This window comes from Strix aluco, chromosome Z, assembly GCF_031877795.1.
Source record: "Strix aluco isolate bStrAlu1 chromosome Z, bStrAlu1.hap1, whole genome shotgun sequence".
In the NCBI taxonomy this organism is placed as follows: Eukaryota; Metazoa; Chordata; class Aves; order Strigiformes; family Strigidae; genus Strix; species Strix aluco.
The window spans coordinates 18,154,724-18,298,902 of NC_133971.1; the positions used below are offsets into that span (position 1 = coordinate 18,154,724).

The following is a 144,179-nucleotide window of genomic DNA, read 5'->3' on the forward strand; positions in this document are numbered from 1 at the left end:
TCACTTGCCCTGCTACTTTGCTTTGTAGTTATGGCTCCTGGGTTTCCTGACCCAGCTGCTTTTCACCAAAATTAAACAATCTATTTCCACAGCTTTGCCTTCAGACACATATTTGTCTGAATCTGGTGTTACGTCCTCAAATGGTCCTACTGCTTGTCTGCTATTTTCACTTTGTTCCCAGAGATTTCTACGCATGTGTGTATCGTACGCTGCGTTGCTGGGGACCTGTGGGGCATGATGTACATGCAGAGTGTGGCTGCCACTCCACAGAGTGCATTAACAATTATTATTTAGATCTTCTAATAAACAAAGGTAAATCTGAGCAAATTGCGATAGGATGTTCAGAAAAGCATGTAGTAGGTGCTTTGATTCTTTTCTCTAACTCTCATAAACAGCTCGAAAACCCACTTAGGCATCTTCCTCTGTATCTGTACCTGTCGTACAGTGCTTGCTGGAAAGCTGAGTAGAAACAAAACCACAAGAGATGAAATGCTGCAGTGTGTTTCTCTCAATTTATGGTGCTAAAGCTGATGGGATCAGCGTGAGAGAGGTCCAAGGTCAACCTCCTCAAACTGAGCTATAGTCCATAGCTGCAGTGTTTGATCGATGCTAAAGCATCTGCTTTGAGGTGATGAAGTACAGCATTTGCTAAAAGCACCAACAATTTTCCCAGTCTGCATCATTTCCCCTTTCCAGAATTCAGGCTGGTGACATGTAGCGGCTCCAGGCAGGACTGATCAGGGTGCAAGGGATCTGCTTTGCAAGGATTTGCAAGGGATATGATACTTGCACCTTGGGCAATCACCTACCCAAACATAAAACTGAATGTGAAACCCTCTCATTATAACTGAGTAACATTTATAAACCTCCTGGGTCCTGGAGCCAATACCTATGTAACAGAATAATAACAGGGAGTAATACTAGATCACGGCCTTAGTCCATACTTCATTATCACAGTCACTCCCATTCTTAAAAGCATCATGAATATCTGTAGTGATTTTTATCACAGAAGAAAACATGGTATTTTTCCACTGCAGGGACCCTTTGTGGTTAGTCTAAGATCTGCTCCAGACTTGTTTTTACTGCAGACATGCACATATGACTTGATTTGATTCACTAATAGTCATGCCAATTATAAAGTAGAAAGCATTTAATTACAGTGCCTGCAGCTTGTGAGGCCTGATTCAAATCCTACCAAAGTCAAAGGATGCTTTAAAGTTGACTGAATGAAAGGAGTTTGAAGGACAGTGAGGAGTCCAAAGTAAGTTGTGCATATACATCTTTCAAAAGAGGAAAAAATTCTCTGTAAAACAGTGCTTAAGGTTTGGAACTGTGCTTCTAATAAATTCTATTTTATGGACTTCTCATTTCTTGACACTGTTTTTTTATTACAGTATTTGTTCTTTGATCTGATACGTTAGTACTTTTAATTTATTCAAAAGCGAGAGTGGGCACAAATTTGCTGCAGTGGGTATTGGTAGATTTCTTGCACTTCTGAATTAAAACAGTTGCTTTTAACAACTGAAAATTTAATTTCACTTATATTTTAATTGAGTGACGTTGGCTCAGCTATGGAACACAACGTGTATTTGCATTCTGCCCTATTGTAAATTCTGTTTTTGTTTTATGCTTTATCCAGGTTAAGGTTTACATTTATCATATTTCAATAATGCAATGCAACCATACAGCAGATTAAAAAGTGTCATTAAACCATTGCATTTTGCTCTTTTGAATACACAGCCAGGATATGGGTTAGTGTATATCAGCATAACCCCCCTGAAATCAGTGGGGGAAGACCATTTTATAGAAATGTTTTATAGAAAATCTCAGAACTGTGAGATGTGAGAAGGCTGGACATGGTTCTTGGTTCCTCCCTGCTTTCTGTAAGCATTTTAACTAGAGGAAAGTGGATGCAGGATTTCTTCAGGATGCTACTGTTCCAGCTGAGTAGCATATTTGTTTCCTCCCAACTCCTGTTTAGGAGACTGGACCAATAATACCACCTTTTTTTTGACAACAAAGTACTGTGATTCCAGTCAGTTTTCCAAACCTTTCTCTTGGCTTATTGGTAAACAGGACAATCATGTGCAAAATGCCACCTTATGGGTTTGGGAAGCCTTGCTTTTGACGTTTGAACATGGACCCGTGACCTGTAACTAGAAGTAGGTGTGTGCAGAGCTGGATGGTGTAACAGTGGAAGCACTGGTTTTACTCCAGAGATTGGCATGGTTACCCAAAACTCTACAGTTGTTCCCTGTTGGGCAGTTTTTGTAAAAATGGGACTGATCAGTGTTCCTGTTGCCCACTGAAGGAGCCATGGGAGGAAGAGTCTTCATGGTTTTCCACATTAGAGGTCTCCTCTGTTTTTTTCCCAGGGAAATACATAGCTTGGCTCTCTGGGCAACAGGTCTCTGGTGAGCCTCTGACTACTGTGAGCTCCTCAACATTTCTGCAGTACTATCAATGCTCCTGGCATTTACTGAATCATGAACTGTATTAAATTATTGCTAATCAGATAGATGTATTGAATTCATGAAATAATCCAAGTTTCTTTAAAAAGTGATACTAATTCTTAATGCAGCAACAGTAAGGAACCAAGAACACTATACCCTGAACTGCGCCTTGAAGGTATGAACCACCTCTTTAATGACAATTTAACCGAAATTATTTTGTGTTTTTCACCCATGTGTTATTAATACCAGACAGGTTCCTATCTATTATTTAAGAAGCCTGAACTCTAATGAAGGCTCATTAAACTGGCTTTCACTTGGGCTCACACAATTAAAGCTTATGCTTTGATTTGTGCAATGCACTTTTGCACACTGTTACAAAAAGCCTTTCATATCTAGTACCTGTTTACCATGTGAGCTCTCTGGGTTCTCTGCCTGGGGAAGGGGAACTTTGGAAATCTGGTGACAACATCTGCAGACCCTCACCATATCTTTAGCTAGTGTACTCTTCTGGGAGTGGAAGGAAGTGCTTAGTGAAGCTCAAGTTGCTGAATTTCTACTCAAAGAGCTGTCATGTTTGTTCAAGCTATCTGCATTTTCCAAGTGTTCCTGAAGTAGTTCTGCTATCTTTCACACCTAAAGCCCGAGTGATTGTACTATGTTTGAGTCCTGTAACTTCCATCATGGCAGAGATACTATGAATTATCACCTATTATGGAAGAATTGCACATAGCTATTTTTTATAGAAAAGTAAAGTAAAATTTAGTTTATATTTGGTTGCCACACTGTCTTTTAGATAGTCTGCTTCATAGGTATTGGGACACTTTGCATATGGTTGTCACTGTGGTCCAGTTCCTCAAAGTGTCAAGGTACGTACTTCGCAAGAACAAGGTAACAGTGCCAGCAACTTTCACTTCAAACCACTAACTTACTGTCATTTTCTTCAATGCTGCCAAGGCTGAGACCAACTTCAGTGAGTTACAGTGAGTCTGGTATCAATGATGCTGTGTTTTTCAGAGATGTGCATGTTCCTGTAGCTCTTTTCCGGAGGTAGGAGCAAAGAGAAGTTGTGTCCTGCTTGATTTCAGCAAAAGAGCATCTGATAGAGAACTGGACCTCACGCCATTGTGATAGGTGTCACTGCAGCTGCGGCAGTCTGGCCATGGAGGTATCAGGGCTGTGAAATTAGATTCCACCTATTGATTGAAATTGTTCTGAATGCCACCAGCAGCATTAGGATAAATGACTTCTCTAACTCTGTGAAGAAAGGGGAGTAGTATTGCTCTCAAATATTTAATAGCTATTGATGTTTTCCAATGTTCGTATAGTTGACTTACAGGACAGATTGTCAAGAAAGAAGAAACATTTAGAAAGAGACATTTGGGTCAATATAATGAACAGCTAACTGAGAACTGCAGAAGCCTTAGACTATAACTTCCCACCTATTATCTGCTATAAGAGAGAGATGAAATGATAAAAAGGTAGAGCAATATTGCAGTAGAGCTTCACTGAGACATTGAAGTGTTCTTCTTCATACAGAATTTGAATGAAATTATAAGGATTAATGTAACTTCAGCTGTACTTAACAAAACCTCCCATGCTGTTTTATAAACCATTCTGAGATTACCTTCTCTGGGAGCTGTTCATGTCTGGTGAGCCGTTTTGACTGAAATTACCTTATGCTTGGGTTTGTAATAAAAATCAGAAAATTTTCTATATCTCTTTCTACAGTTTTATGTCAAGATGCTTTTTAAACATACAAGCATTGCACTGTGTCCTGGTACATGAGCTGTAAGAGCTGGCTGGAATGTTTTAGGAGACAAATGGAGTAATATAAATAACAAAATGGGATAATTACAGTCCAGTGAAATAAGTTCCCTGTAAAATGAGAGCTGCATTCAGTTAAGCAAAGCAAACAATGACATCTTCATACAAAAGACTGGTATCTGGTATGAACTGGTGATAGAAAGCTGAGTATCTGTATCCTGTTTCCAGAATCAGACCGCTCCAGGGCAGCAGCAATGCAGAAGCATGTCCTAGATGCAGCAAGCACATGCTTATGTTTGTCCTTGGGCAAGACCAGTCCCATGACATTTTTTTTCCTGCCAGGTCTTTTCATTTTCTTGAAATGTTAGGATGAGCATGGAGTGGAGTGTTAGGAAAAGCTGTGTTATTTACACTTGCACCTCTACAGATCTAGGTTTGCAGTAATCAACAGGAACTTTTTAAACATACTAATGTTGTCTGTTCATATGAGAAATGACAGACAGGCTTAGTCACTGAAGAGAAAAACAGAGAAGTGTGAGGAAGTATGTGCATACAGACGAGTCAGGCTTACAATGCTGTGTGGCTGGTGTGTAGGGTCCAGTACCACTGGAGAGGAAATTTGGAGGGCTGTAGTGGGAGGGCAAAGAGGCCATCATGAATGGTCACTTATTGACCTCAAAGTCATCAAGAAACAGGAGCTATGAGAGTGATGAAGTAAGCTGGGGCTTACTTCCCCCACTCACTTCAAAGCAACCTCACAGCAGTTCTGCTTGCCACCACAACTGGTAGCAAAATAAGGCCTCTGGTGACAGCAAGGATGAGAAAGAAGAAGGTATTGCTGCCTGAAAGCCTTATCTGAGGACTCAGGAAATGTGTTTTTCACAGCACTAGAATAGAAAAACTTTTGCACTAAAAATAGTTAACCAAAAAGAAAAGCTCTGTATAGTTTGCATGTGTAGTAAGAAATCATACAGGTCACATATAGGTCAGTCTGGTATCACTGCACTATGCCTGCGTGGCACAACTTTATATTCAGTGAGTTTAGGGGTACTTTCTATGCTCTTTCTCTGCTCACTTCTACAGAGCACCTCCACACCATGTTTAGTCATACTGCTCGTCTCAGCACCAGGCAGAGGAGACCAGATGCTGCTGCTGCTGCTCTGAGCGAGTGAAATGGTGTCTGATTCATCAACACAGTGGCATTTCCCTTGAGAATTTCCAAATTTAGGTTCTGCTGCAATTTTTGCAAGGTACTTTTTGCTAATGCATTGAAATCTGGAAGGAAAACAGACTTTTCCTCCATGCAGCCCGCTGCCTTTGGGCTGTTTTGGAAAGTTGCCTTGATGCTTTTTAAGGAAGGTGTGAAAATCTGGCTCTGTCCCCTCTGTCACTGGTGCAGAAAGAGGATTTCTTTCACATGCTTGGTCATTACACAGACCGTTCATAAATGCTGTGCTGATTCAGATGTTCTGGGTTAGGCAGCACAGGAAACCATGCTTCTCAGCTGGGCACAGCTCTCTTTTGCCTCCTCTGAACCTGAAGAGCTGCAATGATGACACCCCTTATTTCATTCTTGCTGGCCCAAGGCTGAAGAGTTAAACCGGTCTAAATGCAGATTGAGCCCCACAACCTAAAGACAGTTTCATGTGTTCTGGATGAACATGTATGGATGCGAGCTGTTTGCTCACGGAAAGCACTAACAGGTTTCAGCCTACGGACTCCCCTTCAGATAGACTGGAATGGGAATTTGCATGAGTAGAAACAGCTGGATCAAGCTCTCTGTAAGTAATTAACACACAGGAGAGACAGTTGTGCTTGCACTTTATCAAGCCTCTTGGTAAGATTATGTACTCCAGATAATTAATCATTACATTTCCCTATACACATAATTACATCCACTTTCTTGCTCTCCCACCTCCACACATATAAACAATTCATATGCATGTATTTACAGAGTAATTACAGAGTGTGTATGCTGTGATTAAAGGCAATATAAACTGTGTTACCCTAATTACAAGAAAAAACAAAAAACAAATATCCCAAACAAATGAAAGCACAAGCAGGAAACCACACAACTTCTTTAACTGGATCCAAACCCTTCTTTTCAAAATATTGAAAAGAAGAAAGGAAACTCAAATAATGTATGCTATGCGCTTGGCACAAAAACTGAGAGTGCCAGCCAGCCCAGCAGGTCCCTTGATTGTAAATTATTTAATATATGGGACATAAATCAGAAAGCAATGTTACTTGAGACAAGATGAAAGAAATATTGCATCTCAAAGTTAGAGCACATTCTGCACCATTTGGGCTCAGTTCTCTCCCACCAGATAAGAGAAGCTCCTGTAGATGTAGCTTCAGTGGAAAATACCTGCATCCCATATGAGGTGAAGGAGGGCATGTTTGCCTTTGAAACTCCTTGCTGGCTTTGTTTACATGAGGTGATCTGGTGCGGCTCTTACACAAGCAGCAGCACCATTCCTTACTCCTTAAGCCTCATATCACCCTGCGATGTTTTGACATATGAGCTGTGTGTTTTCTATAGCAAACTGCTCTGATAATTTCCTTCAGAGATTTTGGCTCAATGCGCTTCAGACTACTGGCAAAAGAAATAATTCTGTGGGATGGGGAGAGTAGGATCAAATGGAGTAATTCTGTATTTTCTTCTGTTTTTTCCTTGTGATTCATCTTTTTGCCTGGGCTTCATGAGGCAGGATAGTAGGAGTAGTCAACAAGGAGAAGGAAGGTGACATTGAAAGGACACATTTCCTAGATTTATTTCATCTGACACCAATTGTTTAGCAAGTTACCACTTCAGTTTTGCCAGCTAAAAGTGAGTGGTGAGGCGGCACTTGCAGCTTTTGGCTGACAAACACGGCTAAGAGATGATATTTGTCTTTAGATCTAAGTGTGACCATAGACTGACGGTTATTTGTAGTTTTTATTCATTACTAGGGCAACTGAGAGAGCCTGTCTGTGTCTTGTGTACCCTAGTGTGGGTCATGAAGTTCAACAGAAAGGGCTGTTACCTTCATATCTGCAATACCAGGCAAGGTACTGTAAAATCTGCTAGTGGAGGTCCTCTGACACCAGCTTCAAGAGCAGGATGACCTGCTTTCTGCCACAAGTAGATCTCTAGGGTCCATCATCTTCGTGGATGTCAGTGGTATTGTCCTCTGCTATTCACACTGTGACACCACGCTTATTGAACTGGTCATTCTGTGGACATATCTTTGTAGAAGTGGAAGCATTGTCTCATGCTTTGAAATACTTCCTATGCTAATATCTGGGAGGAATTTAGTGTGCTTTGTGGAAATCTTAATGCTGAGCAAAGAAATCAAGTAGACATGGGAGATGGCAAGGGAGGAACTGAAGTACAAAATCCTAGGGACACTGAGTGTTGTGGTTTGAACTCAGCTGGTAGCCAATCACCACGTGGCCAGTTTACTTCGCCCCTGCCCCCCTCCCCAGTGAAATAGGGGAGTGACAAAAAAAAGAAATTTGTAGGTTGAATAAAAAAAATTTAGTAATAGCAACAAAACAACAGTAACAATAGTAAGTCCAAATGCATAATAAACAGCAGTTGCTCACCAACTGGCAACTGCTGTGCAGCCCACCCCCAGCAGCAATCCCGACTGCACCAGAAATCCCGCCGACGACCAACCGGGAAACTGAAACTAGGCGAGCACCATCTCATACACGTCACATGAAGTGGAATACCATGAAGTGGAATACCCCAGTGATCAATCTGGGCCATGCATCCAGCTGTGCTCCGCTCAGCCCAGGGAAAGTTAACTCTATCCTGGCTGAAACCAGGACACTGAGGAAAAAGTATGGCGTGGCAGAGGATCAGCAGGGACCACAGGCAGGATAGACAGAGAAAGAGCAGGAATTAAGATAATCAGAGATATGTGGTGGTACAGGAGTAGGGGTGGTCTTGAGCTGTTATAATGTGCTTATTGCTAGAGACTACAAAGAAATTCAGAGTCCCAGCATCCCTGTAGTGCCAAACAAGAGGGAGCTAAACACCCTGGTGTCTTGTAGCAGTTGGCTGATGTGGATGGCAGAACCTGCTACAGATACCCTCTTGCATTATATCAATGTGAGTCTGTGCAATGGCCATCCAGACCTTCACCCTGCTTGTGACACTACTGGGGACCTCTGTAGGAGCCCAGTGAATGACTGTGTGTTGTGGTTTGAGCCCAGAGGGCAACTGAACACCGTGCAGCTGTTCACTCACCCCTTCCCCCTCAGGAATGGGAAAGAAAAAATAAATGGCTCAGGAATCGAGATAAGGACAGAGAGGGGTGACTTATCCATTACAGTTACAGGCAAAAGACAGACTCATTAGGGCAAGAAAAAGAACATCACTTTAATTCAAACACCACCAACAACACTTAACAGAGAGAGTGGAACAGTGAGAAGCATTATCACATCTTGAAAACACTTCCCCCCACCCCTCCCTTCTTCCCTGGTTCAGTTTTGTTCCCAATCTCTCTAACTTAAATCCCCTTCTAGCAGTGCACAGAGCAGGGAATGGGGGTTACAGTCAGTCCACCACTTCTTCCTCCTCAGGGGGAGGACAACTCGCATTCTCCTCTGTTCCAGCGTGGGGTCCCTCTCATGGGAAACAGCCCTCCTTGAACTTTCTCCAGTGTGAGTTCTTCTCACAGGCTGCAGCTGTTCCCATGCTGCTCTGGCGTGGGTCGCCCCTGCATGTTGCAGTTCTCCCAGTGCTAAACTATAACAGTGGGGGAGTCTTCTTCCCACAGAGTCCTGGCCTTCTTTGGGTGCAGTCACCCGCTTCAGTGTGGGGTCCTCCACGGGCTGCAGGTGGATCTCTGCTCCACTGTGGACCTCCATGGTGGCAGCAGGGGGGCAGCCTTCGGATATGGGGGGAATCTGTGTTCCAGTGCACCTGCACCACTGCTCCTCCCCCCTTCCTCTCCTTTCTTCCACTGACCTCAGTGTTCACACAGGTGTTCTCCTCACAACTCCTCCTTATAAGTCCCCACCTCCTCTCAGGTTCTTCTTAAATACTTCTTCTTAAATAAGTTAATTAAGTTCTTCTTAAATACGTTATCACAATATGTTAAATACGTAATTGGCTCAGCCTTGGCTGGAGGCGGCTCTGGCTTGTAGCTGGGGGAACTTTGAGAAGCTTCTCACGGGGGCCACCGCTGTAGCCCCTTCCCCCACTACCAAAAACACAGCCACACAAACCCTGCATGCCATGAGATTAAATTCTACACAGTATTGAGGATGATAGCAGGAAGATAGGCCTGATCATCTGACCTTATTCTGGCATTTACTTTGTCTCTGTAGCCTTCCAAGTTAGTTTAATGTAGGTAGTACAACACAATTTCCTGGCTGTTTAAGAAGACAAAATGATCTTCTCCCTGGTCACCTGAAATTCAGAGCCTGGCTCGACCTTCCTGCAGACCATGCAGCTTTGGATCACCTCAGTGCCAACCCTAACCCTTCAGTGTCTGGCCTGAGTAAAAGTGTCTCATTAATTAATACACAAGCTGTGAAATGGGATCGGCTCCAGGTTGTTTGAAATTCTGCAGGCTGTGAGGTGAAATGCTGCTTTGTGTAAGGCTGAACATGTTGATGTTGTTTGGCCCAGTGGTACAGAAAGAAAAGGTGGCTGTATCCAATTGAAACTATGCCTGGGATGGCAACTCTGTCCTATTTGAGCCAGAGAGGTGATTTAAACTGGTTCTGTGTCATTACCTGAAATGCAATTTAGCCAGGAAACAAACCTGCACTTACAAAAAGCACTTGAGGATCTTTAATTATCACAGCAGGTCGGGACCTCAGTTTTAAATCTCATCAGGAAAGCACTTGCCCTCTGACATCACACTGAGTCACTGGCTCAGTAAAGAGCTTGGAGGAAAGAGAAAGTGTGCAATATGTCAAATGACAGGACCTCTTCTTACAGAGATCCTCAGTCTAGAGGGAGATTGGGACCATTCATGATTAGCAGTCTGCATTACTTGAAAGCAAATTCACTGGACAGAGAGGGTTGCTTGTAGCATTTGTAATGCTTTCAAAGTGTTCTATAATTGCTTATTTGTTCATCAAGATAATACGTATTGGACACTGTGCATGTTGTTCTGTATATCTTTGCCAAGTATGGATTCATTTACAGTGCAGATTTTTATTCAAAAAATGTTATAAAGCTCTTTGCATTCCTCAGTGCATAGGGACAGTTTCCTGTGTGTGCATACCAGTACCTCGTATAATAAGTAATGAGTAAATTAAAAAGGAAATAAGGTCACCTTCAAGCTTGCTCCAATATCAGGTGTGAACATTATGCAGAATTTATGTTGCAGGGTCTTTGCTGAGGTGATGTGATCTTTTGCCAAATGGGTTAAAATGTGGCAAAGGCCCAGGCTTCTTAGATCAAATTCAGCATGAGTCTTACTGGGGGAGTAGAGCAGGTTAACAGAGTTGATATGCAAAGAGAGCAAAGGCCCCAGGTGTCAGCCTGGACAGATAGATAACTTGTGCTCACAGTTATCCTCGTGGTCTAAATTACATACACATTTCACACAACAGCATATACTAACCAGGAATTATGTCAGCTGCAAACAAAGCAATTAGGCTAATTTTCTCACCGCGTATGACATGTCAGCAGCTGGCAAACTATTTGCAGGAGGGCTCCTAAAAATGCTAACATTAGCCAAATTATTGTCATGGATAATCAGAGATCAGTTTCCTCACATTGCCAGTGAAATGTGCAGTTCAGTCAGGCTTTGAGACAGAAAATTTCATTGCAGCAAGAAACCACTTTCTTCTTATAAGGATAGTGCGATAAAATATTTTTCCTCTGATTGGTGAAAGACTTCTTTACCAGTGTTAAATGTGGTATCTGGAAATAATAGCTAGAATTTATTTCACCATTAGTTGTCTAATTCCCTAATTTCTTCTGAAAAATACAATGTGCTCACTGCTTTGTCACCTAAACTGTGTGACTAATGTCTTGAATTAAAAACACTGCCCTGTTGCTCTACCAGTCAAAAAGGTCATGACATTTATAAGTCTGATGCCAGAGGACTACAGGCAAAAATATCCCTTTCTTTTCCCTTTGAGATTTTCAGTCCAGAAGGATCAGATCCCATATGACAAATGGCGCTTGGCTTAGCCCAATTAAAGCAGAGTAGTGAGAAAGGGAAAGGACCATGGTGAGAAACATTGTCATGAGACACAGCTGCTCTATATGTGTTGTGTGTGTTGTGCTGTTATGTTTGAAAGGCAGTGTGGTGGAAAAGAGAAAGCTTGTGGTATTAGTAGCATACACAAGTCTTGGTCAATTAATTCTGAATGTGCCTGGGGTGAGTGGACACCTTAACTGGCAGCAGCTGAGGTGCAAACATTGAACTCTGGGGTAAAAGCAGTTGGAGTCTTCTGTAAGCTTTGTAAGAGACATCAGGAGCTTTCAAAGAGCCTCCTGTGACCAAATGTCTGTGGTTTGTTTCAGCATTACACATACTCTTCCAGGGGCTGCTGGAGGTGGCTGCAGCTGTCAGGAGAGTGGTGGCAGGCAGGGGCAGTGGCTGGGGCTGGCGGGCAGGGAGGAGCAGTGCGGACTGTGGCTGGGAGGATGGTGAGGAGCAGTGAGTCACGGGAGCAAGGGAGGGCTTCACCCTGCTTCAAGAATCCATCCAGAAGTGCTTTTTGGGGTTTGTCTTCTTTTTAGGCCTTCCTCATTAGGCTTTCAAATGTAATGCCCAGTGCTGTGACCATGACTCAGTCCAAGCAGCAAATCTCACCTGGTGCTGGGTCTTTATTGGTAATGAAAATTGCAGATCTGTGCACTCAAAATGCAGAATAAGCAGATTGACCTCCTCCATGGCTGTTTGATGGCATAACATTTCATACATTTTGGGTGATGACTTGCCAGTTGCCTTGCCACCTCCCATCCAGTGTTGTCTGACATTCACACATCTGGGCTCTTTTTAGACGATGGGGCGGTGTGCAGCGAGGCATGCTGCTAGCCATCCAGGGAAGGCAGAGGTGCAGAGAGTGCCCATAGGAGAAGACTGCATAAATTATTTCTTTAAAGCCAGGCAGGGAGAGATCATAAAACACAAGCTCAGACCTGTGAGGGCAAGATAACATTGACAGAATAGGATTTTCACATTGTTTCACAGGACTTATCCAGGAATTTACACACTGGGCCAAACTCATCTCTGTTAGAGTGCCATTGATCTCAGTGCCACTGTTCTATGATAATGGTTGCCTTGGCTCCTTGAAATGGATTTTCAGAAGAAAATAAAAATGCCATCAAGTCCAGCAAGTATACCTTCAGATGCAACGCTGTATTTGAAAAGGACTGTTTGTCATCCTAGGCCTTAGTTTTCTCATGGCTCTTTTGATCTTCAAAGGACTTTACAGGTATTGATTAATCTCAGAACAGACCTGTAAGGTAGATACAGTGAGTAAGTATCACCTCTGCTTCGGAGGCTGGGAAATTGAAACAATGGAGTTTTGGCCGCACAAAAAACTGAACTGGCCACCGTCAGAGCCTGGCTATCCACCCTGGCCTCAGACCTCTCCATCATACCTCTGTCAAATGAATAAAGTATTGTCTTACATTCTGCTCCTCACTCCCCTAGCATGTATTTTTTTGGAATTAATGGCTGATCCTGTAGTACACTGAACTCGATATCTGTCTATTCTTAATAGAAGAAATCCTGGCTGGAATTAGCCCATAGTAACTGGCTAAAGTTATCTGAACCGGATTGCATCGTTCCTTCTCTATTTACAAAGAGAAGGGGTGTGGGAGAGCACATACACAGTCAAACAGAAACTGATGGGGTTCATTTGGATTGCCATTTAAAATCATCAGCAGCCAGCATTTTCTTTACTGGGTATAAAATAAAGATGGCTGTACAAAGGTGAGAAATATGCACAGAGTGATCTGTCTCTGCTGAAGTATGCAAGTAGTTATGTTGTGATAGATAATGAGAAACACACTGAAGTTCATGTAGGATCTGGTAAAGAACCAGAGAAAAATTTGCAGGCAGCTAGCTTTTGCTGAAGAGCAGTTTTTTAATGACCCAAACTAAGTCAAATTCTTTTATGTGGATGAAATTAGGGGGAAGGAAAAAAGAAAGGAAAAGGAGTAGAAAAGACAGTTACTTGCCATTGTGGAAGAGTTACTGGCTTTGAAACATAGCTGGATTTGATTTAAAAGAGGAAAAGTCAATCAAAATTCGTCTATGGTATTTTGATTGTTTCCTGGAAAACTGCTACCTATCTGTTAGTCTTTCTGGTAAAAGTTGAGGGACAGACATGAGGTTACTTCACTTTGAAAGATCTTATGTTACAGAATGGTCAGCTTGAGTATGCCAGGGGGTATCTTCCAAGCAGAGCTTTTAGCTGGTAACACACTTGTAAGTTTTGCCAAACAAAGAAACTTACTGATCCTGCCCTAGCAAATGGCAGTTCCAGGGTAAGTGGTGTTTAAAAATGCTATTTCTTAAACTGAGGCACCCTACAAATATTTATAATTTCATCCTGCACCTAAATTAATGCTCAGAGACATGCAGTGCAAATCTTTCCTTTGACTTCCTTTTTCAAGACTCAGATGAGTGGTTTGCATTTGGTGAGACTATCTTCTGCAGTCTGCATACTACACTGAGTATGTCATGTTTTTTGAGGATTCAGGCTAATTATGGTGCTGCAGAATTACTTGACAATAATTTTAAGGAAACATTTAAATTTTAAAATAATTGGGGTAAATCCTAATTTAAGGAAACATTTAAATTTTTAAATAATTGGGGTAAATCCTAAGTGGTCTGATAACAGTGGAGAGATGTCTTTTAGAAAGGGTGATTAAAAGCAATGCTTCTCTATAATCCATGCAAAACTTTGAAGTCAGAAGTAGTAGAAACTTAGATATAAGCTACAAGTAATCCTATAAGTGTCTTCAAGTTTTATAACCCACAGAAATCTGTGAGGTTTTGACCGTATTTACAGAAACTGAATAAATTTGTTGGCAGGATATTGTACAGCTAAATGTATTTAAAAGTTGGCAGTGTAATACATTCATTCATTCATTCATTCATTCATTCAGATATGGTGAGGAGATCTGTGGATTTAATAATCACATTCCCAGCAATCACAGTTATAAAAGTTATGCTCAGAGATAATCATGTGAGGCAGAAATAATTTCCTGTTGTTAAGTGAATTTCAACTGTCTCTATATCATTAAAGTCAAAAAATACTAATTAAATGTCTTTCCCTAACATTCATTTCTCTGAATACTTTTTTTTCCCTCCCTCTTTTCTTTTTTTTTTTTTAAGTACTAAATGAAATCTATTAATAAATGCAGAAATTGGAGTTTTATTAAGGGTATTAGGGATGGACAGTATAGCTGAATGCAGTACCAGAGCAATGCCAATGTCAAAGTATATCAGTATAAAGAGGTCCATTCATTTTGGAATGAATGATGGTGGAGGTGGGGGGGGGGGGAAGACTTTTCCTTCAGGGAAAAAACCTCTTAATAATGCTAAAGGGGCCATGAATTAAAATGACCTTTCAGATTATGAAAGGGAAGGAATTACTCAGAGAGCTGCTTAAAAAAGATGATGAGGATATCTTGGTAAAACTGAATTAAAGGTAGCTTTTCTTTTAGTGCCCATCCTCCTCTTTCACAACACAGACTAAGAGATATGTGGGTCTTCAAAAATGGTGATGGGCATTTGAATCAGAGCACACACATCAGCTTTCTTCCAAGGGTCTGGTGGTTTAGACAGTCACTATGAAGTAAATATCACGTCTTGTGTTTTGCAGAGCTGATGTTTGATTTGTCCAGGGTCTCACAAAGAGCTAGTGCCAGAGTCAACCCGTTGTAACCATTTGAAGGCAATTCAGAAAGCGTAAACATCCAGCATTTTTAAATAACCTTTCAGTGTGACTGAGCAACCTCTTGCATTCAACCCTTCTTCAGGGCAGTGCCACTTGCATATTTCACTTGATATTGTGTGAATTATTAATGCAGAAATTTCAGTAGGGAGAGATGTTACTGAACTGCTACACAGAGAGGCAGGGATGGATGAAGAAGCCCTGTGTCTCCTTGAGCTCACAGAAGCTCCTTTAAGGGACCTCTTGCCTTCTGAATGTGCCCCCTCCTCACAACGTTTCTCATTTCTTGCTCTCTACTATCCATCTTACCAACCAAATCTGCTTCCACGCTTCTTTAAAAAAAATTTATTTTCTCCAATCACAGGCTGCACTTGTGAGTCTGAAATGCCAAGATCGAGAAAAGTCGCTGGGACTTTCAGAACAAAACCCTCATCCAAACTCCCTAGCCATCACAACCAGCAGAAAACACATGTTAGTATAGAAACCTCTCTCTTTCTCAGATGTGCATTTGGTTCTTCCTGCTGGGACTCTGTTCAAAATCTAACACAATTTTAAAGAAAAGAAGTGGGGAAAATACCCCTTTCCCTCTTTCATTTCAGGAAAACACTGCAACAGTTTTAATCCAAAGTGCTCCAGTTTTGAAAGGATTTTTCTCTCCATGTTCATTCTCTAACACCTGATCTTTGATCCCAGATGATAGAAATTGATTCTGTGCTCAGTACTTGGTTGCTAAGTGACCCATGCAAAATCTCTGTGTTGATTTTCCTTCACTTGTACATTTGACCATGAACAAGAGAACCAGGGAGGCAGAAGATGGATTTCATTCATATGCAAGATTTTTGTAAAAGCATGAGAAATTTTTCTGTACTTCTTTCAGGGCTGGAAAGGGAATAATTTACACAGCTAAATAATGGACAAAGAATGCAGGGGAGTGGAAGCCTAGATGCGAACCAGGGCTAACATGTAACAAAGAGAAGCAGAACCAAAATGCTGACTCAGTGAGTTTTTTGTTGTTCTCACGTCTAGAGGTCTAACTCAATTTCAGTGGAAAGACAAGATCATAAAACTGGGAGGATAATCAAAGTCCTACTTCCTCTTTCTAGAGGGACAGCTGATTGGTAAATGGCTGCTGAATTTGCCTGTGTGTGCCCTGATTTTTAAAAAAACCTTGCACCAGAGATACTACTGAGGCAGGGGAGCTAATTCAGTTTAACTAATGGCTGAATGAATTGGTTTGAGACAAAAAGAGCAGGTGATGAAATCAGCTGATAGTGTGTAATCTGGTATTTTTCTTCAGAATGGCCTTGACCCGTCACTTTCTTTCTTGTATAAGAACTTAATCTGACGGGGAATACTGACATGCTGTAGATGAGGATTAAATTTGTATTGACAGCGGTCAGAAGCCCTGTTTCCTGAATCTCCTGACTTCCTATCCATCCCAGTGGGACCTAGCACTTAACTACTGTGCAGTTTGAAAAGTGTCATGACATGGGACTCCAGAACAAAAGGCTGGGAAGGCTGTTTTGTGGCAGGTGGTAATCCCACACCTACAGACTAATGGGGCTCTGCCTCTGTCTTCTGGGCTGACTTTGCTTCTCAGTTGTAGTAAATGCTTGTAGTGTTTGTTGAACACGTCGGCTTTTCTCACCAGATAACTTTAAGACAGCCAACAAAGGGGACACACACCTTCCTCCTGGTCAGGCAGTGGAAGGTGGTGGGGAATGGAGCCCACCTCTCCCGGGTTGTTACATGCACCTCTCTGCAGAAGGTGACTTTTTCCCCTGCTCTGCTGGCTCTGCCACTTGCAGGGACCCTCCCAGCTCTTACAGTTTCAGTAAAAGAGAATTATCAAGTGTAAACAGTAGATCTTTGCTCATTTTTTTTTAAACAGAAAGTGTTCACACAATACCTCAGATAGCAAACCCCAAGAAGGCAGTGACACAGACCGGGGGTGGCAGAGGGACAGCAACCTGTGGGCATGCTTGTAGCCAGGAGATGATGTGTGTTCACAGCCTCAAATCATGCTGAACCGCCGCACCTCTGTCAAGCCAGCTGTAAGCAATGCTACGTTGCAGTAGGACCTGAGGATTAAAGGATCATCTGCAATGCAGATCAGATTGTCTTTCAGGGAGCAAAAAAAGTCACAAAGTAGGAGCAGATGCAAGGTCTGCTGGTCAAGAAGGCTCTTCTGTGGTCTGGATATGAAAAACAGGACTGTCACCTGAGTTAATTCACTAAGCAGATTTATCATTACTATTTTTTCCCCTATTTTATTAAAAAGGGCAATGAAGCAAAACACTGCCAAAATGCTTTGTATTACCAGAGCATTGTCACTACATTGCCTTATAATGGGAACTGACATCTGAGCCAAAGCGCTATGCTTTTCTTCAATAATACATTGCCATCAGTACTTCTCCCTGCAGAGAAGCTGCATCTTCATGATCCCATGACAAAGGAGATAGTCTGGCGCAGAGACAGTGTCATCCTCGCTCTGAATCACACAGAACCTTTTAACCAACAGAAAAAAAAAAAGGCTGGATTACAATGTTTTTGTTCTTTTTAGATGTGGGGCACAGCTGTGTAGATTGTAGGCAACTCCCTGCTCTGATGTGGCATCCTGCACAGCAAGAAAACTAAACATTGTCACTTCTTTCCTTCATTTTGATCATTGGCTTGTGCATTGGGAGAGGCAATGTACATCTGCCTGGTCATGAAACACCCGCTGGATCACAATGCTGGCCTGACAGTAACACTGCAGAAGGGTTTGGACTAACAATGATGGCTTTCACTACTGAATCCCTGGGCACTGCACACCTTTACATTAAGTCACATGGCTCAAGGTCTCCCAAAAATGAGCATGAGCTCTGGAGGTGGGTAATTTTTCAGTTTTAAAGTTTTATTGTTGCTATGGCTTTGATGCTGCTGTCTGGCAAAGCCTGAAGCCAACTGCATGATGATGACTGTAGACTATGATGAGCCAGTTACTATCTAACAGCCTTTGAGGAGCAGGTGTTAGTGTTGGCGTCTGTCTGAGGATGGGAGGGAGGGTGGAGAATGAGGCAGAGTTTTGGGGTCACAGGCCCAGAATCTATTCAGTTCCCAGAAGAAGCCTACAGGTGAATTTGGCAGTCAACAGTATAAAGAGAAGATGCTTCCATGTCAAAGAGCTGTTCCAAGGAAGCAAAGAAAGTTGTTTGGGTTTTTTTGGTTTATTTATTTTTTTTCCCCCCCTGTGCTTTACACCAGAAAAATCTCCAGAGGTGTTTCAGATTATACAAGATCCAGGGAAAGTGCAGCCTGGATCCTTATTAGAAACAGAAGGGGCCACACTGTGACAACAGTCTTATTCTCAAAGGGGGAAATTTTTTGTGCTTCTCCCACCAAGAGTTTGCCAAAATTTCTAGACAAATATGAAGATAGAATTTCTAACATCAACCTAGTTGTGATTTCTTGCATATCACTTCTGGTTTTCACTTAAATGGCAATAACATTTTTTACTGGGATAGCTGACACTTCCTATAAGCACCAACAAATCTTATTTATAACTTACATATTATATATTTTTAAACAGACTTTTACTTATCTGACCCACTTTTTAGCATTAATTTGCTGTACTAGCTAGGTCCAACAGAGAGCATGATAACAACATAGAAATACTGTAAGGTGAATATAGATATTCTTATGTTAACTTAGGTGTGAGTGCAAAGCCTACAGGAGATCCTTCACAAAATAAATTTTTAAGTTCACTTTGACACATTTGAGAAATTTGAGCAAGCTTTGAAATTCTCTTACACTCATCCAAACTCTATCTGAGCTGTAGCTTATAGTTTAAAAATAAAAGGAAAACAATGATCTGAACCACTAGAAAATTAGACTGGATTCAAGTCTGCACCATAAGAACCAATCCCCTGAAGTATTAACAACCTGTTGTCCAAAGAAACCAGTGGAAGTGAAGTATCTACATAACACTGAGGTTCTGGGTATTAGATTTTGTCTTGCAGTGTCTTGTGGTGTTTGCACAGGTGTGGATCGTAAGAGAAATAGGCTGATATTGTAGTAATTTTCATGCATCATGAACAGCAACAAAAGAAAAATTTATTCTTGAATCATTCATTTACAGGCATCTCAAGTCAAGAGTTAGAAACCAATGGTGAAGTATGTATGTCAAATACAGGACAAGTTCAGCTCCTAGCAAAGTGCGTAAGAGATTTCAACTTTCACTTGATATTTCAAACAAATAAATAAATAAATATGATAAAAATCCCACAACATCAGCTGATTCCATTCTCTCTCCCCCTTTTCAGATTTAGGCTATTTAACAAAGTGCTTGTTAAAATTAAATGAATATTACATATATATACAAAAATCGTTGTTGTGTTCTCTCTCAGGCTTGTTTGCATAATTTTCTCTGCAGGCAGAATGTGTGGCAGTCACAGGAGGAAACTGAAAGGCAGCTGGGTGGAATGCCCAGCACGTACATGTGTTTGTTCTCACTGAAGGGCAGCTGTGTGCTGGCACATGCCCTTCCCAGTGGGTGTTCCCCTGCAGTGCTGTTGGTACAAGTTGAGAGGACCCCATAACACACCAGGGACCAGGAGCTGGGGAAGGGGGCTGGGGCAGCTGTAACACCTCTCTCTCCTGTTCTAGCAGCAGAGAAAGAGCCTTGAAATGGGAACGGTTGTTTGGATCCTGCCAACAGCTCCTCTCCATTCCCAAAGCAAGCTCCAGAGGTACCTTTTATCACAAGAGTAAAAATGACCCCACCTGTGACCAGGGGAAGACTATCACTGGATGAAAAGCTGGCTATAACAATGCTCCTTTGCTTGGAGAGTGTCAGCCTGGAAAGGTCCAACAAAAGCCCTTTACTGCTCTTGGGTGTTTACTTGGCAGGAGTCTGTGAAGGATGTTAAGCAATCACTGCTGTGCATATACGCAATATAAATGCGGAGTATTCAGAGCACTGCCTGTGATGCCAGATGTTCACAGCTCTTCTCTTTACTTTTCAATAAGGGTTTCCCATGCTGTACAACTGTTTATGGGCTTTGCTCACTTGGTGCCTGCTAAGCTAACTTCTGCTAAGGCATCAGGACACAGAACTGTCTTGAGGGCAGCAAATACCTCCCCAGTGGTTATACTGAGAGAATAAAAGTTAAAAAAAAAACCAAGTGAAATAACAGTCTCCAAAGACAAAGCCTTTTGATCACTGGAAGATCGGAGATACTGTGGAATTAAAAAGACTTATTTTATAAAAGAGTAAAAAAACCTATACAAAATTGGTGGCATTAACTGTAAGTGACAGGAATGAGGATCTTAACTATCACCAAGTTTCCTCCTCGCTCTGTGTAGAGCAGTGTAGAGCATAATTTCTGTACTCGTGGAATGTAGGTGGGGGCAGTCTTACACCCACCACATTGATTCTGCTGGATCATGGATCTCTTCTCCTCAGACCTTGAGAAATCCTAAAAGGGGAGTGGGATGGGAAGGTTGAAGTTGTTTTTGTGGGAGAGACACCACGACGAACAAGCAGCTTTGCTACTGTGCTTCGCTGACTGTCAGATTTGTGTCAGCTTCAAAAGCAGTTTCTGCTGGAATGGACTGTCCAGCTGGTAGGAAAGACAGTGGGATGGTGTGGGTGTGAGTGATTTGTGATGCATTTATAATTAGTTCTTTAGCTTAATAAACTTCCAGTGTTAATTAAGCCTATGAATCTCTTTGTGTGACAGGATGTGACAATCACTCCCACTTCATGTGAGGCCAAGCATCATGGGGAGGTAAAGGCATCCAGTCATGAAACTACAAAAGCAAATGATTTAGTGTGGTGGTTTAGCCCCTGCCGGGGTCTGAGACCATGCGGCCGCTGCCCCTCCCCCACAAAGGGAGTGAAATACAAAGCCCCAAGACTGAAATAAGGAAAGGTTTAATACAACAGTGCAACAGCAACACAACAAACAACAACAATAACAATAACAGTAATAGTGATAGCAATGAACAGAGCAAAATAGCTACCAAATACAGCAGTGGGAAGCACGATGTACCTCGCTCCCGCACCAGGAAAAATGTGACCTGCCAGGATGTGACATCCCATGGTATCTGAATAACCCGGCTAGAGCCCCCCCCACTGCTGGGGAAACTTAACCCTATCCTGGTTAAACCAGGACATTTAGTTTTCAAGGGTACTATTGCCTTTGATGATGTGAAAACTGGGCTGTTCTTCCACAGTTTTCTGTGCTCATTGTGCTATTTATTTACATACACACATATATTTCTATATACAAAATTATAATTTTACATATATATAAGAATACTTCCTGAGAGCTTTGAAAACTCAGCCTGGGATATGAAAGTCAAGCCTGCTACAATGTGGTTTGTGTTGTGTCTTCTCACAGGATGCCATATCAGGCATAGGTAGATTACACATACAAGACCAGACCAAAGCTAAGGCTAAGCTGCTCCAATTCTCCAACTAGCAATTCTCCAGCTTCCACAAATTATATTTATTTAATAACAGGAGTATTTTATCAACATTATTAGTTTAATTTTAAATAGGATTGTACAGTCTTATGGAAATGTTTTGTATGAGAATATTTTGTTATTTCTATATCTTGTGTATTTAATAAAGAAATTCTGTTCTTAGTAAATAAATGCATATCTGGGCATTTCAGAGCAGTATTTAGCAGTTTTAGCACTTTAGCACCTTTTCAGAGAATATAATGCAGCTGGGAGTGTCCCAGCTGTGTACTACAAAAATGTGCAGAATTCAAATCACCAGCTTTTATGAAAACTCCGGGGATCGTTATCAGTTATGCCATTGTAAGGCAGGATTAACTCCGTTGCAGCCAGTCAGATTGCATCAAGGTAAAATGAATGTACCGGGCTAACTTTTACACAGACATGTAACAGAACTTAGTTTGCTATGATGTTGTTGCTTAATTAGCTTCATCTCAGCTGAGCAGTCATTTTGATGAAGGCAAGAACTGGTATTTTTCATGGTCCATAAACAAATAATTTTACTGGGTGTGTACACAGATATAAGAGAGATGTTACTGCAGTAACATATCGTACTTCTACAATCCTGCTATTCCTGGTCAAGAATAGTATTTATTACAGCTGTGCCTGCAACAGGTCTCAGCCCTCTCATGTGGTATAATGAATGAGGCAGATTAATTGATTCAGATTTGGACCTAGAATTTTTCTCAGTGGAAAAGGGTGATCATGTGTTCCTGTAGCACCCTATCTCCTGCTTGCTGCAGACATTAATGGCACAGGAAAGGAGGTAGCAGAGGAGACCCAGAAAGGTAGCTGGCAGAACTGAGCACATCTGGAAAAAATTATGTTTTCCTTCTTCCTTTCCTCTTCTCCCCCTCCATCCACCTCAATGAAGCATTTATTTTCTGCCCACAGTGAGTACTGTCAGCCAGAGAACTGTGAGAAAATCGGTAATTGCCTGGTTAAATTGTCTGAAGCCAGATCCATGCTGCAGTGCTGTCCCAGAGATTGTCTGAAGACATAAAATAAAGGGAGATATAAGAATAATATGCTTTCTTCTGCCTACAAGATTTAAAGTAGCTCAAGACTCCATCTTTCAGGAGCAGAAGTCAAACAAGCCAGGCTTACTGTATAAAGCTTGTTATTTAGGGTAAAGGGATTTAGTTATAACGTGATAGAGGTTATGATGGTTTTGCTCTCTGATCCCCTAATCTTCTTCCAAAGGATGTTGGAATGAACTACCTTTTAGAGGGAGCTCTTGCAGAAGAAATGCCAGAAACTCCAGCAAAGAGAGATTTCCTTTCAAAGATGCGGTATCCCAATTTAGCAGAACAACAAATATGCTTACAGTAAAGGGTGTTGCATTGAACATTAATGTCAGATTTAGACTTCAGTTTTCATGCTTCTGTTATTCAGCTTGAACCATAGCTAGCTGCTCTGTAGGGTTTTTTTGTTTGTTTGTTTTTTGTTTATTTTTAAATTGATGCTCTTGTCAGGAGCTCTTGCCTGGTATATTTTTAGTATGTTCTTTAGATAGGAGAGCTCCTTGTCAACAGCAAACCCATGGGTCCTCTCTGTCTCCAGGCTTCTGAGCAAAAGAAACCTGTTTTCACCCTCAGGGAAAGTTAAGGCTGATGTCCCTGCTGCAGTCAAGCAATTCTAGACAACACTAAATGAAACTCTGAATTGCCTTACCAAATCACCTTCCTCTTTTTGGATATTTGCCATTCTCAAGTTCATTCCCATGTCCCAGGTTGTACGTGTGGCACAAGCATAGCAAGGACTGGGGTCTCACTCACTCTCTTCACACTCCTAAGAAATGGTGCAGAAGGTCTTCAAAGTGCTTCCACAGACCTGCCAAGCAGTGTGTCCTATGGGCTCAGCCTGGCCCATTCTCTACTGGTCCCTAATGACCTTAATGGACTAGAAGTGGTCTCAAGTCACTTGCAGATCACCCTATCTGTTAAATGTGGTGGATAAGCAACAGTTGGTATATTTTATATTTTGCCTGTCACACCCATGAAGAAGGGTCACGGGGCAGCACATAGCAGTAGAGGTACCTGACCCTACTATGACACAGCTCCAGCCTTCAGCAAGATCTCCTTTATCCCCAGATATTTGAGTATCTGTTTCCAGAAACCTACCGCGAGACTCCACCTGGGAAGTGTTAAAAATGTCATGCTTTCTTGTTATTCACATTGCTTTTGGACAGACAGTTTTGGGAAGGAAGTCTTAGTCAGTAAATCTCTGACCAAATGCATCATTGGAATTGATATAACATTTTTTGACTGTGAAGGCAGTAAAACAGACTTTTATGCTGTTTTGTTGAGTTGTCTCTCAGAGGCCACATAGTATGCAGGACTGGACCCTGCTTCCAAGGATACAGGTTTATTGATGCAGTTATTGTAGGGCTAAGACTTTGCTTTGGTATTGAAAAGGGCGGCTAGTCTTGATGTCTGACAACCAGATGTCAAGCTGAGAGAAAGCACTATTTGCCAAATAAAACTATTTTTTTTTGAGAGAAAGCCCATGAAGACTGAGAGACAATGAATTAGGTCCACTTTTGGTTTTGCTGAGATCCTCTCATTGCTCCTAGAGGTCTTGAAGGCATTCAATTTATGGAGAACCAAGACCATAGCTATCAACACCTGGTGGAACACTTCATCATCAGAGAAACAAGGTAAAATTCCTCATGCACAGCCTCATAGAGCAAGGGAACCTGCAGAAATTACCCATAAGGTACTAACTGTAATTTTCACTGATGTTTGGAAGCAGAAGTAATATTCCCATTTTTCTCCAGTGTAATTGCATCTCATTCCTGCCTGTTATATAGTTTATATAAAAAATAGTAAAAAAAAAAAAACCCTCCCCAGAACTGACACTTCAATTAAAAAAAAAAAAAAAGAACTAGGAAGAGCCATAAATCTGCAATTCAAATATCTTAGTGTGCCAGGAAAAGCTGCATACAAGGGTTGCATCTGCTCTGCTTTATTCCCACAGACAGCAAGCTGCCCACAGAGACCACACCTCCTCCCACGCCTCCTCCTGTTCAAGTTGCTGAAATGCTGCCCAAAACCAACAATACAAAATTGTCACTGAAGTGCTTTTTCAGCGTGACCCCATTACACACTTCAAAAAGGGTATGTTTTGCCTCCTGGTTCAGGGTGGCAGGACATTAGCAGCTGTGTTGTTGGTTGTTTAGCTAGTTTGTTGACTGGCCAGTGCATTCCCTGGCATTCCTTGTGTGGCAGCACCGTCACAGACTTTGGCTGTGGTTTGATCCATCTCATCACTGCTATCGATGAAGATGCAAAAGGAATTAAAGAACTCTTGTCTGGGAAAGAAAATCACTCTTGTTTCTAGGGGGTTTGTTTTCACTGGTTCTGAAAAATCTATTACTTCTCTCTTTTAAGTAACTCCTCTGCAGAGATGCTATTTTAATAAAGCCCTGCAAAATGGCTGCAGCTAGAGGGAAAAGTATGTATGTGAAGGTGGCTTCAAAGGGATGTGCTTTTATTATGAGCCTTCCCTGCTCTCCCTCTGATTTAATTTTGTTTTGTGCTCTGGGTCACCCTTGGTTTGTTTCTAAATTTATTGTCTCCCCCTCCTCCCCAGTAGAAAAGAGATGTAACGCAGCATCCAATTTATTTGAAAACCCATTGTTTCCAGGGAAATCTGAACACAAATATCCTAATACTTTATACTGGAGCCTGTTTTGTGGAGGAAGGTGAATGCACTGTGCACGTGGGATGTAACTCTTCCCGTGTGAAGCATATCCCAGACTGCAAGGTTCATTCTCCTCTTCTAACTGCCTTCTTTAATAAAGTTAATATCTGTCTGTGGTGAGGACTGTGTGTATCTTTCAAAGGAGGTCCTGCTGTGTAACCATGAGTTAGACAATGAATGACCATGAGAGACATCTTCCTTGGCAGTTGCATGGAGCAGGGAGTGAGCTGTGAACCTGATATGTATTTCATCTTCTATGTGTTGAGTCTGGAGAGACTGATCTTGGGTTACTGTGATCCCATGATTTGCCTTAGTGGGTCAGCTCACTGGGGCTGGCTTTTCCCATGTAACTACCATGCTAGTCATACTGAAGCAACTGGGGTGGTAGCAGAGGAAGAAGGAATGATGAAGTCTTCTTCTAAGGAGTCCTCTAAGGGGTCTTCTGAAGTCCTCTTCTGAGAAGTCTGTGTCTCTTTACAGGATTGTGCTGCTTCCTATTCTGAATATGGAGGCCCTGGAATAGTAGTTGATATGGCAGGATTTAGCATCCCTGACATAGTTACTTCTCCTCTGCCACCCTGAAAATATTCTGCCACTCTGCAAATATCCCCACCAGATTCATGGGGTCCCCTGTCTCAGGTCCCCTGGTATCCATGAGGCTGTGATCAATCTCTCCCTTGGTCAGAAAGCCATCATTATTGGGAAGGATGTCAGAAGCCTTTATTCAATGGTGGGGAGTGGTGGGAGGGAAAAACCACAGGGAAGATCTGCATTTTGCTGAGCATTTTGAGTTGTGCATCCAGGAGAAATCAAAGTGACAGCTTTTGCTCTGCCCATGTGGAGGGCTCTTAGCCATTTCTTTTGTTGCCTGCAGGGAGAAAGAGGCTGTAACAAGAGCCAGAAAATCTGGTCTGGTTCTCCTGCTGCTCTCCCATTCTCCCTTAAGGGAAAAAGGATTTCACAGATATTAGAAAAAAACCCCCACAAAATCCTTTCCCAAATTATGACAGAAGTGGGAATAACAGCATATATGTTTGTGAAATGATTGTCAGACTTACCTGCTGTCTGCAGTGCATGTGCTACACCTGCTGAACTGCCCATCTCCAGGAGGTCCCAGGACAGACTGAAAGGTAGGCCATGGCCAGAGGGGAGCAAATTCACCTCCTACACAGCTGGAGCAGCTTGGTGAGCTGATCATTGCAGCATGCCAATGTGTTTCAGAGGCCTGATGTGCCATGACAAACATACATTAAGGGAAAGCAGTGTGGAATTGACATATATATTCACTTGCATCTTGATCAACCTCCTGTTTTCCTCCCTTTGCTTTCTATTTTATATGCATACTTCATTCCTGAAAGTTGCCTCTTCAATGCAAATAAAATTCTGAACCAGAGACAACAGGCTGCTTTGTCTGAATCTGTAATTCAAATTGCTGCTAAGGCACGGAAATTTCATGGTTTTTTTCTGACGGACCACGTCTGCTCTGTGTTAGTCCTATCAAGATCCAACTATCCGTAAATCTTGCCTCTTCTGCTCCTGTAGGAATATAAGAAAGGCTTGTATAAGGAAGGGTCATCTGTCAAAGGGGACTGCAAGGGATTTAGGAATACAGTTTGCTTTCTGACCAGCTAACATGAGACATTTCAGTGCTAGGTAGGACTTTGTAATGCATGTTGTTGAGGACAAGCACTTAATAATCGTGCATGAGGTTCCCTATAAATGGGATTGGGATAAACATCCCCCACAGTGTCTCCCAGAAGTTGCAAAACTTCAGGAAGGGTTAGGCTTAACTTCTGAGACTTCAATGGTTTTTCTTTCCACAAACATGAGGATTAGCAACTGCAGTGTTTATACAGGGGTTTAGTAGGTAAAAAATAGCTAGTTCTGTTTGTGAAGCAAAAACCCATGAACTGGGACAGACAGAGGCATCAAAAGAAAGAAAGAAGCCATGACTGCACCTTTCTGCTTCTTTGTAGCTGTTGCAGCATAACTGGAGAAAGGCAGAAACCAGGCACAATTCACATTTTTTCTGTTCCAGCCAGGAATACCATCCTGTGCACAAATGCAGTAGGTGAGGAGTGCCTTAGGATGCACCACTGTGGCATCCCAGCATATCTATGCAACAGGATTAGGTAGGAAAGTGTCTTTGGTGGAGACACACGTACAGCCATGTACAATGGCTGGTACAAACTGATGCAGAAGGTGGCTTTTGGATGATGATGTGGCAGGCTGAATGAGCTCAAGAGCCACCACGGGTGTCATGTTGGAGCAGCCTGAAAATCAGAGTGTAGGAGTAAAGACAAGACCATGATGTACAGATCAGAAGTTTAGTGGAGAAGTTGATTCGTAAGAGATGAGTTTTGGAGTTGCTCTGAGAGAAAAGATAGTTTACATGCACAGGGAATGTGTGGATTAGTGTCATATGACAACACTATTCTAAGGCTTAGAAATGGGAAACATATATATTTTTTTTTAACCCCAGATAAATTTGGGTCTCTTCTTTCACTGACTTCCTTGTCTTTCCTCCAGAAGGTAAAAAGTCTGGATCTGAACCCATTGCCTCACAGTACCTTCAAACATTCCTTTTGTGTGATAGCAGAAAAATGTTCTTGTCCATGTACATGTGCATGGGAGAGTAATCTGCAGAGAATTAACTCTGACAAGTGGTTTAAAAGAAGCTGAAAGTTTCATCCATTTGTAGTGACATCGTTCAGTGGGTTCTCCAGGATGGCCCAGAAGCTTCCACAGATGCTAAGGTGTCTGTCAGGGTGGTGAGCTTGGCTGAGTGTACAGAACCATCATCCTTGGATCAAGGACTACAGGGAGGTGTGTCTTAATTGTGATCATCACTTTCATCAAGAAGTGATTACTTTTAAGTTTTTGAAGAATAAAACAAAACAAGCCACTTATTTCCCTTGTTAAGACATCTTTGTAGTAATGTGACAAAAGGAAAACAATTATTTTTTCCAAATATCAAAGAAATCCAGAAAGAAATGTTTTTCTAGTTTCCAACACATTATTTAGTAACCTCTGTCCTACAAAGCCAGTAAAGCAAATCTAAAGTTTCATTACAGAAATTTATGCCCTTCAAAATATTCACAGCAAAATATACTGAGCAGACATACAAAAATCCATCTTCTTTTTCGATTTGCCTCTGTGTGGAAATACGTAATTGCCATTGTTCCATTCTCCTCCCAGCTCAATCTTTTTATTTTCATCATGCATAGATACATACATGCATGTATACGCTTTTAAATAAAAACCATTCTTCCTGAGCATCGTCCCTTTCTTCCTCCTTGATTTTGTCTCAGCTAATTAACAGGTTGTCTCTAGATATTCACAGGAATATATGTCTGTCTCAGAGCTGCTTTTTTCAGTCAAAAAGAGCCAAGACTTTTGCAGGACTTCAGGTCTCTGTGACTCACCTTGAAAGGCCAGGGAGGTGTGTGTGTTAGCCACTGAACAGGAACCTGAAGGCAGTTGCAGCTTCAGTTTGCACAGCTGTGTCCACAGGGGACATATGTCCATGGATTTTTAACCCTGAGCCTTCACACGTTTCTCTCTGTGGTTGCTTTCTGCAAGGCTGTGATCTTATTAGGACTCTGCTGTATGCTCAGCACTATTCTCCTGCTAACCCCATGGAGGTGTTCTACTGGGATGAGAAAATAGCATGGGCATCAGCTACTCCTATAGCAGGGTGTCAGTGCCAATTTGAAGATAATTATCTACATATGAATGCATACAAATAAATTCCAAAGCACATTGTGAAAATTTCTAGCAGAAGTCACACTTCTCAGCATTAATCTCAATGCATTTGAGCCAGTGTAATCAATTTTCCTGTGCCCATTGTCTGTATGTTCTTTAACTCCAGGATGTTACCTTCTCATTATTTTGCATTTGCAACTGCTATTCACCATATAATTTATTCAGACTGACTGATCTCAACTGACTTTAGGAAACCAGTTATATGGTCCTTTTTATTTCCTTATTTTGTTGAAAACACTGAAGGTCAGCACTCTTCTTGCTTAACTGCCTGAGAACACAGACATTTTCTTCTTTAGCTATGAACATGGTGTCTCTTAAAAATATACATAGATCTAATTAAATTATATTTCCCTTAGGCTATTCAGACAATGCAAAATGAATATTAATCCACCTTCTCCCTCTTCACCCATCCCCACAGTCTAATCAAAGAATTATTTTGTTGTAACACTAGGTTTGTATTCTCTCAACAAGATACATGTTATGTTCTAATGCCCTGGGAGCCATTAAAGCTTCTTGCAAAATGCAAAAATGCGAAGCCCTCCTTCTAATGTTTTTTAATTATCTCATGTGCCATCTGATCTTGCCCAACACTTAGCTCTATCAAAGCTCCAAACCCAGATTAACCTTGGTGATCCTGCACCCCCTCACAGCCTAGTCACAGGGTGATTCTTGTCTCCCATTGACTTTGTATTTTAATTGTTGTCATGGTTTAACGCTGGCTGGCAACTAAACACCACACAGCCACTCGCTCACTCTTTTCTCCTTCCTCTTTCTGCTCTCTCTCTCTTACTTATTCATGTGTATAAGTTTTGTAGGAGTTGAGTTTGGATTGGTTGTTCATTGATGGTAGAAAACAGTCTCATCACCAAAGTGCCTTTATTTGTTCTCCTGAGGGTTATCAGCTGATTGTTGTCAAATTGTCTCCATTAACTCACTAAAGTGGTCAGTTAATAAAGTCACCAGCACAATTGTTCCTCTGACTCATTGTGTGGCTCAGCCACTCTGCGGCTCTGCCGAGCAGAGACCGGCTCTTCCACTGACACTCAGGCTTTTGGGGAATTCAAAAGATTCACCCCCCTTGTAACCCACCGCATGGGACAAGACACACCTTTAAAAACCTTCATACTGAAAAAATTATCCAGATGAGTTTAGATCACATTCAGGCCCTGTTTGACTTAGGAAACTGAAGAAGAGCTGGGCAAGGAAGAAAACTACTTTCTCTGGACATGTCCAAACAAGGCAAATTATTATCATCACATTTGCAATGCATTTCTACAGATGTGGTGTTCTCCACAGAAATATCATCAATAATTAACATTATTAACCAAGAGTTTTATCAAAAGATGTATACGTAGGTTATTGATCCTATCTAGGTCTGAGGTTTTCATGGTGAACTAGAAAGACTTGTCATATTGAATTTTCTGGCATCGATAATGCACTGATGAGAAGGCGTTCATTTTGAATAGACATAGTGTTGCGGTAGTTTACTCTCAGGCAGTGTTTTTAGTTTGACACTTACTGAGCACTGCAAAATATGCTCAGTTTAAAGTTGTCTGTCTTTTGTTTTATGGAAATAGGTATAATGAGCTGTTTGTCCATCCCTTCCCCAGTAACTTTAGCTCATTAAGGAACTTTGAGTTGACAGGGACACACCAGTACCAAAGAAAATATATTTCTTAAGAAAAAGAAAATAAGAAGATAAAAGTTCTTTTTAAGTGGAGATTGCAACTAATGGCCCAACAGCCATATAGAAAACCACAGAATACCAGGTTTAATCTCATTCTCAACTCATTAAGCTATTAGTAGGTTTGTACAAGACTGATTCAAGTTCAGAAAAGGACACGCTTTGGCACTCTGCATGGATGGCAGTCAGCCCTGCAAGGCTGAACCTGTGTATCTGTGTCTCTCTGCTTTAAGTGTTTTTCTCACCTTAGGTTTCCCATTCTGCTCTGTGAATAAGAGCATGGGGTGCTCTTTTCTGCTTCATGTGATGAATCCAGCGTACAAACAGGAATCTTGAGCCTCACAGCTGCCTTTGTAAGGTGATGCCTTAAAAGGGTACACAAGAGCCAGCCATGAAGTTACACCTTGCCAGAGGGGAAAAAAAACCAACAGTGGGGCAGTACGGAAAGTCAGCGGCTGTTTCTAGAAGCTGTCTATGTTTAAGTAGAAGAGGTACTGTGAATCTTGTTTGAGAAGAATTTTGTTTGAGAATCTGTGTTTGAGAAGGAGAGCATCTACTGTGGGAACTGGAAGGGTCTGCCTGACTGGCTGTCAGGCCAGAGGTTACAGGTCAATGTCAGAAAATTTGAGCTAATAAAAAGACTAGTGATATCTGAGATTTTTATTCTGTTTAAACTTTTTGTTTCTTAGAGATCTGTCTAGGAATAGGAATGAAAACGAGCTTTTTCTCTGTTCGTTTTCGTTGTGTACATCTCTCCTTGCCCTTTTTTCTTCACAGCTTTTTTTCCTCTTTTCTTTCCACTTACCCTGGATCTGTCTTCAAAGTTGACACTGCTTTGTGAGGGCCTAGATGCCCTCCAGAGGTATCTTCTCACCCAACTTGTTTGATGGCTCTGTTATTCAGTGTCTTTATGGTTCTGAGATCAGAAATAGACTGGGAACACCGGGAAGAAAGTTGGGGGAGGTGGTCACCAAGCACCAGCCAAATCTTTTCATGCCGGTGCAGCAGCAGGAATGGTGAGAGCTTTTCATTTAGGCATGATGTGTTGTAGAGGGCAGTTTCCTGGCAGTGATGGGAAAGGAATAGGCTACCCGAGAGTGCCTGGAAACAGTGTGTAGAGAGACACCCAAAACATGAACCATATGGTGGTTAAAGTCATAAGCATCCTGTGAGCTCTCAGCAGATGAAGGAGGCCAGGCTGCAGTTAAACACACTGGGAAATGGCCGCCATGCTGTGAATCAGATACTGGTAAATTCTGTCCCAGAGAAAGATACTGATAAATTTCCCTCATCTCCAGGGCTGGAATTTCACTGAGCTGTTTGTGAAAACATCAGAGAAGACTTCTCTGCAGGGAGTGGGATGGCTTCTGTTTCCATAAAAGAAAATTGGGGTTAAAACAACTGAGAACAAGAGAGGAGTATTAAGAGTAAGCAACAGAAGGGATTACCTCTGATCTGTCATGTGAAATGACAGTAATGTGGGGGCCAGTCATAAAGAAATGGTCATCTTCTTACACGTTATTGAAAATTTGTCATAGGGACCTCAGGGAACTTGTAAAACGATAAGACGTCACCCTTGCTAACACTAAAACATGCACTAAAATCCATATTGCATGGAGTCCCTAGGAAAGCCTTAGTAATGGATTGCAAAACAGTCCCTTGCCATGGACAAGGACTGCTAGTTATGTTTCCATATTGAATGCCACCTTTCAAATGACAACTTTATGGGTTGGAAAACACAAAACCCACTTTCATTCTGTTTCATGTTCATAGTGTCATTAGTTCTGTATTAATCTCAAGTTGCTGACTATATTCACTTCAGAGAACATCTATGGAGTATTTCAGTGGGAACAATCCTGACATTTGTGGAAATTTCCCTGCTCCCCAGCACAATGATTTTCCCACCTAGTGGTTAATTCAGTGAAGAATTTCTACTGCACAGAAGGCTAATCCTTTCTTCTTGATTTCATTGATAGATGTAGGAAGGTTTTCTGAGGCATCAACAAGAATACTATTTCAAAAGCAATAATAAAAAATCCCATCCCTAGATCTTAAGAAACTGCTACACTTTTTGAAATTTCATGGTTATAGTCCAGAACATCACAGGCAAAATTTCCCCATTCATGCCAGGTATGTAAAGGGCTGGAAAACAGGATTTAATTTCTCTGACCCATAAGTAACACCATTAAACCCTTGCAGCCCTGGCAGGTTGTGTGAGGATGTCTAGAGTGCAAATACATAGATCACGGCTATATTCTGGCATATGAATGGGCACTGAAAAATGGGCAGAATGAAAGGGAGAAATGGATGACACACAATGGAGTAGCTACCATACTAGCTGGCATGTTCCTGCAACTGGTGCTATCATCATCTCTTCTTCTGCATCTCCTCAGCTGTGTCCAGAGGACACTGATCATAGCTGAGACTGGGCTCTGAAGGTAAGGCACCCAAAATCTATGTGCAAACCCGATGTTTTCCAGTATCAAGTGCAGCAGGTGGTTCTCTACCGACGCCTTCATGTTGTCCCTTCACATCTTCCCATGAAACAGCTTTCAGTTCATGTTAATGTATTAGTGGGTAAGTGGAAAAGAGAAATATATAACAACTTAATTAAAAAAAATTACTCTGTATCTTTAGTCTGCAGAAAACTCATGGCACTGTAATTACAAACAGTTTTGCCTGCCCACCCCCGAGACTGCAGAGTGTTCTCTACAAGTAGGTGAATGTGGGAAAGAAGCATGAACTTATACCAGCTTAGACCTGGGCTCCTATGGTGGAAGAGAGGGATAAAAGTGCAGCAGTTGGGAGGTATAAATCTTAAAATGCTTAGCCTCTTGTCTTTGAGGGGGAAAATCCACAAAACTGCCAGATTTTATTTGTCCCTCTCCCTTTTTGAGCATAGTGTCAGTCAGAGATGCTTTAGATTTTGGCTCTGAATCTTGGCTTACATTTTACATTCAAGGATCCCTACATGACATGGCAGGATTCCTGTCTTGAGCACTGACCTGATGTTCCCTGAAGCACTGGCAACAGTTTTCACAAAAGTCAGAGCCCTTGGAGGTGGATGCAAACCACACTGAAGCACGCTGTGGGTTCCGAGACTGAGCAAGCCTGTCCACTTAGCTGTAGCAATAGTTTGTTGTTCCAGTATAATTTATGACCAGAATGGTGAAAGTGGTTTGGAAGAGCACTGCTACTAAGTACTTCTGCTAATGCCTCAAATCTGGTTGAATTGGGATAAGGAACGATCATGTGTGATGTTATGCTGTAGCTCTGAGGAGACAATAGCCTGTGATGTGTAGGAGGGACAAGCAGCTGAGGAGAAACTTCTTTACCTGGACCAGCTGTGCCAGGAGTAGCACATCTGACTGCCTATTATTTCTTCCAGAGGTGACTGGGAATGTCTTAGGGAAATCATATTACTCTGACAGCAGCTTGTGATACATAAAAAACTAGGACATTCCTTTTTACCTCATCTGTTTTAAAAAACCACTTCTATTCTTTCATCTGTGTGTTCTCACCTGCCTCATTCTCTCCCTTGGAATGAATTTTTGTAACTGAGTGGATAAGAGTAGAAAACTTTCATGTTGGCAAGAATGGCAACTGCTGACATGGAGTCTTTCTGGAGGGACAGGATCTTATTTGTTGATTCCAAGCTTGCCTTTTTGAGCTACAAAATAAATCAATCTCATGCTGTGTAGCTGTTGAGGTGAGACATTTCAGTGTAATACATGAATGCAACTTTATGTATTAAAATGGCATACCTTGAAAATCAATTTCATGCCAAAATGGGATGTTGATCATTTTTACTTATTATATTTATAGTTAAGGCACTAAAGGGCAAACCACAGTATGTAATTTGGCAGACATCGGTCTACTGCATGTGCATATAGCCAGTTAATTATATATTGTAGTTTGCAATGCTAAATGTACTGTTCAGGTCACATAAGTGCTGAGAGCTTGTGTTACAGGCTGCAGGATGGCATTTGTGTTACAAGATTAAGATTAATCCACAAAATTAAGACAGGTTCACAACTGTGGCAATTGGTTTTGAAATGATTTATGGAGAATGTATTATGTCATTTTCCTCAGTAATGATATTGTACCTTCTTTCTTTATATTGTATAAAATATTTCAGGACATGGGAGTGTGAAAGGGTTTATATCATAATTGTGTAGTACTGTTATATCAGTACTACACAGTAATGTGTACTACTGTGTAGTACAGTTATATCATTACATTTATATCATCTTTAACAGGAGTGAGAAAGTATGCTGAGACTGATATGCTTGTGGTGGTCAGGCTGGGAAACCATCTTGCACACAAGAAGAAAAGGAGCCACATTTTTGGTACTCTTGAGTAAGAGGACAGAACTGTGCATTTAACTCTTCATAGCCTTACCAGTGTCAAAAGCACAATGAATGATTGTTGTATTTTATATACGTATGGGAAAAAAAACCTTCTGTAAAATATACAAATAAATATATGACACATGCAAAGTAAACTCATCTTTAATTGCGTTGTTTTGGTTTCACAGTTGCAGTGAAAAAATTGTTATTCTGATGAAGGCTTTACCTCAATCTGACCTACATGATACCCGTATCTTCTTATGAACCTCTGTCTTTATTTAAGTGTGTATTTCACCTAATGAGAATGCAGGTATTGGGCACAGTAATTGAACTGAGAGTGCGAGAACAAGCAGACACTGATTGCATAGACATACCCCAGGCAGCAGTACAGTTTGTTTCTACTTGGCCAGGAGGTAAATAATTCTTTATCTTTTCTAAAAAGCCTGGTTTGGTTTTTACCTTATGGGTCTTTAACATCTTTTCTTAAGGGATGCACTTTGTCTTCATATCCTTTGCAGAGACATCAGACCTAATCCTCTTTCTTTGATGACTTGCACGTACAGTGCAAGCATTAACCCATAGACTCTTGAAATAGGGATTTGGATTACTGCAGGAAGCAAAACCCATTCATGGTGAGACTTTCTGAAGTCCTGGCAAATGATACCTGTTCGCTGTCTCTCCAGACTTAACTCTCTGCTCCTTAAAAGGAGGTCAAAGTATATTCTTTGGAGGTATATGCTGTCCATCACTGCAGTGCCTTCTCTGTCTTGCCTGCACATATTCATTTCACAAAGCTAGAAGCCTCAAACTAATGACTTTTGAATATTAATGTGAGAAAACTCTGGAGACCTCCTTGGAATTAACTGAGTTCTCCAGGATGATCAATTTGCGAGTTTCTATTTCAGTTTGTTCTTATTCTCTCTGGTGAATTTTATTTGGCCCTGGTGACTTACCTTTGTGTGATTATTGTTTGTACTTTTCTGAGTGTGAGGTTGTTTAGAAAATCTAGCTCTACTGCTAATTCATGAAGGCCTGGTGGTGTGTGACAGCAGCATACCTGGTTGTGTCTCTCACTCTGTTCCTCACCAGTCTGACCTCCTTCCTACGGTGACTTTGTTCCTTTTAAGATTTGGGAAATTGTTTTTCTGTTTCTTCCCTGTTACTAGATAACTTGCTGATGGCCTGAGAGAATTATGTGCAGTTTTTCTGGGTAAATCAAAGCCTATAGTGACTATAAAAGCCAGAGATCCCACAGAGCATGAAATCCTCCTTCTCTGTTGCTTCTTGAATGTCATCTGCATGCCTAGTGCTGAGTTTCACACAAAGAGCACTGCACTTGGGGAAGTTTTTTCTGGTGTTTTCATGCATAGTAGGACAGAAGATACTTTGAATGTAGACGAAATTTTTATATACTTTACAATGAGGTTTACTGTAAAGTCACATATGCCCCCTTTCATGCATGAGCAAGATTGTAGTAGGACTTCTTTCAGCCCCTGCAAATTTAAGAACCTAATTTTGCACCCAGTCATCCTTGTCCTGCTTCTGATCCCTCTGAGTAGTTTGATAAATGCTCAGCATCAGAGTCTCTCATCTTGGAATCATTACATGGGAGCATGAAAGATGCAGAGCTGGTTCAGTGTTGCCACTCTGCTGGTCATCACAAAGTAGTGTGCAACTGTGCCCTTCTCCAGTCAGAAAAAAACATGGGGAGGTGCTAGACAGCTCCTTTGTCAGCTCAAGTGGTTGGTGCCTCCTTAACTGCTGCTGTGCCTCTTGCTTTAAAGGGTTATTCCTTGAAGCAGACATTGCAGATAAGACATATTGCTACCGAATATGTGACCTTGACAGACCTAGGGGTAACACTTTTAAGTCAGGACTGAGACACACTGACAAGACCTGTGGTAAAGGCAGTGTGGCCTTGTAACTATGAACTGTGGCTACAGGCATTTGGACATACATCTCCAGCCTGTGAATTGATTGACAGCCTTTATGAATATGAAATTATCTTTTTAAGTGTTGGGATGCTATTGGCGTAGAGTGGTTTGGAAGGACAACTCCTGTTTTCTTTTTTCTTGTCCCACCCACCTCAGTAACTAAATCTACCCATAATAGCATCCTGCCTGCCCGTTGCCCTTTCTCTCTGCTCCTGTTCCTAGTGGGTCTACAGACTCCTTCTGGGGGCCTCTCTGAGCTCCTCTGGGGAGAAGCTTGTTAGAGTCAATCACAACTGACATTCACTCTGTTTCCTTGCACAATGACTTGGACTGCAATGTGTTAAAAGCTGAAAAGAAGATGGACAGAATCAGAGGAAAGTTGGAATTAAAAGCTTTATGAAGTTCACTGACTTTCTGAAAAGAAATTGGCAGGTTGATATGTTTTCTGACATAATCGTAATACCATATTTATAAATCACACTCACAGCAGATTTCTGAGTTTTTCAGATGTTCCATATTAAACATTTGCTTGGGTCTAATTTTAACTGTTCAACCTATTATGCTCTGCATGCCTTTGGAAAGTGCAACTGTTGTAACAGTGACTGTGGTACCAGCATGGTCTTAAGCAGTGGCTCTGTGTGGGGTTCATTAGTGCAGTTCAGATCCTTAAGGATGGGGTAAACCTCTTGGAAGACAGAGTACACACACAATATATGGATTACAAAAGACACCAGGAGTACTTCATATCATTCACTTTATAGACCAGTGGCCCTGCTTACTCCCTTCTTGAGCAGGACACTTAGAGAATTATTGTAGGTCTGAGTCATGCTATGAGCTTCATCACTGAATCCTTGTTAGGCCCTGGGCAGGTCACACAGCTCATCACCAAGTTATGGGACATTTACCTGTCCACAGTAATTTCCTGGCTATGCATGTGAGTCAGTCTGAATGACATTGATTCTTCTCCACTAAAGGCTAGTTGAACCTGAAAGGCCTCCTGATTTTCACACGCTAAAAGCAAACACTTATGAATACCACAGAATAGCAGAAGCAGGTTCAGGCATTGGAGTCCTTAATCTGTTTGCTCACCCAACAGTAAGAAAAGGATAATAGTATTGCACCTTAGAAATGTGTTGATGGGTTGATGGGGAAGAAGACAGTTACAGTTAATTTCACGTGCATAAATATGTAAGAATGCCATATGCAACCCACGTAATAATTTATCTCCTATGCCCCATTTCATGTACTGCCTGCTACTAGGAGGTCTGGATTAATTTATCTGGTGGGGAATTCTCTTCCTAAATTCACAGTGGTTTATATTATTGCTGAATGAAGGTGTTTGAATAGCAAAGTGTCCAAACCTACTGATGAAAAGACTATTGCAGGTAGCTCGAGACAGTTGGCAAACGTGACGGTAAATTACATTCTTTGTTGATGGCTGCAAGGGAATACAAATCGGATGGAACAAATTAATCTCCTTATATACATCGATGGCTTCTGAATTAGTTGTCACCTCCCAGGGAAAAAATAACCTATGGGTTGCATTGTGGAAGCTCAATGAAGATGTCTGTTCAATTTGCAGCATCAGTCAGAAATTAATAAGCTGTGAACAGCTTTAAACTGAAGCTAGGGAACACTACAGCAGCAATGTTCTGCACTACATATTTTCTGAATGGGGCCCTGCTGTTTTGGGTACAGGTTTATTTTAGACCCCTCTTATTGCCCTCCTAACAACCAGAAAAAGTCAAACTCCTGAGCAGAAATCAAAGAGAAATCCCTCGACAGGTAACAAAAATTGGCAAAATTATTAGTTGCTATCCAAGGAAAAGGTGTGCAGGGGCAATTTTTTCACAACCAGTGTAGGAAGGACCTGTATAGCCTCAGTGTGTACTCAGCTTTGGAGTGACATGACCTCCCCTGTGACTAAGAACAGAAAACCAGACTCATGGCTTAAGTGGGCAGGCATGCCCAACTCCAGCATCGTCAGCTATGAGAGACTAACTTGGTCTGGGGCATAACATCTGAGAAAATAGGTGCCAAAGACAATATAAACCTTTTTATTTTTTTTTTAAATTTTTTTTACAGTTAAAGCCCTTTCTATTATCTCTTTCTAAAAAGCTTTTTGTAAGTGCTTGCTTTTATAGGTTTACATTTATTTATTTTATTGTTCTTGTTCTATGGAAATGCCTGTTGATCATGGCTTAGGTGAGGAACTAGCTTGTTTGTTGTAATAGTACATATAATCACACATTTTGTTGCAGTGTAATGTTTCTTTTCCTCTCAAGCAGCATTTTTTGGATCTTACAGGGTTTAGGATGCTAGTGAGAGCCATTTTGACAATTCTTATGTTCGTATAATTCTATGAACTGCAACTTAATTACAATGTGTCTGGGAAACCTGTGGGCTTTCACAGAATCATCTAGGTTGGAAAAGACCCTGAAGATCATCTAGTCCAACCATTAACCTGACACTGACAGTTTCCAACCTCACCATATCCCTCAGTGCCATGTCAACCCTACTCTTAAACACCTCCAGGGATGGGGACTCCACCACCTCCCTGGGAAGCCCATTCCAATGCCTAACAACCCCTTCTGTAAAGAAATGTTTCCTAATATCTAGTCTAAACCTTCCCTGGTGCAACTTGAGGCCATTACTTCTTGTCCTATCACTTATTACTTTTTTAAAGAGACTCATCCCCAGCTCTCTGCAACCTCCTTTCAGGTAGTTGTAGAGGGCGATGAGGTCTCCCCTCAGTCTCCTCTTCTCCAGACTAAATAACCCCAGCCGCTCCTCGTACGACATGTGCTCCAGACCCTGCACCAGCTTCATTGCCCTTCTCTGGACACGCTCGAGTAATTCAATGTCCTTTTTGTAGTGAGGGGCCCAAAACTGAACACAGTAATCAAGGTGTGGCCTCACTAGTGCTGAGTACAGGGGTAAGATCACTTCCCTGTCCCTGCTGGCCACGCTATTTCTGATGCAAGCCAGGATGCCATTGGCCTTCTTGGCCACCTGGGCACACTGCTGGCTCCTGTTAAGCCGGCTGTCAATCAACACCCCCAGGGCCCTCTCTGACTGGCAGCTCTCCAGCCACTCCTCCCCAAGCCTGTAGCGCTGCTGGGGGTTGTTGTGGTCCAAGTGCAGCACCCGGCATTTGGCCTTATTGAAACTCCTACAGTTGGCCTTAGCCCATCGCTCCAGCCTGTCCAGGTCTCTCTGCAGAGCCTCCCTACCCTCGAGCAGATCAACACTCCCACCCAACTTGGTGTCATCTGCAAACTTACTGAGGGTGCACTCGATCCCCTCATCCAGATCATCAATGAAGATGTTAAACAGGAGTGGCCCCAAAACCGAGCCCTGGGGGACACCACTCGTGACCGGCCGCCAACCGGATTTAACTCTATTCACCACAACTCTTTGGGCCCGGCCAGCCAGCCAGTTTTTTACCCAGCAAAGCGTGTACCTATCCAAGCCACGAGCAGCCAGTTTTGCCAGGCGAATGCTGTGGGAAATGGTGTCAAAGGCCTTACTGAAGTCAAGGTAAACAACATCCACAGCCTTTCCCTCATCCAATAAGCAGGTCGCCCTGTCATAGAAGGAGATCAGGTTTGTCAAGCAGGACCTGCCTTTCATAAACCCCTGCTGACTGGGCCTGAGCATCTGGTTGTCCCACATGTGTTGTGTGATGGTACTCAGGATGAGCTGCTCCACCAGCTTCCTGGGCACTGAAGTCAAGCTGACAGGCCTGTAATTTCCCGGATCATCCTTCTGACTCTTATATATGGGCGTCACATTGGCCAGTTTCCAATCTGTCGGGACCTCCCCGGTCAGCCAGGACTTTGATATGAGATGTTTACTTCCTGCTCTCAATCTTCAACTATTTTCTTGATGCCAATCAAAAAGAATAGATTAATTTGATCTTTTTTTCAGTTTTATTTTATTTAAACATATAGAACATAAGGTATCAGGTAATAACAAGAAACTAAAGGTTAAAGTTTGAAGTATTCCCACACTGGATTAAAGATTACAGCATAATGCCAGTACAACGGCAGGCTAAGAAGGAGGAGAGTTAATGGACTGTGAAATTAAATTATGCATTTAGAGAGTGCTCAATCTATTACTGACAGTTATTGATTGCAGAAATAATTGTCCGTTTTTAAAGGTGTTCCTTTGCTTCCTGCTGAACTGATCATCTCCCTGGAAGTGGTCATTTAAGGGCATCAGCACAAGTCACTTTTCTACTTATAGAAGATTAGTGATATAACAAGTTAAGATAGTTGGTTTTCATGGATTTTTAGTTAACACATTTGGGGAGAATGGCAGCTTTGCTAGCAGACACAGTTTGAGAAGGTTATGCTAAATAAGCATTGAATTTCACGTCTGCTATCAAGAGGGCTGAATACTCTCCAATCCATGGGATTTTAGGATGCTCATACAGTCCTCTTTAGGGAGAAAATTGCAGTGTTTTTCATAAAATCATAGAGATTGTGGTGGAAAGGGACCTCTGAAGATCCACAGTATAGCCTCCTGCTCAAAGTGGGACTGCTGCCAGCATGATGTCTATGTCTTTGTCTAGCCAAGCCTTCAAAACCACCAAGTATGAGATGTCAAACCATCTCTGCATAACACATTCCAGAGCTGTACTGCTTACTACTACATTTTTTGCTTCGGAAGGGCTGGACAAAATCAGTATGACCCACTTAAAAATAGTGGACTTTGTCTTCAATTTAACTCTTCTTTTGTTTGTTTTGTATATATAGATCCACTTTCTCACCATATATATCTACGTGTCCAGTTTGCTTCCCTTTAGATATGACTCCTATTGCTTGAGCTTGCATTATCCTCACATGAGGCACCAGTACCTTTTAGCAAGACTTTTGGGTTCATGGATAACAAAGAAATTGGGCACCTTCTGGATTATGACTCTTGCATCTGTGTCTGTGGTTTGTAGAAAATGCAGAAATAAAAAATACAAAAGCCTTGCCCCATATAGAACCACAATGCTGCTGCCTCATATTTAGCAGGCAGAAAGTCCTGAAGTAAACTTGCCTTTTCCTTTCACTAAATTTTCAAGTTCCTCTTGAGCAAGCTGGAAAGATTTGCCCTCATACTTTGAATTTCTCTGACCATTGGGAGAGCCCATGCAGATGCCTGCAGTACATGGTCGTTGTAGGGAAATCTTTAGGAGTGTTCCCCTGAGTTGGTCTTGTTGGATAGGGTTTGCCCCTTCCAAAGGAGATCATATTTCTGCAGCTCACAGGTCCCCTGACATTCAGGGACTTGCTGGAAGTCAGGGTCACATGCATGCACTTGCTGCAGAGATACCAGTGGCCACAGCCATAAGCCTCCAGCTGATGGTGTGTTACTGAAACCGTGCAGGTGCATCCTCTGTTGGTGCATCCATCACCACTGGTTCCCACTTGCTTGGGGCAGATGGGGAAGCTGCTCCTTCCTTCCTGATTTAGTGGCTCATGCTGTGTCACTGTGCATAAAACCACCCTCTTATTTTCCCCTTTCTCCTCCTCCCTGGCTGTTAGAGCTACACTCAAATAAATGATCCTCTTCCCCTGCATTGCTGCTGTGCTAGCAGTGTGAGCCAGAGGGTAGAAGCAGACTCACGTTCTGCAGAGCTGCAACACTGCACATTCTTTTCTGCTTCTGGGAGGATGTATCTGGGCAGTGATACAGTGGTCCAACCATCTTCTCCTTTTGCTTTGCCTTCCCTTGGTTTCACACTAGACCTCTTACAAATATATAGTCCCTCCAGCCAACCTGACAGATTTTTCCCTCCCACCTCCTCAGTCATAATGTTTCTTCCCAATCCTCCAAAGGCCCTTTCTGTAACTGCAGCATTTAATTGGCGCATCTCCAGGGTCTTTTCAACATTCAAAACCAGGTAATCGACACGAGCTGTAAACCAGCAATACAGGCAATACACCAGCTCGTTTGAACCCCTCTCATCCCTGCTTGAGGAAAGTAATCCCGCAGCTGTGTCAGGCAGGGTGGAGGCATATGAAACACACATGGGTGAGCCCCTAAAGGGACTCACTCTAGAAAGGCGACGGGGGAATGGCTGTGGGTGAGGGGAAAGTGTGGCAGCTGTATTTACTCCAGCTTGCTCTCAGTATTAGTTTTATGACTTGAAATTACAGGGCAATACTGCTGTGAGGAAGAGCTTCCTGAAAAGTGAAGTGGAGCTCTTTTCAAAACCAGCTAACAGCAGGGGATGTTCATCGCTCTGTGCCTCTGTGTGTTTGCTCTGAAGAGAAATTAGATAATGCTGAACCTCTCAGACTGAGGGATGCTGTTACATTTTTTAATAATAATAGTTTTACACAATCAAATACATAGACACATTTATGTATTTTAAAAAATATATTTACATATATATATACATGCATTTAAAGCTTTGCTTCTGTTCTCAAGAGGATCCCCACATCAGAGTGACAATGGTGTGGAAATGCATGTGAGGGCTGGAGGGCAAAATTCCCTGCAATTAAGCTGTGCTAACAGTGCTGTCACCTCTCCTTTCCTCCAGCTCCCCCATTAGATTTTTATAGTTTTTCTGCTTGAGAAGTCAACCATGGTTGCACCTCCCGGTGGAGAAAGACTCTGGATAGATTTGACCAGTTCAGCTCTCAGGGATGAGACTGCAGGGCATCCCACAGGAGTGATATTTCTCTCCTCCCCAGGAAAGCACACCTGCTATATTTTTATATTGTTACATTGTTATGTTGTTACATACTGATGTTTTGGTATATTGGTACATTCCCACAATATTCTGTGTCTGGAGTGACTGTGCCCTTTTTCCCTCTGGAAGCAGCTGTGCCCAGCCTTGTCTGTGTGTGCCTCTTCTGCAGTCTGCAGGCTGGCTCAGGGTGCTTTTGCTGTGTTTCACTGGCTGGTAAAAATTGCCCTCGTAAGGTACTTGGGTTGCAAAATTGCATGGATTTGGGTTGGCTCAGACCAGCTGGAAGAGAACAGCATTACATCTACCACGGGCAATGACAGCCTTACATTGACCTCTCTGGGAAGACTGGGAGTGAAATGTGTGCAGTTCAGAAAACAGGTCAGCTAATTTCTCAAAAGAAATCTTAGAAAAGAGGTTTCTAAATTTCCGTGTTTAAAAAGATGTCTTTCAGAAATTGAAAAGGCAGGGCCCTTTCAAATATTTAAGGGGACATTGTGTCCAAAAAACCTGCCACAGCTTTTGATCCACATGGTAAAATACTGTCTTTCCTAGCATTTTTGGATCCATATTTGTGAAACAAAATGACAATTTTCTGAATAAATCTTCTATTTGCATTTTCTCAGATGTGGTATAGGAAGGTAAACACAAACATAAACAGGTCTGAGTTTTTAAAATATTTCTCCAACATCCTCTCAAAGATCCTATGGAGAGCTCTGCAGATTCAACTGTATGCTGCTGTCCTTATTGCAAGCGCCATCTCAAGAAATACTAGTATTAAACTATGGCAGAACTGGTATTGACTTCAGTGGCAAAGACCTGGACGAATACTGCCTCAGCCAAACAGCTCTTTTTTGAGATTTACTATATGACATGCTTTTCCATCAGGCAAAGCATCTAGTGGTTTCTAAAAACCTCTCTTCACTGGTTTCCATCCTTGAATATCTCATAAATAGCACAAGTTTCGGATATCGCTTTAAAAATCAGGATCTTTTGGGAGTAGGGACATGTCTTCATTCTTATTTTACAAGAAAGCTGAGACAGACTAAACAGGTGAACTGACTTCCCTAAAACTATCTGGTAGGCAGTGTCAGGTTTGGCACTCATCTCTTCCATGTTACGATACAACCTTTTAGCTTTTCGTTTAAGCTTCTGTAAGGAGAGCTGATGAAATCATTACTTGTATTACTAAACCTTGGCCTCTCCTCTCTTGTACAGGATTGTTCTTTGGAAAACAGTATGGATGATGAACGTTCAGTAAGGGAACAGAGGAGAGACAGTTAAAAGAAACAGAAGCATGAGAAAGACAAGGATGTAAATAATTCTGAGCCAGTGCTTGGGTTGTGGGGAAGAAAGAGCTTAATGCAAAAGTTAAGGAGAATTTTTTGTTTTCCTCATTAATTTACCAAAGGAGAGTGGTTGTTACACAAAGAACAATTTAGTGAAGTTGGGTGGTTTGTTTTGGTATGTGTTGATATGTTTGTTTTTAATTTTCTTATAATTCAGTGTGGTTTGTGTTTTTTTTTTTTTTTTTTTTTTTTTTTTCCAGCAATGACTTGTCTTGTATTGAGAGTTGGAACAGTGTGCTGCAAAGCCAGTTTTGCAGGAGGGCACGGTCTTGGCATGTCACCTCCTCACTGTAAATTGAAAACTTGATTCCCTAGGACTCCGGGCAGGACTAGGTAATATGGTGTGCCTAAGACAAACATGAAATGGAACAGCTTGCAACTTTCCATGGATTTATCTCCTTATGAGAAGCAATTTCATTATGGAACAAAGAATGTCAAGAGGAAATTAAGCACAAAATATAAACACTGTGTCAAAATTAAGTACTCAGTAACATCAGTACTCTCAAACTGCAGTGATCCTGATACTCTTCTAACTTGTTTTATGTCACCAGACTTTTACTGATTTTCATGTCATTAACCCTGATTTATAGCACGAGGGTAGGGACAATGAATGGCATTATCAATTTGTAATATCAGGCTGCTCACTACATTCTCTCCTGTAATTATGTTTTTAGAAGCAAGTTAAAAGTTTTCCTATTATATCCACAGCAAGATCTATTTAAGAGATAGCAATTGTACATCCCAAGACAATTTATACCACTGAGGAGTGAATCAGCTTAGAAAAAAAGTTAGAGAAGATCTATATCTCTTTTCTTCCCTCACAAGTCCCAGAGAGACTATTTTTCAGGTTCCAGCAATGCAGAGGGCTTGATTGTTTTTTCTCTTTCCACATAACAAAATTCCTTGCTTTTATTCAGCAGAATGATGCTGAAATATGGTGCCCTGGATCCTGATATTCCACCTGCCTTGCAGAAACACTAATCTTACCAGTTTTCCAGGTAAAATCCTCACTGGTTCCAGTAAAATGCAGGGTCAGAATAGAAGCAGATGAAGCAGAAAGAAGTGTGAGTTTGTGTGTGCATGTATTAGCCATCATGCAGCATGGGAGTTTGTTTTGTGATAGCTCATGCTGATAGACAGGTGGAGAGGGTGCCCCAATTTCCCTTATACCATCTGATAAATCTACATTGGAAAGGCTGTTCCCAGTAAACTTGAAACCAAGCTGTCTTACCCAAACCTCAAACCACAAAGTTTTTGCTGGAAAAAAAAGCTTTTTACTGCTACTCTGGTGATTTTCTTCAGGTTTCTTTTTGCTGGAGAAACAAATTCAGAAAATTAATATTATCTGATAGCTTTCTCCTTTCTCATTTCTTGTGTCATCATTCTTCTTTCCTAAAATTGCCTGTCACTGGTACCTTTTATTTTCTAGGAAAACATAAATGGTTAAAATTTTTGGGGAATCTAGTCTTTAACAACATTTTAGTTTGGAAATATTTTATTGAAACAATCGTTGTAATTTCTACCTTATCTTGTAGAAGCAATTCTTTTCAGCTTGTTTAGTCTGGAAAAGAGAGAAAGTCGCTCTGTGTATCACAGCCAGTTTTGCACTAAATCCAAATGCTGTTGAGCTGCATCAACAATAATCTCAAAAAAATCAGCTCAAGTTATTCCCAGGGGCAAAGGGACATGAGGGAAGAGACGTCACAGATGAGGATATGTAATGATATTTCAGTACCTGTACTGAAATATCATTACATAACTGCTATAGCCCAAGAGTCTGGCATTTTCCAAGGAGAATTTCTTCTTCAGTTTTTCTGTTTGATAGTGCAGTAACATTCAGTGTGTGACTTATGAGTCCAGGACAATGTTTATTTTTTGTAAATCTGTAGAAATTAAGAGGTCCTAAATAGACCGTGTCTGGCAAAGGGATGTTCCTGCTGCTAGGAAAATTCAGCTGACCTGTGTTCTTTTGCGTTTCTCCTGATTTCTGTCCACCTAGCAGAAAGGACAGCCCCTGCTTTGGAGACAAGGGCTGTCTAAACAACAAGGCCCATTTCTGCCCACCCCAGAGTATGCAGGCCTGACTGTAGCCCACAGTCACAAGAGTGACTGGAGGTGTCAAGGTGTCAGCAGCCCTGCACAAGTCTCTTTGGCTTCTGCAGATGCGAAGTGGGTTTCAGTGTTGTCCTGTGCGAGAGTTGCGTTTGTGGCCTATGGCTGGACTATACAATTTGTTCAGTATAAGCATCATAGGATCAGCCAGGAAGGCTTTTGCTCTTTTGCTGTCCTTAATATTCAAAAGTGATGATTAGCCAATCCTTTTTTTGATGTTCACTTGTGTGACACATATCAGCTCACAACAGGGACCTTCTGCATGTGCTTTTATCCCTTGACTGATGCTCCAGAGATTCTGATCTGAATCTGTCTATGTATAAAAGCAGGAAGGGAAGAGAGAGAGTGAGAGTCCCTAGCTCCCATCACAGATGGCTGATAATTAGTGTACTGTTCCATCTCCTTCAAAACACAGCAAATATAGTTTTCTAGTAACAATGTGATGACTTCACGCTGTTTTGCACCTCAGTAATTCTCTTGGAAAAACATAGACTCTACCTCTGAACACTTGGAAGTTTATTTCTGCTTATTTACACTGGGTCAAATATTATATTTCCTTCAAATCTATTAAATGGGAAATTTTGTCTGAGTGGGAACTACAAGCTTATGGGAAAGAAGAAATATTGGGAATAGCTGCCAAAACCTTTCAGACATGAAAATCATAATAGATTTTGAAAGGAAATATATGTTCAATTAAAAGACATAGACGGCTGAACCATCATCCCATTTCAGTTTCTGGTTTAACCCCCTGGTCTCTGCTCTTGATCGGGAATCACATTCTGACATAGTGTCTCCTCATTCAGCTTGTTCAGCCCAGAGGTTCCAGATGTGCACAGTCTGTCCCAGCAGAGTCCTCCTGAGTACAACAGCACTACTCACAGGCAGCATAGGGTGTGCCATCTCCTAATGAATAAACTGCGTGGTTGCCAGTTGTCAGTTCTCTTTTTTCCTGTTCCATTGTCTCAGAACTTCACAGACAAATGAAAGTCCCCAAATGCTCTACAGTTTACAAAATTTTCCAAGAAGGCAGAACATAGGACCCTGTTCCATGGAACAAGTCTGACAAGTAAGTGCAATTAATGTAAGTTCAAAGCCTTCTTTTTATTGACTTAATATTGTCCTAAAGACCCTCTAATTCATTCTTGTCCCATTTTTAAAGCCTTACATGAATGCAACATGTTAATAACTAAGGAGTATAGTCAGTGTCATCAGCTTTTAGAACAAAAAGTTTGCAGTTCAGAGAGAAGTTCCCCAGCCTCTACACGTTATGCCATTGGCTTCAATGAACTTATGCAGCTTTACATCATCCTAGTAAACTGAAAAAAGGTACAGGTTCTTGCTACTCTGGAAAAAAAGACAGGAATGGCTGTGAATAATGAAAAAAAAGTTTCTCCCCCTACACCTATATAACAGCTTGCTGACAGTCTCAAATAATTTTTTCTTCTTCATTTATACGTCTGAAATCACACTGTTCTTATTTTGGTTTGCTTATGCGTCTGGCCTCTTTTTTGGTAAATCACCATGTGCTGAAAACACATATGTGTGAGAAAAACTTATTATTTGTTAAATTGAGCTGAATTACCTGGATGTTGCCAAAACATAAACCAAACAACAAAAGCAGTGCTTGGAAAAGATTTTGGGGGGCAAATTTCTGAAGTGCCCGGATTTTTTGCAATTGTAATGAGGCAGTGGGATGAACTGAGAGAACTACTGGAGAAGATGCTTTCTCAGTGTGGATGTACATGGTTATTGCTCTCCCAGATCAGTCAGTGTTTAGAAATCTGCCTGCAGGTGGTGAAATGATCACTTAGCTCCAAGATGGCACTGTTCTAGAAGCTTGAATGTGCTGATTCAGATCATGCTCAATGAGCGCAGCAAACACTGAGCTTGTTGGATATAAGAAGACTCTTCACCGGCTTTGAGCTCCTTTGGGTTTTGATTTCAGCATATGAAAGAAAAGCGTCAATCTGAAAGTTTACAATTTATTTTATTTACTGTTTTAGTTGGTCATTTTGAATGGTTCTGGCAAATAAATGAAAGGAAATAACTACCTGCATACACATTCTGAGCAAGGGTGATTACCAGATGGCATGAAAGTGAGGTTTGTTCAGTCAGTGCATTTTGGACACATAAAAAGGGAGTGTTCACCAACATAACCATTAAATATCCCAGCTGTTTGCCTATGAAATCACATAAGACACCTTCTGAGCATTTTTATTATGGTCAACTTACACTTATTGCATTGGACAGGAACTGAAGAGATTGAAGAAAATCATGACATTAGAGTAAAGATAAGAACCTCTCACACTATTTCCATCTTTCCCAGTTTATGAACCTGTCTGTTTCTGAGGATATCACATACGCTTTTTGACTGAGCACCCTGAAGCTCCCATTCTCTACACAGTCCAGTGCAGATGAAGCTCGTCCAAATGTTTTTTGTTGTGCAGCTTTTCTGCTAAGGTACGACTTATGCTCATTGGTTTAATGCAACTCTTGGAAGACAGCTGGCTCACCGCCTGCCAGATTGGAGTCTCTGCAGAGCTAGCTCTCCATCAGCTGCATCAAATGGACTTGGCATGACCTGACCTGTTTTCAAGGTGACAGTATAGGTTTTTGTCTTGTAGTGCCTGACAGAAGGACTGCAATGCCTTCCCATTTCCCTGACATCCAGCCTGTGTGCCACCAGCACATGAAGCCTGCAACTGAAGTGCAGTTCTGCTGTCAGACCTCTCAGGGGCATTGTCCCACCATTAAGACCTCTGCAGTGTATTTAAATTTTTCTTCTGTAATGAGAAGAAAGGTAAGAGTCACCTTTAGCTGACTTGAAAGCAGTAGATGAAAACTGGCCCAGTTTTTCAAAAACTATAATTGTGACATTCTGCATGGAAAGCTCCACTTGCAAAGATGAATGTTTCATTAATTTTTAAGGATGTGAAACTGCACTGGAACATTAACTAGAGCATTTTCTATCTAGCCAATGCACTAATACCATGCAACAGTCATATTATTTTATTCTGTTATAATAGTTATCAAAAATCTAGCTAAACTTAAAACGGTGAAACATCAAAGTGGGGATTTTATTCTTATGAGTGATTACTTTGAAGAAATTACTAGTTTTCTCACTGAAAAATGACTGTGAACTCTCCCTCAAAAAACCTTGAATAATGTAAATCTCAATCTAAAAAGCTGCCTGAGAGAGATGGGGTAAATTCTATTATTCATAAAGAGTGTGCTATCCCTGGAAATTAATTATCTCTTAAACCGCAGTTTTCTCTAGTGCTACTCAATACCCTGTTAGCACACAAACAGTGCCTGGTGGCTTTATCTGACCATTGTATTAAGGCAGTGATGCTCCCTCTCCTTCCTTGAAACAAGTTTCTCAGATAATATTGGAAATAACAAGAGGAAAGAGAACTGATTGTCTTCTCCCTTACTTGAGGTCTTGTGTAGCCATTCATGTTAGTCCAAAAAAGGCATTAAACTGTTTGACCCAAGGGAAATGATTGTATAAAGCGGGAAGAAGTGAAAAATGAACAGTGTTTGTAAAGTTGGCTGGGAGCTGATATCTTCCAAAGTTTGCAAATTTTTATAAGGCATAGGAAATACTGAAAAGTAACTTCCTAAATTTTTTTTAATTGTCAGAAAAAAGCTTGAGCTATTTTTAGTTTGTGCTGAGCATATCTGGTTTCACTAACAACAATTTTCCTAAACTTTGCCTGTGGTTTTCAAATTTTCAGTTAATGTGTATCCTCCCCTGCCCCAAGATAACCAGTCTGGGTGCACGTATCCAAAAAAAATGTACAGGTAAGACAACTCCTTGCAAATGTTAAACGTGATGAGAGGTCATTGCATGAGCCATTTACCTACCTGCTCTAAGGAAGAGGCTTTCATGAAGGGGCAAATTCATGCTGTTAGAGAACAAAGAGTTGTATTTGGTTTAAAGTACAGCGGGAAAGGCAAAGGGTCTTGGCAAACAGATTAACCCCAAAAGAGTCCAGAATGCAGACTACTGTTGATGTATTCAGGACAAAAGGTCACTGAAGAATCTTAGGGCAGGCTTTGTACTTTTCGTTTGGGAAAATTCTCCTTCAAAACAAAACTTGCATTTTTTGATTTTGGTATTCCGTTCTTCTCTAAAGTCCTAAAAGGGAAGAACTGCACATTATTTCCATAAGGACACTTAGAGTAGTGTGGAAATAGCCCATTTCTAGAACATATTTTTTTATATGCTGAATGCCAGTGCGTAAAGCACTTTGGGTTCATGTTATACAGTTACATCTTGGGTGCTGCTGAGACCCAGTCAAGTGTTAACTCATTCTGTTAAATGTAGTTGCCATTCATCTCCAGGTTTGAAGAATACAGGTGGGACACACTGCATGTTGTAATCACAGTGTGAAAGTTAGAAATCTGGAGAAAGACCAGAGGAGAATGTGGTTTATATGTGCCAAAGTACAGTAGTGTAAATGTTGTGCTGAAACTTACATTTGAGAATATTTTATAAATTGGGAAAGGTCACAGAAGTGACACCATCAATTCTGCCATCTGAGGGAATTTGTTTTCAAGCAATCTACAGTATCCTTAGTACAGTATAAAATATTTTGTGACAGATGCCATATTCTCTGAATACATTCAATTTGTTTAATTGTGCCATTATAAGTTAGCCTCCTTTGTAGTTATTAGCAGGTTGGAAACAAATAATGTTTATTAGACCTTCACCTAAAGCTAGAGGTTTAATTCTGTTTATCCTTACTGCTAATAAAGGAGTCCAGCCTGTGTAGGAGCAGAGACTACAGCTGCAGTGCAGGAAGAAATGCAAAGGTATAATACTACTTCATCCAAATCTACCTGTATTTTCCTGCCTTCTTATTACTTTCTCCATTTTAAATATATGTTATCCCTTTGCCAGAAGAGCAATCTAGTGGCAATCTGCAATCTTCTCTCACTGAAATAGAAGCCTTGTAAGAAATCTTTGTTGTTGAAACACATTTTCTGGTTGGATTACGATATTATAAATTTTTCTGACCTCTAGTATGAGCGTTGCAAATTCTCCAAAATAGATTCTGCCACTGAAAAGTTGCTAAGCAACTAATCCTGTCTGATCTATTGTAGTTCAAATAAATGAAACAGACAGACAAAAGAGAGTTTATAAACCTAATGGATTGTAAAAACAAACAAACATAAACTCATAAACAAAAAGACATATAATGTATTTTACCTCAAAATAAGTAATTCTGCAGAAAAAAAGCCCACAAGAAGTATTTGAAGGAACTTTAAGCAAAAGCAAAGAGGGTCAGTGTTGACACTTAGCACGTCCAGACTGGCTGTCACCTCAGTCTACTCTTTGGAGACCTTAATAGTGACTTACATGTCCTTTTTTGCTGGGTATTTTTCCTTGAATGATATAATATGTGATATTTAGGTAGTCAAAAAGAAGCTGCTACTCATCTTTCAGAAGATCTGTCATGATTTTTAAAATTTTATTTTTTAAATTCAGCTCTGGATTTGGGGAAGAGCTGCTTTGTACTTCCTCACACTGCATCCCACTATAACTTGCATTGTACTGTTGTTGCAGTCTGGTCTTCAGAGCTGGGCAGTTAAAGCCAGAAGGAGGAACTGGAGCCTCTTGTTGAGACTCAGAGGAGATGCCACTGGCCTGGGGTGGCCCTCTAGACACCCATCATCTTTACAGTCAAATAGCTTTTCCTGTCTGAGACAAAATATGTATGGCTTTTGACCGCATGGGTGACTGTGAGGAGTTTTTTTCCATCTTGTTTTGTCCCCCACAGGTTAATATTGCTGGAAGGAAAAGACTTTTGTCTTTTATTTCTATGCCAGAGCCCTGACAGCTTCAGCTGCTTCCATGGGTTTGCTCCCCTGATCACCTGTGCCTGGAATTTTGAGGCTTGAGTTTCTGTGATTTATAGTAACCACTGTAAAGTTCTCTTTATCACAATAATCCCTTGGATGTTTTCACCTCTGCAAGACGGTGTGCATTCTTCCTTTCCATGAGCAGGACTTCAGTGCAAAATTAGTGTCACAAAATTTAGTTCTTAAGGAAGAGGAAGCTGACTTTATTATACAGAATCTTTAAGCAGTTTGATTTTAGCTTCTCAGGCTCTCACACTCACAAGTGCCAAGATGTATGTGTTTAGGTGGTCTGGCTAGGGTACTTGTGTGAAGTACCAGTATGAGAGATGCTGTCTGCATCTTTTGGATACCTTTTGGCTGATAACAGCAAAGCAGTTTTTGGAGAAATCTTTTACCCATAGGAAATATCAAGTGCAATGAGGTAATCGACCTTAGTTCATGCTTACTTCACCGTTCATAAGCCTTGGGTCAGGTTGCTGTCCCTTGTTTCTTCTCCCTTGAAATATAAATGTTTGAGACACACGTCTATAGCCTTTTCCTGTTGGTCTAACAGAAAAAAAGAGGTGTATGTGATATGTCACAGCCTTCTAACCATCCTGTTGGTGTGAGGATTGCAGGGTTTTCTGCTAATGGACTGTCTGGCCTGTGGGGTCATCAGGAGTGACTGAATGGCAGAAACAGCATTCATACTGACTCTAATACTACGTATTGTTCCTAATTTCTGCACTGATTTATGAACAGGGTCACAGCTCTTTACTGTCTTTGAGGTGAAATACTGGTAATTTGAAAACAGAAAATAAATGTTCTCAGTTACACCGTGGCTGCATATTTACATGCTGAAAATGGTCTTTAAAGTCATTACTCGAAGGAAAGAAGAAAACTTTAAAGTGAAAATGGTAATTATAAGAAAAGTTAATGAGACAGAAAAAAAGGTAGCAGCCTCTTTTCACCATTCCTTGTAAGAGGATGGTCCTTTTAAGGCCTGACCCAGAGCTAGGACTTTTCCACTGACTTGTTTGGGCCAAGCCCTTGTTTTATTTTAGTGTAAAATCTACTTGATACAGAACTCAGAATTAAATAGGCACCTCAAATCACATTATTTTCTCATTATTATTCACCTGAGGAACAACTTCTGGTCCAGCCTTGTTAAGCTGTTGACAGAGAAATCAGTCACTCCTCGGAAATAAAGGAATGGAAATGAGATATTTCTATTTTCTCCTGGTGTTTATGCAAGCTTCCCCTTAAGCACTTACGAGAGTGAAAGCTTTTCATCTAACACTTTAATTCTGTACACCTTTTCCCTGGGACTGAGAAAATAAAATAATAGTTGCACTTAATGAAAGGAAAAAAGGAATCACTGGAGAGAAAACACTCCAGGAGCAGGTAACTCTCACAACTTATTGAATACAGTCAGCATAATGATTAGACCTTTTTAATGACTGTTCTTGCATATGAATGATATTCATGGAAATTCCAGGTGCTCATCTGGAAAGCAGATTGTCTCATAAAATAAGGAGGAGAAATAAGGGTTTGAAAAACTAGCTCTTCCCCTGGTATTTTTGGAAACAATTTTTCTCTTAGCATGCCAGATTTTGTCCCACTCTGTCATGTTAAGGAGATCTTGGGAGTGAAGAACTTGACTGAGACTCAGATTTGTATGAAATTCTTATGTTTTACAGATGTTCTGTAGTATCTTAAAGAAACTTTTTAGTCTGCCTGGTATTCCACTTACCAAATAGGTATCACACTCTGAGCTCTCCTCCATTGCTGACCTCTCTGGGCTATTTAGTTTGCCACCACTTTGGGAAAGAACATTCCACTTTTCATTTTTTCTGTAAAAATCCTCATCACAGCTGACACCTCCAGATGCAATCTCACATAATGTCCTTCAAGGACCAGAGAGAGGAAACACTCCCTGCTGGGGAAGCATCTGGGTGAGGAGGGGGTATGGGGGATTCTTAGAGCCTGCCTCATGTTACACCTGCAAAACTGCATCACCATGCTCCTTACCTGCAGTGCTTGTGAGGATTCTTCTTCTTCCTGCATGGGAGAGATGATAGGCTGTTTGAAAAGTGATCTGTGGAAACCAAATAAGCTGCAGATATATGCTGACATCCCTTTGCTTTTTTCTCCCCTTGTCTAGCTCTTGCTTCCGCTCATTTCATGATATGTGATGCATAGGTGTTAATTATTTTCTTGATACCTTTTAGACCCATTTACTTACAACTAGTTGAAGGTGCTAGTCTGCCCCTGCAGTAAACAAACACATTGTGCTTTCTGCCAGCTTTCACATTAATAAGCTTCCCCTTTTCACAAATCGGTTGCATTGTAGGCTTGTATTTCCTGAGGCCTTGCATAGCAAATGACAGCCTGGCAATACTTATTTGAAGAAGATTTAGCAAGATGAGCAAATTTTGGTAGAGTCCTGGTTCATGATTCTGTGGCGAACTGAAGATATGACTGACAAACTTTTGTACCGCTAGTCCAGCACTACCCGGGTAGCTACGGTTCTTGAGTAAGAGACCACTATTTGGATTTCTCACCACTGGGCAGCAAATGTGGTCAACACTGTCTTTTTGCTTGGAAAGCTGAATATTAGAAATAACCCAAACCCTTTGTTGCATGCACTGTATATGGATTGTTGCTGTGTCATGTTTTTTGGCTTACAAAGCTGAATTTTGTCTGCAGAAAAAGTGATTTGAATTTTCATTTCTCCTGTCAGGGTTGTCATGGATAAAAATATTTAACACAGTTATGATTTAGCAGCAGTTCAAGATTTATTACTGGTGTGAGGTAAATCAAAAGGTTGAATTTTAGTAGCACCAATTTAAAGATTAACAAGGTGATTTGGTAGAATATGTTATAATTAAAAAAGCTACTTTATTACAGATCTGACAATGACAAGATTCACACTAATTTGCTGCAAGATACCCTAAATTAAAAAAAAAAGTATAAACACAAACCATACACACATACACAGACAGAAATATGTGGGTCCAGTTAAATATGTAGACACCCATACTCATGAAGGAAAATGTGTGTATTCAAAGACATAGATAGGTAGAGAGGTGGATGGAGGAGACTAGTCTATAGGCAAAATTTCCCTCTTCTGGAATTTAGAGCAAATAGTCACAATGCATTGGCATTCCTCAACAGGTGATAATTGAGCCTTAAGAAGTCTGGTTTTGCCCTGTCATTGGCTTTGTGGGCAGACAATCTTTAAACCTCGACGAGTCTGTGCCTGAAAGACATCCCAAGTCAGGAGAGATGCTGGTCACAGCCTGCTGCGATCCAGGAGAGCTCAAAGTGTCTTGCTTAGGGTACCATGTAATTGACTTTCATCAGGTAATTTTTAATTTCAGTCCAACTTGGATGATGAAATATTTTGGTACTTTCTACCAGTGGCTCAGATCCAGAATTTGCTCGATCTTGAAGTTCTGATATCACCTCCTTTGGGCCACAACCCAAGTACAGATGTACTAGGTTGTCAGGAGGTGATTGATTGTCATTACCTTTCCCAAGTGGTAAGGCGTGGGGCAGGAGCCAGGTGCTCTAATGGAGTGCCTTAATGCTCTGGTCCACTGCCTTTCTCAATTCATTTTGGGTTGGTATGTGGCCTGGGACAGAGGGGAAATCACACCAAGAAATGAGCAGACCAAAGAGAGGAGGAGAGTTGCACCACCACAAGGGTAAAACATCTGTTAGGAAATGTGAACTGTCTTTCAGTGGAAATAATTTGAGCAATCTTGTCTTAGCAGCAGAATATACTCTCTCACACTCAAATGTGATTTTTTTCTTGTGCAAAAACCCATTCCTGCTTCTTACAAAGAGGAGATGCAGTAGATGTTGTGAGACAGTGGAGCAGCAGCAGACTTCAGTTAAGACTGCTGCTGCATTTTGAGCATCAGCCCCTCTGAAAACCAGAGCCCTGGCAAATGGTCTGCTATGGGGGAGTAATGGAAATTGTTTTATGGCTGTTAGAACCTGATGGCCCACACGGGAAAGAGGGTAAAAAGGATGTAGACCATAGAAAGTAGAAAATTGGAGATACTCAGGACCTTTCCAAGTGCTATGACTTGAATATGGGGCATGGACATTTTCTAAGTGATGCTGACATCCAGACCTTGAATTTTTATGGACATAAAAGAAATCCATCCATCCATCCATCTACCCATCTACTATAGCGCAGTTGGATATCAAGACTGTGAGTTGTTAATTCAGGGACGACCCAGGAACTCCCCAGCTAGTTGTCATCAGAAGGGAGACAATGAACTGGCTAGAGATGATGGAGTCCATTGGAACCAGGTGACAGACTCAATTCTTGGCCACCTTCACAATTAGGTATTTAGCTATATGGTGCAGGAACCCTCTCAGTGATAGTTTTGGTCTTGCCCAATTCATATGCTTAAAGGTACCACTCACTATCCTGGTTGGACAATCTGACCCTTCCTTCCAAAAACTACCCTAGGTAGTCCTGGCTGCAGAACTTATCAAATAGTACATAGTTAAAACACTTGTAAATAGACATTTTAACCTATTCATCAAAAAGGGTCATGCAGTGCAGTCTTTCGTGTATCATCAAGATATTTAAGACATGTTGTATCTGGTTAATATAATACATAGTGATAGATTCTGCACGTTCTGGAGTGGTCACATAGGAGTATAGCCAGCTGGCTATAAGGACTGAGAAGGGCAGAGATATGAGGAGTCTCAGTCCATCCAGCTCAAGATGCTACTGCAAGGACTCTTGCAACAGAGATACCTGTCACATTCAGATAACAAACTACCACCCTATTCAGAAGATTTGATTTCTGACACGAGCATCACGCCATTCCAAGATCCCAACAAAGTTGTTTTCCTTTTCAACACACTGTCTGTGACTGTCTGTGCAACTGCCCTTAGGTCTGAGTCTTCCAGTTTTTCGTTTTAACCTAGTATTCATCCTTTCAAGACATCATGGCTCTCCTGGCACAACAATGTATACAAAGCTGATGTAGTTCATGAAAGAAATTGCAAGGCTCCTGTCCTCAAAGACTGTTTTTTCCCCTCCACCCCATTTACTTCATAACTAAGATCTTTCTGTAGCTTGTGTGTTAGAGAAGGCAATGCCAAAAGCTTTCTGAATGATGGTAATTTTATAAGAAATGAGGGGGAGAAAAAGCGTTAGGTTAAATTCTGCAGCCCTTTTACTGTTGTTACAGTTAGCCACCCTCCAAGAAAATAAGTGACTATTCTTACAAGGACCCATGTTGTTGATAAAAACAGCCAGAAAACAAACAAAAAAATTCCACCCACTGTCTCTCCAAACCAGCATTCTCCTCTGCAGAGGGGCCAGGTACTCCCAGCTGAGATGGGCATCAGCTTCTTTCAGTTGATAGTGGGAGCAAAGTGATGCAGGTGGCTGAAGGATAGCCTGTGCAGAGTCTGGCTGTGCAGCAAGGACAATGATGGGTGGTGTCTGGGGGACACATTGGTGTCAGCTCTGAAACTTTCTATAAAACCCTCTCTCATTCTGCCTGGGGGTGGAGGCTGACCTGAACTCAGGTGAAATGTCAACAGCCTTGCCTTGCATACAGCATCTTCAAAGAGTGCATTTCACTTCTGGATACTGAAAATGTTGCTTGGTGCTTCTAAAAGAGATGGAAGAGGAAGTAAAAGGAGGATAGAGCTTTTAAAAGAGACCCAAATGTGTTTAATCATCTGCTAATATGTCTTAATCTAAACTGTATCTCAGAAACAGACAAGTTTAGCTTTTTGTAGAGTGTAGCCAGCTGCTTGCCAGTTTTCTAACATTTTGTTAGAAGATATGACCCTGCACATGAGACACAGTGGTTTTGAGAAAATTCTGGTGAAGTCAGAAGTCTCCATTTATTCACAAGACACACAAGCAGCTCAACAGAGCAGCAGGAATGTTTACAAGGTTTTCTTAGCAAATCTCACCTCTTGACCTGGGGTGAGGTGATTTTGTGTTTAGTCACCCTGTTTTGAGATGATCTGTGAGGCACCTGAAGAGCTTCAGGAATAAGGTAGTTTTGTGTAGTGGTTTTCTGTTGATTAAAAAATTAAAACTCACTCCACCCTTCGTGATAAAAGAACATGATTAGGGGGTTCCAAAGCCAAACACTTAAACAGTAGAGAGTGTCAGAATTATGTCTTCAATCTCATTTCAGCTGCCACTTTATATCTTCTGATACTGGAATTACATGCACACTTTTTTTCTCCAAAGTGACCCATGCCTCTTTGGTGCTTGTTTACATGAGCAGTTACTTGACATTTATTTTACTTCCTTCTTTATCATATGCACTTCATATCCTACTGTAAAGATAGACTAATTAATTTGTTCACAGGCTTTTAAAAGATGTTTGTCACTGTACTGTCTGAGTGCCTTAAACACAAGAATTCATATATTTCTGTGAATTAAAAGGAGTATTTATACCTGTTTCACCAATCCAAGGATGACTTTAAGAGCAACTAGAAATATATATATGTTAGAATGTTTGGTGTTACAAAGAGATTCACTGTCATATGCCACATGAAAATGTCAAAGACCCGTTCTCATTGCCTTCAGCTGCAGCTCTGAGGGCTCAGCTCTTCTATACTCCCCATTGCTCACTGACACTTGAAAAAATGTGTCATACGCTTAGTCATCTGTTAAATATTGAAGCAACTTGTCTCCTGCTACACAGGAACTCTGAGGTAGATACCAGAACTGGAATCCAACTCTTCAGGGCAGCATTTAACAATATAAATGAGGAAACCTCCCTGTTACTCCTACAGTCGTCTGTCTTGTTACACAGTCCTTGTCTATCAGCCAAACAGCTCTGCACACTGAGGGACACAACTAAATCCTTGCCCCTGACCTTACTCTGACTCTGATTTCTGTACACCTGGTTCTTCAATCTTAAGTTACCTTTTCTGTAGTTCTCTTTTTCACCCCTTCTTCCCCATTCCCAGCCACCATCCAAATTATACCCTGAAAGAAAACAGAAAAGTGGACTCGTCTTACATCAGACTGGTAACAGCAAAGCAGCATAGATAGAACCCACTTGTAAATAACACCAATTTTATTTCTGGATCACGTTACATGTTAACATTACAGCAAACATATGAACACATATTGAGTTAAAATAAATTAGTTTATACAGATTTAAAGTTCACCTTTCTTTAACTGAACAGAAGGTCTTAGTGTTAGTCTTCCTGGAATGATTTCATTTCTCAAGACCACGTGTTGAATATTTGCTGTGAGGTAATTTAGATTTTTATGATGAAACCTGTTTTCTCCCACTGCTTTCATCCTTTTATTTTGAGAACACTAATTTGACCATCTAGACATATTGTTTGAGATTTTTTTCTTAAAAATAATAAAACCATTAGAGAAATTGGTCCCACAGACCACTTCTTTGTGTTGTAACATTAATACCTGTATAAATTTTTTCAGTTTGCCATTGCACCTGCTGTGCTGTGATCATGCTCTGCAGCACTTTTCTATCTCGACAAAACATAAACCACACCTGTTTAATTATATTTCAGAACGTATTTCTATCACGCACCATCAACATTAGATACTTAAGAGGAAACTAGGAGCTGTTTGAGATATCTTGGCTGAGTGGCATTGACATTGCCCTATATATATATGTATATATTTGGTAGATTATTCTGAATTTATCTCTAAGATGTGTCACTTATAAGCAATATATTTTTAAATGGACTTCCTTGATCCCACTGAAAGCGAGAGTTAATAGCATCAGGCAGGGCTCCTCAAGGACTGACTCCAGATAGAATTGCACATTTTGAGGCATCATGACTCAGTATGACAGGGGAAAGATGTCCCTTAGTCCTGGCTGATCCACCATTGTAGATCAGAGAATGACAGAATCATTTAGGTTGGAAAAGACGATTAAGATCATTGAGTCCAACTGTTAACCTAACAGTACCAAGTTCACTACTGAACCATGTCCCTAAGTGCCACATCTACACATCTCCAGGGATATCTCAAACACTTCCCTGGGCAGCCTATTCCAGTGCTTGAGAACCTGTTTGTTGAAGAAATTTTTCCCAATATCTATATTCAAGAAATTTTCTTAAACCACATGCCTCGATTCTTCTACTCTTTACCTTAGTGCCTGTTTCTGGCCTGTGTTGGAGATGTGACATTGAACTAGATGAACTTTTGGTCTGGACTAATAAGGTAGTTCTTGCATCTTAGGTTTATAGTCTTATACTACAGACACTTACAATGTTTACTATCTAGGCAAACAATTCATATTTCTCTCTTAATTTCATCTGGTGAAAATAGAGATGTTTAAATATGAAGTCTTCTTTCTACTAGTGAGACATGACTAGCTTCTACATAAATCTGGTGAACAGCCCTTCTTTTTTTATGATTCATTCTGCTGCTAACTATGTCATATGGTTATTTATCTTATGGTGAACACTAGTGGCTAAGAGGTATTTCTCTTTCTTGACAAAAGAATTAATGCATGTGTCTAATTACATTTCATAATGTATTTCCGTGAGATTTCTCCCATGCAGGAAGAAACTACTTGTCATGGCTGATAGATTAGATGTGTTCTTTAGTTATTAAAGTTGCTGGTACTTATTCTGCTTCATCTGCACAATTTTTGGCATCTAAATTCTGACAAAAATTTATGTTGTTTCTGAATTTCTCATGAAATGCAATGTTTGAAAAGAATAGCAAAATATGTATGTACATCTGGTCAGAAATATTGCCTTGTAAAAGTACCAAAAGTTGTCTGGACAGAGTAGTAATCCTTTAGGAAGTCAATACTAGCAGTAATATTAAGAATTTTGATAGCAATAATAATAGTGAAAAGTAGTAATACTAGTGATAAAAATAATAACAGCCAGTATCACAGGTATTGTTTTTCCTAGGACAGCAGACAGACATACCGCAGTCTTGGTCTTGCTTCTTTCCTCTGTTAGGTGATCTATGGGATCTTCAACCTGGGGCTAAAGACTGAGCTGATTGTGTCTAACAAGGATTTTGCCACTGACTTAGGTGGAGACAGAGATTCCCTCTTGATCTTTTTTTAGGCAAAATTTTCCCAAACATTTATGTGCTGTACAAGACTATTTCAAAGCTGCGACAGGAGCTCAGGTCCCCTTCAAAGCTTGAAAAGGTGTTAGAGTTCCTAGGTTATTTCTGCCTGTTGGCTTAAGTTATGGATTGTTTAGGGTAAAAATAAAATAATTATTAATTCAGAGGGGTGTGTCAGTTATTTGTTCATGAGATATATGTGAATGCATGTTTTTCTTCCACTATTTATCAGAATTTTCATCTGTAATTTGCAGCTATCTGTGAGACACTGTGATGAGAGCTAAGATCTGTGCTTTTGCAAGCATTCCAAACAACTGCTTCCCAACAGCATCAAAGCATTGGAAATCAGCATAGTAGCAACCAATATGTTGAGGAGTTGCACAGTTTCTAGTATCTTCAGTGTGTTTTTTTCATAGGGCCCCAGACACTAAGACAGTTGAATATAATTTCATCCTTGCCTTGCTTCAGAATCAACTAATTAGGAAGCTCATTATTTATTTGGCACAAATTTAGCATAACAAATCAATTTAACGGGGCACTAGAAACAAAGTAATTTAAAATGAAAGTCAGAATCAAGATGAAATGGCAAGATAGAATCTTTTAATTTCTAGTAACGTGCTAATATCCTAATGGCTTGGTGGGACTCGGTGCCATTTCTGATGCAGATGGGTCAGCACAAACTTCCCAGGGAAGGGCACAGTTTGCTGATTCATGTCCTGTGTTTGCCGATGGCACCACCTCCCCTCCAGGCTCTACCATGTAACACCACTAGTCTAGGTCCACTACTGCAAGCCAGATGGCTAATCTGAAAGAGGGAATGTGTCTGAAATGTGGCAAAACTGTATCAAATAACTAAAAACTATAACTAATGAAAATTTTTGGGTGAGTTACCTGATGAGAGGTGTTCCAGTGATCCCTATTCAAATTGGCTTGGAAACAGATTTGTTGGACTGATGTGGAGCCCTGGTAACCCAGAAAACATCTGTAGGATTAGTTTTTCCATGATCATGAACGTTTTGGTTTAAACTTGGAAAGACTGTGATGAGATCTTGGTTTTTATTTTGTATTGCTTTATATAACTTTAAAAAAATAATTATCAAGGTTAGTGTAGGACAAAACGTTCAGCTGGAGTAAATATCTTTAAATTTAATGTAATTAAATTAATTTTCGCTGCAGGGGCAACTGGGTCCATCTGCCTACTTTGAAGTTTCACATAACTTCTGTCCACCACGGACCTGATTATTCTGATGTGGTTTATGAGATTTGGGGACAGTAGTAGCAAGACTTTGCCAACCAGTGTACAAACTGGAGGGTCTCCTTGTCTGTTCACAGTATGTAGGATTTGTAAACATTTACAGTTTCCAGTGTGGTCCTGCTCACTTTTCCAGCTACTTTGATTTGTCTTAGAAAAGAGACACTGAGACTTGTTAAAATGACGTTGCACTTGAGGGACATGACAAATACTTTGTACTGAAATCCTACACAATTACAGATGTTTTCCTTGCAGCTGACTGAACAGCTGAAGATTGTTCTGCTCTGTGGAGATAAAATTGTCTGATGTTTTTTTTCTCCTATTTCCCTGGTCAAGCCTCAACACTGATCCCTGGGCCAGACCCAGAGCTGGGCAAATGCAGAGCAGAAGATCTACATGGACTTACACCATGGTCATAGTGACAAACCTCAATCTGGGGAGATGTGAAATGGTAGAAAGGAAGATCACAAATGCTTGCTGCTTAGTGCTGTAGTGTGGTGGTGGTGGTCTTTTTCCACTGTCCATCCACAGATGCAGACATACCCATTCCTGAGGATTTCATGTGCTTAAGCCAGTGAGGAACTGTGCAGACATGCTCGCCCCTCTTGCTAGAAAACTCTGATCTTAGAGTTGGAAGTTCCTTATTTCTAAAGCTGTTCAGAAACCTCCTGTGTCCATCATCTATATCTTGTATGTGTGATGAATAAAATATAAATGATACAAATTCTTTGTCATTCATAATGGCTTATATTTCACAAGTGGCAGAAATGTGCTGAGAAGTCATATTCTTACACAAATATGGGAGATGATTGTTTGCAGTTCAGTAAGGATATACAAATACAGGTGAGTAGAAGATGACTCTCAGCTGGGATCTTGAGTATTCAGGTGCTTATGTTGCAGAACTTGAAGCTGGGGCTTTTTTCCATTCATTTAGGAGTGTGAAGAGTGAGAAAATTTTTCAAGCAATCTTTGCAAATAAAATAACCTGGTCCTGTCCAGATTTTCTCCACAGTTTGAGCAGGTTTTTTACTGTTTTATGTTATAGTTTTTTCCAAGCTCTCATAGTATGAGGAAGCAGAAACGCATTGCATACTTACTGTCTTCCTTTTCCTGAATCAGGAAAGAGAGAAATGTTTTGTAAGTTGTCTGTGTCTGAGTGATGATTTCTAAGGACTGTTTTTACCAGTGCTTCTCATTTTTTCTATACTTTGGTGTTCCAGGTTGGAAAGAAATAACTTCAAGTTAGGTGGGAAAAAGCATGATAAAATGGAAAAATGCAAAAATTTTGCCCCATTGCTCTTTCCTCTGAAAATTACAATATCTGTGCTTTGTGCTGTGCACATTTCTAGCTGGAGAGTACTTAACTCTGATTTATAAAAAAGTACATAACGAGCAAAAGACATTTCCAGACACAATAGTGAGCTGTAAATGACAGAGCGATTTTGCTTCCACCTCTCCATTAGCTTTCATGATTGTGCATTTAAAGAGAAAAGGAGGGTCTGGAGACTGTGCTCATTATTGCACATAGTTAAAAGGCTTGTAGTTTCTCACTCTTGACTGTTGTTGATCTGACCAAGAAACTGAAAGGTGAGAATTGGTATTGGGCAACCAAGGAAGGAGCCACTTCTACAGTGAAGATGGGAAATGGTCATGATCCCAGGCAAGTTTTTTGTTAAAGAAAAGAATAACATTTGGATATCATTAAAGCCTGTAGATGGAAGTCTTAAATAAGTGGCAGTGTGTTATGAATCACAAGATCTGGACTTGGTTTCCACACTGAACCCCTTGTTATCGCTGCTCTATGGGTATCACCTCCTGTTGCAAGCTTACACAGTGGTTTGTTGAACATTATGAATTATTCTGAACAAGGGAGGGGTCTTACTACATCAGAGTAAATCCAAAGCCATGTCCCAGAGTTAGTGCTGCCAAGGATCTTTTCATTACTCCAAAAGCTGATGTCTGATGAACACTTGATCACTTTTGATCTTGACTCTGCATCAACAGACATTGTTCCCATTCACTGAAATGGCTCATTTTGAATTGACAACTGCTAAACAGTTTGACAGGATTCCTTTTTGGATCAGAGATGCATATTTTTGCGAAAAAGAAAGAAAGAAAGAAGGAGAGAAGGAGAGAAAGAAAGAAAAGATAAGAAAGAAGGAAGGGATAAAAAAGAAAGAAAGAAAATCTCACATTTAAAACATGAGGAAACTGACAAGCACAGCAGTGAGCAGTAGCCACAACCACAACATTACAGGGAAACTGCATGACTAGTCTGTGAAATAAGGTTCCCTCTGCATTACTTGTTTCCTAGGATTGCTAGATTGTGTGGCTCCTTAGCCCGAGGATATCTTTTCCCACAGCCCTGAATAATTTTGAGAGGCCCAGGACCCATGTGCTGAGAGCAGGAGTAGATCCAGGCACACACCCAGCACTTGTGAATATACAATCAGCTTTCTTGCTTGACAATAACGTTTTGTTGTGGCATTGCATTGAATCCTACCTATAACCTTACAGGTTTCTTTGAGATATATTAAGGTACAGCAGCTTGCTAATCAAGATTTCAGTGCAGCTACATGCATGCAATTTGTCTGGAGAGGTCCAAGTTATTCCTCTTTGATTTTAAGTGAGAGAAAGAAGCCAAAAGTGATGTCTCTTCAGGATTCATCCACCAAAAATATACACGTATTTGAATAAGCAAATAAACTTTTCATGTATGAAGACCCTTCCCAGTGTCTTAAATCAGAAAAAAACCATAATGGATCCTGATAATGTAAAGCCACACAGAAATATAAACATCCAAAGATAGTTTTCATTTTTCTGCTAATTGAATTTTGTGGCAAAATTGCCAGTGATTTTTGTGGGAAGAGTTTTTTCTTAAAAACCTTTACTAGCAGCTAAACTCTTAAGCATCAGTAAACTTTAGGAGATTGTCAGGCTCCTATTTAAGATACGTATGAATTTGTCTGAACAGCCAAATCAGCACCTTATTTAAGCTACGTAGGAGTTTGTCTGAATTGCCAGATCAGCACCTAGATAAGGATATACAAGAACTGTAGCTGAAATAACAAGAGCTGACACACTTCCATATACTCCTCGGGGCAGAGAAACAGACTGATCAAACTGTTAAATATTTCAGCTCCCTTCCAGTAAAAATTCCTGGCAAACCACAACATCAGATTTCTGTGCAGATGTTCATTGGGTAAACAAACACAGAGCTGCACTCCCAATCCAGTCTTTAGCAAATTGGCTGGAATAGCCCTGCAATATAAAACCATCACTGGAGTAATCCTGCAATATAAGACCATTGCTCTTAATTACACAGATGCCTTGATATTCTTTCCTTTCTAAATGCATTAGGACACTGACAGGCTATCCAGGTTAGTATCTATGCTGAGAAATGAGGCAGTGGATCCACCATTAAAAAGCTACCAGCAATTACGACGTTTATTGTCAGAAGTGCTTTGAATATCATAGTGTTAATAATTCTGAGCTGAGACAACTATCTATGAACAAAATGTCACTGTAATTTTAAGTTCATCAAGTGCTTTAAGTGCTTGAACACATGATCAAAACCTTCCAGGAAGGTTTGTTCTTCCTTTATCTCCCCAAGAAAGAGAGAAGACTATGCAATAGTCCTGTACACATTGCAATGCTTGGAAGGTATGAAATGTCTGTCCACCAGATTTGTCCACTGCATGCAGGCATAAAACAAGACACAGTCTTGCTCTCCCTACATAGTTTTCTAATTTTTATTGTTCTCTTGAAAGACAATGAATATGTCCAAACTGATCTTTTGTCTAGCTGTCATTACTCCCAATTGTGATGTGATTTTTCTTCCCTCTGTCTTAAAATTCTCTAGTAACCTAGACACAATTTAAGAAACTTTTGATAGTGCTGAATATTGGCATGCACTTTCCTGACTCAGCAATACATGACTGATTGTCTCACCAGGAACTGCTACTCCGTGTGGGCAGGAAGGAAGGCTGGTCCTTGCATTCCTTTTAGAAGGACACCATATTTTAGCAAATTTATGATCCGAACTGAAGTTTATCTATCTGTGGTAAGGTAATAAAAGATAATATAAAGATATATATAAGGTATATAAAAGTATAAATATAAGGTAGTATATAGGTAATGATATAAGGTAATATAATCACTAATAAAGAAAACTCTCTCATTTAACATTTTTTCGTGTTGGTATAATCTTTATTTGCATAGCAGAACAACAGACCAGCATAAAGATTCCCTGATGGGTTGTGCCTTTTTATCTACACTGTCCAGACAGTGATACAAATCTTAGCAATGGTAGCAGACAACATTTGGCCTTCTAGAAAGAAAACTCAAAATTTTTCATTGAAAAATCCTCTGAACTTGCAGTAACATTACCAAAATGTCGCCAAGTAATAACTTGCAAAACACTTCCTCCAAAACCAAACAAAAAATAATAACCTTCAATCGGGTGATACTAGTATTACTGAATAGTCACAAAGCTGGATTTTTCTGGGAGATTATCTTCTATATGTCCTATGACTTGTTTACACAGGGTGGTGCACAGTACTATGTCCATAGGATAGTGATGGTCTCTGTAGTGGAAACTGGAATAAGAGATAATTTGCTATATCCCCAAAGAAAAAGAGTCTGAATTTTCTTCCTTCTTGCCTTGACTTGTCTTTCTGAAACAGCGTTAATGAAGTGGAAAGCAAGTTTTCTTGCAAACTTCTGTTGACTTTCAGACAACAAAGTTTCTACCCCTGATGATGATGTCAGGGGAACACAAGAGAATTTAACATCTTGAGTTCATGAAGTTTAATGGTCAGTTATGCAAATGGGTGGGATACATCTCACAAATCAGTGAGACCTTGACAGAATGTGGCTCAAAATTTAGGACATCAATATTTTATTATTCTGCTGCCTGAAGTCCTAAGATTTTAATGCTAAATTCCCCCTGAAATTAAATTATTGTTTCTGGGAATGTCTTGGTGTGCTGAAGTGTCAAAACCTCAGGTGGTATCTCTGTCAGGATACCCACACAAGTGTTCCTCTAACCATCTTGACTGATAAAGATTTAAGAAAACAACCACCCACCGCATTCATTATAAGAATGAACGGAAATAGTTCCCATGAGAAAAGGGTGCAGAGGGAACAGTGTTAAGTGTGGCTTCGGAGGGCAGTAGCAATGTAAGAGGTGAGTAGGGAAGGTCACTGGGGAGCATGGCAGAGGGACCCCAGGGCCAGAGAGGTGGTGGTGCCTCAGTGGCCCTGGTGGTCTGCTGCAAGGCTGGTCTGCTGGTTATTGCAATGGTTTGGTAGCTGTAAATGACATATATGAGAATGGTTATCTATATTTATGGGGGTGCTTATATATTTATATATATATTGTTAGAAAAAGTGGGTTTGGTTTTTTGTTTTAAAAACCTTAAAAGGAATGAATGGACTTTCCAGGTGTGAATGGAGAAACACCAGACAGAAGTAGGAAAGGGTGAACTTATGGGGTTTTTTTAACGCATTCATAGACCAAAAAAAAGTGTGTTCTTTAATTCTTGGTCCTGGTTCATGTCTTCCTACAAGGTACCGCAATAATTTAATTTTTATAAAATTCCACTGGAGAACAGATGGCAGGGGGGTATAAACCAGACTAGTTGTTTTTTTTTGTTTTGTTTTTTTTCTTTTGTGAAACAATCTTTTGGAATAGTCTTGTCAGACTTGAAAAAAGACTGTAATTTATGTGACTGGTGGTGAATATTATTATGCAAAATGTTTAAGAGTAGAACAAAAAGGAAACTGGCTGGATAAAGGGAAGAAAGAGAATGGAAATGTTAAAAAGTAAGTGGTCATGATATGGGAAGCAAATTGGGTTTTAGACATGTCCTTGTGGAAGAAGTGTCCCTCCAGTTCACAGAGCTATGGGTAATATAAATGTTCTCAGATTTTTGTTGATGTTATGAAGTGAAACCTAAGGATGGACGTCCCTTATTATTGGGATTATTGTGGGAGGCTGCTAAAGTATTTTGTGCTGATTGTGCTGAACATCAGAAAATCAGTGGCTGCAATCAGAAAATGATGGATTAAGAAAGTACCTTAAAACTGGCCTAGTCATTAGACAAACAAAGTGACTTAGCAGCCCAGAAAGAAATTTCAAAGAAACATGACACAGGAAAAGGTGGTGACTAGAAAAGAAAAGGACATATTATAAGAACAAGTGAAGGGATTTAAATATATAATTCAGCAGGAATTCAAAGGAACAATGGCAGACCCTAAAGGGGTCAGACAGTAGCAAATATGAAGATAAAACTCTGGAATAAGCTGATCATTATGCAAAAGTTAAAAATAGCTAGACTATCTGCAGTAAGAAATGAAGCATTAGATTGGGAACGATTGGAGGATGATGAGATTTTGGATGGTATGTATGAATGAGGAAAGGGACAGGAATGAGAACCTGGATGGCTACCCCAGGAGAAAGACAGTGTTGAAAACTGCATTTGCCAATCATTAAAAGAAACAACCCCAACGGATGTGAAACAAATCTCTGCAAATCTCTGGCCCTTAAAAGAGAGTACATCTGAGGATTAGAGTGTTGCACTGTACAACAAATGCACCAGCCAGTAGGGTCTGAACGTGCAGCTAGGTTAGACCCTAGGTGCTCTGCTCAAAAGGCAAAAGCAGCAACCATTCTTCAAGTCACACAGGGTGGTGATGGCACCATGAGATACTGGTTTCCTCCCTGGGGCAAGATTCAGGCTCCAGAGCATGTCCTCAGGCCCAGGTTTGATGAGAGAGAGAAGACTGGCAGGACTGAGATAGCTCTTTCTTCCAGCTTGTTCAAGCTATTCAGTCATGTTTGAAATAACTAGTGGTTCACTGAATCAGAAGAAGAATGTGTGAATTTTTTCTTTGTGTTGGGGGTATTAATCTGAAGACAATCATAGCTACTTTTACTATTGAGGATTGGTTGGTGTATGGTTGGAGCATATAGTCCTATGGCTTTCTTCTCCTCATGCACAATGAAATATGCGGTGAAATGAGTGCCGAACCACTGTGAAACTGAAAGGGCTTTATGGAAAAGCCTTGTCCCTGTTACAGAGCTCTCAAATAAACAAACAACCACCAAAAATTAAAAATTTATTGTCAACACAATTAACTAGCCCTCTGCAAATTACAGGTTTGAATGTCTGTCAGAGAACAGAACAGCTTCCTAGAGTTTAACGACAACCCAAAACGCATAACAAAGAACAAATCCCTAGGGTTTAGCAACAACCTAAAATGCAGAATAAAGCACTACACCCTAGAGTTTAATGACAACCCAAACCACTCTGTCATTCACCTAGCAAGTGAGGGCTCTCAACCTTGAGGACCTGCTCAGGGCAACGTCCTGACCCAAGGCACCTTGAGGAGTTTCCTTGGGCAGCTCCTGACCCAAGGGGAGAGTCCTCGACTGCAACGTGCTGCTCCAGGGGACGAGCTCAAAATGGCTCCCCCAGGGGACTCCATTGATATTCAGGCCACATCTGATCTGTGGTCAATAGTGGCGCCCATTGGCCGAAGGCCCCAACTACCATGAAGCCTGGAGAACAAAAGCAATCAGGAGCAGCTACACTTCAGCAACCAAGAAGCCCTATTTTCATTGGGCGGGTACACCTGCCACAGTACCCTAGGGACAAGATCCAGGACTAGAAATTAGAACTCACACAGAATCACAGAATCGTCTAGGTTGGAAAAGACCTTGAAGATCATCTAGTCCAACCTAACATTGACAGTTCCCAACTACACAATATCCCTAAGCACTATGTCAACCCTACTCTTAAACACCTCCAGGGATGGGGACTCCACCACCTCCCTGGGCAGCCCATTTGTGGCTAGCGATCCTGAAATACCAAGATCCCACAGTCGTAATCCCAGAAGCGAGAGAGAACCCCTCCTTCCTGGCTGCCTCTCCTGGCAACTGACACCAGTTTCAGACTTAGAAAATATTAACAACCATTATGCTACCATATATCTGGGTGAGAGATTTCTGGTGGTCTGAAACCCTGTAGAAACCCCTGTGCACTACTTCTTTGTCTTACCTCTCACTGTGTGACCATCCATCTGTGCTCAGATCAGCCATCTTCTTCACACATGGAACATCTGATATTTCTTGGAAGAGTTAGACTCACTGAATGCGTGCACTTCAGCAGAAATGCATCTGCAAAGCAGATCTGTTATGCACAAGAAGCATTCTATACTTCATACTCACTGAGCGTTTGTACACGTGGGAAATCTTGGGCAGGAGTGAGACGTAATTGCACTTAGTGTTTCTTGGGCAGGAGTGAGACGTAATTGCACTTAGTGTTACAATGGGGAAGAACCCTGATATAAATTTTTAATGTGGAACCTTTCTGCTAGTGTTGTCTGTGTAAATTCTCCAAATAAAATCAGTCATCCAGGACTTTCTGCTTGCTACATATCAATCTGCATGTATTTTTCTATCCTTACTGGCTTGGTTACATCTGTCAGAGAAAGATTTCTTAATTTAGGTTTTAACTGAGTTAGTATAAATGCAACATTTTATAATTATATCCATTCAAAATTTTATAATCATAGAATCACAGAATCATAGAATGGTTTAGGTTGGAAGGAACCTTAAAGATCATCAGTTCCAATCCCCCTGCCACAAGCAGGGACACCTTCCACTACATCATGTTGCTCAAATCCCCATCCAACTTGGTCTTGAACACTGCCAGGGAGGGGGCAGCCACAGCTTCTCTGGGCAACCTGTGCCAGTGTCTCACCACCCTCACAGTGAAGAATGTCTTCCTTACATTTAATCTAAATCTACCCTCTTTCAGTTTAAAACCATTAACCCTCATCCTATCACTACACTCGCTGATAAGGAGTCCCTCCCCATCTTTCCTGTAGCCCCCTTGGAAGGCTGCTATAAGGTCTCCCCAGAGCCTTCTCTTCTCCAGGCTGAACAATCCCAACTCTGTCAGTCTGTCCTTACAAGGGAGGTGCTCCAGTCCTGTGATCATCTTCATGGACCTCCTCTGGACACACTCCAACAAGTCCATGTCCTTCTTATGTTGGGAGTCCCAGAGCTGGACACAACACCACAGGTGGGGTCTCATGAGAGTGGAGTAGAGGGGTAGAAACACCCCCCCAACCTGCTGGTCACACTTCTCTTGATGCAGCCCAGGATGCAGTTGGCTTTCTGGACTGCAGTCTCCCATTGCTGGCTCATAGTTTTCCATCCACTACTATTCCCAAGTCCTTCTCCACAGGGCTGCTCTCAATCCACTCATCACTCAGCCTGTATTTGGTATTGCCTCGACCCATGTGCAGGACCTTGCACATGGCCTTGTTGAACTTCATGAGGTTTGCACAGGCCCACCTCTCAAGCTTGTCAAGGTCCCTCTGTATGGCATCCCTTCCCTCCAGCATGTTGACTGCACTATACAGCTTGGTGTTGTGGGCAAACTTGCTGATGGTGAACTCAGTCCGTGTCTCCAAAAAGGTGTTGAACACTGCTGGTCCCTATACTGACCCCTGAGGAACTTGTCACTGCTCTCCACTTGGACATGGAGTGTTGACTGCAACACTCTGAGTGCGACCATCCAACCAATTCCTTATCCACTGAGTGGTCCATCCATCAAATCCATGTCTCTCCAATTTAGAGACAAGGATGTCCTGTGGGACAGTGTCAAATGCTTTTCCCAAGTCCAGGTAGATGACGCCAGTTTCTCTTTCCTTATCCACCAGCGCTGCAACCCCGTTGAAGAAGGCAACCAAATTCATCAGGCATGAGTTTCCCTTAGTGAAGCCATGTTGGCTGTCACTAATCACCTCCTTGTTTTCTATGTGCTCTAGCATATTTTTCAGAAGGGTCTGCTCCATGATCTTACTGGACACAGAGGTGAGACTCACTGGCCTGTAGTTCCTCACATCTTCTTTTTTTCCCTTTTAAACATGGGGGTGATATTTCCCCTTTTCCAGTCAGCAGAAACTTCACCGGACTGCCATGACTTCTCAAATATGATGGATAGTGGCTTGGCCACTTCATCTGCCAGTTCCCTCAGGATCCGTGGATGCATCTCATCAAGTCCCATGGACTTGTGTACCTTCACGTTCCTTACATGGTCTGAAACCTGATATCTGATATCCTACAGTGGGTAGTTCTCCTTTCTCCCAGTCCTTGCCTTTACCTTCTGTGTCTTGGATGGTGTGGCCGGAGTCATTGGCGGTGAAGACTGAGGGAAAAACCTAATTGAGTACCTCAGCCTGCTCCATATGTCGGGTGACCAACTCTCCCTTTTCCTTCCAGAGAGGACCCACATTTTCCCTGGTCTTCCTTTTATCACTGATGTTCATATAGAAGCTTTTCTTGTTGCCCTTGATGTCCCTGGCCAGATTTAATTCTGTCAGGGCTTTGGCCTTTTTAACCTGATCCCTGGCTGCTCAGACAGTTTCTCTGTATTTCTCCTAGTCTATCTGTCCTTCATTCCACCCTCTGTAGGCTTCCTTTTCATGCTTGAGCTTGTTCAGAAGCTCCTTGTTCACCCATGCAGGGCTCCTGGTGTTCTTACCTGACTTCCTCTTTGTCAGGATGCATCCCTCCTGAGCTTGGAGGAGGTGATCCTTGAATATTAACCAGCTTTCTTGGGCTCCTCTTCTCTCCAGGGCTTTATCCCATATTACCCTGCCAAGCATACCCCTGAAGAGGCCAAAGTCTGCTCTCCTGAAGTCCAGGGTAATGAGCTTGCTATGCACCCTCCTTGCTGCCATAAGGATCTTGAACTCCACCATTTCATGGTCACTGCAACCAAGGCTGTCCTTGATATTCACACTCCCTACCAGTCCCTCCTTGTTGGTGAGAACAAGGTCCAGCATAGCACCTCTTCTTATTAACTCCTCTATTACTTGAAGAAGGAAGTTATCATCAATGCATTCCTGGAACCTCCTGGACTGCTTATGCCCTGCAGTGTTGTCCTTCCAACAGATACTGGGGTGGTTGAAGTGGCCCATGAAGACCAGGGCTTGTGAACGTGGGGCTGCTCCTATTTGTCTATAGAGGGCCTCATCCGCTTGTTCTTCCTGGGCGGGTGGCCTGTAGCAGAACCCCACTATAAGGTATCCTGTCCCTGCTTTCCCTTTAATTCTGACCCATAAACTCTTGGTTAGCTCCTCATTCATCTCCAGGTGGAACTCCACGCACTCCAGCTGATCATTGACATAGAGGGCTATGCCTCATCTCCTCTGCCTGTCCATCCTAAAGAGTCTGCATCCTTCCATGCCAACACTCCAGTCATAGCAGCCATGCCACCACATCTTTGTGGTGCCAGTAAGATCACAGTCCTGCAGGTGTGTGCACATCTCTAGCTCCTCTTGTCTATTCCCCATACTAGATGTGTTTGCATAGAGGCATTTAAGTTGGTCCCGATGAAGCTGACTTACTGGCTGGAATGCCTTTGTGCTGCTCTTCAGCTGCTCTCCTGTTGATCTGTGACCCCTCTCCAAGCTCTGGGCATCTGTTGCTGGCACTGGCATCAGACTGGTAGGAATGGGATGAGTTCAGATTTCTCCCTACCCTGGCAGCTTTACTTTAAAGTCCTCTTCACCAGCTGGGCAAGCCTATGACTAAAGATACTCTTTCCCTTCTCTGACAGATGGACCCCATCAGCCTCCAGCAGCCCAGATTTCCTAAAGTAAGTCCCATGTTCTAAGTAGCTGAACATTGGGCTGTGGCACCAGTCACATAACCAATTGTTGATTTGCCAGATTTGATTGGCCCTTTCAAATCACTTCCTTTAGACCGGGAGGATTGATGAAAAAACTACCTGGCTCCAGAGTCCCTTACCACAGCTCCCAGGGCTCTATAGTCCTCCCTAATACTCCTCAGACTGCTCCTGGCTGTAACTTTTGTGCCCACTTTATAAAGTAAATAGATATCAGTTTTTCCAGTTGATTAACTGATTTATAAGTTTTTTAACGTTGATATTCTGTGAGGAAAGTTGCCTTGACAAGTAGGTTTTGACTGAGGCTGATTTTTAGAAGAAATTTCATTTAGCTAGACATGGGAATTCAAATACAAGAAACACAGAGAATTGGAGGTAATAATGCAACTTCCCCCTTAGACAAGTTATTTCTCTTGAGAAAGTCTGTGTACCATAACCTAGACTCTTGAGTTGGGGAAGTGAATGGGCACATAAATGAACTAAGCTCTTCAGTATCAGTTGCAGCTGTGATTGGCAGTTTTCATGGCAGGAGGTTATTGAGTTCAACTGCAACAACCCATCACAAAGTATCACTGAATAATTAGAGAAAAACATTTCCTTTGCCTTTTATTATCCTATCTATCTTTTATTATCCTATCCAGAGATCACATCAGAATAGTTCACATTTTCTATCAGCTAATCATATCTGCCATTGGTCTCAAAGCAGAAAAATGCCCCTCAGTTGCTGCATTTCCTTCCTGGTTACTCTACTGTGATCCCACTGAAACCAGTCAGGGTCCAGTAGTTTCCAGACTGGTGTAAAAGTGTTGAAGAGGTGGTCAGAAGCTAGCCAAAAGGCTTCGGATAAGTTGGTTTTATTTCCTCTATGATGGTGAGCATTACAGCACTCAGAAGAGTATGATAATCTTTTTCATAGAAACTGGGTATGGTATGTACTACCTGAAATTTTCTCGAAAGCTGCTTGTTGAAAACAAAAGCAGCAAGAAATGTAACATTTATCCCTCTGCTTTTTCTGCTCACTCTGTCTTCACCTATTTTGTGAAACTCCAGAAGGTTTAGAAATCAGCAGTCAGAGGGATTGTCTTGACAAATTAGCAGGTTTTAACATCTTCCTTAAAGATGCTACCTACTTTGCAGGAGCTTCAAAGAAGGATTTTCTTACGATGGGTAAATTCTGAAACAAAGCAGACTTGGAGAAAGTCCACCAAGTTTTCATAGCTCTTTTTTATGTGTTTCTGTATTATTTTCAGACTTACTTGTATAATGTTACTTCTGACCCAACTGCTGCTTTGCCATGCAGTAAATCCAAGGCTGGTATACCAGTTGAAATTGTCCCACTGCCTATGGGCTCTGGATTCAGGTGACAATGTTGTCTTTGTGATCTCACTTTCATTTCCTTCTTGGCCTTCGGAAACTCCTTTTACTTTTTATTTCACTCCTTTAAAGTCTTTCCTTCACGGGCTTTTGTGAGCTTTTATACATGTCTAGAGAAGAGCAAGTTGAGTCCAACTGCAAGCTCCAGTAGCAGAAGAACTGGAAATAGTGATAAAGAAAGAAGTTTGCTAGATATATGGCAATAGTGGATGTCTGGAAATGGAGCTTAAAAATGGTAGTTCCAGAATGAATATAAGCTCCTAAGCACTGGTGAAAAGTGAAACTGTAATGACATGGGTACTGAAATCACATGGGAGCAGGTCTTTTTCTTCTCTGTGAGTTCATGTGATGCTGTGCCTTATCACAAACACTTTTTTTTCAAGCTAGGTCAGAGGGATCACTCTTGTCTGTGAAACAGCAGGTCTTGTTTGTTGATGTGTGGCCAACAGAGGAGGCTTGGAACAGTGACTGTCTGTGATAGTGTGTTTTTCACCTAAGAAAGAGGGAGAATTACTGGAATTAATTGTTTATAGTCAATTTCATAGGTATTAGACAATCTTTAGGGTCTTTACTGTGTTAAATATTATATGCACATGTATCAAGAAGTGATCACAGGTTCCAAAACCATAATAATGTAAGCACAGGAGACCACTGAAAAGACCCTTCTTCTTTTTAATAACAGAGTTGCAATAACATAACAGAGTTGAAGTATCTTGCCTAAGTACTTGCCACTCTAGGGATAAACTCTTCTACCTTGCATGCAGGAAGCTTATCAACACATACACTACAGCAAAAAGGGTGTTCCATCTCTGAAAAAGTCTGACTGCCATCCTTGCCTCGTTTGGAGGAGGAGGACTTTCTTCTGTAAAAGTAATTATGAATCCATAAAAATCATACAGCATTATTTTTGTTCATTTTTATGTAATGAATATTCAACAATATTAGTTGGGGAAAAAAACCCCAAACCCTAGACCTCTCACCTGTCAATATACAGCTGGCTTGAGAACTAGTGAGAGCAGATTTGCAATGACCTGGTCTTTGATCTGTTCAGATAAACTTACCTCTGCTAATGATTGGGGGTTTATTTGCATGAATAACATGTAGAAATGTTATTTCTGTGTTAGTATATAAACACTTGTGGGTTTTACTGAAGTTATTATTGTATATTTTAGATGGCAAAGGCATGGATATCAGAAATTCTCAGTGTCCACACTGGCAAATAATGAGACCTTCCTGTGTGATAAAAGAACATAATGACACTGGAGTATCACAGAGAAAGAAATGCTGAGTTCAAAACACTAACTCAGGATTGCAGTGATTTATTGATATATTAATGAGACACAATTAACCAGCAACTCAGTGAACTATATGTTCAGGATCAATATCAGAAACGCAACAGATAAACTACAGTAATAAACACTTATAAAAATTAGGAAACACCTACAAACTTGTAAAGACCCTTCTGTAGTAAATCCCCAGAAGGTCTAATCCCACCCATGCATATGCATGCATGCAAGCACAGTGGCACGCACACACACATGCACGCATACCCCCTCCCTGCGCAGGCCCTGGGTGTCACAAACCTCTTCTCCCAAGTTGTGTGGGTCCCCGGAGGTGCTCACCAAGGGTGGGCTTTGGGAACACCCGTATCCTAGGTGTACAAAAGTTAGGTCTACAGCTTTAATGTGGACATCCAGGAATACTTTTTGAAGGGATCGACTCCAGGTACATAGGATGAAAATAAAAATAAAGGTGCTCCCACTCACACTGTAAGCGATACTGAGCATGTGAGACTCTGTTTTTAAAAACTAGAGACTTTGTTTGTAAAAACTGGACTGTTACAACTCCTCTTCTACTTGTGGATGGCTCCTTCCTATATTTCTGCACTGTACACTGTATTGTACAGTGGGGGCAGATTAGATTAGATCTTTGAAACTGTACAGTTTGGTACCAATATCAGTGAAGCAAGAGAGTCTGGGAGGTCTCTGGTTACATTTGTTATCGCCTTTCTTTGTGGAGACGTCTCCCACTACAAATTCTGGGGTGAGATTACATAATTTCAGTGCTCCCTTCAGGTATTGCAAACCATGAATTCCTGCTTATGCTTTTATTGTACTTTTCAAGAATGAAAAATAGAGAGAAACAAACAAACAAACAAAGGAATTTGGTTTTTTCAATTTTCCTCATTGCTTTTTCATTTGAGGAGTGGAATTGCTTCATCAAGGAATTACTGGAGCGTAATCATCCTAATTTCTCCTCATTATTTAGTAAAGTAGAACAGCAGTGTGATTGGAGTTAGGCATGAGATTGTAACCTACCCAGGTTAATAACAAGTGAGTCCTCTTCAATCTATTCATCTCCATTCTGCTCTCTCCATGGTGTCCAGTCCTTTACCTATTTCACTTCTCCACCCGCTTTGATTATCTGCCAAGAAAATCCTAAATGTTGACGCAGCTATCAGGCTACCAACTTTAAGTGGATGCTTGAGGCTGTCTTTTAACATAGTGTGCAAGTATGATATATTTCTTAGGCACCCTTCTACATTGATAATGTGAACTGAATCTTGATTTGTGGAGTACACATCTACCCCACTACTTGGGTCAATTGTGAAGAAATATTTCTTAGTTTAGTGTAAAATTTCATTGTACAATATATAAGTTTAATTTGCACAGTGGATTCACCCACTGAATCCCCTTCTGTGAAAGGGTAAAAGGATCTTAAAAAAATAAAACTAGAAAACAAAATGGTAAAAAAAACCCTGCTTCACAGAAGAATATTGATTTTCCTCCAAAAGAAGTTTTTGAAAACATATACACAATTTCTGCAAAGGAGCGATAGCATATTTTTATATTAAAACTGCATTAATATTATACAAGTACACTTTGGTGTATGTAAATAGAATTAAATATGAAGTACAATACATCTGCTTTTGTCCTGTCTGGAAATCACTATTCTGTTTTGCAAGGTGACATCAGTAACAAAGGATGTACAGTGATGTACACCTCCATCAGGTTTGCTTCAGAGAGAAAATCTGGGGTGTCTTTATATATAAAATATAAAGTTTCACCAAAGCTTTCAACTGAAAAATTTCAGACAGTTAAAGGGAGAAAATAGCATGGCTTGACAGAATTAAAAGATACTCAGACAAATCAATGTACTCTAATTATCAATCACATCACATTATGACTAAACAAAATCTGCTTAAGGTCTGTGTTTGCACTGCTTTTGTTGTTTTGCGAGTAAAAGAAGCTGTGTTTCCACTGAAGATTGTAGATAGATAAAATCAGAGAACTTTGTTCTATGGTTTGTGTGTCATATAGCAATACTTAGATAAATTACAGGTCAAAATCCTCTTGAAAATGATTCTATTTTAATGCTTTCCCCAGGCAATCTGAGGCAGACTTCACAATTTAAGTAAAAATCTCCAGAAGACTTACAAAGGCACAAAAGCACTTTGGTACATCACAGTTCAATCTGAGAATCTAACACATATCACCTAAGTAGGAAAATGTTAACATTTCTGTATAGCATTTACCTAGTTTGCTGAGGTCTAGTGACCACAATTTAGTTTTGGAGGCAGCAGATCAAATTTTGAGGAGATTATTAAATTCTTTGTAGGACTCAAAAAAATACCATCCTTTATAGAAATTATGACAGTATGAACAGAAATGCATGAAGCACATGATGGTGATGATTCATTCTGCATTGGTTGTACACGAAATGCGCCAGCATGTGCCTTTGGTGTTATGAGATGTTCTGGTGTGGCATGCTGTCAGACACTGGTCTGACAGAAGTAGGAAAAAAGGAGTTAAACTCTGTTTTTCTTTGCCAAACTCCTCCAGTAATGACAACGGACTCTCTCTTGGCTGCCGGTTCACTCTCTCAATCATGTACACCATTCTCTGCTTAGCTCTCAGTAAGAATTTGTGGCCTTGCTTGCATTAAAGATCCCATTCCTTAATATCTTCTTGAGGAGGTAATGAATGAGTAAAAGGTGTTGTAAATAAAGCTGGTCAATTTATTGAGCTGTGGCTGAAATTTTTTTCCAAGTCTACTTGTAAATTCTGCAGCTTCAGAAGTCTCTGCTGCAGTTCTTGGGCAAATATATGTCCCTTAATTAATATTTGCATGCTGTATCTCAGGTGCCTGTGAGGACTGAACAATAGGAAGAAAACAAAGTCATGTCTGATCAGACTTAATGGCTAGTACAGCCTAGTTACATGGCAGTTACATCATACAAAGCATTCTGCTTTATGTTATGTGAAATTGCCATCAATTTATACAGATTCATTATAAATCTGAGAATAACAGCACAACCCAGCTGGCCTCTAATAGCATATGTCTTCAGACCACAGACAAATTCCCTAAGTTAATCAGTTTTGGTATGTGGCTCCTGATATTCTGTTTGTTCTGAACTCAGAGAGATAAAGTATTGACACGGGTCAGTACATTGTCATTAGAGGGGATTCACTACATAGCTAATTATTCTTCAGAATATTTCTAAGGATGTCCCCATGCAAGGGGCTGTAGGTCTGTAGGGTGGTTGTGGGTGAAAGCTGGAGACATGAAGTTAGGAATGATCTCAGATACACTGACTGGGTCTGTCTCAGGTTATCCCTTCACAAGATAAAGTTGAAGATATCTCTTCGCTCTCCAGTGGGAAATTTGACTTCACTTACATAATTCGATAAAGCTAAGCTTGCCAGGTCTGGGACTGGAAGTACTAGTGGCTTCATTTGGTCCTGTTCTGGGGGCACCACCCAGATGGATGGGTGGTCTGAAGTGGGTACAGAGCTCAGGCTATTGGTGCCCTAATTGACCAGCCTATCAAGTGTGCAGGAGGCCAGTAACAGACAGTGAAGGCAATGTACTGCTGCTCAAATAGCTTGAGGAAAAGATGCAGGGCTTAGAAGCAGTAACTGAGCACAGACATACAGAAGAGGAGAATTAAATGACTGCCTGTTTTAGCACTGTGATTTCTGTTTACATCTCTAAAATGTCCCTGCTGGTCTCAGTGATATACGTAATTTTTCACCATATTATCCAATATATGGTGCAGTTTCTCAATTTGCTTCTCTTTAAAGACTCTAACCTGAAAGGTAAAAATAATCTCCGATTTATAGGTAGTTGAGCATGGTCTTTAAAATGCTTTCATTACTCAAAGTGACCTGAATTTATAGCTTACTCAAACCCTAGTGCCACTTTTCCTGAGATTTTCTGTTTTTCAAGTCCTTCAAATGGATTTAATTTTGAGAGACGATCTTTATGACAGAAGACTATTGGCTGTTCCTCCTTGCGAAGAAGCATGGTGGGAGGGTGTGCGACTGGCCCAATTATCCCAGAGGGAACTGGAGGGGGTCTGTGGGATCTGTGGGCAGGGTAAATGTGGTGGTGGTAATACAGAAAGATTTTGTGTCAGGCTCTTGAAGTAAAATTTGCCTCCTGCTTGCAGGGTACCAATGCTTTCTTACAGCAGTTATGACAAATGATAATGCCTGCAAAGCTCCTTCTCATGATGCAGTTAGAAGAGTGAGGTATATACTCTACAGAAAATAACACCTCCATCTGCCTTCAAAAGCCAGGGCTAGCTGGTGAAGGTAATGCAGTGTTCCTAGTGAGAATGAATTGAGGGTTCCAAAAAGTATACAGGAAACACACAAAAAAACATGAAAACAAGTATCTCTGGTTCTGCACTGGTGCAGGGTATGAAACTAATAAACAGGAGAAAACGTGAAGGTGTAGGTAGCTGTCTTTCATCTTATACATATGAGTGGCTTTTCTAAAAAAAGACCATTAGAGACTGTGATATGCAGAAAGACACAAATCAAACGGGGAAAAAACACCATGGCATATTTTGAAGAAAATCTAGTTCATAAAATATGAAACTACCACATACTCTTGCAAGCAAAGACCAAGTATAATTTGGGATAGGGTCTCTTCTGAAAGTGACCTGTTCTTATGACAGTACTTAGAAACAAATATTCAACAACTACGTGTTTCTTTTATTACTGGTACAGACATTTCCCAGACAAATGTCAATGGGTTTACAAAAAGCTGCCTGTGGATGAAGAGGACACGGCAGCCTAAATCCTGCTGAGTCTCTTGGTTTGAGGCCTGGCATGTAAAGGAAGTAAGCTCCTTGAAAAAAACTCTGATTATTTGTGTTTATATAGCAATATTTGTTCACTTGTGTCACAGCAGAACCAAAATCCCAAGTGACTGTGCCTTTGCTGATGCTCTCTGCAGAAATTACATTGGTTATACAAACCAAGCAATTTACTGGTGAGGACAGCAGAGCCATTGTTACTCCCATATTTAGGTTTTCTTTGAAGGGGAATCAGAGCATTGGTGCAGGCACATACCTAATGAGCAGGACTGTGATGTTCACCTGAGAAGTGAGCTAAAACCTCATTGAACACAGTGCCATGCAATTTAAGAAGAAATACCTGGCATGAAAATATGCAGTCTAAAAGGCATACAAATAAAGTTTGGAAGGGGAATAATGTCAAAGATGGTAAGTGATCAGCCCTCTTTTGGTTGTCTGCCTTAACCTACATGGCATTATGAACAGAGTGACCTAGTTCTTACCATTACTGTTTAAGAAAAATCTCAGAGCAGCTCAAATGACAGCAAGGAGTCTTGTCTGTAGTTTGTCATTCCTAAAGTTTTGTGCTTACACTCAAATTTTGCATATAATCTGCCCTTAATATGTGCTTGCATTTCATCACCATCCATTCTCTTGTTTGGGTTACTGACTTTCATCCCACTTTCCTGTTTCATATTACCCTGCAAGATATTACAAGGAGTAAGATATTTGACTCTTATTTACACCTTCTTCTTGATCAGCAGATCACTGTGTGCCAATACTTACCTGTGATTAGTTATCTGAAGAGTTAAGTACATGTTTTAAAAAAATCTTTAAGTTAAATAAAACCAGTCACTTTCTGTTTAAAAGTATTTGTTTATTATGTGGCAGGTCCTGATGCATTTACTACGTATTTAATAGGTCAGTGCAAAAAAACTTCCTTTCTTTTTCTCTTTCTCTCACTTTGATAACAGTGTGCTTGGAGTAGACTACATGGTATCATGTCCTATGCAGCTTATTCTTTTTCTTATGTGGTATCATGTCCTATACAGCTTTTTCTGTCATCCAAACATAATTTCAAAAAATTCTAGAAAAGGGAACTGCAAATTTAGGAAAACTGTTAAGGCTGGATACTCTGGATTACCTATTTTTGCTTGATTACATATTGTCATTTTTATTGGTATAACTAATATTATACTGTATTTAGTGTGTTCTTGGTGATCTAGTTGACAAGAAGCTCAACATGACCTGGCAATGTGAATTTTCAGCCCAGAAAGCCAACCGTATCATGGCCTGCATCAGAAGAAGTGTGACCAGCAGCTCAAGGGAGCTGATTCTACCCCTCTACTCCACTCTCATGAGACCCCACTGCAATGTTCAGCTCTGGGGCCCCCAACATAAGAAGGACCTGTTGGAGTGGGTCTAGATGAGGCCACAAAGACGATCAGGGGCCTGGAGCACCTCCCCTGTGAGGACAGGCTGAGAGAGTTGGGGTTGTTCAGCCTGGAGAAGAGAAGGCTCTGGGGAGACCATAGAGCGGCCTTCCAGGGAGGCTACAGGAAAGATGGGGAGTGACATCTGTAGTGACAGGACAAAAGGTAATGGTTTTAAACTGAAAGAGGGTAGATTTAGATTAGATGTAAGGAAGAAATTCTTCACTGTGAGGGTGGTGAGACACTGGCACAGGTTGCCCAGAGAAGCTGCGGCTGTCCCCTCCCTGGCAGTCTTCAAGACCAAGTTGGATGGGGATTTGAGCAACATGATGTAGTGGAAGGTGTCCTTGCCCATGGCAGGGGGGCTGGAACTGATGATCTTTAAGGTCCCTTCCAACCCTAACCATTCTATGATCTACACACTGTGGAAAGGAAAATAGAGAAAAAAACCACAAAGGTGATGCCTAGTCAAATAGCATGCAATCTATGCTAATGTACTGGCCAGAATGACTTTTAATTTATATACTTTTAAAATGGTTAACTTTCATATTAATGGTTACTTTAATTTCCAACCACACATTTTACAAAGCAAGCCTTAATAAAGATGTCAATATTTGTAGCTATTCAAATTCAAGTAAAATCCAGTCTAATCAGTCTGCATAGATACGAGTTTGTTCCTTCTTTTGATAAAGAGTGAAAATTAAATACAAAAGCAAGCACCTATCTATTCACAAAAATAGTATCTATTACATGAATATTCATTTCTTACATCCCTGCAGATAAACTAATGGTTTAATATTTTTCAGGCTTTTACCCTCTTTCATGTTTTTTTCCAGCTCTGTAACTGTAGGTAATTTAGTAGTTTAGTATCTAAAATGGCAGTACATATATATTAAAATTAGAGAGTTTAAATTTACCTGGTGTGAGATGATTTAAATAAACAAGCGCAGGTTGTGTCTTGTTGTGATCTCATAGGATTTTATACTATTCCAACTCCAGCAATTAAATGGTGTTTCTTGATACATTGCTTTCTTTATAACTGAGCTTAGAACCGGCTCTTTTGTATTATATGACAGAGCTCTGAAAAGCTGTCTTTCCCCTTTCCTTTAGGCTTCCTTTAGGCTTTATGGTGGAGTTATGCAGTGCATTGATAAATGAAGTTTCTTTATGGTTTTCTCTTTCCTACATAGAAGATGACTAGGAAGAGGCCACCTTTTATAGTGGTTCACATGGTAGATTACTGCGCATGAAAAGTAAATTCTACCTCATTAATGTGGGTAGCAACTAGTTCTTTCATGCACATACTATACAGGGAAGGTTTATGAATCTGTTTGTACATGTCTGTTTAAGATACATGTTTCTATCTACAGAGAGATCAGAGAGCATTCAAAGCTTTCAGGTGCATTTCCCTTAAAAATAAAGGCAATTCAGCCAAGTACTGAAATCAACCTCTCCATTCTTAAAGCATGTAGGAGGCTTTGCAGAAGTTGATGCAGGATGAGATCTATGTCAGAAGAGGGAAACATGCATGGAAATCTTTAAAGTAATGTAGATTTTAATTTTTTTTTTTTTTTTTTTTTTTTTTCAGTAACAATGTACTCTCCACTCTGAATTTTGGAAAATCTGATTTCATTTTGGTTCAAGAATAAAAATTAATAAAGGTACCTTGAAATTCTCCAGGAAGACACTGTTACAGAAAACTGTTCAGGTCCTTTAAGCATGTTATTCTGAATTATATGATGATACTTAAAGCACTTTAAAAATTACCTTTGATATCATAGGCCATTCCTAAATGAGAGTCTCTCAGTAAAATAAGTTCAAAATAAACTTTTTAGATATCTCTAGAGTTTCCCCAAAATGTTTAAAAAATTATGCCAAAGGAAATATAGGATAAAGCATTTTGATTCTGTTTTCTGAAATCCGACAATTCCAGGTTTTGATTTCTAGTCCTAGTTTAAACTCATGAAAAAATTTACTTGATAGGCTAGGATAATTCTTTATATTCATTATGTTTATCAACTGATGGTTTTCAAATTTTATTATTCATATAGAAGTTCTTCTATTGGGCTAAGGATCTTATCATGGACCTTTCTCTGCTGACTCTGAAATCCTTGGTAGGATTCCTGATTAATTTGGCTTTTCATCTGCATCTTTTTCTGCAATGTGCCTTCCCAGAAGCATTTGTCAGTATGACACAACTGAAAAAAAGAGTAAGTCTGCTTTAATGCATTGGTTTTAGCTGCTTGGTTATCTCCGTGTCGTCAGGTGCTTGTTCGTGTTTCTCTCTTGGTTCAGGCTTTTTCATTTATCAAAGCTCATTTTATTGCCTTCTGTTCCTGCTGCTTTCATCACTATGGCAGCTGAATATTTTGTTCCGTTGAGTTCTACTGTTTACTGCTACCTGCAAATTTGTCCGGAGGAGCACTGTGAAACAAAGGCATGGATCACAATATCTGAGATCTACTTGTTTGTAAGAACAGTATATTTTTATTAACAGTTTAACTACTAGCTATTAGCAAACATTTCAGCATTACTTCATGAAAGAAGAATATTGAAACACAACAACTCTAAACCCACAATTGCTACTGTTGTGGAAACCTACTTGTGCAATATTGAAAATATTTTTAATTAAATACAATGCACTGCTGCTTGGGAAGTTGTATAAGTATTTATTAGAAATAAATCAGGTTAATTAGCTGAAGTGAACCAATGTAAACATAGAAAGTGTGTGTGTTTAGTAGGATTTACATTTATTCCACAGTTTATAAATGTAAGGAAGTGCTGTGGCTTTCAGCAGTGTTGTTACCACGCCAGTCAAGGTGATGGGCTCTGTCATCATTCTAGTGTGATTTTTCAGTATTTTTAAGCTTATCAAAAACATTTGTCAAAGTGGCAGTTGTTGATAAAGACAAGTAGAGAAATGCTACATTTTTATTTTAAAATGAATGGGGCTGCCACTTGGCAAAACCTGTGCAAACAACCAGAGCAGAGAAAGCCTTGAATAATTGAATGGGAGAAATTACATTCCTATTAGGGCTCCAATGGACATGAAGGACTTCAGTTCCCATTTCCCTTGCAGTACGTCCTACCTTTCTGTGCACAGGGAAAGGGAAGACATTGAGAGCGCAGTCTGTGCCAAAGCAAATCTAGGAAGGTCCGCAGTCTGAGCTGCTGCCCTTTTCCTCCTCCACATTGCAGAAATTCTTTGGCTGCAGAAGCTGCTTGTCAGTCAGCTCCGCTCCCTTAGAATTCCATGTTTTCTGGAAACTGGAGCTCTTATCAGGTGTCTGTAATAGCTTTCTTATGCATTCCACTCAGTGACAGGCCTGTAAATATAAATTTGTTTCTAAAATGAATGTAGTGCTGGAGAAATATGTCAGCATGACACATGGAGAAACTGAAGCTGCCCTGGTTACCTCCACTGTTGGTATAGCCCTGATGGCATAGTAGGGTGTTTGTCTTGCTTCAGATGTCCTGCTTCCCTCCACACCTCTGGGGATTGCTATTAAATGGGGAGTGACTTCCTGACTGTTTGCATTTGTGTGTGGGGAGGCCCTCCTGGCTTCCACAGATGTAAAATTGCAGAGGCCACCTCATTTTGAATGCTCTGTTCCACACATTTGCAATTTCAGACTAGAGCATACACCTGTGGAAGGTTCTCTGCCTCAAATCTCACATTAATGTTGAAATTCACATAATGGGAATCCATGAGGAAGGTTTTTTGCCTATCTATTTTAGTAATTATTTTGCCTGACCAACCATCCAAAATGGCTGTTCAATTCCCCAAAGTAATGGTTTTCTACTTCTATTGCTTCTTATGCTTGTGGCACTCCAAGATTTCTCCAATGCCCCATCTGTGAATGAATATTGAGGAAGGAGAAATGTGTACAAGCAGTTGTAAGGTTATCCCCCTATCAGCATGAAATACGGGTTCCCTCCTTGCCTGATTCACACAGGCACTGCATCATACCGAGTTTGGTGAGAGTGTCGTGGTGGGGAATGATAGTTTAGGTGAAACCTAATTGTTTTGTTTTGGATCAAAACTCATGGTAGCCCTGAATAATCTGGCATTTTGTTCTCTGTAAAAGCAAGACCACAATTACCTTTTAGATTAAGGAGCTATTGTCTGTTTGATCCTGAGTGGCTGTTGTCACAGTGCTAATCAGGAAAACAGAAACTAATCCTTTTTGTTACAGACAGCCCCCAAACAAATTTTTGAAGTAAATTAAAGAAGTAGATAACAGTGGATGCTTTTTTGATTATTTTTTGTAGGGTTTATCCTGATTCAGCATCTATGCTCTTCATCACTGTCTCTTTCACTGGTATTAACATTTAATAGAATTTGTGTAAACCTACTCACTTTGTTTGTGCTCCAAATCTTTTTCTCCCTACTGATCCCTCAGCTCACATTGAGTGTCTGATTTTTATCTGGCTGCTGAAAATGAGAATACTTATGTGCCTCAGTGTATATTGGCATGGATTCTCATGCTGGAGCCAGCACTCAGCCAGGACCATAATCTGTACTGAGCAAAAGGTGTCCCAAACTGTGCTGTGTGTGAGAAGGCAGCATCTCCAGGTCATCTACTTCTCACAGACTCTCCTGGACTTTCTCATGCTGTGCATGTCTCAGAGCCCAGTTCTGCTGGAAGGTGCTGAAGATGGCATTTAGGTTACAACAACCACACTTGCCAAAGTTCTATGGGAGAAAATAAAATGCTTCTGGAGTGCTGGCATATCTTTGGTCGTCCTTGGACTTCAACATTATGGGAACCTCACTGAGGTGTCTGAAAAGGCCTCTTATTCCTGACAACTGGGCTTGAAAATTGAGTTTTGATGAGTACATTAAACTCTGAAATAAAAGAAAGTGACTCCTACCAAGACAAAGCCAAGTTGTGCTGCTTGTTGTTGGGTCTGGAAGTTATCAGAGACACCTATCCTGATGGTGGAATGCATTCATGTTTTCACCCTTAAATGTAGTGTTACATTCCATGTTCAAATACATTTTAATTTGTTTGGTTTTGTTTTACATTTAGATGCTTCTATGAGTTTAAACCTAATAGACCTTTTCAATGTCAGTGACAGTATCTATATTTAAAAGCGAAATATCTCTTGAAGGCAATTGTTTGGTGGAGAGATTGTAGATAGAAATAGAGCACAGAAAGACATTGCAAATATATTCGGGTTTGATTTTTTTTTCCTCTAAAAAGCTGCATTTCATCTGAATGGCAATGCATAAAAATCCTATTAAAATTGGTTCCACTTCTTTGAAATGTGCTGTAAGACTAATTCTGGCAAAGTTGTTGACATTCTATATATTCCTACCATGACTTAGGAAAGATAATAAAAATAAATTCTCTACTATAGTCACTATAAAACTGGTATGAAATGAATATTACATTTGATATAGACATACTTAGTACTATGCCAGTAAAAAGAGAAAAGACTATCAAATACTCCTTTTACTTCCACTTTGCTAAATTTTCAGCTGCCTGGTAGGCTGACAACATTCTTTGCTAGTATCTTTCTTGGTGGAAAATCTGAACTTTTAATCATTTGTCAAATTAACCAAAAATGAATGTTTTTATTTATTTTTTTTTTCCCAATGAGCTGAAAAAGGAATCAGTTATTTACCAGAAGAACCTACACCCTTTCAGCCTTCGTCTTTGCGGATGAGTTCATGAAGCACGAGCTGTACAAATCTCATTCTTTCGGGTAAGGTCCTGTTACAGGTCTGAAGAGGTCTGACAAGCTACTCACACCAAGGTAATCCAATGCTCTCATCTTAAAGGAAATTGCTGAATCTGACTCTGGCCACACCAGATATTTCAGAAGTAATCCCATGTTTATCACATCATTACTTCTACGGTGCTTTTTTTCGCCCTCCTAAATAGCTGCTCAAGTGAACCTTTAATCAGGAATTTTTTGCATGTGATCATTCCGGATATCTCCCCTTCAGCTTAGTTTTGAGTAACTACTTAAAGGAAACCAAAACATTCAGAAAAAATACATCTCTGCTGAAGTGGCCTCAAGAACAAAATGATATTGAGCCTTGATTTACACTGTAAGGTCAACAATGGGATCCAGGTTTCCATATTGTAATAAATCCTGATGACTTAAGGCTGAAATTTTTGGACCTCGAAGAGCATTAGAAGGCCTATGTCCTCTGAGAAACAGAGTAGCCAAAGGCAACATTTGCAAAAGCACCTCAGTGATTTAGGACCCTGAGACTGACTGATTTTAAGATTTATCACAAAATTAATTTAAAAGATTTGTCCTGGATGCTGTATATAGATTTTATAATAGCAGTATGAAAAAAGATTTCCAAATTTTTATTCATAAATGGCTGCTTTATGACTGTGCAAGTAGATTCATTCATTGTTGGGCAAAAGGATCACAAGTAGAAAGTTCATGCATGTCACCTACAGCATTGCCATGGCCTGCCTGAGGTTTCAGAGGCAATGTTGTGCAGAATGCTAGACCAGCAGGGGCCCAGCCCAATTTTGCATGAAAGCCTTTTCTTGAGGAAAAAAACATCCTACAAAGATTCTTTTTTCTGAGGAGACCCAGCAGAGAAGAAACTTTATTTGTGGGAAGTTCTGGTAAGTGTAAGCTTCTTGTCAGGTCTTCACACAGTTTACTAACTTCCAGATATAGTATTCAGACACTTCTGACTTCCTCCCTGAAGAGAAATCTGTTAGCTATTTTCACGAGTTAACGATTAAAGGACCTCTATTTCATATTAAAAGTCTTTTTATAACTTCAGAAAGTGCCCAGAAATCTTGCATATGGTTTGAAACACAAATGAGAACACTACATTCACATGAAAAATGTAGCTAGTGATGGTTGAAAACAATAAAAAAAGTCACAAAATACTTTAAATGTCAAGGTGACTTGAATTTCACAGTGTTCCATCCTTTCTTCATTTTTTGAAGTTTTTACAAAGTACTCTTTCCTCCAACCTGTTTTTACTACCAACTGCAATAAAATGAAGGCTATCAAAAGACCAGAAGTTTCCTTTTAATTTTATTTTTTTTTCTTTTGCCATTCTGTCTTTTAAAATCTTCTCCAACTTCCCAAATTCCAAAATGATAGAAATACAGAAAGTGCTTTTTTTTTTTTCTTTTTTTTCCAGACTGGCAAACAAAAATAGGAGGGGAAAAATAAAATTTAACAAGAAAAAAAGGTTTTAGGCTTTTCTTTTTCAATTTCTAAATGGAAAGAAAGAGGCAAATACATGAAAACACCAAACTTTTGACATTTGATTTTCAATATTTTCAATACCGATGGAAACCTTGAGTGCTAAAAGCAAAACTAAATAAAATCCCTGAGAACATTTGATGTGGTTCTTCAGTTACAAAAAAGGCCACTTTTCATCAGGCAAACAGACCCAGGGGTAAACATCTGACTGGCTTTAGTAGAAACACCTGCACAATGGTAAATCAGTTCTTGTGGAGAGTACATTTTCTCCATGAATAGGAGGTGGCAATCTTATCTCCTCTGTTTGCTTCAAGCTTTGCATGAGAGGTATTAGTCTCATGCGAAGCAACAGCATTTGACCTTTGTTACTATGGCAACCGGTTCTGCATGGCAGTGAGTGTAGGATCTGGGTCCAACCAGGATTGTTCATCCTTTTGGCATTTGGGCTGTCAAAGTGATCTTGTAATATGACACATCTCATAAGATAATGTTTTTTATTCCTGAAGAGTCTATACACTTAGCAGCTTTCAGTTTTTTTAAAAATAGTTTTCTGCTTGGTACCCAATTCTTCTGCTGTGTGGTGTTTTGACTACTCATCATAGCTTGAATGATCTGACTGAGAAGAATGAAATTTTGGATTTTTTTTTTTTCCCAAATATTACTATTTATTTGCTGTCACTTTATATGAAGCCAGGGTTTTTCTTGGAAACTGGAAAAATTGTGTGTGGAGTATCTTCAGCTTCAGAAAGATATACTTCCAGGGCCAGCAGACAGAGTCAGGATCAGTGAAGGGAGGAGTGATACCAATAATACCCATTTACAACTTTTTCTGGATCTGCCAGCCCTGCTGGGTCACACATCAGCTTCGACCCACTGAAGGAGTCAGGAGGGTGGGTGGGGTGAAGCTTAATGTAAAAACTGGGTTAGATGAAGTTGATAAAAACCTTTGTGTTTTAGTAAGGTTTTAAAGTCATACCCTATGCTATGGGTGTGCTTTAATCTAACAAGACCTTTAAAAAATATTCTAAACTCTCAAGCCAAACCTCTTCCAGAGTGCTTTAACTTCACCTATAAGGTCCAGCTCAGTAGCTTCATGTGTGCAAGGGTTACAGGGGAAATGCCAGCTGTTATTCTGAGGCAGCTTTAAGGCTCTTCTGTGTCCCTGTGACACTGAATGCAGTGGCTGAGGATCTGGCTTTCAGATCTTGCCTCATTTTATGTAAAGTTTTTATTAAACCTAGAAGATGAGCTTGTTTAAGTGTGACCTGATCCCATGGTCATCTATTGGTTTATTCTTGTTCACACAAGTCTGAATGGACTAGCTGGTCATCTTGATCTGAATTGTTGTCCATTACAGCAAGAACTCAGATATGCTCCCTGATCAATCTGTATGACAGCCCATGTAATTTAAAATGAGTCCAGTCATCCACCTACATTTCATTTGCACAACCACAACGTTGCCTTGGTGGGTCTCCAGTCCCACTCCTGGACTCAAGTGGAATGAACCTCTTTGACCTTCCTGACACATCAGAGCCATTCATGTCAGTCATGACTTGCTAGAACAATGAATGCAAAAAATACACAGTCGGCATTTTATTAACTTGAAGGATTATACTTTCAGCAACATTCCAGAAAGTAGTTTATCTAAGATGTATTATCTGTTACACCCACATTTGAATTTCAATACTCATCAATTCATAAGCAGAAACAACTCCAGAGAAAGCAGGGATGGCATTTATCATGTTATGCTGTTTGCCACTGGAAAGAAAACAGAGGAGCATTCCTACTCTGCCTTACCTATACTCTTGTCACACTACAGTCTCTTGATGGATACCTCCACTCATTGCTCTTTTCAAGCTTTTGGCCACACATGCAGGTAAAATTACTTAGCACAAACACAGTGCTATTGAGGTCTTTTGGGTACTTCAGGGACCCGTTCTATGTTTTTCTTATCCTTCTTGTTCTTGCCTGTCTTACCAGACAGAAAATATTTTGAGCAGAAGGTCCCTTTTCCTGAGTGCGTATGCATTGCCTAGCACAAAGTAGGTGAGGGGTTTTAGACAGCCCTGCCAATATTAATCCCCACTGCAGTGATTTCCGCTTGTGCAGTGCTGCTTATGCTCCATCCCCCAGGTGGCACTGGGCACTGAGAGCTCTTCCTGGGAACTGGCTCCCAGGAAGTGTTTAGTGTTGGTGCTTCTGACTCCTGTGGCAGATTGGCAGGCATGCCAGTTCTCCTGTCCACTTGTACTGTCATAAAGGTCCTGATGTCAGGAGGAAGCTGTGTGTGGAAGGCTCCCTGCTGCTGTGGGCTGGCCCACAGATCTTCATGAGGGGCTAAGTCAGAACGAAGGCACCAGTGGAAGGATTAGAGCCTGTGGCAACACAAACCTCTCCAGTTGCAAAAGCCACTTCACCCCTCTCTCCCCACCCTGCCTTCTGTCCCACAGCCTGATGAAAGAAACAAAAAAACCCTCACAGTATTTCAAAGAGTCAGATTTAAGTAAATGGGAAGTTATTATATTTGGGGAATATTTAGAAAGATAGAGCCTCTCGGCTTCAATAACCATTGAAATTCTCTCCTCTGTATTCAGGGAGGGGATGGCAGTTACCCTGACTGAAATGAACAAGACTTGCAGTAAAATTCTCCTGCAGGCAGTTTAAGCCTTTCCAATATATTTCAGGGATTGCAGAATAAGCTAAAAGTAAATAGTGCTGTAACTCATTTCTTAATATCTCATTAAGCTTTATAAGCATGGGGGAGAACAGAGAGAAAAAAAGGCAGGTTCATGTACTTTTTTCACAAAGCTTGCAAACTATCAATAAACACTCCTCACAGTATTTTCTGATATGTTTCTGGTATGTTTCCTCACAGTGTTCCTTCTGCATTAAATCAGTGTGGTTTGCCTGTGTGTACAGATGTGAGGGGAAATTCTTTCTGTTCCACCCTTTCTCCCTCTCCCTCATGCAGAACATAGAAATCAGAGTAAAAGGCGTCCAAGAGATAAACGAATGACAGCAAAAAAACCACAGCTGGAGGGCTGGGGGTAGCAGAAAGCCGAACAGGAGAGAGAGGAGACACAGACTTCAGAGAATAGTTGCAGGAAATCACACACCATAGAACAGCTTTGAAAGAAGCATTTGGTTAAGATTTAACAAGTTAATCACTGCATGTTAATTACTGTTAATGGCAAGATTAAAAATAATAAGAGCAATTTATCTAATTCTGAAATAATTAGCCTTAATGACATGTTTGCACAGCACATAGACATTTTGATGGGAGTCAGCCCAACATCTGTGTGTGCATAGCATATATAACAGCAATAGGTCCTTGTAAAATGTCTGACAGATGTGGGATCATGGGCTCTGCTGAGACTTTTCCACGGTTCCAGGGATTTGAGCATTGACTTACTTTGATTTTCTGCAGGTGCTCATGTTTCTGAAAATGAGGATCATTTCTCTGTATTCTCTCTTATGTAGGCCTGTTTTATTAGCCCTGCTCTACATCTTGAGAAACAGAAGAGATGTTATGGGACTTCATCAGTTTGATTAGAGAATTACTGTTGGCCTTGGAATCTGCCTTCCTAGTGCTGTGACAAGTTTTATGCACATTTCCCATCCTGCTTGACTCTTGTGTATCACATATTTGAGTAGTAATGCTCTTCTGCTGGCTGATAAGTGATGTTAATTCCCTTTGGGATTGTTGTGAAGTCATTTAGCTGGTGTGTAATTCAGTTTCTGTACACACAAGGAAAAGTTAATGGAGTTCTTACTGTTTGTATTCAGTCATTACAGCATTCAGTCAAATCACTAGTGATGCAAACTGAGGGGTACAAGTGTGAAATGGCAGGGATTTCTCATCCAGGTGTCTTGAGTAATTGAAGCTATTTACACAGAAATCTTGCCGAGTAAAAAAGGGCAAAATATTATTAATATCATTATGCCCCTCATAAAATCTAATGAGTGGTAAACATACTGGGCAGGATAATGAGTCTAGGTGAGTGTTACCTACAGAGATCCATGATTGAATAGTTCTGCTTAAACTATTCCTTTGTTAATGGCTCTAACTTGTGCATTTGTTGCCATCCTAGCTACAGCTGTAGGATTGATATTTGGATTACCTCCTTCACTTGGGCAGTCTAAGTGATTTGAACTAGCACTGCTGGCTACCACCTTGACTATTTCTTTACATTTAGCTCTTTAACACATGAATGTAATAAAGCAAGGGTGTAGTTTTTTTCCAGTTGTCCTCCCCCTTCAAATGCAAATGTCTCCAATGAGAGCAGAGTAAATGAACTCTCCACATCAAGACTAAAACATACCCTCCTGGTTTCTGCAGGCTATGCTGAACAAGCAGCAGCATGTGGTTAGCGTAATCTTTGTGCTGAGGGAATCTCATGAATCTTGATCCCTTGCAAGTTGTTTTTGGGTGGAGGTGTCATCTGCTGCACCTGGATAAGTGGGTTGAAGGCCTCTTAAGTAGTGGTAGTGATAGTTTGGGCTGATAGGAGTGAGTAGAGTTAAACTGGTGTTGTTGTGTTATGAGGGCTCCTGGCTCAGGCTCTTCGCGTGATTTCTGCTGGGTCTCCTGGGCTTCATTTTCTGTGGCACTGCTGCAGTTCTGGCCTTTGGTGGAGTTTTTGTGATCCTGATATAGAGGAACTACAGGTATTTATTTCAGGAGCTTTTCTTGCTTCTCCCTGGCTGGCTGGCTGCTGCAGTTGCGCTTATCTTGTTACCTATTGGAGTTCTGGCTATCTCTATTTCTACTAGGAGCTCCTGCTTTCTGCAAGGGTCTCTCATGTACTTGGTGCTTCTTTGCCTAGAAATTCTTTGGAAGTTCTGGCACAATTCTACTCTATTCAAATGAGCTGAAAAGCACTATGGGTTACCTCATCAGTACAATGGAACACAGTCCCAGGGTTCTGGCAGCAGGGCTGTGGATGTGGTACAGAGGAAGCTGCAGTGTTGTGGGGTCCAAAACTACACAGACTGACAAAAGGCAACAGCTGCTTCTTGGCATCTTCTAGATGAAAAAGTTCATGTCCCTGAAGCTATTATAAGGAGAATAATTCTCACTGCAGGGGTGACAGGACATCTAGAACAGCTTTTTCAGGAAGACTGTCTAAAGAAGCTGGAAGACTGTGACTTGCAGAAACAGACTCTACAACTCGAATAGAGTTATAAAGCAGGTGTGTTTACTCCAGCTGGGGTGCAAGGGGATTTCTCCACAAAGCTTGCACACCCCCAGCACATTTTACCAAAAACTTATAGAGTGTGGATATACATATTCATTGGATTACATAACACAAACATACATATGCATGAGTAAGGCTGGGTTAGCTCTAGAAGCTGGTGTCAGCAGTTTATGTTCTCTTTGTGCCTGCACATTGCCTCCTGGTGGTCGTTTTCGGGGGTCTTTGGGAGGAAGGCTCACAGTCTTCCTCACCTTGTACTTTTTCCCAGAGCACGCACAGATTCTCTCGGTCAATTTCTTGAATAACAAGAGTGTTTTCAGCTGGTTTACTCATTCTATCTTATCTAAGAGAACCAATGGAACTTCTACCATCTGTATATGGCTATCTTTACTCATTACTAAGACCCAACTAGTTAGAGCGCACCTATTTCCCAAGGACAAAACTATAATATTTTGCTGAACACTGCAGTTCTTGGTAGATTTTCACAGTAAACTGTTTTGTTTTGATGAACACAGTAGTCCTTGGTAAAATTCCACAGAACAGTCTGGGCAAGCAGGATTATTAGCAATATTGAAAAATATTATAAGCTGCTATAAGTAAATAAGTCTCAAAACAAGTAATCATTTCTTTGTATCAACTGGTTGCATTTTGTCATGCTCTCCATATTTCGGTGCTGCTGTACTGTGCTAAGTGTCTTGGATATGTATGCAATGGCATCTTCATGAGGCATCAGCCTTCCCATAACCTCTGAATTCTGGACTTGTCTACCTTCTCATAGGCCTGCAGATACTGACAGCACTGCTGAACCTGCTGCATGTTTCCTTGGTTTTGTACCATTTTGCAGTTGCACAGGAAAAAACTTTTTAAAATACATTTGCATGTAAGATCAAACTAATTGATCACCAGTAGATTTTTTTTTTTAATGTCACAATATTGGATCAGTTTTCCCCAGGTTCACAGAATCATTCAGGTTGGAAAAGACCCTTGGGATCATCGAGTCCAACCATCAGCCCTACTCTACAGAGTTCTCCCCTACACCATATCCCCCAACATCTCATCCAAACGATCCTTAAAACACATCCAGGGATGGTGACTCCACCACCTCCCTGGGCAGCCTATTCCACTGTCTGACCACTCTTTCTGTGAAAAATTTTTTGCTAATGTCCAGTCTGAACCTCCCCTGTTGGAGTTTAAAGCCATTCCCTCTTGTTCTGTCACTAATCACCTGTGAGAAGAGACCAGCACCAACCTCTCTACAATGTCCTTTCAGGTAGTTGTAGAGAGTGATGAGGTCTCCCCTCAGCCTTCTCTTCCTAAAACTAAACAGTCCCAGCTCCCTCAATCTCTCCTCATAGTATTTATTCTCCAGGCCCTTCACCAGCTTCGTTGTCCTCCTCTGCACTCGCTCCAACACCTTGATATCTCTCTTGTATTGAGGTGCCCAAAACTAGGCACAATCCTCAAGGTGTGGCCTAACCAGTGCAGAGTACAGGGGGACTATCACCTCCCTACTTCTGCTGGTCACACTATTTCTATTACAATCCAGGATGCCATTGGCTTTCTTGGCCACCTGGGCACACTGCCAGCTCATGTTCATCTGTTTGTCAGTTAGAACCCCCAGATCCTTCTCTTCCAGACAGTTTTCCAGCCACACCTCCCCAAGCCTGTAGCCATGCAGGGGGTTGTTGTGGCCCAAGTGCAGGACCTGGCACCTGGCCTTGTTGAAGCTCATCCCATTAACATTGGCCCACCGATCCAATCTATCCAAGTCTCTCTGTAGAGCCTCCCTATCTTCATGCATATCAACACTCCTGCTTAACTTGGTGTCATCTGCAAACTTACTGATGATACACTCTATATCCTTATCAAGATCATCAATAAAGATGTTGAACAGAAATGGTCCCAACACCGAGCCCTGAGGAACACCACTTGTGACCGGCCGCCAGCTGGATTTAGCTCCATTGACCACCACTCTCTGGGACCGTCCATCCAGCCAGTGCTTGACCCAGCAGACTGTTTGCTCCTCCAGGCCATGGGCAGCCAGTTTCTCTATGAGAATTCTATGGGAAACTGTGTCAAATGCTTTTTGAAAATCCAGGTAAGCAATAGTCATCCTGTATCTGAAAAACTTCATTGCTGGAAGTCACAGCAGGGAGGGGAGGGTCTTCAGTATGTGCAAACATGAAACTACTCTATGTGAGTGTGGGGAAGCAGTAGGTAATGTCTTGCTCTGGGGAGCATGTTGCAAGGTCATGACTTGGAATAAATTTTAACTGTATTAGAATCTTGAAGAGTAACTAAACAGCAGATCCCCCCACCTTCAAACTTGTATTTAACACTTTGTTATTTCTAAAAGAAACCCTCTGGATAAATTTTATCACTTTTTTACTTTTCTCCTTCAAACACTCGTTTAAAAACTTATTCTTCAGTGAAAATAAATGTCAATTTTTGAAGTGACATGAAGTTGCAATCTAAATGAAGACCATATGTTTAACAACAACAGAGTAACTAATATGATGACCTACAGCAGGAGGTATAGCTATCTCAGGAGTTGCACAGGAGCAATTATCAAATTAAAGAGGAAGAATAAAGTCTGTCTGTATTTATTTACTTATTTCATGTCAAAGCAAGGAATGAGTTAATTCTTTCCTGAAAGTTATGTGGGGTCATATGTGTGCTTGATTTTTCAACAGCAATACTCTGGTTTTTCTTAATGTACCTCTGCCTTACTCTTACTAAATTCTCCTGTATTTTCTGTGAGTTTCACTCTAGTCTGCATGTGCTCAAAGAGGCTAAGTCAGTGTATGGGCTATTCATATTCTTGTTTATGTCAGTGGTGTTGGTGTTTAGGGAAGTGGTGGTAAAGGCTCTGCTCTACCTGAGTCAGACTGTGCAGTGCATGGTTGTGCATGCTTCTACATAAGTGTCTGTTTGGGAAGTGCTCTCGGCCTCGCTACTAACTTGTGAATGGGAACTGCGGCAGCTGCATCCTTTAGTAAGTGTATATAGGGAATCTCCAGGGCCTACAAGTGTATCATATTAGGCTTTACCAGACTAGGGACAAAGAAACTGCCTGGGTCACAAAAAACACTGAATTGGTCAACTCCCTTAACACTTGAAGCAATAGTCAGCTACATCATTACTGCTTTAAGTTATCTACCAAATAGCAGGTACTTTTTGAGAAATTTCAGACCCCAAATCACCAGATACTGATTTTCATGGGGGAGGGGTGTGGGGATAAGAGGTCATAGGTCACCTCTTGCTGACTTATTAATAACTATGTGGAAACCAAATATGAAGTATACTGCAGGGCTGCTTCATAAAAAAACAAACCTTTTGTTTAGATAAAGGAAAAGAACTAATTCATTAAGAGTGAGTAATTCTTCAAAAAAGGAAGGAATGTTCCAAAACAAACAAGGAAAATAGCTGTGTCTTTGAATAACATAATAGAAGGAAACATTTATTTCAGTTTGCATGACATGGGATGCATATGACAGCAAATAAAATTCATCTAGTTAAGCACTGCAATTGGGTGTTTATGGCTTTGTGGTACCCTGGCACATAAATATTTTGTGATGCAAAGTTATTTCTATGACATTACAAAGATGTAATGAAACTGAAGTGACAGCAACTGTCCCAGGAAGAAACTGAGTTTGCTGAAGAAAGAAAAGTGGAATAGCCAAGTGCATGTAGTGCCTTTTTACCGCATGCCTTTATTAAGGGAGGGAGAAATTTTTCTTCTCAGATCAGTTCTTATCTCTTACAACTTCCTTCACAGGTTCTGAGACAGAATTTCTTAAAAAAGGGGAATGCCCATATTTTTCACTAGAAAGTAGAAAGAAGACATTTCAAGGTGGTTAAAGAGGTGAATTATTAATGTGAATGTCCTCATCTACTCTCCAGTCTGTTGAAAGTCCAGGTCATGCATGGCTCCCTCTAATCTTACTGTACAAGAAAGTTATAAGATAAATATGAAATTAAAAAAAATAAAACTCTGAGTTAACTATAAGAAATGACTTTTAGGAATTATTTTTTCTCCCCTGCATACTAGATGTACCTCCAGAAGATCAGATCTTAACCTGGTGAAAACAAAGGGGAAAGTGTGAGAGTGCATGAGACCAACCTACTACAGATCGAAATGGTTATTAATAGAGAGTTGCTAGAAAAAAACCATAGATTTATTACCCCTTTCTGATTGTGTTGACTTGGGCACTTTGATTCTGAATAGTTATTTCTGGACAGGAGTAACTTCTTTTGAACTAAAAATGGTGTTTAATGCAACTGCACTGTATTACTGGGGTACTCTTGCAATCTATACATTGCATGCTTCATTCTGAAAGGATCTCCAGATGTTTTCCATAATCTGTAAAAACGAGCAGCTGCACAGGCAGGCAGCAGATGACTTTTCTGAAAATTATGTTGCTTTGTGTTTGAAGGGGAGAAATGGATGTCTAGTACAAAGCTAGAAACATATTCTGTGGTTACACTTTTGCAGAGTACACTGAAACCCATGTATTCCATATCTGAATTGGTGATTTCACTGTGGTGCCTTTCGCAGAAAATGAGAAAGTCAAAATTAATGCTGAAATGTAAAAGTTGTCATTGCAGCCCCCTAAAAACCTCTTTGTGGTACGTCTCTCTTGGACTGAACTACCAAACCTGGCAGAAAACACTGGCTGCAGCTTTACTACATGGCCATTTTGAAATTGATTGTTGCTTTTCTGATTCCTTCACCCTTCCAGATGGTGAGCATGTTGAAATTATACAGTTTCTTTTTTGTATTTCTGTGTGCCCACTGGTCTTTCTGTGTCATCTTCTGTCTTTCTTTTTTTCTGTCTTTTTTCCCTAGAAGGAGTTGTCTTTTTTTTTTTTCTTTTCCTTTTTTTTTTTTTTTTTTCTCTCCTTCCTTACTGTGAATGATGGCTTGTTTTAACTTTAACTCAGCAGAACATAATCCAGATTCTGGAATTATGAGTCCATTCATCAAGTCTATTATCTTTTCAGTTTGAAATTAAATTCTATATCACAAATACAAAATAGAAAGATCTGGGCTTTGCTAGAAGTTGATTGAAGACTCAGTTCCTGCCTACTTTCTATAGATATTGTTAAACAACTTAAAGGTATCCTTTAATTGAAATTATGGATTTTATATTCTGGTAAATTTTTTTGCCAGTACAATGAAGCAGGAGGTTGTAGTGTGCTGTGTGTTTGTTCTTAGAAATTGAGTTACTTGATCTGCACCAGCTAGAAAACATTGTGTGGAACAGCCAAGCCTTTTTTCTTGCTAAACAGGGTATTTTCTTTAGATCAACATGAACAGTAAGGTCTTTGCCAATGTCTGGTAGCTATTACTTCAAACACCAGGAAAAAATCCCATTGTTTGATTGTCCCTTGAGCTAAATGTCTCTTTCAGAACAATGGAACACTTTCCAAGCACATTTCTGAGAGCCAGAGAGTTGCAAAATTGACATTTAGTTGGTCCGAAGCATTGAAGATGAAAAATTTCATGTCAATCTGCTGTTAATATTTTTAGGTGTTGGAAATAATTTTCTACCGTGAGGGTTCCCTTTTACCTTTTTCATTTTTTTTAAAAGAAAATAACAGTATCTTCAAGAAGATAAGCCTTCTGTTATTGCCTGTTGTATACTGTAAATCACTGTGGAAACAACCTGGTTCTCCATATAGGTATGTAGTTTTACTGAAGAATTCAGAAAGTTTTTACAGCGAGTTTAATTGCCTTGATGTTGCTCTGATATACCATGAAATTTTGTTTAGTAATGAAGAGTGATGTTATCTATCTTCTCCAGTAGAGGAAAAGCTAAATATTTCATATACTGACTTAATACCTGAGGGGATCAGCTCTAAAAGCAGTGGTGCATGTGAATAACTTGATTTTGTCAAGAAAGTCACACAGGTATAAGCTATCCAGGAGCACACATATTTGCAGTTTCACACCTTAGAACTGAAGGAAGATGACTGTACTTGCCTGGTACAGAATTTGTATGAACCCATAGTTAAATCCATGTGGGGATGCTGGAAGAGGAGAAGGTTGCACAAGCTAAACAAGTCAACACAAAGTGCATCCGTATTGTTGCTAAAGCTAAGTGAACAATAAGATTTTTGAAAAATTATACAGCTGGTTTGGGAAAGAAAGATTAATCTTGTGCTTAAAGCATGAAAGATGAAAGCGGGAGGCTGTAGCTCTGGAGAGAACCTAGGAGCAATAATAAATCCTTAAATCAACCCATTCATGTATTCCTTTCAATTTTTGTCACTTTTTAATATGTACTCCTAGAGAAAATACCTTCCAAAACTGCCTATGTGCGTTTCAGAGAGAGAATGTTTGAATATACAGTATGTGATTTATGTGTATAGCTGTGCATATTTACATGGAGACTGTACATGGATATTATTGTGGAGTCTTCTATAACAGTAAGTCAGAATTTTGCTATTCAGCTTGTAGCTATAGGCGATTAACTGTAAGAAATATACTTCTGAGTGCCTTTGTGCCCTGCATAGACTTGGATTGGATGAAAAAGCTGAAACTAGTCATTGCACATAAGAGTTATGATTTCTGTCAAAAAAGTTCCTTTCTAATTAAAGAAGCTTCAAAGGGTAGCTATAGACCATTAGAAATGTTCAGGAGACTTGCATATAAGAAAACTGTCATCTGTCTCTTCGTTCTTTGTCATGTCAACTAATATCTCTTCTGATAGTGCAACAGATGCAGTCAGTATACCTCTTTTTATTAGACTTCAAACTGTTAATTTGTTACCATGATTTATGTGTTGTTTCCTAAGAAGATTCACCAGAATTCAGTTTTATGACTAAAGGTATGAGGTTTTGCGTTTAAATTAATGAAAAAAGTTTTGAAGCTTTGCTGGATTATAGGTTAAGAAAAAAGAGAAATGTAATCACAGTCTAAGAAAATCCCTTTCAAAGAGTGAGGAACTCACTCAACTGTTTAAACAATGCAATATTTAAGCCAACCCTCCAGGCTTTTTGCTCTGTTGTTGTATTTAAAAAGCCATTTCAGGCATATTAAGAGGTACCAGGAGCTTACACTTCTGCTGAAGGAGTCATCTGAGATTACTATTTACTAGATCCACAGGCACACCATAACTAGTTTCTGTTTAGTGGAAGTGAATTTAAGATTTGTGTACGTGGGAACGGATGCTGGGAAAGGAGCAGCTCTTCTCAAACATTTCTATTTTGGAAAGAATTCCTATACAGCTCCTTTGGACTAAGCCTGTTCCCATGGAAAGTTGTTTTAGGACAGCTAAGAAAGAGTTTCCGCATACAACATCTCCAGGTAAAGATCTTCGCCTTCTCTGGTGCTGGAAGACCTGAAGCAACTAGGTGAGACCTGGCCTCAAGTGTTCACACAGCCTGTAGTATGGAGACAAGATTTTCTTGCTAACATGCACCTACATATAGCATATTTAATTTACAACTGAGTAATCTCATTAGTTTGATAGGCTGGGACAGCTTCATCCCGTGATCCTCACAGCCACCTGTGTGATCATGAGCTGGTCACTAAAAAGCAACGATGGTACTGGCGTGGTGGCCTTTGGGACCTCATTTGTAGAAGTCCCGCACTGAATTCCAGGTATTTTCATAAATACTTCTGAAAGTCTACCTACCTCCAAACATGCCCAGGGTTCTGTTGTGCTGCAGTAAGACTTTCAATGTTTATTAGCCCAAAGTGGTCTGAGGGCTGTTGTATATTTCCAAAGGAACTTCAGTAACACGGTCACGTTGATTTTGGCAAGCTTGCTGGAAGCGGTAGGAGGTGCAGTTTTCTGCCTTAATGTTTTCAAAAGACACTTCTGAACATTTCCATACCTTTGGAGAGAAGATTGGGAAAGTTATTTTATTGTCTGGACTCACTGACTTCACAGAAAACTCAATAGCGTTTAGAATTTCTAGGTTTTAGATTCTCGGCTTTAAGTAATTCTTTTGAAAAAATTCAGCTTACAGGCCTGAGCTGGGTTCTTTACTACAGGGTGGGATTAAACTGGGTAATGAAGAGGCTGAGAGGAGAAATGAAACCCAACTCCCGAATCTCACAATACCATCCTGGAAGATGACAAAAATGCAGACTATTTTGTGATCTAAGAAGTACAGAGAATGAGCAGACCTACTTATTCAATTATGTCAAATGATCAGCATTCATTTATTAAACGATGTAAAGTGAAATTAAATTAGAGCAAGTAAGTGATTACATTATGTAAAGCAATTTTTAAAACTGGGTAATGTGATCACCCTTCATTTATTACATTAAGTTCAGAATATTGGATATTGATGCTATTATTAAATTCATGGAAATGCTTATAATGATGGACAAGTTAAAACATAATGTGCAAGTGAAGCCACTTCTTTTAGTATTTCTTTTCCAATACTGGCTGTTGGTACAATGCTGCTATTTCTTTCAAAGTGAAAGCTGAGTTTTCACTGTAACTTTTCAGCTATTATTTGTTCTTATAGGTAGAATCTTGTAAACATTACTTGTAAATATTGTTTGTAAGGTGTCAAAAACAGGGGGAAAAGGACCAACAATTAACCAGCTTGGCAGAAGGGGGAGGCAAGGGAAGGAAATGGATACTAGAATTGCAAACATAGGAAACATATTAATACATTTTGAAAATAAAATCCCATCATACCTTTCTACAAGACTGGATTTTCTATTTTGCAGACACATGGGATGAAAACTCTCACATTTGTTCATTATATTGAGACTTTTTGGAGTGGGAGAGGGAGAATAAAAAAATGTGATCCTGTTGTCCACACACTGAGGTTGAAATTGCATACTAATCTGTATTAATTATATTGGATTAGGAAAAAATTATTTTCTTTATATCTCTTTCAATGTCCCCTTCTGCTACTCAACCATTCATGTTGTAGAATTGTGTTGGAGATAATGAAAAATATCAGAAATAGGATCCATTATTAAATCAGCTTGTTTTCTCACAGTACTTAGAATTTCTCTAATGACTCAAATATCAGTTTCTTGCTGAAATTAGGTATCCTTGTTGCCAGAAGTTTTTAATGTCTTAAGGAATGTGTTCATACTTGGTAAGACAGATGTAAAATCCGTAGGAGTCTATAAAGTTTTCTATTGAATCTAATTGTGCAATTTAAGCCTAAAAAAATAATCAGATGTGAGATGCTGATTATTTGTAAAGCTGTGTGAGAGAAAACAGAACTTCAAACTGTAGGTAAGAGTTACTGTGCAAGTGACACAAAACATTATGCATATAGAAAAGGTAGCAGATTTAAGCATGTCTGGAAGAGTTATTTGAAGTACTTGGAGTATATCCCTTGGCTGACAGAAGTAAGAAACTGATTTTGCAGTTTGTGAAGGGTTTTTTTTGTTTGTTTGTTTGTTTGTTTGTTTTTCCTAGGATTTTGATGCAGGAGTAAGCTGGCATGTCTGTGTGAGAGAGCTTCCATTGTTTCACTTAAAGAAGAGTTCATTTTCTTTCCAGAGCAGTTTGAGCCAGATGAAAAACAATCCAAGGGTTTGTTAGAGATGCAGAGACCATGCAAAGACAAAATAGGAAATTAAATAGGGTTATGGGAGAACCAGTGACTATTGGGCTCTAACTGAGGAGAAAATGGTGAGAGAAATGTGAAACCCAATAGTGAGAATATGATAGTGACACATATGTAAAGTAAAATATAAAACAGGAGAAATATTTTTAATTCTGTGCCATAGTCATTATGGTCTTGTAGTGCTGTTAATAACTCAAGGTTACAAGAACATACCAAAATGAAATTTTGAGAATGTAAACTGTTTCTTTAACCTAGTGTCATAGCAACTGCTGAAATATCTAGCCACAGGCTGCCTCTCCGATTGTGAGAGACCGAAATGTCAAATGATTGTCTCAAAGCTTGTTTGTGTGCTTTGAGTCAGGGGGTGGTGTCAGTAATGCCTCAATATTCATCAAGGACCAGCTGTGACTTTGTAATTAGTCTAAGGAATGTCACCAAAGGAAGCAGGAGTGTATTGAAGGATGCACCCCCCACTCCCTTGCAGTCCTATTGACAAACTCCTTAGATAAGCTTCAAAGAGGTGGACTGAGTGAAACCAGGTGTTTCTCATCAAGCACAAGCACTGCTGATTACTGGCCACTCTATAAGACCAATACTTTGTGTCTCTGTTGTGTACACCAGATGCTGTGCATACCTTGCAAAGGACTTTGTGACTTCTCCAGTGAGGAGGTGATAAGAACTGATAAGAGGTGATCATTTTTGCCCCAGAAGCCGAATGATTGCTCAAGAAGCATGAAGTCAGCAGATCTGTGGGAACAAAGGTGGGCAGGGCAAGCATGACCACCTACTCATGGAAATGAGTTCATGGAGTACCTGCCTCTCTTTGTCTAGTATACAAATCAGCTGATGAGCTTAAAAGGTGACAGAGAACTTTGCTGTGTGGGCACTCACCACCAAAGCTAGATCCATGGGCACCCACTACCAAAGAGGATCAATGGGACGCTGCTGGATCCGGGTGTACCCACCATCGAAGAACTGAAGATTGAGGACAACGGGATGCTGCTGTATCCATGGTGGTGACTAATCTTGCAACTCTATCCCAGATGATTGCTTGATTTCTGTCTTTTCCTTCCATTCTGTCCTATCGCTACCACTCTTCACTTTTAATAAAAACTGTTTTGGGTGTACGGCATTTGACCTCGTTTGTGTCTTAATCTCGCTCTTGGGATCATATTGTAACCTCCCCTGACATTGGATCGAGACATTAATTTAGCATGGTTTGAGTTTATTATCTTCCCTAGAAAAAATTAACTTTAAGGCTTTAGGATGATGAGCTTCAACATTCCTGTAAGAAAAAAAAATATGTAAATAATCTTTTTTATATGGCAAGCTGTATTTTCCTTATCTTATAGCTTGAAAGATGGATCAGCATGTGGCAGATAATCTGTAAACTGAAGTGTAAAGTGTTTGTAAGCACCTTGTTTAACTTTGTATTAGGCCAGAGAAATGAAAAAATAGAACACTGTACACTAGGCAGGAAGAAATATTGAAAAGAAAACTAGGTTTGTATAGTGTATGTGAACAATGACAATGAAATATGATAGCTATTAAAGGAATATATTTTAATGGTTTCATTAGTTAGCTACCTCATTTTCATTCTAATTTATAGCCATTATTATCTCCTGGCCTAACTGGAGGATCTGAATAGACTCAGCGATTGATGACCCTAAATTAATACTATGAAGTAATTTCTATAAATTAATTTAATATAAAATATTTGCAGTGCCTTGTATAAACAGGGAAAGACCAGGATGATAAAAGCACCACCACCCTCTGAGATAATAAAGTCTTCAGTAACATCACATTCTTCTGAGTGAAGGACTCTGTCATCAGTCTCAACAAATGGAAGAAAAAAAAAAAGGAAGAAGAAAAAGCCCAGAGGTCAAGTCCAGCAGCAGTGGAGAACCTTTTAAGGTGGGAGTGGATCAAATTGATTCTCACACTCAACCCAGCCATGTAATGAGGGCCAGGGAAATCCAGGCTTTGCTGACACTGCTTCTCCTGCCTAATTATTCACTTAACAACGGCACATGACAGCAACTGGTGCGTGTCCTCTGGGGATCGCGTGTAGGTGACAGCCTCTGGTACAAGTAATGCCCCTTCCTCACTGGTGGCACACAGTTCTGACTCCTCAGGGCTTCCTTCCCTGTGTTAAAAGCTTATGCAGCTGCTATTTAGATGAAAATTAATGGTTTAGGCATCTGAGGGGTCTGATTAGATGTACAATAGCTTCAAAATTAACAGGAAACTGTGCAGCTAGGTTTAAGTAGAAGCAAACCCTTATTATTAATAAGAATAAATTCTTTAAAACTTTTTTTATGAGGCAAGGCCATAAGGCTTTGTATTTTACCTAGATATCTCAAATATCCGATGAAAATGTCTATGGGCAAAATACTCTGAGGCTGATAAGACAGTACTGAAAAACTGGTATGCTTTCACACTACCCGTTTGGTACTATGCCACTCTGTCCTTTAATCATTTTATTAACACAAAATTGCTTTTAACTCTGGGTCCAGATATCAGGGCACAGTCTAGCTGTGACTTGCTGACAGTCCTGTGTGTCCCTTCAGACCAGCTGCTAGCTTCAGTAAACAGTTGCATAAACATGAGTCCTGATGGCATGCAATATATGACTAGCTGATTAGACAGCAGCAAAATGAAGGACTCTGTTCTACTTTGCTATGTGCTTTACTCTGGGATGAGAAGAAAGGAATTTTGTATGTTTCTTCATTAAAACAGACTTTTTAGGCAAAACTCCAGGGAAAAAACCTTTCCCCACCCTTAATTAATCCAGAGAGTGAACACGAGGATGACTAGACAGATGGGACATAATTTGAGTATGGAAAAATTGTCATCATCCCTCTTTAATTAGTGTTATAGGATAGCTCTCTTCAGATATAAGTAGATATGACAAAGATGTGTTTCACATATTCAAGAGGGTAATTAAACTGCCACATGCTCAAACCAATATACATACAGATCTGATTAAAAAGCTGACTCTGAAAACAGTGATGGATGAGGTTTTAATGCGCATGGGTATTAGAAAAGCAGTGAGAAGGGATTGCTGTGAAATGAATTGTTTCAATTCTTGGCTGTGAAGGCAAAAATAGGGGGAAAATTTATTAAATTTAAAAGAGGGAAAAGCTATATGGAGGAACTGGGGACACAGGAGGGTGAATTCATATTATATAGTTTAAAATAATGCTTTAATTATAAAGACAGAGCAGGCAGACTGTACCAGTCATCAAATCAAAACACATATCTCTGAATAGTTATGCAGTATGCACTCTGCAAACTGATTTTCACCTCTAGACCATATTCCTGCTCCTTGAGATAAGGTGGTAAGTTAGGAGTGTGTATTTCTAGAGATGTTTTAACTTTTGCACAGAGACAGGCCAACAGGAAAACCAGTCTTCAGTTGCTCTGACGGGTCAGGAAACTGGTTTTGGGTTTTGTTTCTGCCTTGCTGTCAACAGTGTTTTGACCTAACAATAAAACCTTGTTTCACCACTGAAAAAATAAAATAATTTCTAAGGCATGCAACAAAGTTTTAGATTACTAAATTCTAACTTTAGCCTACTTTCCTCTGGTGAGATCCATGTGGACTCTTGGAGACACTGCAAGAGTACCTGCACAGAAGAAGGAACCTACAGGACTTCCCAAGGCACTATTTGTGCCCAATGGATAAGTTTTTGCCCTTCTGCAGGTCTATGAGCTTGTGCAAGCTCCTCTTTGGAGGCTGGTCCCTTCATGAGACAAACCCTGAGGTTGTTTAGGCATTTGGTTTGCATGTACTCTCACTGTCTTTATAGAATGGCTGTTGTGACTCAAAATCACAGAAAAATTCTGCCTAACTATACTGAAATAACATTGAAATGATGTGTTACTACAACACTAAAAGGTCTTGGGATGAGCTTGGTAGACAAGAGAATTAAGGGAAAAGAGGACTTAAACATATTTATGGTTTCCTCCAGAAAACCTCTTGTTTTATTCTGTGTTGGGTTCGTGTGGTGGGGCTTCTGGTAGCGGGGGAGGGGGTTACAGCGGTGGCCCCTGTGAGAAGCTTCTTGAAGCTCCCCCAGCTCCCATTGGCCAAGCCAATCAGCGATAGTGGCTGAGTCTCTGTGATAACATATTTAAGAAGGGGAACCCAGGAGGAGGAGTTATGAGGAGGACACCTATGTGAACACCAGCATCAGTGGAAGGAAGTGCGGGGTTCTGTGCTGGTGCACCTCCCCTGCAGCCCACGGTGAGACGCAGGGCCAGGCCCTCTGATACCCATGGAAGTCCATGCCAGAACAGATGCCCACGTGCAGCCTGTGGAGGACCCCACACCAGAGCAGAACCAAAGAAGACCAGGACTGTATGAGAAGAAGCCACAGCTGTTGTAGTTCGACTCTGGGAAGATTGCAACACGCGGGGGTGACACACGCTGGAGCAGTGCGGGAATGGCTGCAGCCCATGGGGGAAGGACTCACATTAGAGAAAATTGAGAGGGACATGATGCAGCATGTGCTGCAAACAAACAAGTCAAGCGGTTAAAACCTCTTTGGTATGGAGTCTTGGGTAAAGGTAAAACCATGTGTGGGATTAATTTTGCCCAAGGACCTGGGTGCACTTGGTGGGTAATGCAGAAGAATGGGGAATGGAAACCACACTGGAACAGGGGAAGAATGCAAGGAGTTCCACCTGTTGCCCCAAAGAGGAAGAAGCAACATGACTAACTGCACCCTCCCATTCTCTGCCTCCTGTGCTGCTGGAGTGGTGGAAGTAGAGAAATGAGGAGTAAAGCTGAGCCCAGGAAGAAGGGAGGAGTGGGGAGAAGGTGTTTTTAAGATGTGGCAATGCTTCTCACTATCCTACTCTGTCTGCTAGATGTTGTTATTGTTTTCCCGAATTAAAATTTTGTCCTTTTTCTTTCCCTAATAAGCCTGTCTTTTGCCTCTGCCCATAAAGCATGAGTCATCCTTCTCTGTCCTGATCTCGATTCCTGAGCCTTTTGTTATATTCTCTTTTTCCCAGTCCTGAGGGGGAAAGGGTGAGTGAGTGGCTGCATGGTGCTCAGTTGCCCTCTGAGATCAAACCATGACATTCTAGTCTATAGTGAGTCTTGTCTCATCATGCCACTTCATTTGGTAATTTCATTTTTTTTAAGTGAATGCCACTCTGTAGGAGATAAATGATCCTTCTTGACAGATATTTAGCTTTACCATTGGCTTTGTACTTACATCCCTGGCAGAGTGGTGCAGCTAATGGGCAACTCTGATGATACAGAATGACCAGATTTTTTTTTTCATAACCTTATATTTTGCTGGAAGATTGTAGCAGTTTTCAGATTTATTTATTGTAGTTTTATTTTCTCCAAATTAGATATATAGTTACATTCTGATGGCACAAATGGCCTGGCACTTAACATATCTGAATCAAACAGAAATCAGTAGCCATTAAAGTTGGAGCTAGGGTTATATAACTAAAGTAGTATAGAAGATCCTTGAAACCTGCTTCAAATAGAAATTTCAACTCTAGACACTCAGCCAGCAGAATTGCCCTTTTATTTATTTCCTGCCACTTTCATCATGATTTATTCTTCTCTATATAAATAATCCCTGTACTGCACCCAGGGAGTAATTTTATTTTTAGGAGATAGAAATCATTCATTTCCTGCTCATGGAAGCTCACAAAACAATATATTGTCAATTACAGCCAGCTGAGCTGGTGATTACAAGATTAATTATTGTTGTGAGTGATGGTGTTTAGCAGCTTCAGGTTTCCAGCTCTAGTACAGGGGGCATTTTCTGTGGGTAGAAGGCATCTGTACAAAGAGCACTGCAATTGCTGTTGGACATGGGATCAGGTTTGTGCTAAGGACTCGCAGCTCTCCTCCAAATGGGCAGGAGCACGATGGACTTAGCTTTGGGATTTGCAGCTGATGGCTTCCTGATGGGTGACATTATGTGAAAATGGCTCTAGTACAGTTTGGGTCAAATGCCGTCTCTGAAAAGGAATCTCTGGGTTTTATATGCAGGTGGGAGACTATTTTTACTTCTATTCACAGTAGGTTATTCGGGATATCCCACAGGTAGCTGTGACAGTTTGATTTTCCCTGCAGTTATCATGAGAAACTAACGTCATGGCAGCTGTCATAAGAAACTAATCTGCAGAAAAGCTAGGCCATCTCTCAGATATTTTGGATCACGTGCTAGTCATCAATGACACTAGAAATTTGACTAAAAGAATTAGAAAAAAAGCCAGTGAAGGAACTAAAGCACCTGAATAATTGGTTATGCAATCTTTCTGAAGAGATGAAGCTTTCTAAGGTGGATATGGCTAAAATACTTGAGCCTCAACAGTCATGAATGAATAGACAAATATTTTTTTCTTTAAATGTTTTTAGCTAATTAAGCTAATCTTAACTGAAAAATATTAGGATTCAGTCTCCAACGTGGTTTAGCTGATAGATCTGCGTAGGATGTGGCAAGCCCAGGTAGACATACTACAACCATGAGTCTCCTCAGCTTTGGCCTGAACATAGGCAGATTTGCTAAAGGGAAGAAAGCTACTGTGACTGTGATAGCTGTCCCAGAACCTAACTGTCTGGTGATCCTGAAGGCAATTTCACTGAGCAGAATGAATACTGCTGTAAAAGCCAAAGGAGAGAACATTTAGAGTGACAGTTTTCTTATTTCTTATCAAGAAAGCAAGTCACTGCAGATGTGTTTCCTCCACTCCCCATCAGATCCTCGCTTTCGCGGCATCTCTCTGGGCAGCAGCTGATGGTGGCCAAGCCTGGTGTGAGCCCATGGAAAGCATGTATTGCATTGTTGTGGAGTCAGCACTGAGCACAGTGATGCTGCGACACTGTGGCTGTCCAAAGTAAAATGGCTGAGATGCTCTTTTAAATGTGCATGTTGCTGTTAGAGAGAATAGGAGAAATATTGCATTACATGGAGTATCTGCAGGCAGGGGACCTGACCAAAGAAATGGTGACTGTGGATGCTCAAATCACACACTCATCCTGCTGAGCTGACAGAGGGTGAGGTGATGTGCTTCCAGTGCTGAGTTACATTATGTGCTCAGGACACCATCAGACCATGCAGGCCCAGGTCAGATTATGATGGAGTCCTTGCTTCTGTGATCCTTGTCACTGCCCTGGGACTGGGTAATTTCTGGAAGTCGCAGTTTGGGATAATTATGTACAGAAAACATCACATAATGTCCCAGTGAAATCCCAGGACACTCCATGTTCTAGGTCACCTCTAAGAAAATTAAGTTGTCATGTCAACATACAGTGATTGCCCATTTATACAACCCTGAGTGGAAAGGAACTGTTTAAGGAAACTGAAATCCAGAATACTTCATCAAAAGTTTGTGCCTTGAATTGTATTTCACTTCCATGGATATCAGACTGTAAGGTGAATATTGTTATATTTAACATTCCTGACCTCTGAAAACTCTGTTGTGAATGATTTTAAAGCAACCTTTTAAATGGTCCAAATGTCAGAGTTTTAACGTTTTCTTTTCCTTAATCTATACAATTGTCAGCTAAAGCATTATGAGCTATTCAGTTGCTTATTACACTTTGCTAAGGCTGGTATTTGATTTATCAAAAACTAATTATGATAGGATTTTACTGGGGAACAAAAGCACATGATCTGTATGGTAGACACCAGAGAGCTGGTTTAGCAAGTGTGAGATGCTGCAGATGGAGCCAGGAGCTCTACCTTGGTTGCTGTTTTTATATGGACTCAAATATATTTCCATCAAGTGTCCAACATTTTAAATAAGCAATGAAAGAGATAGGGAATAGTGCTCATACTGAGGAAATGTAAATTAACAATCAAGGACAAGAAAGAACCACATTGCCCTTCCCTACTCCCCTATTTAAGGTATACCTTAAGAATGCAGTTGAGATACCTATGCAAATGTTTTGCTGGCAGCAGCATTTAGGCAGAGATCTGCAAGGTCTGTTAGGGGATGGCCAAACTTTCTCTTATTTCCTGGATGCTTGGATGCTGTAGAAAGTCATTAAAATCTTTGGATATCACACTGATAGGCTATTTTTACATAGCCTCTACACTCTAACTGAAGTCCCATGGTAAACTCCATTAAAGTGATTCAAACGCACCAGGAGGAAACTGCCAGAGTTCAACCTTTATGACCAGTCCACACCAGCTGTTCTGCTCTCGAGCACTGCAGGGTTATTTGTCAGATAATACTTCGCACAGCCTTTAAGAATTTGTGCAACTGCAGGCTGTTGTCTTTTTTTTTTTTTTTTTTTTAAATATACTAAAAATATGCTTTCTTTACAGCTGAAATATTTTCAAAACTGAAATCTGTCTTAAAAAAAAAAGAAGTGGTTTCAGGTATTACAACTAGGCCTTAGTTTCTTCAATAACTTGTTTGTTTGTATTTTCCTGTGAGTTTGTAATCAGGTTGTTCCATCTGAAAAATATTTTCCAATTGTCACTGATAGCTAAAAATTTCATACAAACTGTAGAAGAATGACAACCAAGTCCCAGTATTTGAATGACCTCTCAGTGTAACTGATTCAGCCCTTTCAAAGTTTCATTGTAATGCCTGAGTCTGTGTTGGGTTACATATACGTGTGGTTCAGACTGTAGGATGGGGACCTATGGAGCTGTGGTACAGTGTGGTAACACCATACATATAAGAGCAAATTTGATCCTGTCCTGCCAGATGAATGGCTAAGAGGGAGAAAAATAGATTCCCTTGCTTTCCTATGAGCTTGAATACTGCCATAACTGGAGATAGTGCACAGACAAGAGTGATTTTTTAATTTAATTTCTCCCCCTGAAAGGTGTTTTGCCTTAAAGAAAGAATTTTCCTGACAATTCTCCACTTTACTTTCTGTCCTTTAATGGTACAGTTCATTTTTCTATGCAAATATTGTGTAAGACAGAAATAGCCTTATTGAGCACAAAGTTGTATTCCCAAAGTTTGGCCAGTTATGGCAGAAAAGTTTTTAAGGAAAGGGAGGGAAGAAATTTTCCTTTTTAATGTCTAATCTTATTCCACAACATCTCAGTAAAGTGGGTTACAGCTTCCATTTCTACCTCCACCTGTATTTAACCAGGATTACACAGTTTATTTCAAACAAATAAAATATCACAGAATCACAGAATCATCTATGTTGGAAAAGTCCTTGAAGATCATCTAGTCCAACCATTGACCTAACACTGACCGTTCTCGACTACACCGTATCCCTAAATTGCTGCGTCAGCCTGCCTCTTGAACACCTCCAGGGATGGGGACTCCACCACCTCCCTGGGCAGCCCATTCCAATGCCTAACAACCCCTTCTGTAAAGAAATGCTTCCTAATATCTAGTCTAAACCTTCCCTGGTGCAACTTGAGGCCATTCCCTCTTGTCCTATCGCTTGTTACTTGGTTAAAGAGACTCATCCCCAGCTCTCTGCAATCTCCTTTCAGGTAGTTGTAGAGGGCGATGAGGTCTCCCCTCAGCCTCCTCTTCTCCAGACTAAACACCCCCAGTTCCCTCAGCCGCTCCTCGTACGACATGTGCCCCAGACCCTGCACCAGCTTCGTTGCCCTTCTCTGGACACGCTCCAGTAATTCAATGTCCTTTTTGTAGTGAGGGGCCCAAAACTGAACACAGGAATCGAGGTGTGGCCTCACCAGTGCCGAGTACAGGGGCAAGATCCCTTCCCTGTCCCTGCTGGCCACGCTATTGCTGATACAAGCCAGGATGCCATTGGCCTTCTTGGCCACCTGGGCACACTGCTGGCTCATAAATACACTTGTTCTGTGAAAACACACTCTTTCCGGTCAGTAAATCAAATATCAATAATTTACCTCCCTTTACTTCCATGCCCTTCTCATCTAAAATAGCTTGAACAACACTACTTCATTATACTAATGAAAGAAACACTAATTAAAGATTCTTCTCTCATCTAGAATAACAATGCTGGAAACATTGTGGAAGAGAGAATTAAAATGTGGCAGACTTTGGTTATGGCTGAGCTGGTCTCTGTTGAGTGAAAGCACCCAAATATTAAGTGCTCCTTGCTCTGAAATGCTCATGATATAACATTGGCAAGGCTGGAGAGAGGGAATGGTTTGACAGGTACAAGAGGTAAAGGAGATGGACCAGAAGCCTATGGCAGTGTGCACTACTCTTCTCTCTCTGTGCCACCCACCATTTCTTCACAACTGTCTGTATGGCTACTAAGGATGAAGAAGGAGGCTGACTTTATAGCTGCCAGCAGGATGCCCCCAAATAATAACAAATGTTGTTGCAATAACAACTCTCTCCCTTGGGAGACAGTCCTGAAGGGTGTAGGGGTCCAGGAAGGCTGGGCACTCTTTAAGAAGGAAGTGTTAATGGCTCAGGATCAGGCTGTCCCCAGGTGCTGTAAGAGAAGCTGGCGACAGAGAAGACCACCCTGGCTAAACAGGGAGCTTTGGCTGCAACTCAGGGAGAAAAGGAGAGTTTACAGCCTTTGGAAGAAGGGGCTAGCCACTCACAGTGATTACAAAGATGCTGTGAGGCTATGCAGGGCAGAAATCAGGAGGTCCAAAGCCCAGCTGGAAATTAATCTGTCTTCAGCAATCAAGGACAACAAGAAATGTTTCTATAAGTATGTGAGCAGCAAAAGAAAGACCAGGGAGAGCCTCCATCCCCTGATAGACACAGAAGGAAACATGGTAACAAGTGATGAGGAAAAGGCTGAGGTGCTTAATGCCTTCTTTGCCTCAGTCTTTAATAGCAAGACTAGTTGTATTGAGGGAATCCAGCCTCCTGAGCCAGAAGACAGAGACTGGGAGAACAACCTCCCCGCATTCCAGGAGGAGATAGTCAGTGACCTACTGCATCACATAGACATACACAAGTCTATGGGACCTGATGGGATACACCTGCTGAAGGAGCTGGCTGGGGTGCTCGCCAAGCCGCTTTCCATCATTTACCAGCAGTCCTGGCTGACCGGGGAGGTCCCAAGAGATTGGAAATTGGCCAATGTAACACCCATATATAAGAAGAGTCAGAAGGATGATCTGGGAAATTACAGACCTGTCAGCTCAGTGCCCGGGAAGCTGATGGAGCAGCTCATCCTGAGTACCATCACACAACACATGCGGGACAACCAGATGCTCAGGCCCAGTCAGCAGGGGTTTATGAAAGGCAGGTCCTGCTTGACAAACCTGTTCTCCTTCTACAACAGGGCGACCTGCTTATTGGATGAGGGAAAGGCTGTGGATGTTGTCTACCTTGACTTCAGTAAGGCCTTTGACACCGTTTCCCACAGCATTCTCCTGGCGAAACTGGCTGCTCGTGGCTTGGATGGGCACACGCTTTGCTGGGTAAAAAACTGGCTGGATGGCCGGGCCCAAAGAGTTGTGGTGAATGGAGTTAAATCCGGTTGGCGGCCGGTCACGAGTGGTGTCCCCCAGGGCTCGGTTTTGGGGCCACTCCTGTTTAACATCTTCATTGATGATCTGGATGAGGGGATCGAGTGCACCCTCAGTAAGTTTGCAGATGACACCAAGTTGGGTGGGAGTGTTGATCTGCTTGAGGGTAGGGAGGCTCTGCAGAGAGACCTGGACAGGCTGGAGCGATGGGCTAAGGCCAGCTGTAGGAGTTTCAATAAGGCCAAATGCCGGGTGCTGCACTTGGGCCACAACAACCCCCAGCAGCGCTACAGGCTTGGGGAGGAGTGGCTGGAGAGCTGCCAGTCAGAGAGGGACCTGGGGGTGTTGATTGACAGCCGGCTGAACAGGAGCCAGCAGTGTGCCCAGGTGGCCAAGAAGGCCAATGGCATCCTGGCTTGTATCAGAAACAAGGTGGCCAGCAGGGACAGGGAAGGGATCTTACCCCTGTACTCGGCACTGGTGAGGCCGCACCTCGATTCCTGTGTTCAGTTTTGGGCCCCTCACTACAAAAAGGACATTGAATTACTGGAGCGTGTCCAGAGAAGGACAACAAAGCTGGTGCAGGGTCTGGAGCACATGTCGTACGAGGAGCGGCTGAGGGAACTGGGGTTGTTTAGTCTGGAGAAGAGGAGACTGAGGGGAGACCTCATCGCCCTCTACAACTACCTGAAAGGAGATTGCAGAGAGCTGGGGATGAGTCTCTTTAACCAAGTAACAAGCGATAGGACAAGAGGGAATGGCCTCAAGTTGCACCAGGGAAGGTTTAGACTAGATATTAGGAAGCATTTCTTTACAGAAGGGGTTGTTAGGCATTGGAATGGGCTGCCCAGGGCAGTGGTGGAGTCCCCATCCCTGGAGGTGTTTAAGAGTCGGATTGACGCAGCACTGAAGGATATGGTGTAGTTGGGAACTGTCAGTGTTAGGTTAATGGTTGGACTAGATGATCTTCAGGGTCTTTTCCAATCTAGACGATTCTGTGATTCTGTGAACAGGTAGGAGGTGAAATGTAATATACTCTGATATCTTATCTGAAGCCATGAAATGGAATATCTTGTCACCATATTCATAATCATCATTCTTGTGAAGAAGAGCAATTAAAAAAAGAAATAGAAGTATAGAGTTGCGTTCTAGCCTCTTCTTACAGAGCACTTGGTGTAAATCTCACTTTTGGTTAAATGTGAAGAGAGGAACTTAAGTTGAATAGTACTTGTCACTGATTTACAAGTGTGAAGTCTTTTTGAGCTGATTAATGATTATTTCATTTTTGGTCAGTTGAAGGAACCCTGTTAATAAAGGATGTTATCATGCACTGTAAACATTTCAGCAGAAGTGGAGGTATTTATTCACTTAAGAATTAGTTCTGTCCTCTGATAAGCTGAGAGCTGTAATACTGCATGACAGAGTTGGTCAATATATCTATGTACTCTGGTCAAACAGTTTACAAGCCACCTAAACTTTGGTGGTCCTGGGGGAAGATATATAAGCTACAGTACTCAGCTGCAAAGAAACAGTGTAGCAGAGGAAAAATAAAGTGTCATGAGAGAAATTTCCTTTTTTTCCATTTATAATTTGCATTGCATACCTTTCCTTGCTGAAAGGGAAAACAATATTGTAAAGGTGCCTTAACTCTTGACTGTATCACTGAATCTTAGTGATACAATACCATGGAAACCAGAACTGTCACAGCAGCGACAAACAGCAGAGAGCTTCAGGAGCATCCAGTGTACAGTATATAATACACAGCCTTTTACCAGTTTGTTGATTTTGACACCAAAACATTTTATAGAAAATTAGAGCTTGAAACATATAGGCATTAGGAAGGCAGAAATATGAATCTAATTTAAATCTTTAATGCTAAACCACTTATTTTACAACTTAAGTTTATAGAAACAGGAGAGGAGCTTGTTTCAGGAGCTAGTCAGTGGTGTGGCAGGATTAATGTAGTGCAGACTGTGTTGGCTGTTCAAATATGTGTCCCAAGGGTGGGGGTTATCACATGTATGCAGCAGCTTGGTTGCTCCCTCTGTTATGGGATGCACAGACTAGTTTATGATGGAGAAAAGATTGCTTTTGCTGAATGGCAGCTATGGATTTTCAACTCATAAAGGCAGGATACGGAGTAGTCTGGAATAAAACTACCCATGGTCAGACTAGCTACTGCTATGGGCCATCATCTCTGGGGGACATTAAGGAGGAACCCATCCCCTCCCCCAAGGACACTTATGGAACAGTGTGAATGGGGTGTTTAGGAGTTTATAGGTATCTCACAGCATTTTAAAAGTGACAAGGATTGCTGTTATTTGTCCTGAAACTATAGTTCACTGGTTGCTGGCTAGTTGTGTGTTGTTAATAAATAGCCGCTTTAATCCTGATTTAACTATGTTAATGTAGTTTAAACTTTGTAAACTGAGCAGGTCTTTTCTGTAAGAGTATATTTATGTGTGTATATATATATATACATATAATTTCTGATTTTATTTGTTGTTTACTCCAGCTAATCTTATAGTAATCTCCTGATTTTGCAAGCCTAGTACCTTTTACTGAAAAATTGCTGTTTCTAAAGAAGTTACCAGTATTCTTCTGCTTCTTCAAACAACAACCCACTTATTCATCCATGTCCTTCTAGTAGCTGAATGCCTGGAACTAAACATGCAAAACTCTGATAATAATAATGTTTAGCGAGAAAATTTATTTATTCAGCATCTTAATATTTCTATGTGTAAAACACAACATTCTGTTAGCCTTCATAGATGCCTTCTTGCCTTGTAAACTTATCTAGTTCATCCTGTCAATTTGGAAAGGCTACTTCCATGTCAGGAGAGAAGAGATCCAAATATCTGTGTGTGGGTCCCGAGTCTGGTACTACCAGTTCTGCAGTCAAAGTTGATCAGGCTGCTGTTGAACATGGCCTGGTGTTGGGTGTGGATTCAGGGCCATCACGTTGCATAAAGACTGTGATGAAAGCAATTTGAGTCCATCTGGCCGGTTAGTGTACAAACCTTTACTGCAAGTGCGATGCAATTTAAACTCTTCTCTCAGAAAATCCCAATTTATGCACCTACTGCCTTTGTCTTTTGAGAGATGGATACTTGCCATATGGGAGAAAAGAGAGACCAAGAAATGCTTTGCAGCCAAATGCACCCATAAGCAACATAGAATGCAATTGATTATTTCAAATTTATTGTGGTTCTTTTCAATTCACCTAACATCGGTAAGATGTCTCTTGATAAATGGAAGCTGTCTGTCTGTTTCTTTTGCCTGGAAAAGGAGGCAGTAGTCCCATTTGTTATTTTCTGGTTTGTTTACTGCAGATAGTTAAGCAACACAAAGAGCAGAAACAATGGCTTTCCTTGACTTGTAGAGTTACACAGCATTGGTTTTTTGCTGCCTTTGGCAAAGCTGAAGTAATCAGTGGAACAGATTCAAATGCTCAAATGCTATGCTTGTGTGCAGCCAACCTGGATGTCACTGTGGAAAGTTTACAGTGCATTTAACTGCAGCATTGCTTCACTTTCCTGCTTCTTTTGTTTGTTGAAATCACTAGATGAAGGGAGTATTTACATCTGATTGTGTATGAAAGAAATCACTGAAAGCTTCACAGCAAATGCATCAGGAATTTGTTTTAGATTCTCATGAAATCCAGCAAATCTGAACATATATGCCTCATTAGTCAAAACAGACATTTAGAAATCTTGGTACAAACCTCGTTTATCTTGAAGCCAGCATTAAAATTGTTCCAGCATATGTGTCTGAGGCATACAGTTTGTAAGACATACTGTCCTTTACTGGCCCTTCTCAGCCTTTGTTCACAGTAGAACTAAATTTATAGCATCACATGTTTTCCTCCCAGGCTAATGGCTTTTGTCTTGATGAGCTTAAAATACTTTGATGTACCATATAAGTCTTTGCTGACTTTATGTACACAGGCTTGCACATAGATTACTATCCTGGTGGTTCTTCTAAATGTAATATGGACTTCTACCATGGACTGACATGAAAAGTAAACAGTGGGACCCTCTAGTCTGCAACTTGGCCCTCCAGACAATCATTTAGAGTGGTTCAGCTGTAATGTGGAACTGTTTTGATCACAGACCATTTTACACCTTCTGTGCTCTGAAACAAAAGATGCCTGTTGCAGAGCAGCAGGCAATAGCACCAGCTCTGGACTCTGTTCCTCCTGGGCTTTACCCACCCCAGTGGAATTTAATGAGTCCTTTTATTGTGTTCTATGTTCACCTGGTCAAACTCTAACCTTCAGTTTATAACTCCAAAATATCTATTTGTCTGAACTGTACTATATAGAGAGTTACTCTTTCTTACTATATAGAGAGTTACTCTTTCTTATGTGGTGGCTATGAAAACTGATGACAGTGCTTGTGACCTTGCAATGCAATTGAAGTATAAGGAATTCAATTAACTCTGAAATTCGCTAGCTTAAGCCATCAGCTGAAGTGGTCCCGGGTTAGTGGTCTCCAGCTTGTGACTTTCTGTTTATGCTTTGGTGTCTAATGAGTTTTGCACTCTTGTTACTGTTCCTGTATTTCACTTTGCCAAAATACTGTCACAATGGAGATGAGCTCTGAAGTAAGACTGAGCTGAGAACTTTGCTTTCTTCTGATTTCTTTCCCACATCTCAACTGCTGTTACTTTCCTTCTGCTTTTCTGCTTGGGGACCAATGAACATGCTGAGTGAATGGTTGGCTGACCAATACTTTTCAAGTATTTGCCACAAGGTCAAACGAATGTGTAGAAGCTTGCCTCACTACACCTTTACATGGTGGTCTTAGGGCCTTTCTGGTCAAAGGGTAACATGCTTCCCATTAGAAGACTCACAAAAGCCAAAGTTTCTAGTAGCAAAATTAAGCAAATTCTTTTCACAATTTTCAAAACACTAACTAAAAAAAGAATTCCCCAAATGTTTTTCCAATTAAATGCCTCATGCTTTAATTTAGCAACTTCCTGATGGTTTTTTAGATGTCTAGTCTGCAAAACCTACTTAGGATCTTTCAATTTTTTTTTCCTGTTTCTCTACCCCCAAAACCACTACTTATACTTTTAGATTGTTACCCACACATAATATCCTACCCGTTGTGGGCCTGTCAAAAACTTGTTTCCTTACTCTTAGTTATCACAGTGATCTCTCCACTTTTTGATTACAGCTTTGCTTTCTGGGGGCATGAACTATAAATTTAATGCCAAAATCATCTGTCAGCTTACTGAATCACATTTCTGTACATGCATGACACTTGTGCATAAATACACTCAAACATTCCAATGGACTCTTTTAATTGTTTATCATATTATTAATTTAATTGAATAATATTAATTTAATAATAATATATATTCATTTAATAATAATAATAATAATAATAATATTCATTTAATTCTTTTTGAAGAGAAGAGCTGCTCTGTTGGGATGGAGTGGGCTCAACTTGGTGAATGTGCATTGGAAATGAACTTGAGAAGTTACATCATCTCCATGGGACTTAAAGAGTAAGTGTTCTTACCTTGATTCGTGAAGGGAATCCTGCAATTAACAAGTGGAGCACTTGTTAATTAAATAAATGCTGCAGTATATGACTTCATCAATATTCTCTGACGATCAGTGGGGATAGGGAGGGAAAGCAATTTAATGCTGATCAAAGTTAGTAGCACATTTGTGTCATGGGTGGTCATAAATATAGTTGACTGAATTATTCATTGCAGACAATATACATGAAGGAGCTAGCTCCTTTTTCTCTGCTCCTAGTGATTCACAAGCTTTGCCCACATGAACAGTGTCTGTTGAGTCCCATTAACTTCGTGAGGGAAGGGCATTAATTTCTGCAAATGTGTTTTACTATAGCTATGTATTTGCCAACTAGCAGAGGTTATTTGATGGGCAATTCACAAACCGTTTACTTTGACTGTCTCCCATTTTGCGTTCAATGTGTGTACTTGGTCTATTTAAATGGATGAGACTAGCACCTTTTGGACTCAAATAAATTCGATTTGAAACTTAAATTTTGTAAAAAAAAATGGTTTTTATTGTAAAACTGAGGAGTGGCAGTAGACTTAATCATATTATAAAATATATCCCAAAGCCAATAGCTGTTCTATCAACAGTGTTTGTTCCCCTCCTGGAGTGTTTGAACTCATATATAACAGCACTGAGAAACTGGAAATGAAAACCAACAACCAAAAGTGAGATTTGTCATGTTTTGACAGTTTTACTTTTGCAGACCTAGCTGAAAGCAGCCATTCTGCAGATGAGATACGATTTCAGCCAGTTAGTATAGTGAATGGAGCTGATCAAATTACTTTTTATGGAACCATGTTTTTGTCAAAAGTGCATACTTTTTTTAGAAAGAGGTAATTTTGAATGTTTCTTATTTTGCATTAAGAAAAATAAAACTGCTGATTATGACTGGACTGTTTCAATTTTGAAACCTGTAAATCTTCCCACTAACTCTTCTTTCTTTCTGTATCTCCCTTATTTTTCAATTTTGCCTCTGCATGACTGGTAATTAAATAATCTTCTTCTATTGCCTACATTTTATTTTTTTGTCTATAGTTGACTTATGGACAATGCCTCATTTTACAGTTGTCTGGTGACAGTTCACACTAAAAGAAGGAGGTGAGAGAGGTGTTACTCATGCATTTATACAGACCATTGCACAAGGAATGCCTGTTGAACCAGAGCAGTAGTCTGTGCAGCCCAGCACTGTGTCTTCAGGAAAAGGGAGAAAATAACTAATTTCTGTTGTCTGTTCTCTTGGCATTCCATGCCCACAGTTGTTGCATTAAGGATGTTGTGGAATATATATCTATCTGGCTTTTTTTAAAGTATCCCTTTATGGAACCTGTTGTTTATGAAACTGTCTAAACCCCTTTTGAACCTGCAAGTGATGACTCCCTCTGTAAACACCTTGTGACATTGTGTTCTAAAATTTTGCAATCCTCTGTAGAAGGTAGCATTTTTGTGCATTTAAAACCAATCTTTTGCTACTTTCATTGAATACCTTGTTCTTGTCTTGTTTTTCTTTTTCTTTTTCTTCTTTTTCTTTTTCTTTTTCTTTTTCTTTTTCTTTTTCTTTTTCTTTTTCTTTTTCTTTTTCTTTTTCTTTTTCTTTTTCTTTTTCTTTTTCTTTTTCTTTTTCTTTTTCTTTTTCTTTTTCTTTTTCTTTTTCTTTTTCTTTTCTTTTTCTTTTTCTTTTTCTTTTTCTTTTTCTTTTTCTTTTTCTTTTTCTTTTTCTTTTTCTTTTTCTTTTTCTTTTTCTTTTTCTTTTTCTTTTTCTTTTTCTTTTTCTTTTTCTTTTTCTTTCTCTTTCTCTTTCTCTTTCTCTTTCTCTTTTTCTCTTTTTTTCTTTTTCTTTTTCTTTTTCTTTTTCTTTTTCTTTTTCTTTTTCTTTTTCTTTTTCTTTTTCTTTTTCTTTTTCTTTTTCTTTTTCTTTTTCTTTTTCTTTTTCTTTTTCTTTTTCTTTTTCTTTTTCTTTTTCTTTTTCTTTTTCTTTTTCTTTTTTTCTTTTCCTTTTCCGTTTCCATTTCCTTGATGAGGCAAAAGGGGAATACGGTCAACCACAGTTCCTCAATTTGTTCTCACCTTTTTATTTTGGAAGCCTTATTCACATCCCTGTCAGCCTCCTCTAAAACAAAAAATGTCAGTCTTTTCAGGTGCTCATTGTAAGGCAGTTGCTTCCTTCTCTTGACAGTTTTCAAGCACAATACTCAAGATGTGGGTATACCAAAAAATAACAGCAAAAGTATACCCTCTGTCTTGTTCTCAGTACCTGTTTTCTTGAAGTCCAATATTTTGTGGGGTTTTTTTGGGCTGCCACTGCACATAGGATCTAGAAATGTGAAGAACTTCCAAAAATAACTTAAAAATCACATCTCTGAGATGTGATGCCATATATTGGGGATACATTGATCCTCTCACAAACTTTTTCCTTATTTGTTAGTTTACAAAAATAACATTTGCCTTTTATTTGGTGAAAAACTTTGATGGCTTTAATTCTTTTAATGAAACAGTGGATTACCTACTCTTTCTTGTGATACTGAACCTTTATAAAATATCCAATAAAGTTACTGAATAGCTAGTTTAAAAAAAGAAAAGGAATGTTATTTTACCTCCTGCCAATTTAATTTCTAGTGGTTGCTGGAAAGGTCTAATGAAAAGAGGCTGGAAGATAGATATACTAGTAGCTATTAAACATGATAGGTTAGTTGTAAAGTCCAAGTTGTGAAGTAGCTGTCCATTTAATCTTGCTGTATTTTCCTCCAAGCAAGTGATGCTACTGGTCTCACACATATACATTTATATACCATATAATCTGCACAGAGTTAAGTGACTACTGAGATGTTAAATATAAGTATCTTGGCTAATTGTAATTAAAATCATGAAGGTAGAGTGGGAAAAAAGTCATTAAATATCTACAAAACTAAAATAAGTATTTACTGGAGATAACACAGTTATTATAAGCATAGCTTTTGACTAGATTTTTGTCTTCCTACTTCTTAAAGTAGCATTTTAATTAATGTAGCCTGAGATAGGGGAATTGCTAAAGCACCCTGCACAAAATAATTTCATGTGCATGGTAGAACTGCAATATTTAGCCTATGACTTTAAAGTGTACTCAAATTGGAAGGCGTATGCACAGCTAGTTATTTGTCATAACATTTAAATAAGTAAACTCTCAGGATGACTTATTCATTAAGTGATTGTAGTTACCTTTCTTTAGGTTCAGAAGGATCTGCTGAGAAACAAAGAAAAGTGAGTTGAATTTTAGTTTTATCATCCTTTTACTGAGCTTCTCTTTTTTTCCCCCACCAATGTCTCTCATCAATGTGCATCATTACCCTCACTGAATGAAAGGCAGCCATACAACAGATCTGGTAGAGGCTCAGTTTGAACAGAGATACCTAAATGTGTGACTTCAAAGAAGGAACCCAAAGGACTTTTTTGATCCACTGTACTTGAGAATTTAATGTTTTGGGAGTGGAGCTGTTTATTTAGGTACTGTTTATTTGCTGTGAAACATTTGGTGAACAGATTAAAAGAAACAGTTCTGGAAGAGCATGTAATTTCTCTGTATTTGCAAATGGTTCATTGACCGCTATCTAGAAATATAAACCATTGAGGAGAGATTGAAATTCATTAATTTGAAACAGTAATAATTTAGCAGAACTGATTATTTTCTGAAGTGCACAGAGGACTGTTGATTAATTATGTTTCTATGGTAACATTTTGTATTAGCAAAGACAAGAGCACAAGAATTAGTAAGAATGTTACAAAGCCATTTCATAATTAGAGATCTGGTTTTGCATATCCTGGGACAAATACAAAGGTAAACTAAACTTATTTCTTAACTATAGAGATTCTCAGTCTGATATTGTAGTCAGTAATGTGAACAGATATTACGTGGTCTTGACTTTCCTGATCAGGCATCAGAAACGCTATTTTCCTGTTTGCTCCTGCAAAGATAATAGATTATTTCCCTCTGCTCTCTACAACAGCATATGACAATTGTGGAAATATGGTCCTACCATTGTTAATATGCTACTGATTCATAGATGTCTTAAAAGCACCTGCTGAGTTTATTCCTCCCTCAGTGAACTGAAGATAAGCTTTAGAGTGCTGTTCAAGAGTAGGGGTGGAGAAACACAGCAGCCATTTGTTTGATGGCTGGAGCCTCCTAGGAGAAAGGGTCAGGAGCAATTTGTGACTATATTGATGTTTGAGTGGCTGTGCTTGGGAAGCAAAGGACGTGATAGGAGGTATTTCTCTAATAATTAGCTTCTCTGCTTTTGTATGTGTCTGTATTTTCACTGGCTCTACATCTGGGCAGATCTGTACTGTTGATACCTGGGAAAGGGACTGTACAGTAGAAATTATTGGAGTTTGCTTTGGTGGGTGATGGAGAGCAGCAAGAATGGATTGTAGTGCAGCAAGAATTTCTATGAAATGGGGTGTCTTATTGTACAGGAAGTATGGATATGAGAAAACTAAGTACAACAAAGAACAATGGATGGAAGAAGAAGGCAGAAAGACCTGTAGGAGACCCAGGAGAGTGGAATTCTTGATGATGCTGATGATGACTCATGATCTGTCTGAATTATCTAGCTACAAAACAGGTGTTACTCCAGACTGCCAATATCCTGAAGGAGGCAATAAATCTTTGTCCAGTAGAAAGTTCAGAGTCACAGAATCACAGAATCATCTAGGTTGGAAGGGACCTTGAAGATCATCTAGTCCAACCATTAACCTAGCACTGACAGATCCCAACTACACTATATCCCTAAGTGCTTGTCAACCCGCCTCTTGAACACCTTCAGGGATGGGGACTCCACCACCTTCCTGGGCAGCCCATTCCAAAGCCTAACAACCCGTTCTGTAAAGAAATACTTCCTAATATCAAGTCTAAACCTTCCCTGGCGCGACTTAAGGCTATTCCCTCTTGTCCTATCGCTTATTACTTGGTTAAAGAGGCTCATCCCCAGCTCTCTGCAACCTCCTTTCAGGCAGTTGTAGAGGGCAATGTGGACATTGATCTTGGTTTAGTGCTGTAGGAGCTGCTCTGCTACAAAGAGCAGCATGACAATATATAAATCTCATTTGGACTTAAATTCAAAATCCCTCATGCATATTACTGCCACATTCTTAAGGGGTTTTGTTACAGGTTCTCTAGCTGCACTAACTGGGCTCAGTTTTTAATCCTCTCAAGTGCTTTTATAAAGCTTGAGCATCACCCAGCATCCCACTCTTCCCTTAAGCATTACCACCTTTCACTGAATAAATTAATCTGCTTATCATGTACATGATATGCTCCATTAATATTTTTCCCTGTTGAAAGGGGATCAAGCCCTAATCATGAAATATTAACTCAAAGTTGGAATTCAACTATCTTCCCAACACTGTGCATGTTCTTTTTTGATCCAGTAGTTTATTTTTTAAGTCTCCAAAAGTCTTCAAACCTCACTGTTTAAGCAAAGTTTATATGCCATTTCTTATCAAATCTAAATGAGATCCTAATCTACAGAGATATTTTCATGAGCTTGGATTGTTATTTGTCTTTTATTATTATTATTGACTTGACAGAAAGCTGTCTTTGAAGGAAGCTGAAAACCTAAAATATACTGATATGTAAGTGGTAGGGCATTATTGGTTCCTTCATTTGGGATGACATAATCATGCCTGAACCAAAATCCAGCTGAGTGTATATACTCAGGTCATGTTTTCCAGAATTGAGAGGATGCTATGTGAAATACAGTTCAGAAGACAAAGAGAATGAATTGTTTAATTAATGTAGATGTTTTTGAAAACACAAATCATTGCCAATCTACATCAGTTTGTCTTTAATTTCTTTAGTCTATATTGCTGAGTGGAGTCCATGGTGTTTGATTAAGAAAATGCCATTGGAAAACAATGAATTCTGTACTTGCTAACACTTCAACAGAACTGAATGAAGGCATTTTAATTTTAATGTGTTACAGATAGACATTTTTGTTGTTGTTGTTTAAAGACTCTTCATCTTGACAAAACTATTGGTGGACAACTTTGTTTTGTTGGTTGGTCTTTTCTGAGCAAAAGCAGGAAATTTCCAGGAATGCTGCTCATGACTTGTCTAATTTAGTTCTCAGACTAGTCTGAAATCTAACTGTAACTAAGGATTTTACTCAAGTCCAGGCCAATACTCAGAGTCACTGGGAATTTCTTCACTGACATCATAGGAACAGGGCTGGGGTGACTGTAGACTCTTTTGGGCAACCCTTGAAAAGGTTTGGGGATGAGGCTTCTTTCTCACCTTTGTCTTCCTCTCTCACTCCCTATACTGTACCTCTACTTGAGAACTTGTCCTTTGCAAGCTAAATGACCTAGTTCTTTCCTTTCCTTCCCCAAATTCTTTTAATTTATACAAAGAGCTCTCAAGTATTTAATTTAGAAATGCCTGACTAAAAAAAAGGCCTGATATTTAGCTAATTCAGAGCTTGCTTTGAAATTTGCTTGTCTTGCTTGTCTATATAACTCACTAAAGCACTAAGGCCCAGAAACTTTAGGAGATTTTATTTACAGTCTGCTGGATCTATGAAACTTCTAATTGATGTGCTCAGTAAGTGGAGCTCCTATTGTTTATTGGAGATAGAGATATCCCAGATTATCTTTCCTTTTTACTGTTATTCTTCCAACAGGTACCCCTTGCTGCTCTAATGGATCTTGTGCTGTAATGTAGAACTGGCAGAGTCTTTGCTTTCAAGCAAAACAGTGTCCACAGTAAGAAATGCAGATGAGAGATACTGTATTGTTTGCTCCATAACGATCAATCAGATTGGAGTTTGCTTGAGAAACACTTTTGCTTAGCTGGGCTAAGCAGAAAATTATATGAGTGTGTTACATAAATAAGAAGCTATTCCTTAATTGCACAGAGGAAACGCCAGTTTTAATGACCTTAGAAAGAATTATTGTATTAATAAATATTTTGCACCAAGGGATTACTTTTAGGTGTTACCTCATTATGGGCAAATTTATTGCTTTTGGGGGGAAGGGTGCAGAGTTTAGGAGAAAATAAAGTAGAATTAGGAGTTTAATGATTGAAATATTTCATATAAAAGTATTTGTAGTCAGAATGGTAATTGTTCCTGATTTACTCTGGTTTTGCTGTTTGTTTGTCTTCTAGAATTGCTGCCACTATCATAAATATGTCCTACTTGTTAGACAGTCTTTGCAATGTAATGCTTTTCTCAATTAGGCTCACAATGAAGTTGTACAACTGTTGTTAAAGTGTTTCTCAAAAGTAAATCTAGAAACTGAAAATGCAAATTTTTACGTAGTGGGTAATGTTAAAGTGTTTTGGTAAAATAGACAAAAACCAAGAAAATTTTAGGATTTTAGTTTCAACTTAAGGAGTGTACACTGTTTGGACATCATGGTTATGTTGCAAAAGGCAGGTATGCAGATATACATTGCTAAAGCAGTCCTGAAATAAGAATATTCTTTCCCTCTTCTATCTGCAGATTTTTACCATAATTTGGGAGTCTATAGAAGGTAACTCTGGAACTGCCTTTACACCTTTTACACAGAATACTCAATACTGAAAATGGACTACTGGATTAATTGGACTTCTGGCCACATGCATGATGATAATTTTTATTTTTGTTTCTGTTTGGTTTTTGTTTTCCTTGCCTAACCTGTTGTTGCAATTTGAGCTGATTGTTTGGCTACTTACTCCAAATGGTGAAAGACTGATTTCTCATCCTTTTATTCCAGCAGGAATTGTAACACCATTACCATTTCCCAAAACATTTCTCTTTTCCAGACAAAACAAAGCTGGTGATTCTTTAGCATTCCCCCACAGTTCAAGTGCCTTGTCATAATTTCTTTTTTGGATTCCCTCAATTTTTTGAGGACCAAGTCAAAACCTGAGACAGCAGCTCATCCAGTGTTCTGCCACTGCTGTGTATGGCAGAATGGTTATCTCCTATGCCTTCCAGATAATACTGCTAATAATTCTCTGTTGACTGAGATCTGCTCTTCATGGAGCAACATCATTAACTTAAAATCAGTCTGCATGTTAGTATAAACTGGAATGTTACCAACGGTTTTCCCTTTCATGTTTACATATTTGAGATCTCCTTTTTTTCATTTGATATTTTCTGCTTGTCATATGAGCTTTTTTGGTGTGTTTTCTGCATGAGCTCTGAAACTCATCAGGCTTCCCAAAACTACACATTGTTTTAAAGTGTTACATCACTCAAATCATAAACAAAAAGATTGAATATATCTAGGAAAGACACATGGGATGACACTTGTATATTCTTTCACTGGGGTAGCAAACTACTGGTAACGATGCTTAGATGGTTTAATAGGTGTCATGGTTTAAGTCCAGAGGGCAATTGAGCACCACTCAGGTGCTCGCTCACTCCTCCCCCTCCTTGAAACGGGGAGGAGAAAATATAACAAAAGGCTTTGGGGGTTAAGGCAAGGACAGAGAGGGATGACTCACCAACTATAGTCATGGGCAAAAGACAGACTTGATTTGTGAAGAAAGAACAATTTAATTTCATTTGAACACCTCCACCAGTAATTTACTAATCAAAACAGAGCAGGACAATGGGAAATAAAACCACATCTTAAAAACACCTTCCCCCCATCCCTCCCTTCTTCCCGGGCTCAGCTTTCCTCCTGATTTCTCTACCTCCTCCCACCAGCAGCTTGGCAGGTTGGCAGAGAATGGGAGGTGCAGTCAGTTCATCATCCATTGTTTTTGCCGCTCCTTCCTCCTCATGGGGAGGACTCCTCACAGTCTCCCCCTGCTCCAGCATGGGGTCCCTCTCACAGGAGACAGTCCTCCGTGAACTTCTCTGATGTGAGTCCTTCCCACGGGCTGTAGCTCTTCACAAACTGATCCAGTGTGGGTCTTTCCTGTGCTCTGTAGTCCTATCAGCCACAGACTGCTTCAGCGTGGCCTTCCCCCACAGTGTCAGCCTTCTCTCGGTGCAGCCACCTCCTCCAGTGTGGGGTCCTCTGTGGACTGCAGGTGGGCATCTGCTCCACTGGTGACCTCCATGGGTGCAGGGTACAGCCTGACCTCTCACCACAGGCTGCAGGGGAGTCTCTGCACTGGTGCACCTCCCCCCGCCTCATCCTTTCTTCCACTGACCTTGGTCTTCGCAGAGGTATCTCCCTCAAAACTCTTCCTCTGAGGTTCTCCTTCTTAAATACATTATCACAGAGGCGCAGCCACCATCGCTAATTGGCTCGGACTTGGCCAGAGGCAGGTCTGACTTGGAGCCAGGGAAGCTTTGAGAAGCTTCTCACAGGAGCCACCTCTGTAGCCCCTCCTCCACTATCAAAACCCTACCACACACAAACCCAGCACACTTGGTTATGAAACTATTTCCAGTGTCTTGGGTCTCCCTGATGGAATTAAAAGTTTGACCTTATTCATGGACCTGAACAACATGACCATGATTCAACAGCTGCCTCTTTTCCATATATTTCTATTAGATTGTTCTTAATTAACTCCACTGTTCTCAATAAATTTGTATATTTTTATACTAAGATAATTAATTGACTTGGTTTTTAACTTAATTGGACTTTGCTCAACAATGCTTGTGCTATCTCTGTGTTAAAATCGTGTAATTGTGTTTTCAAAGCTCCAGTCACAAGGCATTTAAAACTTCAGATTTTTCTCTTTCAGTGTTTATTTGCTCTTCTTCTCCACAGTCAATGAGCCTATACTTTCCTTTTACTCTTTCTCGATTCTGTAAATGTGGTATAATATTTTTGTTCTTATGCTTAGTACTTTTGGCCAGTTGTAACTCATGTTGTGCCTCCATCCATATGATTTATACACATGCCTGCACTACTCTTTTGTCTTCCCCTACTAGCTTTTTTGTTACATTTTGATTTTTAGATGTCCTTTAAAATTTGGTTATAGTTGTGTCTTGCCATTTCTTGTCTGTTTCACTACTTTGGGAGAGACTTTCTTGTCATGCTTTCTTACAGTATCCTTTATAATTTGCCAGCTGTCCTTTATGCTTTTGTCTTTTACATTATCTACTCAAGATACAGCACCTATCCATAAGGCTACTTTATTTTTTAACTCTGTCCTGAATTTGAGTTATTTTTCTGAGGACAAATTATGAAAATATTAAGGACATTTTTATAATAGGATATCAGCCTAACTCATATATTTAAAGATTTCATTAACTATTCTTCACGTAAAAACACAGTTTGTGACTCATATAGAATGGCCTGGCTGCACCTCTATTATTTTCAATGACACTGAAGTAAGACATGCTCTCCACTGCTCAATTAAAGTCCATGAAATGCAGTTAAAGTGTCCAGTAATCAGAAATAGTTAGAAAACCAGACTTTTTAATCAGGATGACAAGCTTGGTTTGCTCAGTTTTTGGTAAAGTGAAGCTTTTCTGTTGTCTGTGATTCAGTGAACAGGTTGCATGTAACCACAGACTACACTACATGAAATACACTTAAGTGATCAGGTGATGCTAACTGTAATTATAAGAACACTATTCAGATCATTTTACACTTTCCATTTAGCAGTGTAACATGATAAAGTCACTGATTAAAATGTCACATAACTGTTGATAATATCCTCTGTGTCCAGTGACACAGACATGTATGTTTCATTCATATTAGTTTTGGAGAGCAGTTTTAATTTAAAGCAAATAAAGAATTCATGCTTTTTACAGCAATATCTAATGGTGTTCTTTTAGATATTGCAGCTGGGCTTGCTTCAAAGACAGAGGAGGAGTAGAGGCTTACAGAGTTATCAAAACAAGTATCATGACCTACATATGCACACTGCAGTCCCCTCCTTGTGTAAGCATGATCCTTTATAAAACACTGAACTTTGCATGCTTTATTGGATGCTACTGATCTTCAAGCACCTTTCCTTTGTGAAAGCTGGCTCCAAACTCACCAAAGTCTTCAAGAGTCTTCCCATCAGTTCTTAAGTCTTTGTGTCAGGAATATAAGTTAAGCTTCTCCTTTTGAAAATCTATACTTATAAGTATGTATTAAGCCATTCAGTCACTTCAAAAAGCTGCCAGAGAGCAACTGCTGTGTTACTTTTGAGACATTTGTTTAGGATTGGGCAGAACCTGCAGCTGTGCCTGTTCTTCTGGTGCCTGATTAGTTCTGTGTTCTCCAGATGATGAAATGACATAAGGTAAGGGCTGATTTGACTCCTTAATTTCTAAGTTTCTTAAAAGGAACACTTTTCCTTTTTTTTCCAGTTTTGCCCAGATTGTTTCTGCCCTTGATTTTTTCTGCTTTCTCTCTAAAATCAGGTTTTTTCCCTTTTAATACAGTTTTGTGATTATTCTATGCCTTTTTATTTTCCTTTTTTAACCTTCAGTTGGTTTTGATATGTTGTTTTCCAGAAAACCTGTGTCTCGACTCATTTGGCTGTGCATAAGGATGTGTTTTTCTTCTTTCACTGGTATGACAGTGGCTTGTTTTCGCTCACATTTTCATGAACCTAGGATCAAATTGTTTATAAATTAGAAGAGGAAGTTGCTTTCTATACTCAGATGAACCAGAGTTTACATTTGTGCATGGAGTAGGTCAACATATAGTGCATCTGGTGCACTACACACATCGACACTAATCAGAAAAGAGGACAGTGGTGCAAACAATATATTCATTTAATTCTCAGATCAATGTTGTGACAGAAAGCGTGTGTTAAAATGTTATAACTAAAGGGTGCATGAGTCAGGAGGGAAAAAGCTTGACTGTTGCATGTGCTGTTGAAGTTCACTCATTTTGTAGCTAAGGATCACATAAGGAAAATCTTACTGTTCTTTACATTGCTGGAAAACTGCAACTTTTTTATCAAAAAAAGCAAAAACGTTTCAGCTGGAAATTTATTTGATGTCAGCTAAGATAATATGTATTAATATGGTGCATGAGCCAGCACTCTCATGTGAGTTTTTGATTAATGACCATAATTTCCTGATGGGCAGACCCATAAGAAAAGGTGAAAGAGGAATGTCTGAGATGGCACTGGGATGAGTGGGAGGTGTTCCTTGTGGCTGGGGTAGCAGAGGGTTGCACTGGGGCATGGTGATGGGAGTGAGCAGTGGGGGAGAGATGCAATGGGGTAGAAGAGCAGGGAGTAAGTAACATGACACAGTAGGAGAGGCTCTGTGTTATCAGAGATCCCACAGAGGCCCAAAACACCACAGGAGAGAGGAGGCACATGATGGGAGAGTGAGTCTGGGGTTGCACATGCCATTCATGGTCCCCAGCCAGAGGCCTTTCTGGAGGCATGGCCATGGCAATGTCAAATACCTTCTAAGCTGTGTCTTAGCACCAGCAGTTCAGAAAATGGATGACGTGCAGAGGAGTTATCAGAACAGTAAGGCTAAGTGTATGTGTTGCCCTTTTCTGGGGTTTGTGATGACTGAATACAGTATAAAACCAGTGTCAGAATAACAAAAGCCAAGTAATCTCCTCTATGTTTCTTTATTCTCTGTCACTATAGAGATAGATTTTTTTTTTTTTACATTTCCTGCTGAATCAAGCTATGTATGCCCTCTTGGTCCCCAAAGATTCATGACTCGTTAATGAGAATTTCTGGGTTATCCAGATGCTGCAGCAACACAGATAATAAGTGGACATATTGGCCTTGTAGCAGCTATAGTAAAAACCTAAAATGAAGGAAGCTGTATGTAATTTCTGATCTTTGCGTGAAGCTCTAAAGGCTTAACTTCGGGAACTGTGATTTCCTAGCAGAATACATGTAAGTAGGACATCGTTTAGAAAGGAACATTCTTAACCATTTAACACAGTTTTCACTTTGGCTGCTGTAAACTGTGGAGGTTCACATATAATGAAAAAACCCAACTCTTTAATATACTTTACTAGCCAAACTGAAGGAAACATTCTGTCTCAAAAAGGAAATGAGCTTAAGAACAGTCATGTCGAAATCAAATCCCTGTTACATCCTCTAGGGATTAAGTGTTTCCTGCTGAAGTGCTTAGCAGTGTTCTTGAAGCAGGAACTAAAGAACATTATTTGTTAAAATGAGAAGTCAGAAGCTTAATCTGAGTATCATGGAGAATTCCTTCCTACCAAACAGATTTGACTTGTGTGTATCTCAGTAAGTCCCGTGTCTGAGTTACAGTACTTGCCTCTTGTACGATTCTAGAAGTGCAAGGGTACCAGGCACTAAAGTATAAGATTTTCAAAGAAGCCCATAATTCCTCAAATTCTAGATTATGTGTTTTATGTATCTGAAAGGTCCCATCCTTTAAGCATGGATTTTTTGTATTTTGTTCTGAAATGTGTTTTCTGGCCAAACATAAGTTTAGATGCAATAAGAAGTAAGTGCAGAACTGTGGAAAGACAACTCATTGTCATCACCAGTTTGAATGATAGTTTTTATACTTGAATATTGTACTTACAGTATTTGTATAGTAGAAGCACACTTATGCTTCTGTCTGAGTCATTCTCTGTCATTCAGGAGAGAGTACGTGTTTATCAATGGCAAGGAACAGACACAGAGCATGGGTATGCCTGCAAGGGAAAAGGCAACAGTTAAAATATCAGGTCTGAGAAATGCAGAAATAACAGAGGTTCCTGTGAAATCAGAACACAATATATGTGCGGTCCTTTTCTTATATAGCTACTTTGTACTTGGTGACACACTGGATTCTCTGCTTTTCCAACAGAGGATGCTTCTAGAGACATCTTAGAAAGACTAGGCCCAAAAGTGGCATCTACATTAAAAAAAATTTAAATAATTAAAGCCTCTGTTGCAAAAGGTGAGTTGATGTTTGGTTCTGAAATTCTGTAAAGCTATGGATGAATTTGCTTGAACTGTTCTGGTTCAACCTGTTGCTGGGAGAGTAGGAAGGCTCACAACTAAAAATTGGAGCAGAGCATTAGCAAGCTGAAGAAGTAAATGAAAATTTTGTCATGGAGACCAAAGGATGTTTTAGAAAACTACAAATACAAATCCATGGCATGAAGAAAGAATATATCCCAATTTGTTTCTGTAAATGTGGATGATGACATCATCTCAAACAGGACAACTTTAACAGTAACAGCTGAAATTCAGGTTTTGTTATTAGAGCTTCTGGCATGCAGAGATTATGATGAATGAACAGCAGCTGATTTATGACACTAGAAATGTCTCAAGCTTCTTTGTAAATGTTCTTGGTAGAAGATTGATGGCGTGAGTCCAAGAGAATGTTTGACTAGCCACAAAACTACTGAAAGCAGACAACATGCTACTTGTCCTGCAAACTTGAGAACTGTTCCAAACCTTCATTTTTTTTACGAGCTTATCTCTAACTGTGAAGGTGTTGTGATGCCTCAGGTGGTAAATGAGTCTTTTGTAGTGTCACTTTATGCTGTTTGTTGACTATCTTGTTTCAAAACTCTAAAGATCTGTGAGGTTGTGTGATTTTGGGATCAGACAGTTAGCCCAGAGACCCATAGGAGGCTAAGAAATCAAGATATTTGTACCTGGGTGACAGTAGGTTGCACTTTCCCAGCTTACCTCGTATAAGTACAGATGAGTCACTTCAAGTCTTCCTCAGTCAGAAAGTCCCAAGAAGCATCTTATTTTGATGATTTCCAAAACCACCACACTTGTTAGCTCTGGAACAATCTGTTTCCATTGGATTGTACTCCTGTAGAAACGTGTATAAACATTTGGTCTCAGGGTGCTGGAAGACACTTCTGTCAAGCCCTTTTATTTGCTTATTGTGAATTGGCAAGGAAGTATTGAGTTTATTGTGCAGCATAAGTAGTGCCTAACTTCATGGCTTCAATTGCATGTAAAAGAATTCCAATATTAATTTAAGTGCTTTGCACACACATAGCTGCAGAAAAAAGTGAGTAAAAATGTGAAAACTCAGAAGTGGCTGTTAACTGTTGAACTAAGTAACACAGAATGCAGACTAGTATGAACTTCATATGGGTAAGCTGTATAGCACCTATGAGCATTAGTGCATTGATATTTTGTACTGGGTCTGGCTGAGCCGGAATTGGTTTTCCCCTGTAGCAGCCCTCATGGTGCTGTGTTTTATGTTGGGAGCTGGCAGGGTGTTGATAGCACACTGGTGTTGTGGCTACTGCTGAGTAGTGCTTACACAGCACCAAGGCTCTTTCTGACAGTTCCCCCCCGCCACAGTGGGATGGGGTGGGCAAGATCTTGGGAGGGGACACAACCAGGACAGCTGACCCGAACTGACCAAAGGGATATTCCAGACCATATGACGTCTGCTCAGTATAAAGCTGGGAGAAAGGAGGAAGGGGGTGGGGTCACCCTTGGTCCTCCGAGGCAACCACTACGCGTATTGGAGCCCTGCTTCCTGAGAAGGCCCGACATCGCCTGTTCATGGGAAGTAGAGAATAAATCTGTTTTCTTTTTTTTGCTTCCGCACGCGGACCTTTGCTTCGCTTTGCTTATATTAAAACTGCTTTTGTTTTACCCACAAGGGTTGTTTTTTTTTTTTTTTTCCTATTTTATTTTCTTTCCCCTCTTTGCCCTGTTGAGAAAAAAGGGTGAAGAGGGGGAAGTGATAGAGTGACTTGGTGGGTACCTGGCATTTAGCCAAGGTCAAACCACCACACATTTTCATCCCAACTATTTTTTAATAGAAAAGAGAATATTCCTGACAAGGTTAATGGGAAAAACTCTATACAAAGTTATACAAGCTTCCCTCCACACTCTGCCCTTCTCTTTTAACAGGTTTTGAAATGTTATGAACAGATAATTCAAAATTGAGCAAAGATTCTTTCACTTCAAGGTGTTTTTATCATTACAATAGAACTTTTGAGGGTGATGTTTCACTTTTAATTGCACTAGTCAGAAAAAGCCAAGTAAAATATACTTTTTTTTTTTCTTTTTATTTTTAGGTGCAAACTGAAATTAAAATCTACAAAAGCAGATTTGCAATGAACTGTGTCACTCTTTCATACTTGTTTTATTTTCCTTTTTCCTTTCTTCTTTATAGCAACACTAAAAGGGCACCTTAATTAAATAAAAACAGTATTCAAGGCTGTAACTAAAAATAAACTTCTCCTTCCCTTCTCCTTTAAGCTGTTATGGTCATTTACACTTGGGCAAAGTGGTAAGTAGACATAGTAAAATCATTTTTTTCCCCACTATATTTGTATGTGTCAAAATAAGGCCTAGTTCTCCTCTCCCTCTCCTTCTTACCCCAAACCTGCTCTGTAAATGCACTATAATTAGGGATTTCAGCTGAGGTTAAGAATCTGCTGATTCAAACAGGAACCAGATTTCCTAGATCTCCATTTCTCAAACAGCAGGTAATCAAAGACTAACAGGAGCAGGAATGATCATTCACACAGACTCTAATTTTTTGTATACATTTTAGCACTAAAGATACAACACAGAAAAAAATCAGTCTGATTTTATCATAGTGGAAGAATTTGAACTTATTTTCTTTTTTGAAACTTTTTTTTTCTTTTCACAATGACAGGTCCTTCAGTTTAAGGGGAAACTCTTACTCTACAGAAACTGAGCAGCCCTTGGTGGCAGAAAAGGACTGCTTTGTAGCCCGTCTGCCTGCCAAAGAGGATTAACTCAATGGCAAACTGGCTGATGCTCAAGGGTTTGAGTGAATGAAAAGCCATTTAAAATGAGTCATCTCTGTGAACCCTTACAATTTTGCATTCCCACACTCCTGGGATGGACCTTTTAATGGGCAACTGAGACTCAGAAACATCAGAAATTTAGACAAAGATTTCATAAATAGTCTGATACCTGAATGAATGCTGGTGAGGAAGAAACTTCTAAAATGTATCTCTTGTTGAACAGTGGACTTTCTCCAGGGTTTCCTAATGGACCATAGAGATGGATATAATTTTTTCACTAATTTAGAGGAGAAAATAGTGAGACATAGTGGCAGAAAAAAAAAAATACTGAATTGATAATTAAAACCTTATTCTATTAAACAGCAGCTCCCATCTAATCTAGAAAGAAGAATAAAGAGATTTTCAGTACAAACACTCTAGCAATAGAAAAATATACTGGAGAAAATATTTTACAATATGAGTAACTCTTAAAGGGAAGGATTTGCAATGTATGCTTGATAAAGAGGTGACAGAATTAACTTCCTTACTAAATCTTACCTTTAACATCTAACAGTTTTTAACAAACCACTTACAGAATTGGGGGACAACTTTGTGCTTTGTAAGTCTGGAAGAGATTTTCTTCTGCAAACTTCTCTGCTCATTTTTTTGAACATATCTAGTTTTGGCACCCATGCTATTTGGTGGTGTAGAGTTTCATAGTTTTATTCTACATGGTAGAAAGAGAAGTATTTCTTCTCTATTTGTGCAGGTTTTTGTTTAATCTCCTTGGCGATTCTTACCATTTTTTCCTGTATTTTTTCTGATATTAATCCTTCTTCCAGAACACCTTTTGAAGCATAGTCTTGTCCAAAGCTTCCAGGACAGTGAAATACACACTATCAATCACATCACTCTTAGGAACTTGAATATTGACTGTTTCAAAAAACTTAACATGTGCTCACACATTTCCAGTATATTGGATCTATCTCTTTCCTTTTTTCCCTTGTTGGGTGGGTTTAAGGAAAAATGGTAAAAAAGATGGTCCTGGTTTTATCCCAGTGCAGTTTTTTTCTGTGGTAGAACGCTTCTTTGACTACAAAGCAAAAATTAAACAAGTAAAATTCATTTTTAAAATGAAAAAGTCTGTAGCGGGGCTGTAGGCAGGAGGCACTGTAAGAAGAGAAAACTAAAAAACATTAGAACACATGGAAGTGTAACAGGAAGCCACAGTTTGCCTGATGCAAGACACTCATGAATATTTCACTGCATTTCAAAAATGCTGAGGGTACCTGCAAAAGATCTAGGAGAAAACTAAATGTCATTCTTCCCAAACCTCTGAGACTTGTCATGTTCAGCAGATTTTTTAAAATGTCATAAATATTTTAATTTCTCTTCTATTAAAAGAGATGACAAGATTACTACTAAAATACTGTGCTGTAACGGTGCAACAAAATCATCGTTAATGTCTCAAACATCTGACAAAGAACTTTGGTAAAGGAGACAGTCTCTATAGAAATGTTGGGGTTGCGTAAAAAATGACAGGAAGATGTGACGAGAGGAGGGTGTCTCACAGAGTTGGGATCACGCTCTTCTGAGGTTGAACTGCCCTATCTTGAGTGACTCATAAAGCACCAATAGAGAAGCCATTTTCACAATACATGCACCAGGATGAAAGGTCAGACAATGGTCATACCTGCAGGGAATGGGGAATAATTCCCCAATGACTCCCAAACCCATCAACCCATTTCCAGAAAACTCTGAAGGTACAAAGTATACATGTTCTAAAGCAAAGATATTTCTAGAAGCATAGACTGCATATGATGCCTAATTAGCTGAATGAGCCCAAGTGCCTGCTTGAAGGAGGGGTAAGGAATTATAAAAGGACAGGAGTCAAAGCCCCTGCAGGTGGTGTCCCTCTGGAACCAGACCTCTAGGCTGGCTGGACCAGCGCTGGACCCAGGACTGGTGAAATTTTTGGTTTTTGTCTTTCTCCCTCCCTGCCTCTCTTGCTCACTTTTTCTCTCTTTCTCTCCTTTTCTCTCTCATTCTCTGTCCCGGTATCCCTGCTTATAAGGCAAAGGCTTTTCAGTGCATGTTTAAGGCTTGTCGGGGTGAGTTATAAGATCTACTGCTTGTTGGCATATGTTATAAGGTTTGTGGTTTGTCAGTGTATGTTTTGAGGTTTACTGCTTGTTACAGAGGTTGCAAGGCTTATTGACAAAGTTTCATGCCAATATCTGTTGTGAACGAATAAAAATAAAGTTTTGTGAATTGAAGACTGCCTGGTGCAGTTTCATCTTAATCCTGACCTAGGAATCAGCAAATCTGAGTCATTGTCCTGAGAAACTGGGATGTGACACAAGCTCAAACCATACTTGGGTCCATCTTATTAGCCAATATTGATCTACAGTGATAATTCACAGTACAGTTGCACTTCTTAAGCAAGGAAGATACTCCTTCAACAAACAGAACTAATAGGTAAGTGTTGCCATCTTTATTAATAGATATATTATATTATGTATGTCATAAATAGACATATAATTTCCCTAAGGAATGTGAAATGTAGTGAAAGAAATAATTTTTACAAAAATGGACACACTGATCTATAATTACACTTCCTCTCTTTGGTAATGTCTTTTGTCTTAAGCCTTCTCAATGAATTGAAAGACTATTACATGATTTTTATCTATAGAAATTATTCTGTTATGCCAAAACCACAGTAGACTTAATTTATTGTCTCTAAAGTGAGATGTATATATAAGAATAACATGTGATTTACACAGTATGTCATTAAAAAGTTATAATGAATAGTTGAACTGATTAAGTGAACAGCCTATTCTCTATAAATTACCTAGCTGAAGTATTTGCAAATACTTCAATCATCTAACACATTCATCGTTAGCAGAGCTTGCATGCAATTACCTATGAATCAAACACTGTATCCAGTCTAATACTTATGCAATGTGTGAGTTATAATATGGAAAGGAGAGGTATCTAAGAAGTACTTTCTTTGCAGAGTAGAAAGTGGTTTTCAGTAACACAACTTAACAAATGAGACTATGATGGTAGGAAGGAGGCATGAATGTACAGGCAGCAGCTGCAACTCCCTTGAAACCCAAGATACAGTATTGCTGGTCAATTTGTCAATAGACTTGTACTTCTTACATCCCTGTCTTTGGGTAACTTGGAACAATTAACCTTGTGGAGACATTCATACAAGGATAAATAGGATACGCAGCTTATAGAACAGCAGAGTTTGCTAGGAATACTGCTTTGGAGGACTATCAAGAAAAAAAATAAATTAAGGGTATTAGCTAATCTCAAATTAGTAGTAAGAATTCGTTCATTAATGCTATTTTATGCTGTTCTTTGACTTACCTTTAACTTTCCCAAAATTTGGGTTTCATGTTCTCTCCTCCTAAGGATATAAATTATCCTATTCCAAGTGATTCGTGTCAGACATGCCTGAGTATTCTCTCCTTCCAGTGCAGTTTTATGTTCATGATATTGCTTTAAAAATGTGTTTTAAAAGTCTGCATTTTTTTCCACTAGAAAATTTAAGGGATGGATTAAAATAAATCACCTCCTTGAATGGGGCATTCGATACACATTTCTTTATTGCACAGTCCATTACAATATCTCTATCCCAACTCTTTCCTACTATCCATTCTGAAAAGGTTTGAATATGTAAACTGTGTCATTTAGGTGTATCGATTTTTTAATTAATTCTTCTCTTTATTGGCAGATACCTTTCTATAGACAGAAAAGGAAAAAACAATGGCTGGGATAGAAATACAGAATTCATTTTTTTTAAAGACATCTTTAAGAACATAAATCCAAATGGTGTTATCATTAAATAGTTCTGCTATCTGCTGGGTGTATTGTTTTTCTTTATATTTACAGCCTCTTTCTCTTATGAATTTTCTTTTCTTACAGTTATAAGGCATAGTTACCAGTGAGATTTATTCAGACTCTATGTTATTTCCATTTCATAATATTTCATTAAACTTTATTTGTGTGTCATTAAACTCACACCCTCTCTGCTCCTGCACTGTAGTTATCTTGTCATCATAAATCCTTTGTTAATAGGATTTTATTTCTGAACTAACAATAAAAAGTAATGGAAAAATGAAAATTTTGTAACAAATGATTGTAAAGTGCAGAAATTGAGCCAGCAGGCTGGAAAAATGAGATAAGTATTTTTCTTCACTTACAGAGCAATATATTAACAATTTATGAGCTATCACTTCAAATAATCTAATTGGATTGGTGGAATCTGGACTATAAGTCTGAAACATTGTCTCTGAGGGGACATCTCCTACATTGTTTTTTTATTCTAACCATGTTTCAAACTCTGTCATAGCAATGGAGAGGGGGGGATGAGTTGGAAAGAAATAATCTCAGTTACTTTTTAAATTTAATTAAGGCTTTTACAATGGATGTTACTTACCTTACATACAAAAATTAAAGCTTCCTCTGGAGAGTTTCTAATCAATATCAGGCTGCATTAATCTACTTTATTTTAATTTAATGTATTTCTTACTTGAAAAAAAAAGACTTTTTTTTGTTTCAGGTGTTTCCTGGAAGAGATTTAAAACCACTATGTCACCATTGTATTTCCTTCATATAAAAAAGGAATAGAAAATTCACAAAATTAACCAGAATCTTATATCTACTTATTTTTCCTAGAAGAGCATCAGATAAAATGAGGATGGTATGTTGTTTTTTTGTAATCATTGGTGTTTCAACATGATGATGTTGTTTGTTTTCAGCTGACCAACCATTCAAGCAAGGAAAGTGT

The 144,179-nt window shown here is 40.1% G+C and overlaps 1 pseudogene; it reads left to right on the forward strand.

The window, feature by feature from the left end:
* The first annotated feature begins 7,779 nt into the window (after positions 1–7,779).
* On the forward strand, positions 7,780–97,083 carry LOC141918765 (tetraspanin-3-like; annotated as a pseudogene).
* The last annotated feature ends 47,096 nt before the right edge of the window (positions 97,084–144,179 follow it).